This window comes from Mobula birostris, chromosome 23 (genome assembly GCF_030028105.1).
Source record: "Mobula birostris isolate sMobBir1 chromosome 23, sMobBir1.hap1, whole genome shotgun sequence".
NCBI classification, from domain to species: Eukaryota; Metazoa; Chordata; class Chondrichthyes; order Myliobatiformes; family Myliobatidae; genus Mobula; species Mobula birostris.
The window spans coordinates 17,037,663-17,181,841 of record NC_092392.1 but is presented as its reverse complement, the minus strand read 5'-3'; the positions used below and the strand labels follow the sequence as shown (position 1 = coordinate 17,181,841).

Below are 144,179 nucleotides of genomic sequence, written 5' to 3'. Positions count from 1 at the left end.
CCTGTTTCACCACCCTGTCTCCCTGTCAGGTCACTTTCAACAAACTACGTACTTGTACTCCGAAATCCCTCTGTTCCATTATGCTCCTGGTCTCTTTCATAGTATGACTTTCCAAAATGTATCACCTCACACTTACCTATACTGAAATCCATTTACTACTTCTCTGTCCATTTCCCTAGCTAATCATGAATGCCTTGGTACTCTATCATAACTTTCTTTACTATCAACAACCTCCATGTTATCCGCAAACTTACTGATCAACTCTTGTGATTTCACATCCAAATAATTTAGATAAATAATGAGTAACCAGAATCCCAACACTGATCCCTTTGGCACACTCCTAGTCACCAGCCTCCATTCCAAGAAGCAACCTTTAACCACTACCCTCTGCTTCCTGACATCTGAGCCAGTTTTGAGACCTCTTAACTAGCTCTTCCTGGATCCCATGGGACCTAACCACCCAGATCAGTCTAGCATGTGGTACTTTGTCGAAAGCCTTGCTAAAGTCCAAATTGACAACATCCACTGCACTACCTTCAAATATTTTTCTGGTTACCACTTCAAAAAACTTTAAAATTTTCATCAAGCATACAGTAACTTTCCATGCACATAGCCATGCTGACTCCTCCTAGTCAGACTCTATCCAAACGCTTGTAGATTTTGTCCCTCGGAATTCCCTCCTGTAACTTTTCCAAGACTGATGTCAGGCTGACTGGTCTATAGTTCCTTGGCTATTCCTTGCTACCCACTGTAAACAATGGAACAACATTATCTACCTTTGAGTTCTCAGGAACTTCACCAATGGCTAAGAATGAAGCAAATATACTGTAGGTCCATAAGACCATAAGACATAGGAGCAGAATTAGGCCACTCGGCCCATTGAGGCTGGTCCACCATTCCATCATGGCTGATTTAATCCCATTCTTCTGCCTTCACCTGGTAACTTTCGAAACCCTGCCTAACCAAGAACTTATTGACCTTTGCTTTAAATATAGTCAATGACTTGGCCTCCACAGGCACCTGTGGCAATAAATTCTATAGATCCGCCACCTCCTGGCTACAGAAATTCCTTCTCATCTCTGCTTTTTAAATGGACATCCCTCTTTTCTGAGCTGTAACCTCTGGTTCCAGTTTCATATACTATAGGAAACATCTTCTCCACATCCACTCTGTCTAGGCCTTTCAGTATTCAATAGGATTCAATGAGATTGCCCCACATTCCTCTAAACTCCAGCAAGTACATGTCCAGAGTCATCAAACACTGCTCATACAGTTGTGATAGAATTCACCCTGCAGTTTGAGAGGGAAGAAGCTAAAGTCAGATGTATCAGTATTACAGTGGAGTAAAGGGAATTACAGAGGGATGAGAGAGGAGCTGGCCAAAGTTGACTGGAATAGGAAACTGTTCCTTTAACTTAAGCTCCCTAATCAAATCTGGTTCATAACACAACAGCCAATCCAGAATTGTCTTCCCCTTTGTGGGATCAGCCACAAGTTGCTCTAAAAAGCCATCTCATAGGCATTCTACAATTTCCTACTCTTGGGATCCAGCACCAACATAATTTTCCCAATCTATATGCATGTTGAAATCCCCCATGACTATCTTAACATTGCCTATTATATGCCTTTTCTATTTTTCATTGAAACTTATATCCCACATCCTGGCTGCAGTTTTCCATATATATCTCCCCAAGCTTCCCACAAATTCCAAAGTCCTCCAGACTGTCATACCCTGAGATTTATCTACATTAATGCATTCTATGGCTGCAAGTGCCTCCTCCCTAGAAATATGAATGTCCTCCAAAACAACTCCAATTGATTTCCTCATCTCCTAAGCAACCACAATATTCTGCTCAGTACAGACTGAGGAGAAATATTTGTTCAAAATCCCACCTGGCTCAATACATAGGCAGACTTGCTGATCTCTAAGGGGACCTACCTTCTCTATAGCCATCCTCTTATCCTATTCTATTGAACCTCCTGGGATTTTCTTTAACCTTATCAGGTATGGAAACACCAATGCCCTTAAATAGAAACGCCTACAAAAAGTAATGGATACAGCCCAGTCCATCACGGGTAAATTCCTCACCAGCATTGAGCACATCTACAAGAAGAACAGCATCCATCATCAAGGACCTTCCCCGCCCCCCACCCAACCCCCCAATTATTACTATTATTATGTTCATTTGGTATTTGCACAGTTTGTTGTCTTTTGCACTTGGGATGTTTGTCATGTGTGCAGGGTTGTCACCGATTCTATGATGTTTCTTTGTATCTATTGTGAACGCTTGCAAGAAAATGAATCTCAGGATGGTTTATGGTGGCATATATGTACTTTGATATTAAAATTTACTTTGAACTTAGAACATTACCTGCCAAGTTCACCTCATACCTCTCTTTGTCCTTCTGATTTCCCTCTTGAAACTATTTTTAATCTTTTTGTCCTCATCAAGGGATTCACTCGATCCCAACCTCCATAACCCAATGTAAGTTTCCTCCTTTTTCTTGTCCAGAAAACTTCCTCTAGTAAAGAGAGTAAGTTCTGCAGTTGACAAGGAATGCAAAAGATACAACTCATCCAGTCATTAAAGCATATATTAAAGCATGAATTAATGTGGCAGAAACAACAGATACAGAATGGTTTTAGAGTATTTACTCTAAATGCAACATGTAAAATTATTTTACCGTAGTTCTAAAGATGAGCAGTTTCTTGCCAGAAGCCACTTGCACCATTTCATGTAGCACGATACTGGAAATCTGCAGATAAAAGCTCACCATTGCAACACTGTCATTGTATTATTGCAGTATGGTTGAGTAGTGAAAACACACATCATGTCACTAGTGATGCAACCATTAGAACAATCCAGTGAGAGATTCTGAACTCTGATGGCATCAGCATGGAATTTTCATTTTCTCCCTGTGATGTCCAGGTGCACCATCTTCCTCCATTGTCCCCAAATAGTTCAGTCAGATAGTCCACTATTCTCTGATAAATGCCCCTGGTGTGACACTGAGTAGCAGAATTGGGGGAATTGAAGGCAGTGTGGTCCACTTTCCTGCTCTTTCCCCATAAACCTTGATTCCAACCGTAATTTGAAAAACTATTTCAGCTTTAAACATGCACAAGGACTCTTCTCTGAGGCAAGAAATTCCAAAGACTCACAACTAATAGAATAAAACAATCTTAAGCAATAAAAAATCTGCAGATGCTGCAAAGCCAGGCAACACACACAAAATGCCGGAGGGACTCCACAGGCCAGGCAGCATCTATGGGAGAGTACAGTCGACATTTCGGGCCGAGACCCTTCATCAGGACTGGAGAAAAAAAGATGAGAATTCAAAGTTAGAAGGTGGAGGGAGGGGAGGAAGAAACACAAGGTGATAGGTGAAACAATCTTCCGTCATTTATTTCTCAAATAGAAGCATAAGCAATAGGATCCTCTCAGCAATTCTTCCTCTAGCCGCTAAGCATCGTTTCTGTTTCAACAGCATTGCCTCTCTTTCTTCTAAATTCCAACGAATAATGTCCCTTGCAAGACTATCTCTCCATTTATTTGTTCTCCATACCCTTGATCATCCAAATTAACTTTTTACGAATTGGTTCCTTTTTATCATTCCTTATGTAGAGGAACCAAAACTGTTAACAGTATTCTAGGTGTTGGTTCTCTAGTACAGTTGCTTAAGATTACTGATTTTTTTACTCCATCTTTCTTGAAATAAAGATCAACTGTCGACTTGCCTCCCTTATTACCTCTTCTACCTGTGTGATATCTTTCCATATTTCATGCACACGGAGGCCTCAGATCCCTATGTTTTGAAGATTTCTGCAGATTTCTCCTTTTAAATAATACTTTGTTTTTCCTTCCTCTCGCCATTTAACCTACCAATATATTTGTAAATTCTTATATCTTTCTCTCATTTTGCCTTCCCAATATTTTTGTGCCGTCCCAAACTTTGGCTTCCTTTCTCCTGGTTATTAATGCAATGGATTCCAGTTACTTGAGCCACTGGTTAACCTGGGCAGCTGTTTATTTGGGACAACTCTTAAAGAACAAAAAATGAATCAAGAACATAACAGTCTGTCAGGGACACTGTGCCACTTAATTAGGATAGGAGACTGTTGCTAAACAATTTCTAACTAGCATCAGTAATGTGCGATTTTGTGGCCGTTGGACACTACACAGTGCTTAGTGCGAACAGGTTTTAAATAGCTTCAGTTGCATGCGTTTGTGATCAAAAAGCAGTGATTTTTGTCACTGATCTTTGGCAGGAAATAAGCAGTAAAACAATTCAGAACTGTTTTGCTCACTGTGGTTCAAGCATTCAGGCTTGGAGACGAAAGAAACGGCCGGGAGTGAAAATGAAACTATTTCACTACTTCAGCAAGTTAGGAACCACAAAGAATTTGAAGGTATCGACAATCATCTTGAAAGTTATAATGAAAATTAAGATGTGGAGAATGCAGTCATCAGAAACGTTGTATGAAGGCAGTCCACATCTGCACCAGATGCCTGTGCTGTTTTTGTTCATTTACAGTCAATCAAAAGAACATGGCAGTGTACGCTGGATGAATTCCTTCGTCAATATCTATTATCAATCAATACACAGTTTTATTCTATCACGGTAGTATTGGTAGTGTTCTAATTTGTTCTATATTTTATTTAAATACGTAACTTGTTACTCAGTTAAATGGTAAATCTGTCCTTTTTGTACTCTTCGAACTATTTCTTTGAAATTTCAGCTAATTGGGGCAGCCGCTTAATTGAGCCAAACTGTACAGCTCCTGATGAGTCCCAGTTAACCAGAATCCACGGTGTATATTGCAAACCATTGCATCCAATATTGATCCTTGTGGTACTCTTCCACTTACAAATTGCACTGATCCCTACTCTCTGCTTCCTGTCTGTCAGCCAACCCTCTATCCACGCTGAAGTTTTGCCTTCAACATCATGGGCTGTCCCCTTGTGACTTAACCTGTTGTGATGCACCTTCTGAAAGTCCGAAGACTAAACACCAGCTGGTTCCCCTCCATCCACCCTGGTGAAGAATTCTTCAGTCAGCTGCAGTGTATTCTTCTGCATGAAGTCACGTAAGCTCTGCTTGATGGTGCTATTACTTCCTTAATAATTGATTATAACATCTCTCCAACAATAAATGTTAGGGTATTGACCTCCAGTTACCTGCCTTTTCCCTCGGTTGTTTTTTGAATAGGAGTGCCACTTAGTCACTTTCCCACCTCTCTCATTCTTCATCAGTGCCCGAGGATTTTTGGAAGATTCCTTTCCTTTCTCCTGGTTATTAATTTAACGGATTCCAGTTGCTTCAGCCATTGGTTAACCTGGGCAGCCATTTATTTGGGACAAATAAGTAAACCCATTATGATGGCAGGAATTTCTTTTGGGATCCCAGGTCATAAGCCATTTAGGCCTAAGGACTGCTCAGCCTTTGTTTGCCTAATGCTACTTCCCTAGTGATAGTGTTGCTATTTGTTTTCATGCCAGCATTATTCAGTATTAATGGAAACCATCCATCACCATAAATCAGATGCAAAAAGTTTAACTGAGTCCATGCCTTCTCCCCGTAACAGTTTCCTCAGATTCAATCTTTAAAGGACCGGTACTCAGTGAACCCCTCTTCTTTTTTATGGATGAGAAAAAAAATCTTGTTTTACACTTGATATTTGGTTTGTCCTCACGTTCATTTCCATGTTCACATTTTCTGTCCTCCTTTGTTGGATCCTGAATTTCTCTCAATCCTTTAGTCTAGTTTTACTGCCTTAAGTATTTTTTCCTTCAAATTAACACCCTCCTTATTCTCTATAGATAGCCATGTGTTCATCCTCATTTAATATCTTTCCTCAGTGGGGTTATATTTTAGCTGACAGGCTTCTTATTTTCCTTAGTACATGTGGCTGGCTGGGTTTAATAGAATAAGGATATTGAAATTTTGAGGAAAGCACCCCACCTCGATGTCTTAACTGGCAGGGCAGACTAGAGCTAAGAGTTATAAACATCAGAAGTATCACAAATAATTCCATAAGTAGTTGAGGAGAAACCCTTCCACTCAGAGTGGTTACACTATCAAAGCTACCACCACAAGGAAGAGAAAACCTGCAGATGCTGGAAATCCAAGCAACATGCACAAAATGCTGGGGGAGCTCAGCAGGCCAGGTAGCAAACTGCCGAAGGGTCTCGGCCCGAAACGTCAGCTGTACACTCCTCCACAGATGCCTGGAATGCCGAGATCCCCCAGCATTTTGTGTGTGTTACCACCACAAAGAGTAGTTAAAGTCAATGAGGGAGGAAGGAGTAGAGGATTCATAGAAGAGGTTAAATAAAAACAAATGGCAGGAAGTATGTGAAGAACAGAGACAGCATTGGCCTGACCATTTCTGTAAATACTTTGTAAGTTAATTTATAACATAAGGCCATTTTCTTTGCTATGTGTCCATATTGATGCTTGGTTATAGATAATGCAAATAACTATCCTGATGTAATTTACTAATATAAATCTATTTATAGTTACACCGCCAGCTCCAAGTGCAGACTGACGTCAGTCTGATATCAGTCTGATTCTTTGGCCAAAATATGGTGTGGATTTTATGCTTTGTTTAGATATATTTTCCAAGGCAAATATCCTTTGGTCAGGGATCTGACAGAGGGACATGATCGGGTGGTGGCACCAAACTGGAATAGAATGTTGGGTCAGTTATGTGTTCATCTGGAGCCCATTAGATGCGCACACGGAAATGCACGTGATATCCTTCCTGTAGCCATACATAAGTTGTTTCATTTGAATGTTGAACAAAGAGTTGCATTTGACATCCTCGAGAGTTTAATCATGAGAGCTAAATGGTCACTGCTAATATGATCGAGTCCAAGTAGTTCAAAAGTTCAGGTTCCCAGTTGCTCAGCATATACTTTCTGCACTTTTCCAAGCCCAAGGCAATGGGCTCCTATTTTCAAACTAAAAACATTCTAAGCAGGCTTGTACACCATGCAGTCATTAACACTTCCACTTACGTTCTGCCCTGTTTAACCAACTGCTACCATCATAGTCAGCAAATGGGCTGAAATTGAAATTTACTGAGTGGGAATTCAGTTCTGCAACTGAAGTGACTGAAGGTGGTGAAGAGTAGACCTGGAATATGACTTCCTGGTGAAGAGAAGATTTATGTGCTGAATGCACTGTTCAAGGAAAATGAAAATCAACAAACTATAGAAGTCTGAAATCTGAGTAAAAACAGAAAATCCTGGGAGCACTCAGCTGGTCAGGCAGCATCTGTGGAAAGGGAAACAGTTAATGTTTCAGGTAATGACCCTTTGTCAGAACTGAAAAAGTAAGAAAACAATTTACTTTCAAGTTGTAGAGAGTGGGTTGTTACGATGGATAGGACAAAAAATATCTCTAATTAGATGAGGCCAGAGATCTCTGCTTATAAAGCCATCAGACTGATGAATTAAGGAAGGAAATTAAAGAGAGAAAAAGCTTGTTACAAAAATTTGAAACTATAGGAGAATGCTAGAAAATCTCAGCAGACCAGGCAGCATGTGTGGACAGAGAGGTACTGAGTTAATATTGCAAATTGATAAGTTACAGAAATTGACTAGTTCGGACAGAGAGGCGGCAGGTCCCACGAAACTGCTGAAGTTGAAATGGGCCCCAAAGGCTGCACAACATACAGAAGAAAGGTGAGGGGCTACTCTCGGTCTTATAGACATGAGAAGTGACACACTACTCCTCGGTCTTATAGAAACGAAAGGTGACTCACTACTCCTCGGTCTTATAGAAATGAAAAGTGACTCACTACTCCTCACTACTGGAACAAATCTAATGGAGATAGAGAGGCAGAAGAGTAGAGTGAATGTCCTTGCTTCCTTTAACTCCATTACCAACAAAAGAGGTCCCTTAAAAGAAATGAACAATTACTTTAATATGCTAGAATATGTGCTAATGTTATTGAAGATTATGACAAGTAAATCACAAGCCTGAATATGACTTGATGCTCAACTTATATTCGATTTATTGAGTCTAGGTTCGAAGTTTATTTGACTTTAGCATCCATTTAATTTAACCATGAATAACCAAAATCTTCATGAAAGTCTCTAACTTTTTTAATGGATAAACATAAACTACATAATTCAATCCATTCCAAACCAGTTGAAGCTTTTATGAAGAGCATCAGTAGGTCTGGACCTGTGCCGCATTCCTGACCCAGAAAAGTTCAGAGACTCCTGAAACCCAAAGTTTCCAAAGATAACAAATGTTGCAAATCGAATGGAAGTAAGAAATGCTGGCAATGTACATCTGGGATGGAGAGACTAGTGCTTTGCTTGGGCCTTTCATCTGATTTTATTGAACAATTTGGGATTAACCCTAGACATAGGTTAGAACTATAAAGGCTATTGAGTTATACCAAATTATAATAATATCTCTCCCCCGACATGGTATAAGATATAAATCAGAAAAATCACAGTTGTAATCATGTTATACTTATACAATTGTAAATATATGGCTAGAACTACCAACCCATGGTGAAGCCACAGCTGTTGTTAGTGACTTCGAGGAAGTCTGCCCACAACGTTCCAATGAAGACCGTGATGTGGCTGCTACCTTTGCCGACGTCTGTTGCTGTCAACCATCAGATTTAGGAGATCACTGGCATCCAGCAGCAATAATAACCCCAAGTAGCATGAGCAGGTAAACCCACACAGTAAAACCAGGAGGTGAAAGGAACATTTTAGTGAATATTTTGAATATTTTGGAGTGCATGAAATGGAAAGAATGTGAAGTATATTAGAAAGATACAGTAGATGTTGAAATATCATAAACATAATTTTTAAATAAATCTAAAAATCTATAAAACTTATTTTTAAACTGGTTTTGAAATATTTATCTGAAGGAATAATGCTCCTTACATATATAAATAGATTTATAGAACATAGAACATAGAATAGTACAGCACAGTACAGGCCCTTCGGCCCACAATGTTGTGCCAACCCTCAGACCCTGCCTCCCATATAACCCCCCACCTTAAATTCCTCCATATACCTGTCTACTAGTCTCTTAAACCACTAGAGTATCTGCCTCCACCACCAACTCAGGCAGTGCATTCCACGCACCAACCACTCTCTGAGTAAAAAACCTTCCTCTAATATCCCCCTTGAACTTCCCACCCCTTACCTTAAAGCCATGTCCTCTTGTATTGAGCAGTGGTGCCCTGGAGAAGAGGCACTGGCTATTCACTCTATCTATTCCTCTTATTATCTTGTATACCTCTATCATGTCTCCTCTCAACCTCCTTCTCTCCAAAGAGTAAAGCCCTAGCTCCCTTAATCTCTGATCATAATGCATACTCTCTAAACCAGGCAGCATCCTGGTAAATCTCCTCTGTACCCTTTCCAATGCTTCCACGTCCCTCCTATAGTGAGGCAACCAGAACTGGACACAGTACTCCAAGTATGGCCTAACCAGAGTTTTATAGAGCTGCATCATTACATCGCGACTCTTAAACTCTATCCCTTGACTTATGAAAGCTAACACCCCATAAGCTTTCATAACTACCCTATCCACCTGTGAGGCAACTTTCAGGGATCTGTGGACATGTACCTCCAGATCCCTCTGCTCCTCCACACTACCAAGTATCCTGCCATTTACTTTGTACTCTGCCTTGGAGTTTGTCCTTCCAAAGTGTACCACCTCACACTTCTCCGGGTTGAACTCCATCTGCCACTTCTCAGCCCACTTCTGCATCCTATCAATGTCTCTCTGCAACCTTTGACAATCCTCTACACTATCTACAACACCACCAACCTTTGTGTCGTCCGCAAACTTGCCAACCCACCCTTCTACCCCCACATTCACGTCGTTAATAAAAATCACGAAAGTAGAGGTCCCAGAACAGATCCTTGTGGGACACCACTAGTCACAATCCTCCAATCTGAATGTACTCCCTCCACCACGACCCTCTGCCTTCTGGAGAGTTAAGGAGTTAAGGACTTTTAGGAGTTAAGCTGTTGGGACGACCAGAAACGAAGGTCATAAAATAATAATTTGTCTGATCTATCAAATAGTGGCCTCCTGACAGCTTGCTTGTTAATAAAGCTGGTCTCTTCCAGTGCCACTGGGAGCTGGAATCTCACAGCCCTTCTGTCAGTAGACAGCCTCTACTCACATGGACCATGCTCCACCATGATTCTCCAGCAGACCTGGACACTGAGCAGCAGACGTCCTCTTGTGGAGTGAACCCCTGAGAAAGAACAACATGGTGGTGAATATCGGTAGCTTGGGTTGAAGCGTTTGATGTTGTGGTATTCGCCGTTCTTGGCAACTAGCTTCCAGACGTTTCACGAACTGCTGTGCACTGAGGATGTCACCTCAATGGTGAAGAAACATCTACAAGCTAATGGGCAAACACCACAACATCAAAGAACAACATCTCTGGCTCCATCTAAGACTCTGGGTGAGGGAGGAGTGGATATTCATCATTCCCAAATAAAATGTTAAAGATTTTAAAGCATGATCAATCTTTAGATGTTAACACAACTGAAACAGATGTGTTCTTGATTTTGTGTTTGTTCAGATGCCTTACAGTAATTGCATATAATTAAGTTTGTTGATTTGTCTCAATCCAAATGAAAGTGTCCATATTTTTTTAAGTCTCTCTTTTTAACCAATCTCTCTTTCTCCTCCTTTCAGTGCTAGAACCCTCCCATAGTATTCCTGCACACAGAACATCTGCTATAAAGTGGCATAACCCTAAAGTAATTCAGAACTAAGCAACTGCACAGATTATCCGGGACTTCTTTTAATAATGCATGTGTTCATCCTGATATGACTGGAGAAAAAAAAAAGTAACTTTTTGTGGAATATCATTCACCTGGTGTCACAATGGTGGGGCATTGGGGGCAAAGGTGGACCCAAATGCAAGACACATCTTGTGAGGTTAAGTAAATTGAGTTTATTGTTTGATACCAGGAGAGCAAAGCAGAAGCAGGAATAGCGAACTGGACAAGGACTCAGGACTACGACTAGGCTGGGACAAAGGTCTGGGCTAGGACTCGGAAAAGGATCCCAGAACTAGAGGCAACATGAAGAGGCTACGTTATGGACTCTGAGCCAGGGACTGGGCAAGGACCCAGTACCTGGGTCTTGCGTTGGGCTTGGACCCCAGAACCAGGCATGGACATGTCATGGGCTAGGGAGAGGAGGAACATGGAAAAACAGAGCCTCGGTCTCGGGAGAGCAGGTACATGGAACCATAAACACATACACAGAACTGAGAGCTGGGACCCCTCCTTGGGTACAGGACATAGGGCCGGGACTCATGACCCCCTGCGGGGCAACGGCAAGATGGCCTGACTTACCCCACAGAGGCAAGACAAGACAAGACAAAACACAACCCTCCACGGGGCAACGGCAAGATGGCCTGACTTACCCCACAGAGGCAAGACAAGACAAGACAAAACACAACCCTCCACGGGGCAATGGCAAGACGGCCTGACTTACCCCACGGAGGTGAGGACCAGACAACACAAGACATGACCCCCGCGGGGCAACGGCAAGACGGCCTGACTTACCCCACGGAGGCGAGGACAAGACAAGACCAACACGAAAGAACATCAGACAGTTCCAGCAATAGAACTAGACCGAAGTGCAGGCGAGGGCTGCAGACGAGGGCTAGAGGCAAGAGGGGCAGAGAAGGGATTCAGACAGGGGGGTAGGACAGGAATCACAGACCACCAGGGCCAGGACTTGACTCGGAACTTGGATGCCGCCAGGGCCAGGACTTGATTCGGAACTTGGATGCTGCCAGGGTCAGGACTTGACTTGGTACTTGAATGCCCCTGGAGCCAGGACTTGACTTGGAGCCTCCGGGTAGTGGCGAGCTCTCGACTCGGCCCAGGAACAGTAGACAGCGGTTCTTGATTCCCTCCGGCGGGTTAACTGATGGACCCACTTTGGCGAGGTAACTTGACAGGGTTGCTTCGGTGAGGAAAGGCGAATTACCGGCACTCCCTTCGGGCGAAGACTAGGCTTGCTCCGGCCAGATGACATTGGCACGCCGTACCTTTGGTGACTTTGCAGACACTCTCGTGCCGAACAGCTGAAAGCCAGAAACTATAAACTATCGGTTCAGCAGAGAGTAAATTGCCTCTAATCACCAAGACCGAGGGACATGGGAAAACAGGGAACCAAAGGGAAACAGGGAGTCAACGGTCCGGATTGTAACATAAACAAAGTAAATATAAAGAGACCCCGATCTGGACCATGATACCTGGAGTCCATCAGTAGTTAGTAATATCTCACTGTGTCAAACGATCTAAAGTCATAATATATAGTGTGATTTTCACTGAGATATAGATAATTACAATTAATAGACATTTAAGGACTTTTGATTCAATGTAACTGATCATTTTGTCAACCAGTTGCAAGATCACCTTCTATCAGATGAAAAATAAATATATTTGCATTTCCATTGTTCATTATGTAGAAAGGAGTCCATTTTAGACCATTCAGTGATGGTAGATCACAATACAATCCCATTCTCCCACACATCTTCTCTGTAAGCAATTCCCCATTTTCACATCAACTACTTACAGATTTTACACTAGGAGCAATTTACAATGTCCAATTAGCAACCAGCCTACACATCTTTTGGGTGTAATTGTACCCTGGGAGAAACCCACTGAGGGAGACATGACAGATTTCAGATAATGGAATATGGAGTAAGAACGGATGGCTGGAGGAATTCAAACATTTGGACAGCATCTATGGAGGAAAACGGGTAGTCAATATTTCGAGTTGGGACCCTACAACAGGATTACTGAGGAAGAACGTGCAAACTCTAAGGAAAGAACACTGGACACCAAGACTGAACCTGGGTTGCTGAACCTGAGGCATCTGCTCCAATAGCTGCACCATTGTGTCACTCAACAGAGCATTAGGATATTACGTAATGCATTTTGCGTCATAACAACTGATATGTATTTGCCATGCTGAGTGCTGAACTACAGTATATGGCTTTCAGAAGATGTGAAGAAAACTAGGGTGAGTGGGTGGCCTCCTCCAATCAGAAGATTCTTCAAACTGACTACAAAGTTGTTCTAGAAGAATCCAGGAGCTTGAATGGGTCACAACTCCAAGAATCTGCAAAGGGAAGAAAAGCAACACATTAAATAAATCAACTTTAACATGAAAGAAATTATGAGGTGATTCAAATATGGTTTATGAGAAAAAAAAGGGGTAGGTGATTGCAGGATCTACCAGACCTTCTGAGAGCATTAGTTTGTAGTAAATCAGACAGTGTCTTTTCTATTTCACTTCAGGTCAATAAACAGAGTACAATATTGGTCAGCTTCAACAAAATAATAAAGAGGTGACTCCATGCAAATCTGCAGATCAGTCCCTTCTGCACATGATACTAAAGAGAATCTCTTCCTTCTGTTTGTTTCAGTGATTTCACTCCACCTCGAGAATGTTTGAATTCTCCAAGGCAGAGTGAGGTGTTCTTTGGTGATTTGGAAAAAAGCTTGTACCTTACTTGAGACTTAATTGCTGGTGAAATGATCTTTAAGTAACTCGTTGATAAAAGTTATTTATGATTGCTCTCTTCCCAATGACAGACTATAGTTTTGGGTAATTCACTTCCATCTTGGAGGAACCCTCCTTTCTGCTTTGCAATTCTTCTGCCCCATATCCATTACCACTCAGTGTTTTGCAAGGAGCAGAACCCAGTGTTGTTTCTGATCCGGAAGCAACACACTCGTTCACACTGCTGCCCTTTACCAGCTGTCAGAGGGGTTAAGGATTCACTTATTTGTTAAGTGAATGCCATTCATTAATCATTTGATGGCTCTGGGCCTGTACTCACTGGAGTTTAGAAGAATGAGGGGGGGATCTCATTGAACAGACATCCCACCTGTCCCGGAAGTTCTGGGAGTCTCCCGCATATCAATAGTGGCTCCCTGATGCCCAGAAATTATATACAATATCCCGGAAATCGATTTTTTTTGAGAGGGAGAGGGAGAGGAAGAGCGAGCATCCTGATTGGTCTCTCTTCATGCCAGGAGTGGACCCTAAGCACCGGGCCGCAAGGAAACAATATGATTTGGTGATATGAGTCAGCTGCACCTTTCCTCATTCCCTGTCACACCCACTGTTGAATTTGAACGCACGCGAGGTCATTACGCACGCGTCATCTGTGTCAGCGCGGGAAGAAGATCAACTCCTCGAGCTTGCAAATGACAGTGGGCTGAAGAGTATGTTTGATATAACATCTCTGCTGGCATTCTGGATCAAAGTCAAGGCTGAATATCCTAAGGTAGCCACGAAAGCACTGAAAACGTTGCTTCCATTTCCAATATCATATCGCTGTGAAGCGGAGTTTTCTGCAATGAGTGCAACAAAAACAAAATTGTGGAATAGACTGGACGTAAGGAACCCACTTCGGGTATCGCTGTCTCCCATTACCTCTTGTTGCAGGAAAACAAGCCCAGGGCTCCCACTGATTCAGTGATATTGGTGTGTTGCAATGATTTTATATGTTCATAGGAGGAAAATATGTGCTGTGTGTTTAATATCCAAACGATACTTAAAATGTTATAATGCTATTGACTTATAATTGACTTACCACTATATTCATGCGAGGAAAATATGCGCTTTGTGTTTAATATTGAATTTGTTAGATAAACCCTTTTAGAAATGAAATTGTGTGTATTAGCCACTTTTAAGTGACTTATAGTTGACTTATCACCTATATTCCAGTCATGATTAACACCACCCCCTCCCCGGTCAGCCGGTCCGCAAGAATATTGTCAATATTAAACTGGTCCACGGTGCAAAAAAGGTTGGGGACCCCTGCTAAGTAGACCTATCAGTTTTCTCTGTGGACGGGCTTTACAGTCGACCTCAAAAATAATGACAGTGTTGCTCGCTGTACTGTTTGCAACAGTGACTTTTCTATTGCCCCTGGTGGGTTAAAATGTAAAAGACATGTTCAGGTGAGTTTAACAGATGTCATTCATTTATTACCATAGCTAACGTTATTTAAACTAGCTGGCTGGCTGCTAAGGAGCTATGCTACTGATGTCCTACATGATGAGGCCAAACTCCCTGTAGACTTGCTTAAAGTTATAATAGAATAAACATAATAATATGATATAATATAGGTACGTATTTTAATGTCACATTTTCTGCATATACCCAACTTGGTTTACAGATTAGATAAGATCACTAAACAAAGTATTACATACACCCTTGGAGGTCAACCATTCGGGGGGGGGGGGATATGGGGTTGCAGGGGGGCAGGGGTGCTACCTCCCTGAAATGATGGTGCTACCTCTCTGAAATGAGCTTTTGCAGGGTGGGATGTCTGCATTGAAGCCTATTGAATTTTGAAAGGTCCAGATAGAGTGGATGTGGAGAGGATGTTTTCTATAGTGGAGGAGTCTCAGGCACAGCCTCAGAATAGAAAGACTTCTTTTTAGAACAGAAATGAGGAGGAATTTCTTTAGCCAGATGGTGGTGAATCCATGGAATTCATTACCACAGACAGCTGTGGAGGGTAAGCGATTGGGTATATTTAAAGCAGAAGTTGATAGGTTGTTGATTATTAAGGGTGACAAAGGTTACAGTGAGAAGGTTGGAGAAGGAGAGTGAGAAGGATAATAAATCAGCCATAATGGAATGGTAGAGCAGACTTGATGGGCTGAATGGCCTGGTTCTGTTCCTATCTGTTGGATTTCATTCCAGGAGGCTTTGAGTACAAAGAAAGGATAATCAAAGCAAATGTGAAAACACTCAGCTGGTCAAGCCTCGGCTGTTGAAAGAGACACCGAGTTATTGTTTCAGTTTTGGATTCCTTATTCTGCTTGTGACAGTGAATCTTTGATGTAAAGCACTAAAGCTGCTTCTCTTTCCATGAACACTGCCTGACCTGCCAAGTGTTCCAAGCATTTTGTGTTACTTCTGATTTCTAGATGCTGCATTTTTTTTTAAATATTCACAGGGGCAAAACCGCCCTAATACAATTGTGGAAGGGTTTAATGAGAGAAAGCTGGAGAACTGTTTGCAGTGTTGGTCTCAATAACAAAGAACAGTTATATACAGTATCATTGAAGGAGGTGCAGTAAAATTCACCAGATTGACCCCTAGCATGACAGGACTGTCAGTGAGGAGAGATCAAGTTGTCATAAACTGTACTCAGAAAAATTAAAAACAAGAAAAATCATTGAAACAAAATTCTGATTAGACTTGATAGGTCAAACGTAGGTCAGTACAGCACAGTACAGTCCCTTTGACTCACGATGTTGTGCCAACCTTTTAAACTAATCCAATATCAATCTGACCCTTCCCTCCGACATACCCCTCCACTTTTCCATCATCCATGTGCCTAGCTAAGATTATCTTAAATATCCCTAACGTATTTGCCTCTGCTTCCGCCCCTGGCAGTGTATTCCACACACCCACCACTCTGTGTATGAAAAATCTTACCCTGGCATCTCACCTACACTTTCCTCCAATCACCTAAAAATATTCCCGCTTGTATGAGCCATTTCCACACTGGGAAAAAGTTTCTGGCTGTCCACTCAATCTATGCCTCTGATCATCCTGTAGACAAAGAGGCTAGATGCAGCATTGATGTTTCCTTTGCCTGTGGTGGGTAGTGCGGGTACAAAGTGGGGATCACTGTCACAGAAGGTAAGGCCTTTAGGACTGTGATGTTCTCAAACTTCTTTCCTCAGTGGGTGGGGAATTTGGGGAATTTGTGGAATTCCCTGTTACTGAATGGAGTGAACATGTAAGAAAGTAGATAGATCTGACAATAAACTGGACTGGTCAAAGAACACTGAGGTTGTCTACAAGAAGGGTCAGAGCCGTCTCTATTTCCTGAGGAGACTGAGGTCCTTTAACATCTGCCGGATGATGCTGAGGATGTTCTATGAGTCTGTGGTGGCTAGTACTATCATGTTTGCTGTTGTGTGCTGGGGCAGCAGGCTGAGGGTAGCAGACACCAACAGAATCAACAAACTCATTCGTAAGGCCAGTGATGTTTTGGGGATGGAACTGGACTCTTTGACGGTGGTATCTGAAAAGAGGATGCTGTCCAAGTTGCATGCCATCTTGGACAATGTCTCCCATCCACTACATAATGTACTGGTTGGGCACAGGAGTACATTCAGCCAGAGACTCATTCCACCGAGATGCAACACAGAGCATCATAGGAAGTCATTCCTGCCTGTGGCTATCAAACTTTACAACTCCTCCCTTGGAGGGTCAGACACCCTGAGCCAATAGGCTGGTCCTGGACTTACTTCCTGGCATAATTTACATATTACTATTTAATTATTTATGGTTTTATTACTATTTAATTATTTATAGTGCAACTGTAACAAAAACCAATTTCCCTTGGGATCAATAAAGTATGACTATGACTAATCACAAAAGGCATCAAGGGGTATGTGGAGGGAACAGGAATATGTTATCAAATAGTGGAGCATACATGATGTAAACAGTGAAGATGACTCAGATTAAATGGCCAGCCCTTGCTCCTATATTCTATGTGTCTATGAGTCTGAAGTTGGGGGAGTGGGAGTGAGATCGGGTCAGGAGATGAAAGATTGGAAGGTGGATACATTGAGATGAGTGAAAACTTGAGGCTTGTTTCTATGGGGAGACTAAGGAGCTGGGAAAGTCAGGTAAATGAATAGAAGGGGACCTGTCGAGTTATGTTTTGTAACTTCAAAACATTAAGTTAATTCCAGGGAAAACACTGGAGTCTGGGAATGCAGGCCTAACTTCATCTTTACTTTTAGCAAGGTCTGCACATATCAAGTGGTGGCATGATGACATATGCAATTATTATATTTATACATATAGATAAGCAAGTTTATTTGTACAGCATCTTTCAAACACAAGGCAGTTCTAAGTGCTTCACATAGAACTAGATCTAAAATTTGAACATCAAATTTCAGACAATGTATAAGAGAATAAAATCACACAAAATGGATATGATAAATAGAAGTTACAGTGCAGGAGATTCTAATTAAAAGCTGCAGCAAAAAGAGAAGTTTTTAGCCTCAATTTAAAAGAGCTTAAAGTTGGAGCAGACTTCAGATCCTCTGGAAGGTTATTCCAAATATGTGGGGCATAGTAACTAAAAGCTGCTTCAACATGTTTAGTTTTGACCTTCGGGACGGTAAGCAGACCTACCCCAGACAACCTGAGAGCGCAGAAGATGTATTTTTGTCCTAGACCATTCAGAGCTTTATAAACGGTTGGTAATATTTTAAAGTCAATCCTCTGATGAACAGGTAGCCAGTGTAGCGATCTGAGAACTGGAGATCTGATATCCTGCAATGAGTTATTTAAATGATCAAGAATGCTTAATTAACCAATATATATAAAAGATCACTCAAATATTATTGAAATATTAAATACACAACAAGTCCTAGTACCGCCTGGAGTCTGTTCAATGAGGTCCCTTTCACATAGGCCAGAGTCAGGACTCAGCAGCTGTATACATCTGCTTCTGTACGAGTGATCTGGGGATGACCTGGCCACACTTCCTCATGCAGTAATAATAATGTCAGTAGAAGCACTGTGTTTGAGTCAACACCACTGTACAGATCCCGGCTACTCTGTGTTTCAACACGTCAGGCACGGGAAACATCACAGAGTGCATGCAACTCACTTTTCCACAGAAGTTTGATCACGTAGTGCATGGAAGCGTGGCCTTTGGGGATCCTGTCTTCCAGACAGGGCAGATTTCAGCCTGAATTTACCTGTTACGCACAACCTTCCAAAGAGCAATTATTATCAACACAAGGAAAATCTGCAGATGCTGGAAATCCAAGCCACGCACACAAAATGCTGGAGGAACTCAGCAGGCCACGGCGGCATCTATGGGAAAGAGTAAACAGGCGATGTTTCAGGCCGAGACCCTTCAGCAGGACTAGAGAAGAGATAAGAAGTCAGAGCAAGAAGGTGGTGGGCGGGGAAGATGAAGTACAAGTTGGTAGGTGGTAGGTGATACTGGGAGAAGGGGAGAAGTGAAGTAAAGAATTGGAAAGTTGATTGGTGAAAGGGATAAAGGGCTGGAGGAGGAGGAATCTGATAGGAGAAGGTAGAAGACTATGGAAGAAAGGGAAGGGGAGGAGCATCAGACGGAGGTGATGGGGAGATAGGAGATAAAGGCAAGAGAGGGAAATGGGAATGGGGGAATGGTGAAGAGGGGTTTAATTGTTATTAAAGTGATTTTACCATCATTCCTTCTGCTAAGATCTAGAGATCACTGATCAGTGCAGAGATTGGGGGCCAAAAAGTGTGTGTGTGTGTTTTGGACAACAGCTGAAGGGAAAATATTACATGTTATATGACATCTAGTTACAGATAGCATAGCCAGAGAGCACAATGTATCAAATGTCATTGGAAGAGGTAATTGAATCCAACCAAATATAAGTTGCAGTAATAGGTCTAAAGTGCCAGTTGCATGCAATATCAGGTCAATTATCACACTAACATTACTTTATTATATTTGGGCATATTTGCAATTTACTTTCATGATTCAGATTGTGGAGATAATGGATAAAGAGCCATTGTGCACCGCTCGAGCTGATAAGAGAACCCAATGCACAGTTACCATGGCACCAACTTGGATTGATGGTGTTAATTTACAGTCTTGTCTGAGCTTTAATGGGAATGTATTACAGCTTGGTACATAACTAAAGTCTTGTGTTACTCCAGAACTGATTGAACAGCTTGTGTGGTTACTTGGTGAACTGGCATTAACTCGACAGGAAAGCCCTGGCCTTGCGTTGCTTGCAGCTGTTTTGAAATAAGTATTCAATCTGCATTTGGGCTCTAGGAGACAAAGCTGAGTTTCTTCTGCCCATTCTCTTTGACATAAGTTAACATTTAGGTCTGTAGAACTGCGCGCTGAGTGAACTCTTCTGCTGCTCTCACCACAGTTTGCAAAGTACCATGAGCAGAGAAACAGAGCAGCTTTTAGGAGACCACATCCATTTCTCAGAACTTTCTGTGTTGGAGATTTTGCCCACTCACCTTTCCCAGTATTATTTGTCTCATTTTTCAAGGATTATTTTCATGGCTGATACTAAAAAACAAGAGAAATAATATCGGGAGAATCCTCAAGCCCACTCCACTATTCAGTAAAATCAGGGCTGATCTGATATTGGCTTCAACTGTACTTTCCTGTCGATTTATTTCCTGGCATAATTTACATATTACTATTTAACTATTTATGGTTTTATTACTATTTATTATTTATGGTGCAACTGTAATGAAAACCAATTTCCCCCGGGGTCAATAAAGTATGACTTTGACTATGACTATGACTATATGACTATTACTATGACCATAGTCTGTCCTGTTGTCAGGAGCTACCTGTCTCAACCATGAAAATATTCTATGAATGAAATCTGTGAAAGAAAGTTCCAAACTCTCTGAGAGATGAAATTCCTCTATCCCCATTTCTCCCTCCTCTCTTTTATTTTCTCCATAAAAGTGGAACACTCCTTATTGTGAAGCTATACCACTCAGCTCTAAAATCTCCCCTCCCCACACCAGGGAAACATATTCTTAGCATCAAATGTTCCTCAGAATCTAATATATTTCAATAAACTCAGCTCTGCTTCTAAACTTCAACTTGCTCACACCTTCCTCATAAGTCAGCCTCTCCATCCCAGGAATCGAACATGCGAACATCTTTTAGACTGAGAGTATAACAATAAGGAGACCTAAATTCAACACTATATTCCAAGTGTATCCTTGCCAGCCCCCCGTATAGTTGTGACATGGTTCCTATACTTTTACACTCCATCCCTCTTGCAATAAAGGCCAACAATGCCTTCTAAATTACTTGCTGTACCTTCTGTGTCTTCTACAAGAACACACAGTATTCTCTCTTCTCCTCTCGTATAAACAATATTCTGTGTTGGATTTGTTCTAAATGTGAATAACCTCACAATTCCTCCAGTTTTAGTCTTTCTGCCAAATATTTGCCCACTCACTTAACTATCTATAAACTATCTATATCCCTTTACAGTTACCCTGAGAACTGTTTTGTCATTTTGTATCATAAGGAATTCAACTACTTCATCAAAGTCGTACATCATGGAGAACTGAGGCAGCAGCACAGATCCATGTGGCATTCAACCAGCAGTAGGTTGTCAGCAAGGAAATAATCCATCTATCTTATTATTAACATGAGAAAGTCTGCAATGCTGGAAATCTAAAGCAATGCACACAAAATGCTGGAGGAACTCACCAGGTCAGGCAGCATCTATGGAAAAGAATAGATAGTTGAGGTTTCGGGTCGAGACCCTTCTTCAGGACTGAGAAGGAAGGGGGCAATACCAGAATAAAAGGTGGGGGAAGAGGCTAGCTGGAAGGTGAAAGGTGAAGCCAGGTGGGTGGGAAAGTAGCCAAAGTTCTACACTTGCCTATATATCTCCTCTCCCTCCTCTATACAGGGCCCCAGGCAGTCCTTCCAGGTGAGTCAGCACTTCACCTGTGAATCTGCTGGAGTTGTCTATTGTGTCCAGAGCTGCCTATGACCCAGCGGCAGCAGTATGATGCAATACTTGATAAATATAGAGAAAGAACTGTGAATTACTTTGTGTATATATAGTAAATAGTTAAACAAGTAGTGCAAAAACAGAAATAAGAAAGTAGTGAGGCAGCGTTCATGGGTTCAATGTCCATCAGACATTTACAATCTACATTCTAGATATGGCACATTTGTTATTAATTTCCAATCAGCTGACTGTCCTTGCTGACTTTCTGACGTCTGTATCTTAAATCACAGGCTGAGAAACAAGTATATAATGATGTAAACTTCCAGGGAAATTCAGGCAATTGTTTTTATTAATTCATAGGACATAGGCATCACCCGTGAAGTCAGCAATTCTTGTCCAAGGTTTAAGTTGCAACGCTGCTTGCAGCAGTTTGATACAAATGAGTGGCTGTTGGGTGACTCAAAGATAATGAAAAGTCAAATATTTTGCTGAGGACCTTAAGTCAATTGGACCAGACCTGATGAGGACATATGGGTTCTTTTGTGGAGGGCATTACTGAACCAGCTTTGTTTTAATCATAGACAATAAGTTTCATGATCATCTTCCCAGAGACCAGTATTTTTTTTTTCATTCCCAGTCTCCAGAGAACTGTCTCAAGACCACTTTTAGGTGCCCAAATGCACCAACTCAATATTAAATGCTTTCATGCCCATGGATTCAGGTACATGATTTGGTCCAAAAAAAGGCTCTGTCAGATTTCTAGACTATGAACTTTCTTCGCACAAAAAAACTGTCTGATCTCATTGTTCAGTTATCAACAGTGCACTGTCCAGTGGCACTCACTTATAGCATATATAGAATAAGCTGCACAAATCCTTTAGTAAACTAAAATTTGCATACCATTTGTCAATAACTGTTCAACATTTAAAAGGATAGATACTCCATTACAATAAGTATGCATTACTTTTGACCCTGTCCCAAAGCAAATTATATTTTTACAAAATGCCACTATTATATATCATTGCTTATCTTAGTTTTTAAATATTACAGATGTTCTGAGCCAAAAGTTTGGAAACTTGGACCTTTCTTTAAACTTCTGCAGGTCATTAGGGTAAAATTTCTTCTTGCAATTGGACAGAAAGGCAATTGGAATGTAAACCAAGCTGCTCATTCACCATCACTCAGCTTTGCTGCAAGTGAAGGCATTCTCTTTTATTAGGGTGTCTTAATGTAAAGAAATATCAGGAGAGATAAAGAAATGGCTTAAGGAGAATCCTATCTGTGTATATTTTAGTATATATTTAAAAGCTGCCTGAAAAGCAATCTAGGAAGGGCAACAATTTGTTCAACAAATGGAGAATATTTTTCTGAACACAAGAGAGTCTGCAGATGCTGGAAATCCAGAGCATCACATTACAAATGCTGGAGGAACTCAGTGGGTCAGGCAGCATCTACAGAAGTGAACAAACAATTGATGTTTCTGGCTGAGACCTGAAATTGCTTGTTCATTTCCATAGGAGGTGCCTGACCTGCTGAGTTCCTCCAGCATTTTATGTGTGATATTTTCTGAAACATCCACTTGTAAATTCCTTTTATGCCTCTTCTGCTGGGCACTAGAGAATCTGGGCTAGAGTTGCCAAGAACAATTGTGTGGTTCATGTTACTGGATATTCCAGACACTTCTCCCTTGAACTTGGTCAAAATTAGTCAATGGTAAGTTTAGCTATAACTTAAAGATACAGTAAAAGCACACTATTCAAACTATGTTAATCAAAAAAAATGGGGTATGTTAGAATTTATTGGAAAATCTGTTAAAAAGCACATGGAGTAAAAATTGAAATGCCAAAAGCTATAAATATCAAAAGTCGAGATACAGCAAGTAACTGCTGAAGTAAATAATAATTCTTGATTTTTTTTCATCAACATGCTGAGGTATAAGGGTTGATAGCTTCAAGTTCCTTGGAGTGAACATCTCCTGATCCAACACATAGACTATCACCAATACCTCTACATTCTCAAGTGGATAAAGAAATATAGCATATCCCCATCAACCCTGACAAAATTTTTATCTATGCACCATACAGGATGCATCACGGCTTGGTATGTCTCTGCCCATGATTGAAAGAAACTGCACAAAGTTGCAGACACAGCTCAGCACATCATGGCAACCAACCTCAATCCGTGGACTCTGTCTACACTTCTCAATGATTTGGTAAAGCAGCCAATATAATCAAAGACCCCCCCCCCCCACCCCTGCGACACCCAACCCAGACATTCTATCTTCTTCCTCTTCCATTGGGCAGAAGATATAAAAGCCTGAAAACAGGCTCAAGGACAGTGTCTACCCTGCAATTATGAGACTATTAAACTATTAAAATTAAAATTCCCAAGAATGAGTAGTGACCTTAATTGAAACTTATTGAATGGTGAAAGGCCTTGATAGGGTCAATGTGGAAAGGATGTTTCCTATGGCGGGAGAGTCTAAGACCTGCGAGCACAGCCTCAGAGAGGTGTCCTTGTACAATGGAGATGAGGAAGAATTTCTTTAACTAGAGACTGGTGAATCTGTGGAATTCTTTGCACAGGCAGCTGTGGAGGCCAAGTCTTTATGTATGTTTAAGGCAGAGGTTGGTAGATTGGCCAGGGCATGAAGGGATATGTGGAGAAGGCAGGAGATTGGGGCTGAGAGGAAAAATAGATCAGCCATGAGCAGATTTGATGAGCCAGTTGGGCTAACTATGCTCCTATATTGCTGCCGCTGCTACTGTGCGATTGAGAATCTCCGGAGGGGAAGGCCCCAAATCCTCGGCTTTGCCTATTGCCTGTTGCTGGGGCCGGGGTCGAAGCGCTCGGCAGAGATGGTGCTCGGTGCTCGGTGTCGGAGAGCTGGTCGGAGGCTTGGAGTTTTCGGACAGACTCGGAGTCGGACTGTGATCGGATGCTTCCAGGATGCTGCATCGGCAAGCTTGCGGCGCTGGAGGTTCACCATCTGCATGAGATGATGGGACTTTCGAGAGACCTTGAGACTTTTTACCGTGCCCATGGTCTGTTCTTTATCAAATTACGGCATTGCTTTGCACTGTTGTAACTATATGTTATCATTATGTGGTTTTTGTCTGTTTTTCAGTCGGTCTGTGATGTGTTTCTGTGATATCATTCCGGAGAAACATTGTATCATTTCTTAATACATGCATTACTAAATGACAATAAAAGAGGACTGCATGTCCTCATAATCTAACCTAATATCTTATGGTTTTATGTTCTTAAACAGATCCCTAGTACAATAAGATGGACTCTTGACCTCACAAGCTACCTCGTTATGAACTTGCGTATTTTTGTCTGACTGCAGTGCACGTTCTCTGTAGCTGTTGTACTTTATTCTGTATTCTATTGTTTTCCATCAAATCACTGAATGATTTGATCTGTTATGAGCAGTATGCAAGACAAGGTTTTCACTGTTCCTCGGTACATGATAACAGTAATAAACTAGGTCCAGTTCTTGGAAAGAGCAGCACTCTGTACTGTATGGTATAGATTGTGAGTAGAAGAGTCGGGTTTGATCCAAACACAGTTCCTCCCTTGGATTTCCAGCTCGAATCAGTCACAATGGCATTTGATGCTGCTAATCGTTCTGTTTGTATGTAGGACTATTAAATATCAGGAGAAGAAGAGAAAGGGAGATGATGAGCAGCAAGTCTGTCCTGGGCGGAGGAGATTATGTTATCTGAGATGGATTTGGCACACTGGGTTCACAAGTCTGCCTCCCATTTGTTTCACGATAGTTTACATATTTGTTCAAGTATGTTTTAGGGTGTTAATCATTTCTTTAAAGCTATTCTGGATAGAAGTCATGTTTTTTCAATTACCAAGGCACTCAGTTTCATGCTATTTGCTGGCTCTGAGAGATATATTGCACAGTAACTTTGTGTCATCTAATGGGTGTGTATTTATCTTCGCCTGTCAGTATCCTGGTCTGTAATTGCTGATTTCTCCAGAGGCTGATCAGTTCATGGTGTGTACAATATATAGTTATGAAAAGTGACATCTTCAGATTATCTCGGTTTCAGTTTAGTTCTCTCCTGAAAGTCCTTTGCTTTTGTCTTGTATTCTGCAGATCAAACCAAATCATAAAAGATGTGGTTTATCATGTAGTAAATAAAGGCAGGAATTAAAATGCAGGTGAAGTACTGCAGCTTTTGTTTCACATTGATCATTTCTCCCTCACTGGACATTACTATTGACAGCAGATTATCCTGCCATTATTCCTTTACTGTATATTGCCAACTAACCAAATGTAAATTGCTTGCAATGTTTATTCAATTTTAATCAGTGCTTCACTGGTGGGAAGATTTTTTGGGATGCCTGAGGTCAGGAAGTTGTGAATTGCTTTTGGTTCTATATTTTGAGATTGTTTCACATAACCTCCTTCTACATTTCAATCATTACTATATCTGTCAACCAGATAAAACCATTAAGGAAATATGCAGGCAACAGGAATTTTGAAAACTTCCTTCAGGTTTGAAAGATTTCCAATTATGCTGATGATCTGTGAGGTTTTCTGCTGATTCTGAAATTGAAAAAGTCATTATATAAATGCTTAGCAAAAAAAAATAAACTACTGGAGGAACTCAGCAGGTCAGGCAGCATTTGTTGAAGCAAAGGAACAGTGAAAATGCTTTGGGTCAAGATCCCGCATTAGGTCTGACAGCACAGAAGAAAGATAGCAAGCTCCTTCTGATTCCAGTATCAAGAGACTTTACCATCTCTCTCCCAGCGTGTGCATGTGTCACATTTTTTATGGAAGTCAAGGAGAGATGGTGGTGACATGGCTGGAGCATGACAGTCAAGGTTAAGGTCAGTTATGAACAACTGAAGGTGGAAGGTACAACATCGATTCACGAAAGTGATCAAAGTGAAGGAAAGGGCAGGGAGGAAGTTAAGGTCCTTTATGTCAAAAGATCTGAGAAGGCAGGAGATGACAGACTTCAACTTTCAAGATTAGAAGGTGATCCCCAAATCCTCAAGATCTTCTGCAGGGGCATCATTGAGAGCATCCTGACCGGCTGTATCACCGCCTGGCACGGGAACTGCACCAACCTTGATCGCTGGGCACTGCAGAGAGTGGTACGGACAGCCCAGCACATCTGTGGATGTGAACTTTCCTCCACTGAGGACGTTTACAGCAGCAGGTGCGTAAAGCAGGTCTGGAAGATCATCAGGGACACCAGTCACCACAACCATAAACTGTTTCAGCTGCTTCCATCTGACAAAAGGTACCACAGCATTAAAGCCAGGACCAAAAAGCTATGGGACAGCTTCTGTCTACAAGCCATTAGACTTATAAATTCACATGTCTGTACATTGGGACAGAGTCATCACGCAAAGATTTTTACTCCCTCATGTTGTAGAGACAGATGTAAGATTTAAATAAATTCAAATTCAAATTCAATGGTAATAGAATCGTTTTCTCTTTGATGAGCCAGTGATGGGTTGGGTAGAATTTGAGTGGGAATTGAAAGTGAATTGACCTGTGGTCTAGAAAACTACAGTACTTATCTGAAAGATGCTCAGAGCATCAAATTCTCTGCCACAAGCTATTGAAGTGAAGTTGTTAAGTGTGTAGGGTGACAGATGACACATATTGTTCATCAGAGAAACTGGTCTACATAATTCACAAACACAGAAATGAGTTGCTGGCTTCACTTTAAGAGACGGTGTCTGATGTAATGACATCAGTGTAAGGTGAACAGTTGGTTGGAGGTATGTGGCAGCTGCTCACCTTCTTCGGACAGAAGGTCTTTCCTACCCCCCCAAGAGGAAGTACAGCACGTTTGACCGCGAACTACTCAGGTCCCAGTGGTCCAACCTTACAGGCCAACGGTCACGGGCCTGAGGTTAGCTGATGCCAAGGTTGGAGACGCAAGCGTTTCTCTCCTGTTCAATGTCTCAACCCATCACCTTCACCCCATAGTACCTGCAAACTGGGGGCATGCTGTTTTTATCTCCATTCATGGCCTCTCACATCCAGTGGGAAGGCTTCACAGTAATTGGTTGCTGTAAAGCTTACGTGGAACGGCCTTAGGAAGGACGAGCGAGACTGCATTACAGTCTGTGTTGTGTGTCAGTGGGCAAAAATAAAACATCACCATTGTCACCTTTTGTGATCCCTGAATGATGGTTTGGCCTTGTCAATGTGGACCTGGTTGTCCTCTCTGCCACTCCTGCATTTTCACCCATCTCCTTACCACGGTGGACCAGCTGTGGATGTGGCTCGGGCATTCATCAACACCCGGGTCACTCGGTTCGACACCTCATCTGATCCTTCTTCTGACCATGGTCCTCAATTCATGTCTGGCCTCTGGGCCACAATGGCCCAGAACCTCAGCATTAAATTGCATCGCACCACGGTGTATCACCTGCAGTCCAATGGCCTGTGCAAGCAGTTTCCCGCTCCTTACAGACTGCTTTAGGGACCTCTCCTGCAGTTGAGAGTTGTCTCAATCATCCCCCGTGGATCTTGCTAGGGCTCAGAATAGATCCAAAAGAGGACCTGCAGAAGTTCGCAGCTGAGTTGGTGTAAGGGAACCTCTACAGATGCCAGGCGATTTGATTCCTAATGCCATGTACACCTGGTCACTGTCTCAGCAGTGTTCCTCGTTCCTCAGTAAACTCAATTCTTATACACCAGTTCCTACCTCCCATCATGGCATACAGCACTCTTGCGTTTCTGCTCACCTATGTTCTACATCGTTCATGATGTACATCAGCACCTTCTTAAACCCCCTTACGACAGCCTGTTCCACATTTTGGAACAGGGCGAAAAGACTTTTATTGGAGACAGAAAGAGTAAACCTAAATGTATTTTTGTAGATGGCCTTAAACTGGCTTACCAAGACCTGGGATGATTCCACTACCATACACCCCGAATCACAACATGACCATGTGCGTGTTAGCATACCCGGGATGAGCTAAAGTCACCTGCCGTTTCTCCAAACAAAGCACATAGAACCTGAGCCAGGCAACTCATACGATTTCCAGACAGAGTCACAATGCCAGTTTTGGTAAATTCTGGCTGGGGTGGGGTGGTTGTGTAGGGTAATGTAACGGGTGATAGGTATTGTTCATCATAGAAACTGTTCTACATAATTCACAACACCGTCATTAAGTTGTTGTGTTCATTTTAAGAGAGACGTAATGACATCAGTGTGAGGTGACTGCTTTTGACTTGTTCATATTGAGGAAAGAGTCAAATGTTGCTCCAATCCAAATAATCAAAAGAAGTGAGCAGCAAACAAAAAAATCCAACAAATTCTTGTTTTTTTTTCAATGAAATAATGAAGCATTTTTTTATTTTGACATCTGCTTGAATTCCTGAGTGTGAATTTCAAGTGGACCACCCGACTAGCACATACCGGCACATAGTTGAGACCAAGTTGTCCAAGTAGTGGATAAAAACAAATGGGATGGACTGACAGTAGAGCAAATCGCTGAATGACGCAAAACATCTGGCAAGTGCTTAATCATTCTCACTTGACGACCCTATCATGCAACTTTAGGGAGGATAACATTCAGTAAGCCAACCAAAACCCAACTCCAAATGTGAGGAACATGGTAGCACACAAGGTAGATGAAAGCTTCTGGCAAACTGAATGGTTTCAGAGAAATTACTGGATGAAAGTTGGTTTTTGGTTATAGCGGAAGGAAATATGTAAGGTTATGGGGACACCTGATAGGAGCAAAAGCACCAATGAACAACTGATCTGAGCTTTGACTTTATCAACAAGTAGCTGATGGTCTGTGAAAGACACACACCTCTCCAATATTGGCCTTTCAGTGGGACAGCAAAGAGACGGAGAGGTGAACAGGAGGGAGAAGGTCTATTGTTAGGGGCTTGAATGGAGACGGGCTGTGATCTTCAGAAATGTTGTATACAAGGAGAATTCTCTTTTACTCTTTTGTTGATAGTGGCTTAGAAGGTTGGAACATGATGCTCCTGGGTGCCACAGGGCCAGTCCCAGCTGACAACTTCGAGAAGGGGCCTTAGTCATTTGGGTCTGTTTCAGGCACACACTCTGGGTTCCTATCCTGGAGTATGGTGGGTGGTGAATTTATGGTGCAGAGTGTGCCTTGCCCTCCTCTAGCACCTTGCTGGATGTAAACAAGGCTCAGTTGTGCAGCGAAGTACCAGCAGGACCAATACATGCCTCAACCAATATTCCAAACTCCCTCATCCCCTTAAATATCATATGTTTCTTCATCAAATGTCGCTGTGATGATTGTACGCTCTCGTATCAATTGTTTGGCGACAATAAAGTATAAAGTATATAAAGTATAAATATCTATCCAACTGAGCTGTTTTTTTCCATACAGGAAATGTTGTCCAAGTGAAACAGTAAAAAGGTTAACCAATATTGAAATTGGAGCTCAGTTAAATATCCCAAAGAACTTTACAGCAATGAAATATGAGTGCAGTATATTCACTGTGGCTGTGTAGGTAATGAGGCAGTCATTTTGTGCACAGAAGCCTCCCCTCCTTACTCCATGCTCTGAACCCTCCACCCTAATCCTTCAATATTTCTACTCTGTGTTGCCTTGATCACCACTTGGTGGCCTCTACACCTTCTATGTTCTATTGGTTTCCTCTGAAAAGTCCAACAAGACCATTGTCACTGTGATCAGTTATCACAGTTCCAATCTCTTTCTGGCCTCACTGCCCAGCACATGAACTGACTGTCAAACTTTCCAAATCCAAATCAAGTTCACATCCAGTTCAGATCAGTTGATATGACACCTTGCCCAAACTCCACTCAGCTTGTCCACTGACTTGTGAACAATATTGTCCACAGGTGGGTGGACCTCCATACTGTGAATGATTGCACCAAGTCATAGCCTTGCTACTGGTGACAAATGGACCTTGTATCATCTTCCCTGCCTGCTCTGTAATAATGATTTTGATGTGATCATCCAATCCTACCTTTGTCTACCTCTGACATGTATTGCCTCCCCTTTGATCTTGTTTCATTGATCCATTTAAAATAACGGTTCTCCATTAACTCTCAGACATGACGAACAGCTTCTTAGCAAGGTATTTTGGATACATTTACTGCTTTACCCTTGGCATTGAGCTACCGATATCTTTCAGGGTTACAGCTTCCACTTCAGCTAGGAAGCTGCCAAGTAGGTCCAGTCCTCCAGTTCTCATCTCCACTGCTGAGACCCTAACCCCCAGAGATCCCCCTGTAAAACTTTCCACCACTCTCCCTCTTTGTACAATTTTGGGGCCAATTGCTTAAATGAGGGCTAAGTGTCATCAGAGACCACTCCTGTGAAATGCCATGGAGTGCTTTCTTGCATTAAATAAATACCAGCAGCTGTTATTGCTCAAGGTCATATGTTTGAGCAGATTTTCAGTCCGTAGGAGGTAATCCACAATTGAACCCATAGAGAGCTTGACCCACTAAAGCCAATGGCATGTCAATCGAACACTGCAATGCCTACCTCTTGTCTCATTTTTTCTACACTTACACTGCTCCTCTATCCCATACCCTACCCATTATCCTCCATTCTCCTCTCTCCTCCTACTTCTTTCCACTCCTCCCCTCACATCCTTTACAATCCCTCCCCTCCCTTCATATTCCCCTCCTCTTATCTCTCCTTTCTGTCTGCTCCTCTCACCTCTCTTAATTTTTTCTCTAGTTTTTCTCACATCTTCTCCCCCATCTCATTTCCTCTTCTTTCTTCCTTCATCTTGCTTTTCTTCCTCCTATATACTTCCTCTCTGACTTCGCTTTTCTAGCCTACTTTCTACATTTCTTACTCCCAAATTTTCAAATGACGGGAATATTTACAACTCCTACAAACAACAGGCTGTGACTACTTTTCCACCAAGTTGCAACATTTTCCAGACTGACTCATTGGTCTGGGACTAACATACAGCTGCATTGGCTGAGCTCTGTTTCTTGCCCTTCCAAACATTCCTGCTGACATCCCTCTCGTTGACAAGGCAGCATGCTATGCTCACGAATCAAATGAGAAACACATGTCTTTAAGTTCACAAATTTTCATGCCAGATTTTAATAGGAACAAGCTTTTTACTAAATTCCTGCAAAATAGGGAGATTAAAAACTCCTCAGTTAATCCCTCTGTCAAAACAGCTCAGTTTTAGGTGAACCTCTTGGTTTTTACTGGGATGAATTATACTCTTTAGTATTTAAATGTATATGAAAGAAATAGGAGGGGATTTTCATAAGGCAGCAGGTGCTAAAACAGAATAATGACCCCCATCTCCCGTCAGGATTGTTCAGATTGGAGAATCCAAATGCAGATTGCATTTGCAGAGCACCTCAGCTCAGTCCACAAGGATCTCCTTACATCTCCTTCCCACTATGGCTTTGATCTCTCTGTCTTTGTACTCTTAAACCCTTTGAACACAAGATAACGTGAACTAGGGGTTAACATCTCATCTTCGAGCTGGGCACCTTTCTGATTTCTGGACTCACCAATGAATTAACAATGAAGCGTTCCAGCTTGGTTCAGAACTGACAATATCTGAGGATAGTATATTAACATATAAAATTAACTTAATTTTTGTCTCTTTACAGATGCTACCTGACCTTCGTCATAATTCCATTTAGTTTCAAATTTCAACCACCTGTTTATTATTATCCCAAGCTTCAAGTATTATTCTCTCTATCCTCCTCCAGCTTGCACCTCCTCCAGACAGATTAGCTTCTATTAACTTCCCTTCACCATCCTCCCTCAACCAAAACCATCACCACTTGTGTCGTCTTGTCTCTCTTAATCACCACCTTTTTGTTCATCCTCCTTCTCTGCAATTTAAAACATGCTCAATTTCTAACCTGTCCTGAGTACAAAGAAGGTCATTGGTCTGAAATATTATCTGTTTTGCTCTACAAATGCTATCATTATTTATGTATGCTGATAGCTACAAATATATTGAACTAATTTTGATACTGATGATGTGGTTTAGTACTTGTACATTACCTGTCTTGACTTTGTTCATTTTAATATTCTGACATTACACCAGGAGATTGATGAGTAATTTTAATCTACAAACGTAATTCACCATCCTCAATATGGAATAGGGGGCAATGAAGAAATGATCAGAGGGAACTTAAATTATTAAAAAACAGGGATGCAACCTGCTGAAAGTGCAGCAATCCCTGGGTTTAATTGCAGAATGATTGGATTAAGTCTGGTATCCATCCTGTAGAGATCACCAAGTAGAATAAAATTAAAATGAGGCTACAGGGCTTCTAATTTTGTTGTCAGTTTGAAGTAAACATCTCAAGCAGGGTTTCTCAGAACTCAAAAAAACAACACACCAAAATACCGATGTGGTCATGTGGGCAGGAACCTCCCAATCCAGAAAAGAAACACTTCCCCGACACTGCCTGCTGGCAACCCCAAACCCTCAACTAAATCTGCCCAGCCCAGCCCATCCTTTCCAAATGCTCTGCCAATCCTCAACATCTTTCTCCACTGTCTTCTTCCCCCACTATCTTGCTTCCCACGCAATCCTTCTTCCACCACAATCTCTTCCCCCAAGATCTCTCTTCCCCACTATCTCTTTCTCTCTTGAAATTGCCTCGTTAAACGCTTCACTTACTGTAATTGATACATCCAGCATTGTGTTGGCGCGTGGCCAAGTGGTTAAGGCGTTCATCTAGTAGTTTGAAGGTCGCTAGTTCGAGCCTTGACTGAGGCAGTGTGTGTGTCCTTGAGCAAGGCACTTAACCACACGTTGCTCTGCGATGACACTGGTGCCAAGCTGTATGGGTCCTAATACCCTTCCCTTGGACAACATCGGCGGCGTGGAGAGGGGAGACTTGCAGCATGGGCAACTGCTGGTCTTCCATACAACCTTGCCCAGGCCTGCGCCCTGGAGACCTTCCAAGGCGAAAATCCATGGTCTCATGAGTCTAACAGATGCTTATAAATAATTTCCAGCGTATTCTCCCTGTGACAAATGAATATATTAATGTGAAGTGGTCTTTAAGGGAGGTGAACACAAAATAATCTGCAGATGCTGGGGTCAAAGCAACACTCAGAACACGCTGGAGGAACTCAGCGGGTCGGGCAGCATCCGTGGAAAAGATCGGTCGACGTTTCGGGCTGGAGTCCTTCGTCAGGACTGTAGGGGGAAGGGGCAGAGGCCCTATAAAGAAGGTGGGGGGAGGGTGGGAAGGAGAAGGCTGGTAGGTTCCAGATGAAAAACCAGTAAGGGGAAAGATAAAGAGGTAGGGGAAGGGAGGCAGGGAGGAGATAGGCAGGAAAGGTGAAGAAAGAATAGGGGAAAACACAATGGGTAGTAGAAGGAGGCGGAACCAAGAGGGAGGTGGTAGGCAGCTGGGGGAGGGGGCAGAGTGACATAGGGATAGGGGGAGGGAGGGGGAGGGAATTACCGGAAGTTGGAGAATTCTATGTTCATACCAAGGGGCTGGAGACTACCTAGATGGTATATGAGGTGTTGCTCCTCCAACCTGAATTTAGCCTCATCATGGCAGTAGAGGAGGCCATGTATGGAAATGGGAGTGGGAAGCAGAGTTGAAGTGGGTAGCTACTGGGAGATCCTGTCTGCCTTGGCGGACGGAGTGGAGGTGCTCGACGAAGCGGTCCCCCAATCTGCGTCGGGTTTCACCGATGTAGAGGAGGCCACATCGGGAGCACCGGATACAATAGATAACCCCAACAGACTCCCAAGTGAAGTGTTGCCTCACCTGGAAGTACTGTTTGGGGCCCTGAATGGTGGCAAGAGAGGAGGTGTAGGGACAGGTGTAGAACTTGCACTTACAGGGACAAGTGCCAGGTGGGAGATCCGTGGGGAGGGACGTGTGGACCAGGGAGTCGCAGAGGGACTGATCCCTGTTGAAGGTGGCGGAAGTTGCGGAGGATAATGTGTTGGATCCGGAGGCTAGTGGGGGACAGAGTTCCGCTTGTCCTCACCTACCACCCCACTAGCCTCTGGATCCAACACATTATCCTCCACAACTTCCGCCACCTTCAACAGGACCCCACCACTAAGCACATTTTTCCCTCTCCACCCCTCTCCGCAGGGATCGGTCCCTCCGCGACTCCTTGGTCCACACATCCCTCCCCACGGATCTCCCACCTGGCACTTCTCCCTGTAAGCGCAAGTGCTACACCTGTCCCTACACCTCCTCTCTTGCCACCATTCAGGGTCCCAAACAGTCCTTCCAAGTGAGGCAACATTTCACTTCTGTTTGGGTCATCTATTGCATCCGGTGCTCCTGGTGCGGCCTCCTCTACATCGGTGAAACCCGACACAGATTGGGGGACCGCTTCGTCGAGCACCTCCACTCCATCCACCAAAACAGACAGGATCTCCCAGTAGCCACCCACTTCAACTCTGCTTCCCACTCCCATTCAGATATGTCCATACATGGCCTCCTCTACTGCCATGATGAGGCTAAACTCCAGTTGGAGGAGCAACACCTCATGTACCGTCTAGGTAGTCTCCAGCCCCTTGGTATGAACATAGAATTCTCCAACTTCCGGTAATTCCCTCCCCCTCCCTTCCCCTATCCCTATGTCACTCTGCCCCCTCCCCCAGCTGCCTACCACCTCCCTCTTGGTTCCGCCTCCTTCTACTACCCATTGTGTTTTCCCCTATTCTTTCTTCACCTTTCCTGCCTATCTCCTCCCTGCCTCCCTTCCCTCCACCTCTTTATCTTTCCCCTTACTGGTTCTTCACCTGGAACCTACCAGCCTTCTCGTTCCCACCCTCCCCCACCTTCTTTATAGGGCCTCTGCCCCTCCCCCCTACAGTCCTGACAAAGGGTTCCAGCCCGAAACGTTGACCGATCTTTTCCATGGATGCTGTCCGACCTGCTGAGTTCCTCCAGCGTGTTGTGAGTGTTGCTTTAAGGGAGGTGAAACTGCTTCTATACAAATGGTTAATAATTGCAGAATCAAGTATACAAATTTTCAAGTTCAGGGTCTCTGCATTTCCTGCAATTTCAAGTTCTTCGGCAACTAATATATGCCCCAACTCCTTCCCAACCGCACTGTAAGTCTGGGCCACCATGTCATTGTAATCAAAGGATCCAACTCTTCGTAAACCAATTTAAAATTCTGAAAATGCTGTCAGGAATTAGCCTTTGACTGTTAATCACCATTTTACCTTCCACTTCCGGCAGTGTCCTGTGTTGAGAGGGCAGTGCCTTTTTCTCAGTGTCTGAGCCTGCTGAGCTCATGCCTGAGGCAGAGGAGCATTGGTCTGGAGTCCCAGTTTAGCAGTCATGTCCAGGTTGTGTAGAGCTGGCTGTGGTGGGAGCTTTCAGGGGATGTTGCCAATGTAGGGAAACATTCTCATCTGGTAAAGCAATCAGCAGCAGCTTGTGGTACCGAGTAACAGCCATAAATCCTCATGCACATTGTTTCGACATATGCCTGATGTGGACAGCCTTGTCCAGATACCATGAATTCATCCTCTAAAACAGATCGCCTTATCCAACAAAAACTTCTACAGCAAGAACTTTGCGATTACAGACACTTTCCATTTAATGACAGATTCTATGCCGTTTCACATGAGCAAAATCACTTAAAGTTTGGTTTCAAGACAAAAGCAGAGATATTAAGATAGAACCTCTCTGTCTGCAGCCTTGTGCAGCACTATAGCAAGGTCTAACATAAGCTCGAGGAACAACACCTCCTTTATTATCTGGGCATGTTGCTACCTGCAGGACCCGATGCTGAATTCTCCAACTTTAGACAACTTGCTCCTTCTTCAGGACTGGACATAATTACTTGTTTTTTTATATATTATTCTCTTTTGTTTGAATAGCCTAGTCTGACTGGCATACACCAGGAGGCCAGGCTATACACCATCCAAACTTTACTGCATTAACAACACATTACACAGCCAAAGGAGGTTAACTGTCCTTTTAATAACTATGCTATTTCACCCCATGACATACATACTTTTCATTTCATACATTTCTCGAAATTCCCTGCTGCCTAAACTAACTTGATTTCTCTTTTTCTCAGTTTTGAAGTGCCCTCAACTTAAAATGTTCATTGTTTCTCTATCCACAGATTAGGCCATAAGACATAGGAGCAGAAGCAGGTCATCCAGCTCATCGAGTTTGCTGCAGCATTTCATCATGGCTGATCCCGGATCCCACTCAACCCCATACACCTCCCCTCTCGTCATATCCTTCGATGACCTGACTGATCAGGAAACTATCAACTTCCGCCTTAGGTATACCCCCTGACTTGGCCTCCACTGCAGTCTGTGGCAGAGCATTCCACCAGATTGCTGTTCTCTGGCTAAAAAATTCCTCCTTATCTCTGTTCTAAAAGGTCACCCCTCAATTTTGAGTGTGTGCCCTTTAGTTCTGGATACCCCCACCATAGGAAACATCCTCTTCATGTGCACCCTATCTAGTCCTTTCAACATTTTGGTAGGTTCAATGAGATTCCCCTGCATTCTTCTAAATTCCAGCGAGTACAGGCCCAAAGCTGCCAAATGCTCCTCATATGTTAACCCCTTCATTCCCAGAATCATCCTAGTGAACCTCTTTTGGACTCTCACCAATGACAACACATCTTTTCTAAGATATGGGACCTAAAACTGTTGACAAAACTCCAAGTGCACCCTGACTAGCATCACATAAAGGCTCGGCATTATCTCCTTGCTTTTATATTCTATCCCCCTTGAAATAAATGCCAACATTGCATTTGCTTTCTTTACCACGGACTCAACTGGTAAAATAACCTTCTGGATGTCTTGCACGAGGGCTCCTAAAACCTGATTTACACTTGTGCATATGGGCTACGCCGTAGGCCTGATTTATACTTTTGCATAGCCCTACGCTGTAGTGAGCATGCGTAGTTGTGTCTGCGTCGCTTTGCAATTCACCGCCAAAACGTTAGTTGGCGGTGGGGTTTCTATGTCACTGTGTTGAGTTTCTTCGTGAGAGACATGGATGAGGAAATGCATTACAAATATTTTCGGATGTCGGCAGGTAAATTTGATGATTTGGTTCATCGTCTCCAACCATTTATTTCGCATCAGTGTACAGGTATGGCGGAGAAAAGCAACTGGAAATGCGTAGGAGGAAATGCGATGCTACCAAGCGGACCAATCACAGTTGTTGCGGTCTGTAATAGCCGCGATGCGCAAGTTACATTTTTGGGGAGGTGCACGTCACCCTACGGCACAGGGTACGCGGTACCTATGGCGTACATTTGACGCAGAGGTATAAATTGGGCTTAAGTCCCTCTGCACGTCTGATGTTTGAACCTTCTCCCCATTTAGATAATAGTCCACACTATTGTTCCTTTTACCAAAATGTATTACCATACATTTCCCAACACTGTATTCCATCTGCCACTTTCTTGCCCATTCTTCCAATTTGTCGAGGACCTGCTGCAGTTTGGCTGATCTGCTGTTTCTCTAACATTTTTAGTTCAGCTTTCCAGCATCTTAAAATTTTTGTTTCCATTTTCCAATTTTCAAGACAGGCAATCCATCAATTGGTTAAATAATTCTAAAAACATCTTGAGGTGGAGAGGTTTAGAGAGAAGATTCTTGAGCTATATTAAATTGAATTTATAGCATTGAAATGGGCCTAACTGGCCTGTGTCCACAAAGTCTCCCAAAACCCAAATTCATCAAACCTGATGAGCCTGTTGTTAGATTCCTTTCTCCTTTATATAATCACCAAGTCTCTTACAATTGTGTATCTGCAACTCATCACAACCACTGCCCAGGTAGCTGATACTACCGCTTGGGAGAAAGTGTATCTTTTGCATTTGTTATTGGATTTATTAGTCCTATATTCTTGTTGCTCTTTACCTGCTGACAGTAACTACTGGGGGTTTTGGCATTGAAGGATGTCCATTTTATTTCAACAGCCTTGTAATTTGGTGCATTTAAAAGAATGTTCAGATGTTAATTACAATCAAGATATCAAAATCTACTCCTGAAAAGCCTATTAATATTCAAAAGTGCAATTCTTTTCAAATTTATCGACATAGGACTGGAATTAAAATAAAGTTTGTAGAAATGTTCACAAGGAAATGGAATATCAATTGATGCAATCAATAAAATATCCCTTTTTATACCTGCCTGAAGGATTTTGAAAGCCACACATGTGTCACAGTTTCAAACCTGATGTTATTGATGTCAGTGAGGCAAGATATCTACTAAGATCTAAACTCCCATTCTCATGCTGTGTTAAAGGGCTTTGTCTGACACTGTCTCATCCTTAAATGGCAATTCACTGCTAATGTGAGAAATAACTGTCTATCCTTGTGGTCCTGGCTACGTAAACCGCAATGCAAGTGTTGTCAGTGGCAACACCAAAGCACAAGTTAAATTCTTATTTGTTTTTGTCGTTCTAATCTCTTTCAAACAATCATTAAATAGAATATGATTCTCAATTGGGTCATATAATCAAGGGCAAGATATATGCCGAGTGTTACCGTGTGTGTGTTGCATTAACAGATGGTGCTGTCTGTATATTGAGCACTTCCCTGTAGATAAAGATGCCAAAGGCTCACTGAGTAAACGGAGGGTATGCTTGCTGGTCTGGTCGTTTAATGTGTTAGCATGGCAGTGGGTCAATTCCACCTGCCACTAGCTGCTACAAGCCAAAGCCATTACATAATGAAATAATAAAGCCCAATGATAAAGTATTCTTCAGCTCCAAAATAGTAAGCCTGGACCAAGTGCCTACCAGCATGTTGCCAGCGTACAGATTCTTATAATAAGTGGATGTAAAGCAAGATGCAGTAAACCAATGGTAATCCTTCAGCCAGTGAATCTCAGGAAGCTGGTGCTGTCAGAATTTGACCAGGCCTGGCAGCAATAGGACATTCTGTGCATGACCCAAACTGCTCAGGCAGAAGTGCTAAAGTGAAATGCCAAAGTTAAATCATTTGTCAGCATTGAAACTGGGACCAGTAAATTCAATCATTTTCTGACCATTTCTCTCTCTGCGTTTAATTTGCGCAGTGTTGAGTTAAAATTACATATTTACGTATGTGGAATGTGTCGAGGTGGGTTTCATTTACTGGATGATTATTTTAGTTGATAGTGCCGTAAGTGATAAAATTAAATATTAAAGAGTCCTTCAGAGCTTGAACTTGGTGTTACAATGAGATTGTGAGTGCCGTCTAATCGGTTTGCTATGTGGCTGCTGCCCCCACACAGGAATGCTGGCACTAGCTGGCAGATACAAGCAGACATATTTGCATAGCAACTAGAAGAGAAATAATGCCTGTTTTCTGTTACTGGAATAAATGCGATCATTTAAACTGACAGCTTTATCACGTTAACTTTAATATTCTCTGGTTTTGTTTTCCTCAAGTCATGTATGAGCCAGCTAGTTTGGAAACTAACTTCCTTCAGTACTAAATTAGGTCACCACGAGTGACTATCTAACATTGAAAGCTGCAGATTTTCTATGATAAATCTTGTTCTATTCAGTGCAGGATCCTCGATTTAAGAAGCAACATAAGTCTGAGTAACTTTCTGATGATTAATTTCAATGAATGTTTCTGACCCAAAAAAAAGTAGAGAGTGGGAAGAGAACAGTATGGAAACAGTTGCCCGAGAGCTGCTGGAACTATTGCATGGTTGAGTGTGAGGTAAGGAGTCAAAGAATCTGTTTTGAAATTACAGTGGAGCTAAATATATTGTCCTGGAAAATATGTCACTTGTTTTAAACTTGGCTCTTGATCAGAATTTACACAAATGTTTTCAGTATCTTAGGTGAGAAATCTTTTCTGTTATACCTTTTGGCTGTTTAGTCAACCTAAATCTGGTTTAAGGACACAAAGTGTATTGTTAAAGATTGCACTATTACCTAACAACTAAGAGCTTTAATGGTCCAGTTTGGGAAAATGAAGAACTGCTGCACTTTCAACAAGTGCTACTCAGGAAAAGAAAATTTTGGGCAGATGATATAAATTGTGTAGTTTCATTCTTGGTTTAATTTAAGATTACAGATTCTTGGAAGTGTTTAGATTTTCTTGTACAGTCACTACGTTCATTCCATTGAGCTAGATAAGCTAGTAACCAATTTTCATGAGTAAACACTTCTGTACTCTTGGGAAATATGTTGGAAGATGGTAGAAGAGCATATATGGTGAGATTGCAATGATGTTCTACCCATTCCCTGAAAGATTTATTGATCCAAAGAAAAACTATATACCTCAGTATTGACTAACTACATAGTGAAGGGAGCTACTTCACCAATTGACAATAAAATAAAATATCATGAATGGAAGAAGAAAGGAAACAGGCTGGAAACCCATGTAGCATTATGAAAATCAACACTGGATTTAATGTCTTTCTTCAGAAATCTTTATTCTTAAACTCCTAACTGAAGCTACTATTGAATTAAAGATTGTCAACTACCTTGCACAGAATTGAAGTTTACTTCTTGCTAGAACAAAGTTTAGTTCTTTCTGATGGAGCCATTACATAGTGAGATCTGTCAGCTTACATTATTGATTTCTTGAAAATTCATCTTGAATTAAGCATAAATGAATGAGTTTCTCAGCTTATGGAGGAAAATTTCATTGACCCTTTGCTAATGTTGGGATTATTATAACTGGGATTGAAAATGAAATATCTTTGCTCTGGGCTAAAGACATTCTAATATGCTCTTGAGAGGAGTGAAATCTTGCTTTGGAAATATTAAAATGCATTAATTTATAATGTTGAAGCTAATATTTGTAATTATTAATAGTATTAAGAACCATTTCTCTTGATGAAAAATGCTAACTTCAATAATAAAGAAAGTTATATCCTGCTGTATATGAAATGACTGACTCTTAATATTTGCAACCAATTAACATATTTTTGTACTAAAATTCCAAAATGTGATTGGTTGTAGACCTTCAATTACAATGAGTAGCTTCAAGTGTTGGAGCTAAGTTTTCTTTAAAAGCAATTAATATGGGAAGATTACACTTTATGAGATGAATTGCTCTGTGATGTTTGATTAGATAACTAGAGTTGAACATTTAGTTCAAATTGAAAGACATTCTTTATTTGTACAATGTTTACTTATTCAGTGAGTCATGTCTAGTGGAAACTGAATGCCCAGAAAACATTTTGTCGTATAACGTATGATGACTAATATCAGTCAAATGACACTGACGTAACACTACTGATAGTTACAGGATTACCAAATAAATTGAGCACTTTGCTCAGCTGCCCAATCACAGAGATACTTTAACTAAAATCTTCCATGATAATAGTTCCCTTGATGTGCAGATCAAAGGAAACAATTGTCTCACCAATCAGTGACTCAGTTAAGACAGGTAAATGCTTATTTAGTGATTTTAGATCTGTGGATTCTATAGTTTTCAATATGTAGATCATTCTGCCATGTAATAGTTCATAATACGGTGTTGATGGGTGTTAGAGCGTGTTCTGGATTTAGGGTGTATAGCAAAATATTAACCAACAACCAATCTTTAGACCTGAACATGGACTGTAGATTTAAATTTGAAATGCAACTCTGGACAATAGGCTCCGAGAGCTGTGAACAGCAATTAATTGGAAAACCAGAAAATGCTGACTTAACATTCATTTTCGGTGTCTAGGGTGTAGGTGTGAAGAAGGAGATGTGAAGGTTATATGTAATTGAAAGGAAGCACTGTAGACAGTGAATCCATCCAGTATTTGAAGCCTCTTAAGTACGTATGTTTGTGCATATGAACTGTTGGTCACTTGTGCTTTGGGTAGTACAATGCAATTGCTTTTATCCTCAGTGGCTAAGAGGGAAGGAACGTAGCAATGTGAAGCAGTAAATTGTGGGCTCTTAGCCACTGAGGATTAAAGCAATAGCATTGTATGTGATCAGCAAAATTAACCACAGCTTGTTAAAAGTGAAGTTATTATGTCACCTTGTTGTCTATTTAGTGATCATATTTGCCCAGCAGCCACTGTGCGCTGTCTACTTGGGCCTACTTACTTTGAATGTAAAAGTAGATTACTGTAGAAAGGAGAGGTTGAGTTTCTTTGCCGCTGGAAATGAGTACGTTCCTTTCTCTATACATTTTAAATATAGAACTGGAGGTTGTGTACAGAAATGTATATTCAAAGTTAACAGCTAATATATTTCAGTAGGAATTGAATATTAAGGTCTGTCTAAAATGTTCAAAACTAAAGTTGTCAAATTGAGCTGCTTTAAATTTCCTATGAGATACATTACTATTTCCATGATCACTGAGGGGCACAGAAATGGGCCCCTTAGCCCACCACATCAATTACAGCTATTTTGCCCAAGTACACTAACCCAACTTGCCCACATTTGTCCCATATCCTTTCATTCTCGACCTATTTATTTGTCTGCCTAATGCCCCTTAAGTGTGGTATTTGTATCCAATTTCACTGGCATTGTGTTCTATATATCAACCATTCTCTGTGTAAAAAACACATCCTACCCTTCGGATTCACTGAGCCCGCTAACTCCTGCCCATCATGTCTCTTACAGTATGTTGATGTACTGTAAATAGCTGAGCATCAGAATTCCTGAACAGTGGTAGCAGAGAGAGTTCAGGTCTGTTGCTGTTGGGATCGTCCATTCTCCTATTCCAAGCGATCAGTGGATCCTTGAAGATTCTATTAATTTTCTTCTTTCCTTCTGTCTCTTTCAACTATTTTTCCTCACCTAGGTCAAATGGCTCACTGACTGATGCATTTTCATACTCACTGACTGTATTCTACACTACTTATGATGTCTCATGATGGATTATAATAAAGGCATCTTGTATTTCAGAGCAAGAATGTTAGAATGTGAAACAGCAGAGGCATTGGTGATAAACATGTGCCCTTGCAACAATAATCCTGCATCCACCAAGGACCCAACATAATGCAATTTAACTGTTAAATCCACACAGCAATAGTCCACATTTTAGTTGCTACGAAGGTGACAGAGCTATAGGGGAGCAAAGTTCAAAGTTTGAAGTTCATAGTGTCAGGGAATGTGCTGCACTGTTTTTTTTTATTTCAAAATATACTTTATTCAAAAATAAATATATACAGTAAACCATTCAATAACTTTTCATCCTTTACATACGTTTCCATTATACTCAGTAAAATACCCGTGTTTATAGCCACCCACGTGGCACTCCAGTAATTCAGCTTAGCATCTCATTGTTGAGGGGTATACTCCCCGCCCACCGACCCCTCCTACTCCCACGGGTGGAGAAACCTATACTGTGGTCCTTCCCCACCGGGCCCTTGCGGTGGCTGCACCAAGTTTCAGTGCGTCCCTCAGCACGTACTCCTGCAGCCGAGAGTGTGCCAGTCGGCAGCATTCTCCCACGGACATCTCCATGTGCTGGTAGATCATCAAGTTTCGGGCTGACCAAAGAGCGTCTTTCACCGAGTTGATGATCTGCCAGCAGCACCGGATGTTGGTCTCCGTGTGCGTCCCCGGGAACAGCCCGTAGATCAGAGAGTCCTCTGTCCCGCAGCTGCTGGGGATGAAACGTGACACTAGCCCGTCCATCCTCCTCCACACCCTCTTTGCGAACTGGCAGTGTGCAAAGAGGTGGGTCACAGACTCCTCCTCACTGCAGTCCTCCCGTGGGCAGTGGGGTGCGGAGACGACGTTCCGGGCGTACAGGAGGGCTCTGACTGGGAGGGCCCCTCTCACCACTGTTATGTAAAGTCCAGTCGTGTGTGGTGCAGGTCCCATTTAAGATCTTGTTTTGGAATACAAAGCACACTAATGAAGTTCCACATTAAATTTCAGCTGATTTTTTAATTTACTGATAAAGAATCTAGTGACTTCCTGGTGTATAGATGAATAAACTCTTCTCGGACTTTCAGCCGGATACAGATTTGGATTTTAACCAACATTTCGATGTCGAGGATATTGCCTAGGCATGTCTAGTCCAGTGGGATATATACATCACTGTCGTCCTTTCCTTCTGATTGGTTAGTCCTCAACCAATCAGGTTTCTGCTGTCCCACCTTTTTAACAACTGATTTTCAGTTCTTACTTTTAGCAAGACCTTCATCTTTGTTAAAATTCTTTTTCTCTAGTTTTATTTCAATGGCTTCCTTCACCAGGCAGTCCCAAAGGCCATCTGTGCTGCTCAGTAGTTTTGTGCCGTCAAAGTCAATTCTATGGACATTGCGAATGCAGTGTTCTGCTACCGCTGATTTCTCCAGGTAACCCAAAGGGATGCACCTTCCATGCCCCTTAAAATAGGTTTCCACCGTGCGCCCTATCAGGCTGATATACACTGCTCTGCATTCACAGCGAATCCTGTAAATTCCAGCCGTCCTGAGTCATAGAACATAAAACATAGAATAGCACAGCACAGTACAGGCCCTTCGGCCCACAATGTTGTGCCGACCCTCAAACCTTGCTTGCCTCCCCTATAAGCTCCCACCTTAAATTCCTCCATATACCTGTCTAGTAGTCTCTTAAACTTCACTAGTGTATCTGCCTCCACACTGACTCAGGCAGTGCATTCCACGCACCAACCACTCTCTGAGTAAAAAACCTTCCTCTAATATCCCCCTTGAACTTCCCACCCTTTACCTTAAAGCCATGTCCTCTTGTATTGAGCAGTGGTGCCCTGGGGAAGAGGCACTGGCTATCCACTCTATCTATTCCTCTTATTATCTTGTACACCTCTATCATGTCTCCTCTCATCCTCCTTCTCTCCAAAGAGTAAAGCCCTAGCTCCCTTAATCTCTGATCATAATGCATACTCTCTAAACCAGGCAGCATCCTGGTAAATCTCCTCTGTACTCTTTCCAATGCTTCCACATCCTTCCTATAGTGAGGCCCAGGTCATCTTTGAACTGCATAAGCTGGGATTTGAGCTTCCTTACGGGTTTTTGTAATTCACTGGGGTTTTGAAATTTTGACTGGGTGTTAGCCTTCCATATACTCTTTGTTTAGCATATCAAAAATTGAAAATGAGAGAAGTAATCAGTTTTATGAAGCTTATTGCACACCATTATAAAAATGTTAACAACTCAATTCTGACTATTTTACAAAGAAAGTAACAATCATAATTTTCAAATTATGATGAGAAATTGCTTGGTTTCTGTTCTTATAGTTTCAGAAGCTATCTGAATCCTTTGCTTCTCTAATTCCAGGTATCCATAATTCCCTACTGTATTTGAATTGTTGTTACGTTGGTGCATACTTAGCACTACGTCAAATTATAATGTTTGAAGTGACTAATGGTTCCTTGTCATAATAGGAAAAATATAAGTGATTTAACTTGTTATTTCAACTTCCTTTCCTACTGTAATATTCCATAATGAGTATAAATTCCTCTGACGTACTTATAACAAAAGACTCATTTGAAACTGTATAAGTGTTGTGGGAAGTGAAGACTCTGATAAGAAGTCTTTCTGTTTCTCATTTATCAATGGTCTCACACCAGTGAAGGTGCTACAGCTCCACCAGTGGCAGCAAGGTATATAACAATGTACCACGTTTGTTTCAATCGCTTCCATTACAAATTGGTTGAAAGAATTTAAGATGGGCATTCAGAAATAACAGCTAATGTCTGGAAGTTAGATTGCATCATTTTATGGAGTACTAAAACATGGTTGTGTCTAGCACAAGCACACAACCTGATTCCTAGTAAAAAAAATTATATTGTAAAACCAGCCAAAATCCAGTGTGAAAAAGCATTGGGGAGGCGGGTGGTTTACACACACAAAAAGGAGACGTGCACATTTCCCAATAGGACTTCACCCAGCTTCGCAGCACATGTTTGAAAACTTTGTCACACTGATTGAGAAGATGTCAATCCTTAAAGGCCCACACTGCATTGGGACTGTTTTAGCAGAGGCAGCGGCTCCAAGGGGTAGGCAGATACTTCACCCATCTTGTGTGTTTTCCTGTATCACCTGGCCCCTTTACCTGGTTACCGGTGACCTGTACTGGTGTTATGGATCACAGTGTGGGAGCAGAGACTTGCTTTCCATTTTGGGAAATTCCTCACTCTGTTAGGATTGTTGTTCGGGCAACATGGTAGCACGGTCATACAAAACACTGGAGGAACTCAGCAGGCCAGGCAGCATCTATAGAACAGAGTTACAGTCGATGTTTCTGGCCGAAACCTTTCGGCAGGACTGAAGGGCCTCGGCCCGAAACGTCAACAGGACTCTTTTCCATGGATGCTGCCTGGCCTGCTGGGTTCCTCCAGCATTTTGTGTGTGTTTCTCGGATTTCCAGCATGTTTTCTTGTTTATGGTAGTACAGTGGCTACCATAAAGCTTTACAGTGACCAGGGTTCAATTCCCACCACCATCTGTAAGGAGTTTGTCCGTCCTTCCTGTGATATGTGTCCCCCCTCTAGGTACTCCAATTTCTCTTGAAAATGCCTCTGTTATCAACACTCCTACACTGAATGGACTGCTCGTAGCATCCTCCATTGCTACAGAGAGGTGAAGAACATTTTCTATTCTATTTGGTATGAATGCTGAGTGTTCCAGTTTTAGGTAATCCACATCACTGATCCCACCTATCACCCACCAGCCTGCATCCCACCCTTCCTCGTACCGCTACATACTGTCGACCTTTCCTGCTCACTCTCAGCTTTGACACAAGATCTTGACCCAAAACGTTGACTTCCACCTTCAGCTAACATGCTGAGTTCTCCCAATGTTTTCTTACTCCTAGTAGTCATCTTTTTCTACTCCTTTTGCACTGCTCGCTGCCGTGCCTCAGGATGTAGCTCCACTTGCTGCTGCTGCTCCGGCTGTCTACTCGATTACACAGCACACAATGTTGAAGCCCGCTTGTCTGCTTGCTGGACCTTGAAGGATGCCCCCAGACCAGTGCAGGCAATGAAACCCTGGCTTGGGGAGACCCCTGGCTCAGCCCTCTGGCTATCTTTCTACCTGTGCTCAGCTGCTCAGCCTGGAGTGCACAGTTACAGATGCAGTCAGATTCCCTCCTTTCACCAGAATCCGTCCGTTAGGGCAGCTGGGCAGTTATTTCCACTGGGAATGTCCAATGCCTTCAGGATGAGGAATCTTATGATTCTCAGAAACATGAAATTCACTCTTGATAAGATTATTGCAATGACTGCCGAATGTCTGCACAGTAAGGGTGTGGAAGCTCCTGCTGCTCTTGAGAAAGCCTTGGTTATTAACAACGAGAGTACCACACTGGCAGGGCAGTACTTAGTGTCACCACACAGTGTAGAGCAAGTCATTTATAAGATGGTTGCAGTTTGCAACAGACTTCTTAATCATTCCCCTTCTGGCTCTGGTCTTAAAATTAGTAGCATTACTTAATTCAGTTTCCCAATTTCCTATGGGAGAATGGGCTCTGGACTGCAAAGCCTTGGGGTTATAAGTCACGTACCACAACTTCTTGGTTACTGTGCACTAATTGGTGCTCTCATTGATATGTGGACCATTTCTCCCTTTAATGACATGTCTTGCTGTTGCCTTCAACAAGCTAGTGCTTTACCCAAGGCAGTGCCCTTCACACAGATCATGTCTAAGGCTTTGATTATTTCTCATGTGAAGCACAGTGAGATTGGGATGAGGTAAAAAAAACAAGGACGAAGCCTAAACTATATTCAGAATTGTACACTGCTTGATGTCACAGAACATGCTATTATGCTTTGTATTTTCCAACAGAATATTTCATCAGTGGAGATGTCATCTGATCATTATTTACAAGCAGTGCATCATGTGTTTTGCTAATTATGCAATCCAGTGTGGGGTTTGCGAAGCAGGCAGTGGAGCAGATCTCGCTGCGCTGAATGTAATTGGAGACCTACAGTTGGCTGTGGGTCCCTCCCTCATCATCGTCGGGAGGCTTTGACTGCAGCTCTGCTGTTCGCTCTTGACAGTAAGCAGCACGAGCGTGTGTTTCAGCTGTCACGGGCATCTTAAGGAACTGTTTGAGAAAAGACCTTCATATTGGCGGGGAGGAAGCAGACAATGACTTTTCCAATGAGATGTTAAACAAACTGTGTCATGGTCAATTGTTCAGCGTTAAACTGATTAACTGCAAAACTACCAGCCCTTAGTTATTCAAAGCACTTTGCTACAGGATACTCCTCTGATTACTGGTAGGTACTGATTCCGTATTGTGCTGTGATTTAGAAATGCGCGCGCGTGTGAGTGGGGGGGGGGAGAGAATGCATTATTGATCTTTGAAAAATTAGTTTAAACAAGATTAACTATTCAGTAACATTAAATAGGGACATGCATTAGAATGAAAAATAACAACGGTAAATTTCTAACAATGATTCGCAGTTTCGCTTTCTAATTAAGGTTAGTTAAGGAACAGTAAAGATCAGTGTTCTTTGTGCTTTCATTGTATTTTTGTGATATTGATGAGTTATGAAATTGGAAAGTCTACTTCAATATTGTATACAGAGTAAATTTGAAATATAAATCAAAGTATGCCCAGGGCAGGGTGTTAAAATTCATGAAATTATGTAATTAATCTCTGTCAAATGTGCTTTTTAATCTATTTGATTTATTATTCATATATTACAAAACCCAGGTAGCTTTCTGGGATACTAGAAGTCGCTTTGTAGCAGGCATACTTCACATATTTTTACATGTACGTTTTAGTCCATGTGAGGGTTGTAACGCTGTCACCCTAGAATCTCCAGCAGCTAATATTACTGTCATTCAAAATATACCGTCAGCTTCAGTTGGCTCTGACGGAGACAATCAGGATATACTGAACAAAAAGGTTGTCAGTTTGAATTCACGTTCACATGATCAAATATAGTTCCCATCTCTCATCTGTTAAGTTTTTGTTTTTGTTCTGTCTTTTCTATAATGTTCTATGTTAAATTATAGTTAGATACATTCATTAATGACTTTAGAAAGAACTATCATTGTGATAAAGCTATATATTTTCCCACTTAAATTTGTATGTAATTGTACAAATTGACATCCCCATTAGCTATGATATTTCCTTGACATATAATTGGTTCTTAAAAGTATTGATTATGTGCTTTATTTATAAAGAACATATGCAAGATATAATCATCCTAGTTCTAAATGATGATGCAATAAATAGCTCAAGCAAATCTTGTCATTACAAAATTTCAAGGAGATTGAAATACTTCCTTTGAGTTATCGCCAGATGTCAGTCTCTGTGATAGGAAATCTTCTCTCGTGTTGTTAGACATGAAGCAAATGTTACAGGAGTGGAAAAATTGACAGGATAATGAACCAGTAATGCGTGAGCCAATAATTCATAGCCTTTAATAACTGACATTGGTATATTTTTTGTTGGAATAGTGGAAGACATTGCATGCACCTTTCGTCCCCATCTCTGAGATCAAAGTGTAAAAACACTTTCTCTCCACACAATTGAAGCTATTCTTGACTCCTTGGAGTCATTCACAAGGTATATTAGGCTATAAATTCTTTCATGTATCAAAACAATATTACACTGCAGAATCTGATCACATCCTTAAATCTGAGGATAAATCCACCCACAGGTAAGTCCCTTTTAAGTTCACTACTAAACCCTCAGATCTGACCCGATTGCCCCCATTCACCCCCACCCCCCCAATTTACTGAACCATGACCTAAATGCCACCACCATAAATCCTCCATCGCTTAAAGCAGCCAATCATGGCCCTGAACGCCAACTAACACTGTGTATCATGATATTCTCCATGCTGAAATGACCCTAAGGATTCTGAGCAATTCCCTTCTCCACCCTCCAGGCACCCTGACCCTTCCTGTCTCTGCTGCCTGATCCATTGCCCATGACCTACGTCCAGCAAACTCCGATTCGCTTGACTTCTGATAAAGGAAAGGCCTTTGTGCACACACATTGTGTAAGGTTTGTTCTATTTTACACAATGCCTTAGACCACGTACATAACAGAACTCCAAATGTATTTAATAATTATGGCATCAAAAACTGACTAACAGAGAAGAGTGCCATAATCAGTCTATTTATAAGGAGAAACTTGTCTTTGGTCCCCAGCATGGAAACAAAACCTGCTATTTTCCTCACCTCCCAGAATTTGGCCTATTTGAAGTCAAGGGAATGATGGGAGGGCACAGTGGAATCATGGGATAGCACAATGGTGCTGCAGATAGTGCAGCTGTCTCACAGCTCCAGCAATCCAGGTTCAATTCTGACCGATAACCGTGCCTATTCTAGTCTATATGGGCTTTACTTTGGCTTCTTCCAGGTAGCCCAATTTCTACCTATGTCCCAAATACATGCTGGCGACTAGTTAATTGGCTACTATAAATTACCTGTAGTGTATGGTAGGTGGGTAGTGGGAGAGTCAGAGAGATGTTAAAAAGTATATTTGAGAGAATATGCAGAGGGAGATGAATTACTGTGAGAACCATCATGGGGCTAATGGGCCGAATGGCCTCTTATGTAAATATGAATGGGTGGAAATGATGACAGTCGGTGGCCAATACCCTCACATGTTCAAAGAGCAGTGCCTTCCTCTTATTTATCTGTTAAAATGGTGTCCTCTATGACTTTAGTTTGGACCATCTTGGTGCTTTAAAAGGGATGCTGCTTCAATACTTTGCAGATCCAATCCAGAGTTTGCACTGAGGATTAATTAAAGGAAAGTTCTCCCAATGATACATTGGGCTTTAGATGAATGGGAAGCAACAGAGGTTGTCAATCTAAGTTTTCTCATAGTTATCAGTACTCTAAGGGTTAAAACTGTGTTGTGACTTTTTTTTCAGTTTAGTTATCTTCTTACACTTCTTCAATATAAATCAATATTTTATGTTCATGGATACCTGAGTATAGTTATGAAAATGCCCAGATTGTAAGAAATAGGCAACATCTAAATGAACAATCAAGTCCAAAAAAGTTATATAAACGTTTCAGCTGATATGCTTGATAGGGAACATTTTTAATCAAATGCCACAGCTGTGAAATCTCCCAATTGCCAATGAACATGGTCACATTTCTGAATATTAGATAACATCTAGCATGAGCATTGTGTTTTTAATTCATTCCTGGACATTGTGAGACAGAATTCATCATCAGCCATTAATCAATATCGTTAATAATGTCATCTCCTTCGACCGGCTCCAGCCTGGAACACATCTTGATGTTTTTTTAAAATGTTCTCCTAGTCCTGAATATGTTATAGCTTTACAAAACATTCCATGGGACTCTGCACATTTTAATCATGGAAAGAGTAGTAATTTTCTATTTGCTGCCTCTGTTATTATTTGCTGGTTCTCGTCTGACACACATGTAGCAGCAGCAGAGCTGCTATGTTTGTCTGGATTTATTTTACTAGAGCAATGTCAAGGAAGTATTGTCATAAGATTACAAGATAACCATGGATGACAAAGGCTGGATTAATTTTTCCTCCAGCCTTAACAATCTCTGTATCATGTCACTTCCCAGATGCTACCTTTCTAGGTCAAGGTACCCGAGTGCATCTGTTCTATCCCGAATATACCGAAGTTGGTTTAGAATTGATGAGGAATAGAATTCTATGCACTCCTAATGTGTCAAATTGGATTAAACATTGTCTACTCCTTTGTGTTACATTGTTTTATGGTCTTGTAACTGACATCTGTTCCTGGCCACTTTCTGCTCCCTGTAATTGAGTCTCAGCTTGGCAGAGAAACTCAAGGCTATTTTATTGAAAAATTCCCATGTTTGGTGTTCTGAAATCTAAGGAATCTCCCTTCATCTATTTATCAACAATGCATGTGATGTTAATTTTTCCATATCTAAAATCCATTTGTATTTTAGCCATAACTTTAAACTAAAATAGTTTCTGCTGCAAAATATGAGGTGCCCAATGATATACTTACGACAAAGAAAGGCTTACAATGACTTGCAATGGAATGAACATTCCTGCACAAACAAGAGAAAATCTGCACATGCTGGAAATTCAAGCAATGCACACAAAATGCTGGAGGAACTCAGCAGGCCAGGCAGCATCTATGGGGAAAAAAGTACAGTTGACATTTCGGGCCGAGACCCTTCGGCAGGACTGGAGAAGGGTCCTGCCGCAGGGCCCACAACGTCGACTGCACTTTTTTTCCATACATTCTGCCTTGCCTTCTGAGTTCCTCCAGCATCTTGTGTGTCACTTGAACATTCCGGCACAACGTTTTGGATTGAGAAAGGGAAAATACATTTTCTCTATGTTTGCTGCAGTTCGAACATTATATCACATTTACTTTCAATTCGACATGCAGAAATGGTGAAGAAATTTCCGTTCCAAACTGATCCATAGATAAATTGACAATGGATGCTTTATTGCATACAATGACATCACTTTTTAATCCTTTGATGGTGACTCTTCCTATCACTGTTCGCATGGATTACATGGGTGATGTGCGCTCTGATCATTTAACATATTATAATCATGAAAATTAACTAAAGCTATTTTCAACTCTAGAAAAATCTCCCGCAGTATGGCAATAGTTTCTTACTAATCACTCCAAATCCAATCAGGTCCTACTCATTTGAGAATATGCAAGAATGCAACCAAAGTACTGAAGAATTGCAGCAACATGCAAGTCAAGGGTTAAGCAAACTCCAAAATTGTTCATCAAATTTCTACCAATTTCTGAAGTAATTTATCAACTTTAAATATCCTAGATGGCAATGGCATATTTCTTTCCTTCACAAATCGTTCATATTTTACTTTCATAATTAGTTATCTAGATATTCATCGGCAGAGATCTTTGCAGTGCAATGCAATTAAAAATTGATTTAACTTGACAAAAGTCATGCTGGCAACCATTTTCCAGGTGAAGTCAGGCCACTCAATAAATAAAACTGGGCACCTGAAGTCATAAGTTACTCTGGCAGCTCTGAAATAACTTCTGTATTGCTCCCAATGTGACACACTTTGTGAGGCAATGCAGGGGGATTTGGACCCACTTGTCCTGGGGTGCCTGCAATAGGAAACTCCAGGGACCTCACAGACATATTCCTACAGGCCTACATGGAAGGTCAGCAGGTAAGGGGAGAATTCCTCCCTCCCCAAATCTGCAGCCCACCGAAACCTTGTCCCATGTTATTACGCGAACAACAGGAATTCTGCAGATGCTGGAAATTCAAGCAACACACATCAAAGTTGCTGGTGAACGCAGCAGGCCAAGCAGCATCTGTAGGAAGAGGTGATGCTGCTTGGCCTGCTGCGTTCACCAGCAACTTTGATGTGTGTTGCCCATGTTATTACCTCTGATAGCATTCCCATACTAAAGTCGAATTCAAGAGACGTTTAGATAGATACATGAATATGCAGGGAATAGGATGACATGGATCACATCCCAGCTGTAGGGGTTAGTTTAATTTGGCATAATGATCCTTAGAGATATTGTGGCATGGAGGGCCAGTTCTGGGCTGCACTGTTCTACATACTCCTTTCAATAATAATGCTAGTCTCTCTGATCCCCTCCTTCCACTATCACTGGCTGTAGTCATCTCTCCCCATGTGCTACTGGGCCTACTTTGCCTGGCATAGGCAGGCCTCCCTCCACTGATCTCCGTGGCTGGATCCCAGCCTCAGATTTGGCTCCACTAGCCATCATAACCAAAGTTCCAATACCCAGTCACCCACAGCTGAGTTCTCGGGTCTTGGTTCCATTTTGGTCTGAAGGACGATGACCAAATTGTCACTGTCTGAACATGCTACCACTTCATGGATTGTTCTGGGTCTGCAGAATTCCTCAACAATTGCACCTTAGTAAAGTATTGATTAAAACATTGAAGATCTTACTGAAACTCAGTGATTATCTGCTACAGACTGTAAGTGAATGGATTAGTGTCCATTGTTAGTTACTGAAATAAGATATTGCCACAAATAACAGTTGCCTATCTCCTAATTTCAGAATGATTTTAGAAGTAATTATTTAGAATGGGTACTTCAATTTTTGTGGTGTAGTCTGGGGACAAATCCAGATGTTCTGTAATGGTTAACATTTGTTTCACAACCCTGCATCACAAGTATATGAACATCTACAACAGATGGTTGAAGGCCTGAGGCCTACAATTTGACAGTTTGGTCTATCTGTCAGTATAGAGGAGTGAGTTTTCACAGCTCTCAAGCTGTCAGGGAGTGGGGTTTGGTGTAAGATTTAAGTCTTGTCTGGCCACCTTAGTATCCCACAAGGTCAACAGTTAAACTTCCATGCATACTTCATCTCCCCAGTGAGTCAAATTGCAGCACACACTGTATTAGGCTGTTTCAGCTGAAAATCCTTACCAACTGTAAAGGAGAGACTCTGTTAACAGATAGGAAGCACCAAGTTTGAAATGGATGCAGTTTGATCTCTGTAGTGTTGAGATATGGTGACCGGTGAGAAACAATGAATGCTGTCAGTGAGAAAATGGCAAAAATAGCATTGTTCACTTTGATTTCATTGGTGCTTCTACTGTGAAGCGTGTGTCTCGTGCACACTCAAATTTGTAGCATGCTTGTGGTACAAATTGCATTGACAAGGGTGTTAAGGTGAGCACAGCTAACATCTGCAGGGTATACGTAGAGCATCATCAGTCAGCCTACGATATGGATTGGTTTCCAGTTCAATCATTTTGAAGCTCAGTGGTCTGGCTAATGACCTTCCTTCACACCACTTGCTTAGCAAAGCAATGCTCCTTTACGAATCTGTTTAAAGGAATCATCAACTACTTATGAGTTAGTTGTTGACTGAATTATTCTAATTGTTGCTGCAAATTTTAAAGTGTTTGGTGCTCTTTGGTTGTTTTAAGTTTCAGAATTCTTCATGGTGTGATGAGGCTGGGCTAGAAGCCTAGGGTTTTTACTTCAAGGCTTCTGTACAAACCATTTTCTCTCCCACATGACTCCATTAGTAGGCAGCTCTCTTGGAAGAGAATTTGACTGGAAGAATGAGAAGTTGCAGGAGGGGAGAGGAGAAAGAAGTGGAGAAATTCTTCTCTTCACACTTAGTGTTCATAAAACAATTGACTTATCAAACTATCAGGAAGATATTTTGCCATTTTGGAGTCTGTCATTCATTGTAGTACAGGGAAGAACACTGAGGCTATCTGCCCAAAAGAGCCAATCGCACTTCATTTTGTCTTGCCAGTGATGAACTTTTGAAGAGAGAAAAGAAATTTGTAGATTTGCAGCTTTTTTTCATGGAATAAGGTGCCTTTGACTATATACACATCACTTTGAATGTTGGATGCCAATTCTATCTGACACCAGAACTAATCAAAACTCCAACCCAATTGGTGCAAATACAGGTTAATGCCTGGGATCCTTACAGCAGCCATGATGCCGTCTTTCCGTGTTGGTTTACAATTGTAGCTACATTTGGGACACCATTTGAACCCAAAAGTTACTGGACTTCAAGGGCAATGACAATAGATGACATGCTGACCCACAAAATCTATTCAAGCAGATGGCTGAAATGCTGAAGCAAAGTTTTACAGCCTGAACCACTCCTGCAGTACTGGGCAGGGTGGGTCTTGAGATTAGTTATTGGCAACTGTATGCTGCACAACATTGCATTATGCAGGCAATGCCCTCCTGCCAGCTTCAGTGGAATGAAGAAGACGGGAGATAACACACTGAGCTCACTTCTACATGGACTGTCTGCAAAACCTTCATCCCAGTGTGAAAGCAAAAAGCCATAAATTCAGTTTCCCCACATCCTTCCTTCCCTCTGCTATAGGACACTCCAACGAGTACTTGCCATTCACTAACCAACTAGCCGTAAAAGTGTATCCATCTACCTGAGATGATGTTTCTACTGGAACACCAGTGCTAAGTTGGCCCAATTCTTCAGAGAGATGCCCTGAAAAGGAGAAAAAATGAACAACTAGCTAAACCACATGAGCTGCCCTAGTCTGAATTGTCAAGGGCTGCATACCTCATTCAGAAACAATCAACAGAACTTTTTGTAAAATGTTTTAAAAATTGCAAAAGATACAGGAGGTAAAAATACTTTAAGATGCTTTAAGCATGAACAAAGTGCTTTAAATAAAAACCTAAATGGTTACCTCTGTCCCACATAGCTAATCCTCTCCAATGAAAACAATGGAGAAGCACTCCCAGTTATCATCTCCTCAACAACCACCTGCTGGCAGTAACCAGTAACCATTAGATTTCTTCATTGACATTCACAATTGTTGGTTAAACAAGTTCATCACTTATAGTAGAATCACAAGCGTAAGAAAATCTGCAGATGCTGGTAATCCAAAGCCACACGCACAAAATGCTGGAGGAACTCAGCAGGCCTGGCAGCATCTATGGAAAAGAATAAACAGTTGATACTCCTGGCTGAGGCTATCATTACCTGTAGTTTCATTGACCTGACTCCTGCAAAACATGACTCTATGATTCAGTTTAATGATTTACAACAGAATATAAGGTATAAAAGGAATTGAAGGTGCTTGACTCATCCAACAACTATTGATGTTATCGCTTGGTAGGTGGATTCAAGGCTATTAATCTGAAGCCTTGATGTTGTTTCCCTCACCACAGATGTCAGCCAACTTGTTCAGTACTTTCTGTTTTCATTTCAGATTTCCAGCATCTGTAGTGTTCTGATTTTTGTTTATGAGAGAAAATTTATTTATGCTAATTGACAACATGAACATGGAAAAACTTGTTCATGGTGTCAAGGGAAGTAGTTGAGGCAGATACTGTATGTTAATATTTCAAGTATAAATGGACAGGTGTACGTACAGGAAAGGTTGGAGGGATATGCGGCAAAGGTGGGAAAATGGGACTAACTTAAAGGAGAATCTTGGTCTTTGTGGACATTGGACTAAAGAGCCTGTTTCCAATTTTGGAGGGTATTTGTCTACAGAAATACACCTTGAGATGTAGGTGAGATGTTTTCGAAAAAGGCTGGATGAATATGTTCAAGTTATAATGTACTCTTGAGATCAGATGAATTTTCATAAACATTGTAATGCAATCTGTGCTGCAAGATAATAACTAAGCCTTGGAACACACACCCAGCCATCTGTGGTTCTGTTGTGGTGTCAAAAATTACCATGAGATTATTGTGACAAGCTTCCTATACTTTTTATGCCAACCCTCAGTCTACCCTGTTCTTTCAACTTTCAGTTTGCCTTTGTCTTCATCTAGATAGTAAAATTAAAACTCTGCTGTCAGCAAGGTTATATTAAGCCTTTGTGTTGCTGGGAATGAAATACTATGAGAGAACCGTATGATCTTGTAGTCCCTGGGAAGTATCAGTTACAAAATCAGAGTAATACTTTTGACCTATGGTCCCATTTGAAACTCAGGATCCTGCAAACAATCCCATGATGACCAAATTTATTTCACAAATTAGTGCTAATGTATATTTGTATCCATTATCAATATAAATGCAATGTAGATGATGTGATTTCCAACAGGCAAAGGCAATGGCTTAGAAATGGAAAGCTAGGATAAGAGAATTCAGTGATGAACGTTGGATTTAATATTGATTGAATTTCTTACATTCCAATATGAATGTTCATAAGACACTCACCTTACATGTTTTCCATAAATGACAAATGGATGTAGTAGGATATTAAGTTGTAACTTTGAATCACGATAGCAGCTTTTAAATCTGCTTGCCATATGTCGTCTAGGATGAAAGCCCCCAAAGCTCTGCGACTAAACCTCTCAAATATAATTAATGGGGGGGGGGGGGTTCCAATCCTTTTGCGCTTATTTGCTACCTAAAGATGATTCAAATTTATCTTCCCTCTTTACGTCACAGCTTTTCCTTTACCATTGATTTGTTGACAATCATTTTCAATTTGTATTTGTTTTAAGAAATCAGGTGATTACTTCTAAGGTGTCTTCTTACAAAAAGTATTTTGTCAATGATAAATTCATACAAATTTTTAAGAGCTTAGTCCCGCTGAATGATTAAGTCAAGCGTGGAGTTCACCCAAGTGACTAACAAATGTCAGGTTGAATACGGGGTTGACTGTAGTTTGATACAGTTTCCGAGGCAATCAGTTGTTCTCAAAACAAGGAAATAGAAAGTGTTTATTGAGATTGCACCGTGGAATAATAATGAGCACTGCAGTCTCTCACCTGGATGCACTAGGCTTCAATATTGACCTTGGAAGTTATCTGTGCAAAGAAGGATATCTTCTCCTGTGGCTCTAGGTGCTCTAGTTTCCTGCCATATTCCAAAGCTGTGATGTTTGTATGGTAATTTGTGACTGTAAATTATTCCCAGTTGAAGTGTATGGCAAAGGATCAGAGGAGGCTGATGAGCATGTTAGAAAGGTCAAAAGGGAATGAGTTTAATGGGCTCTCTCAATGATAAAGGGGAATATGAGATTTTCACTTGCACTGGCCTACTGCTCATGTGATTGATGGAATCACTGCTTAACCCTCAGAGACAGACCTGTCAAATGTGTAGTGTCAATAACTGGAGAGATCATATCAACAGTGCTGGCAGAACGATAACCTTACCAAGGTTTAAACTCCAGAGGTGGCACGAGATATAGCTATTAAACTAGAGCGACACAATATTATAGAAGTGAAACAGACCTTTTTATTACTTGAGTTCATTTTAGCAGTTGAGTTTAGTGCATCGCCTGATTTCTCATCGTCTATAGTCATGTTTGGAAGCTCAACAAGATTCCAGAGGCAATAAGGTCATTCCTGCAGATTTGTTAAGGGATAATTCATTTTGTGGGAACATTAATACATATTCATAACATTTTAAACCTCCTGTTTTGATTGCACCCTAGATCAAGCAATATTTTACTGAAGACAAAGCATGTTAATAAATAAAAAGTATAACTTTTCAGATGTCTTATCAAGTTGTCAAGTATGTTGTTAAAAATATCTTTGTTAACAGCTGTGCCTTCATTTTCCTGCAGACTATTTTATCTGGACCTAATAATTACAGCTCAAAAATGGCAAAATTATTTCTTCTTATGGTTCTGGGAGTCTTTCTGGAGTACAACAACGTCTTTGGCCTGCAGCAGACTTTGCCACGAGTGTATCTCACAGCTAAAGGTCAGTGCAACATAAAAAATATCCATTTCTATGTTTGAAACTATTAAATATCTTGGTGTGTTCGAGATTCTGTTAAACAAAGATGCTGCTAAAGACCTAGATTAAAAATGTCAATCTAGGATGGAGAATGGGAAAGACCATGAATCCATTTTCGTACAGGTTATCGAGCTGAAAGCATGTAGTGTAGAGCAGCAAGCTTTTCCATAATGCTGTGTCGGGCATAATCTGTGAGCTGATAACTGTTGATCAGGAGTTACCCAAGCAGTAAGTGAAATGTCCATGAGCCAAATCAACATCTGAATTGTATCCACATATTAGCCTTTTATATTAAATCCACTATGTGTCATTTATATTTACTTAGAAAAGGTAATACTCTCTGGAACTTTGGAGATTTTATTGTCATGATATTGGCAAAGTCAGTATGATTGATCCATTCCAATCTTGTGCTGAAGGAGACACAATAAATGCAAGGAGTTGAAAGTGACAGGACTTGGAAGAACAAAAGATTTCTTTGACTTGCAGTTGGGAATGAAATTCTTGAGTGTGATTGAAGGATTCAAAAACTCATGAGCAATTTGGCAAACTGAAAGATTATTGTTCTTTCTGTGACCATAACTATCTCTATACCAATATGTGGGGTGTTTGGTCCTGTACATTGAGAGGTTTTATACTTGTACCGATCTTTAAATTCAAAGTTTGGAAGATGAAAAGGATGGGGCTGCAGGGGGTGGAGGCAGAGTGAAGTAGGGACACTCACTAAAAACCACCATCCCAGAAGTCATCAGCACAGAACCAAGAGCTGAAGTTCTGGTATCCATTCAGTAATGGATTGGATTAGACATAGAGACACAGTGATTACCATGAAGACTCATTCTACTGTGTTGGAAAGTGGCTGTAATGAAAAAAAAAATGTATTTTTACAATCTTTTATTTGCTAGCTGAAATTTACATATGTAGATCAGGGAAGTATTTTACATAATTTAAATAAGACTGAACATATCTCAAAGGATCCCTAAAATGTCCCTCAGAGAAGAAAACTACCTTCCTACTGGAGGTTATGCTGCAACTATACAGGGTACTGGTGAGGCCGCACCTGGAGTACTGTGTGCAGTTCTGATCTCCATACTTGAGGAAGGATATACTGGCTTTGGAGGCAGTGCAGAAGAGGTTCACCAGGATGATTCCAGAGATGAAGGGGTTAACCTATGAGGAGAGATTGAGTCGCCTGGGACTATATTCTCAGGAATTCAGAAGAATGAGAGGGGATCTTATAGAAACATACAAAATTTTGAAAGGGATAGATAAGATAGAAGTAGGAAAGGTGTTTCCAGTGGTAGGTGAGACTAGAACTAGGGGACATTGCCTCAAGATTCAGGGGATAAGATTTAGGACGGAGATGAGGAGAAACTGTTTTTCCCAGACAGTGGTGAATCTGTGGAATTCTCTGCCTAGGGAAGCAGTTAAGGCTTCTTCACTAAAGATATTTAAGATACAGTTAGATGGATTTTTACATAATAGGGGAATTAAGGGTTATGGGGAAAAGGCAGGAAGATGGATCTGAGTTTACAGACAGATCGGCCATGATTTTATTGAATGGTGGAGCAGGCTCAATGGGCCGGATGGCCTACTCCTGCTCCTATTTCTTATGTCCTTATGCTCTACCCAGTCTGGAGTCCGAGTGACTGCAGATCCATCGCTGTGATTGATCCTTAACTGCTTCCTCAGTTCATGCATAGTTAGGTGGGGTCTTTCCTGTGAGTGCGTGAGTTTCCTCCAGGTGCTATGGTTTCCTTCCACAGTCCGAAGAAGTACTTGTTAGTGGATTAATGAGTCAGTGTAAATTCCTGTGATTAGGCTAAGGGTTGATAGCTGGGTTGCTGGGCTGCACAGTGAGACAGGGACTTTCCACACTGTATCTCTAAATAAAAATACAAAAGCCAGCATGCCCAGTGGTGTCAGCATCCCCAGAACAAATAAAGAAAAGAAGATTCAATAGTGCATCTGTTCTCCATGGAGAAATATTATCTTTTGACTCAACATTCCACTCTGGGGGTGTTCTGCTCCTGATGGAACTCCATAAATTACAACCATGTCTTGAATCAAGTGCGAGGAATTTGAGCTGACAAGTTGGAGCCAGTTGGATTGGAGGCAAGTAGCATCCTTTAATGAATCACTGGGCTGAGTTGTCCTTGACCTGTCTGATCTTGCCAGTGTACATTGTCTGCTGATGTAAGGTCTGGCTGATGTATCCATTGTCTCTGGCAGATAACCCTGGAGTTGAGGCATGGACAGGCTGCAAAACCCAGCTTTGCAGTCGGTGCTTTTTGTTTTCTACCATTGATGCCAATATGGTGGTTAACGCACACGTAGGCATCTGTAATGTAAAACCTGCCAACTGACACCGTGTAGGAACATTGGTGTTTACTAAGATGGAAGAATGCAAAACAGTCAAATAATTTGATGTGAGTATTACTAAGTTGCCGCTTCACACGCCAGGTAATACCTGTCCTTAACTTCACACACTGAGCTCATGTTCATGAACAAACAGGACCTTCCACCAGCATCATCAAAAGAGCATTCATGAAAAGCATGTTAATTATTTATTGATTTATGATGGCTTCTAATACAATTCCATAAATTTGCTTGCAATTTATTTTTAAAGTCGCCAAGCTCTGCAAGGAGTAGCAGGAAAGGACACGGACCTCATTTCAATCTTCCAGAGAGTCAGTTGCACTCTCTTTCGAGAGTGGCCTGGGGAATGTGCAGATGGTAGTCCATTGGAAGAGTAGAGGGGAAGAAGGGTTGTAGCCTGGAGATCACCTTCACTCAACATGACATGTCCTTGCTTCAATATGGCAGTGCCCCCCTGCCAGCTGCCACAACTTCAGTCTTAAGGCTATGGAGCAAATTACCAGTGGCTATCAAAGTTATAGTAGGAACTGAGGGTTTGGCAAGAGAGGCAGAGGCTAGTTTGAGGTTTCTCTCTATTTTCTGTTTCTTTCTTTATTAGTGCCTGGCAAGATTATAGTGGGAGCTGAAGCTTGGCTCAAAGATTCAAAATGCATTTATTTTCAAAGTATGTATGCAGTATACAACCCTGAGATTTGTCTTTCCCACAGACAGCCACGAAATAAAGAAAACCATGGACCCATTCAAAGAAAAACATCCACCTCCCCTCCCACACACACACACAAAAGAAACAAAATCTCACAAACAGCAACAAAAAAAAAGCAAAAAAACACAGAATATAAAGCACACAAAAAAAACCGAGGGATTGGCAAGAGAGGCAGAGACTGGTTTGAGTTTTCTGTCCAGTTTCTGTGTCTGCCTTTATTAGTGCCTAGCTAGAATAGCAAAAGTGGATCCCAGGGCAGTAATGTGCTCCAGGCCCTGTTCAGGGTAAAACTGGAGACATTTACCACCACTATTGCACAAGGGATGAAATCTCACTGGTGAAACTCAGCTTAGGAAAGCTGAGTATCTTTCACTTTACCTTGCAAGAGGGCAGTTAGGAAGTGAGTAAACACTTTTGCAAGGAACCAATGGTAAAAGATACAGTCAACACACACAAAATGCTGGTGGAATGCAGCAGGCCAGACAGCATCCATAGGAAGAAGCACAGTCGACGTTTCGGGCCGAGACCCTTCATCAAGACTAACTGAAAGAAGAGCTAGTAAGAGATTTGAAAGTGGGAGGGGAAGGGGGAGATCTGAAATGATAGGAGAAGACAGGAGGGGGAGGGATGGAGCCAAGAGCTGGACAGGTGATTGGCAAAAGGGATACAAGGCTGGAGAAGGGAGAGGATCATGGGACGGGAGGCCTAGGGGGGAAGAAAGGGGGAGGGGAGCACCAGAGGAAGATGGAGAGCAGGCAAGGAGTTATTGTGAGAGGGACAGAGAGAAAAGAGAGAGAGAGGAAAAAAGGAAAAAAAGTAAGTAAATAAATAAATAAGGGATGGGGTAAGAAGGGGAGGAGGGGCATTAAGGGAAGTTAGAGAAGTCAATGTTCATGCCATCAGGTTGGAGGCTACCCAGATGGAATATAAGGTGGTGTTCCTCCAACTTGAGTGTGGTTTTATCTTGACAGTAGAGGAGGCCGTGGATAGACATATCAGAATGAGAATGGGACGTGGAATTAAAACGTATGGCCACTGGGAGATCCTGCTTTCTCTGGCAGACAGAGCGTAGGTGTTCAGTGAAACGGCCACCTCCAACAGGATCCCACCACCAAGCACATCTTTTCCTCCTCCCCACATTTCTGCTTTCCGCAGGGATTGCTCCCTACGTGACTCCCTTGTCCATTCATACCCCCATCCCTTCCCACCGATCTCCCTCCCGGCACTTATCCTTGTAAGCGGAACAAGTGCTACACATGCCCTTATACTTCCTCCCTCACCACCATTCAGGGCCCCAGACAGTCCTTCCAGGTGAGGCGACACTTCACCTGTGAGTCGGCTGGTGTGATATACTGCATCCGGTGCTCCCAGTGCGGCCTTCTATATATTGGTGAGACCCGACACAGACTAGGAGACCATTTCGCTGAACACCTATGCACTGCCCGCCAGAGAAATCAGAATCTCCCAGTGGCCACACATTTAAATTCCACGTCCCATTCCCATTCTGATATGTCTATCCATGTCCTCCTCTACTGTCAAGATGAAGCCACATTCAGGTTGGAGAAACAACACCTTATATTCCATCTGGGTAGCCTCCAACCTGATGGCATGAACATTGACTTCTCTAACTTCCGTTAATGCCCCTTCTCCCCTTCTTGCCCCATCCCTTACTTACTTACTTACTTATTTATTCCTATTTTTCTCTTTCTCTCTCTTTTTTCTCTTTCTCTGTCCCTCTCTCAACAACTCCTTGCCTGCTCTCCATCTTCCTCTGGTGCTCCCCTCCGGCTTTTCTTTCTCCCTAGGCCTCCTGTCCCATGATCCTCTCATATCCCTTTTGCCAATCACCTGTCCAGCTCTTGGCTCCATCCCTCCCCCTCCTGTCTTCTCCTATCATTTCGGATCTCCCCCTCCCCCTCCCACTTTAAAATCTCTTACGAGCTCTTCTTTCAGTTAGTCCTGACAAAGGGTCTCGGCCCGAAACGTCGACTGTACTTCTTCCTATAGATGCTGCCTGGCCTGCTGCGTTCCACCAGCATTTTGTGTGTGCTGCTTGAATCTCCAGCATCTGCAGATTTCCTCGTGTAAAAGATACAGTACACACTCCACTTAGTGTGTTAACATTGCAGACAGATGTAGCTTGACATTGCATTCTGACCATGTGCTTATGGGGGGCGGGGAGGGTGGTATATCCCATTTGGTATCTTCGGTTAACAGTGACTGAAGGTCAATCACAGGGACCAGAAGACCCATTGGAAACATTTTTTTAACACAGTAAATTGCATAGAATTAGTAAACTCAGCCTGAACAAACAGATTACAGATTCATTGGGTTACAGATTCATTGCCTCCTTGCAAAAGGGATTTGCTAAATATCCAAAGGAGACGCATGTTGGGTCACGGGGAAAGCGAAATGCTGTAGCTCTAACCAGAGCCAATGCACTCAAAGGGCTGCAAATCACTTTTTGATTGTAATTTGCTATAACCATTTATTAAAGTTGTATCAGGTGAACCATTTGAGCCATTCTATCGCATAATTATGGGTCTCAAAGCTACGGCACTCATGACAGTGAGAGAGAAGAGGGAAGTGCATAGTCGCTGCGTTGACAACACTCCCCAGTACAATTCAGTGATGTGCACAATAGTACAGCCTTGCACAAGTGTAAGGGAGCAGACTCAATTGCAGTAGCATATACTCGTTAAGTTGTGTACGTTTTCACAACCCCATCAAGCTTCCTGCTGCAGCAGAAGAACTGAAGTAATTTTCTGTTCTAGAGGTATCATATTTTCCTTACAATGAACCAACTATAGAGAGTGGGGGGAGGGCAACAGGGGTGGGTCCTCTGACTTAAGTTTTATTTGTGGTCGTTCTGTAGAATTTTCCTAAAGAATAATTGCTTATGTTACAGAAATAACAAACTCTCGTGGTTTTACAATTCAGAATCAGTTTAAATGGACTTTGCAGCCATTTTTAATAAATGCTGATCCTATATCAACAGACCACAGGATTTCTTTAACCCTCAAACTGCCCACCTCATTAGTTCTTCAGCTCCAATGGAGAACTGTTACTGAACAAATAATGTGCCTATTAACACTTCAGATGCTACTATTAAACAGAATTGCTTTATGTTTATATGTCTCTTTATTTTTCTGATATTTTTTATCAGTATATTGCACATCTGATTTCTGAGCAATCATTAGATTTGAAAAATGAGTAAGGGTCATTAAAACTTCCCACGTTTTTTTTTCCCTCTCTGTTTCTCCATTAATCAATTAAATCACCCATTACCGTTTAAGAGGGCAAAGTTATTAGTAATGGTAGTTAGACAAGAAACATGTGCCTTTAATTGACGGAGCACATACACAAATTCTGTAAGGGTTGGCACTTGTCTGAAGGGAGAGAAATGATTGAGCTTATCAGATATATAAGTGCCTAGTGCGTGCAGCACTGATCCACATTGCCAATTCCTAGATAAGACGCCAAGCTTCAATAGCCTGCAGTTCTCTGCTACTGAAGGATTTGAGCATTTTGTCTCAGGCCCCACTACTCAATCAACTGACCCAATTCGTTGCTTTGCTAGGAATTAAATCATATAATTTCAGCCAATCAAATAGCTTGTTAATACAGAAATAAAAATAAAATACTGAAACAAGGAAGGCTAGACATTATCCACAGTAAGAGAAAGAGATTTAATGTTTCAGGTTGATATCCGTTGATTGGGGTCATGGACCTCAAACATTAACGTTCCTTCTCCTTCCACAGATGTGCCTGACCTGTTGAGTTATGTGCAACACTTTCTGTTTTCATTTCAGATTGCTTGTGCCTGTATTATTTTACTTTGGTGCTGAGCAGATTCACCTTTATACAGTCCCCTTGTGTTCTAACCGTTGTTTGAGATTCTAAACATTGGACCCTTTTTGTAGATATTTCATCACTGGCAGTACATTTGAGGACGTAATATGAAATAAAAGCAAGAGAAAGCTGCTTGGCCCCTCATGCCTTTTCTGACGCTCATTACAATCATGACTCATCTTTCACCTCGGTGCCAGATTCTAGCACTAACCCTAAAATACTTGGATTTCTCCAAGGTGGAGTGCTACTTCTGGGACTTGAGATGCACAACTGGCGAATTATTTGATGTGTTATATCAATATTTTGACATTTATATCGCAGGAAGGAGTCAATTGTATTTAGGCCATCATTGTGCATCAAGGGAACCTGAGATGATATTTATCAAATATATTTTTCCATTTAAATGGCCTTTTCCTGTGTTTCTGACGATCAAGCTGATTGTTACAGGAAGAAAGAGGCAATTTAAAAATAATTCGCATTGAGCAGCACCATGTGGAGACTTCCAAGCTTTTATGGATTTCCAGCGTTCATCCAAAATCAAATATGGTGAACTAACAGCACAGAAATTTCTTGGACATGATTCTTAAAGTCTCAACCTCATCTTTCCTATTGTTTTCTGAACTTAACTCTAGTGGGATACAGTCTCCATGAAACATCTATCTTTTCACAGTTCCTTTATATGAAGTTAAAATACTTCATAGCGGCAATTTGAAACAAGACCAATAACCAAGCCAAGGTGCAATAACATCATTAATTTAATTTAATTTTGAGTTAGCAAGAGAGCAATGTGGTTATGACAGAACCCGCAGGCTACATTATGTACTGCATCAGTAGGAATAAAGAATCAAGAAATGTTACAGAATAGAATTTTCCGGCATGTAAAATGAACTTGCTACCAAGATATATTTTGAGAAATGTATTTCCGCCTTCTATTGAATTCAATAAATTCAAGTTATTTGCTGGTTTTGGTTCAGATGTGGAACCAATAGCATGCCTACGTTTTCCAGTTGCAAAGAAAGGGGGAAAAAAAATAAAGGTCACCAGTAATTTCATCTCAACATTGCAATTTAATGTGGATAAATGTGAGTTTATCCACTTTGGTGGCAAGAACAGGAAAACAGATTATTATCTGAATGGTGGCTGATTAGGAAAAGGGGAGGTGCAATGAGACCTGGGAGTCATTGTACACCAGTCATTGGAAGTGGGCATGCAGGTACAGCAGGTGGTGAAAAAGGTGAATGGTATGCTGGCATTCATAGCAAGAGGATTCAAGTACAGGAGCAGGGAGGTACTACTGCAGTTGTACAAGGCCTTGGTGAGACCACACCTGGAGTATTGTGTGCAGTTTTGGTCCCCTAATCTGAGGAAAGACATTCTTGCCATAGAGGGAGTACAAAGAAGGTTCACCAGATTGATTCCTGGGATGGCAGGACTTTCATATGATGAAAGACTGGATCGACTAATCTTATACTCACTGGAATTTAGAAGACTGAGGGGGGGATCTTATTGAAACGTATAAAATTCTAAAGGGATTGGACAGGCTAGATGCAGGAAAATTGTTCCCAATGTTGGGGAAGTCCAGAACGAGGGGTCACAGCTTAAGGATAAAGGGGAAGCCTTTTAGGACCGAGATGAGGAAAAACTACTTCACACAGAGAGTTCTCTGCCACAGGAAACAGTTGAGGCCAGTTCATTGGCCATATTTAAGAGGGAGTTAGATATGGCCCTTGTGGCTAAAGGGATCAATGGGTATGGAGAGAAGGCACGTACATGGATGATCAGCCATGATCACATTGAATGGCGGTGCAGGCTCAAAGGGCCGAATGGCCTACTCCTGCACCTATTTTCTATGTTTCTATGTAACACTTCAGCTATCTGTAGACCCAACAGAGTATTAGATTACAGGATGTAATGTGGGCAGAAAATGTAGTAAGTCTGAACATTGTGAGGATATTAGAACTCAGCAAAGAATAGTGGGTTAATACAGTGCTCGAAAGCTTGAGCTATGAAAATGTACATGTACATGTATGTGTAAAAAGGGATAGATAAATAATAAACAGGGGCTTTTACAAAAACAAAGTAATATAAAAATAAATGAGAAATAACACATACAAAATGCTAGAGGATATCAATGGGTCTGGCAGCATCTTGGGAAAGGAATAGAGTCAGCATTTTGGGCTGAAGTGTCTCAGTGCATCTCTCAATGGATCAGGGAAACTGAATGCAGAGCTAGCAATTAGGAAATTAACATTATATGCCAATTCTTATACAATAATGGGTAATGTAAAAAGGTGATCTGTTCATCTCTAGTCATTGGCATACATGCTTTTAAGAATATTGATTGCCATGTGTACTGAAGTTACTAAGGATGGAAGCATGATAGATGAATGCAACCAGTGGTTAATATTAGTTCCACCAGATTAGCTCAAGGTGATCTTTCACCTTTTGTACAGGGCCTCAGTGAAACTACAAATGGAGACAGCTTTGATCTCCCCAGATAAGGAATGAAAATTTATCTTGGAGAGGAGGAGAAATTTCTCCACTCAAATGGTCATGAATTTTGGGAATTTCCTCTCCTAGTGAGCTGTTATTGAGTGCTGTGAAAAAGTAATAGATTTTAGAACAGGAGAACATAGGGATAGAGTGGTTAACTGCACAAGGTAGAAGATCAACCTTAATATCAATGTGTAATGGGGCAGGCTCAGAGTCAAATGGCCTATACTTGCTCCTGTTTCTTAAAAAATATTATGTACTTTTGTACTGAAGCTCTCCTGTACAATTTTAAGATTGACATTAACAATTTAATACCTACATAAATGAAATGTAGAGAAACTACAGAAAAAAGACATACCCTGACATACAAGCATTTTATTGTACATTTTACAGATATACAATTGGGTACCAGAATCATGGACATGTCACTGAATTTAATTCAAAAAATCGATCCACCTTATCCCAGTCTAGTATTTCTTCGGTTCAAAGTTGGATTTGTGATATCCAATTTTGGATTATGATGATTTTGCATTTAATCACATTGTGATTAGTTACATTCTGCATCACCATATTGATTTTTCAGCTCTTGATTATGGTCAGCATTCAAACAGATTTTTATTGCTAATGCTTTCACCCATTCAGTCTTGTTTCTAATATGTCAATAGAAAGGAATCTTGGTTGCCAGCACAGAAGCAAAGGTTAACAGAGGTCAAAAGATTAAGAAGTCAGTGTATTGTTGAAGAACTTCCTCCTCCACAATCTGCACAATGTTACATACACCGACGGCCCAGCTTTTACACAAGGGAATCATTCTCTAGGAGAACACAGTAGCAGACTTAACTGAGTGAAGGCTCCGTAAATGGCACATGTGATGCAATGGAAATTACAGGAAATTACAAATACAATGATTTTTAAAAAAGCATCTATTAATTAGTTTCGCAGATTGCATCAAAACAATATGTATCTTTGCATCTTCCTATGATATATTTTTAAATGTGAATTCATTAAACACTGACAAAAATAGTTGGAGAAGTAAAGTTCCGTAGAACAGCTAGTGCATTGCTAGGTTTATTCGGGTTAAAGTACATCATCGGCATTTGTGATAGGAGTCTTCCAGAGGGAAAGAATTCTCAAGAAATTTTATTCTACTCAGACATGTGAGATTATTTGAATAAGCTTAATAATTCAAACAAAGACACAAAAAATATGCACGATTTTCAAAAATCATTCGAGCTTCTGCATCCTGAATGTTAATATACAGAATTGATCAGCAGCCAGGCTTCTCTTTAATAGATTCTAATCTCTGTGCATGGTTCATTCCAGGAACTGCACCCAGTCTATTAATTTGTCTCCTTTTTAATACCTTATTCCTGTACGTCGAGGGGGACTGGCCTTTCCACAGCTGCTTCAAAGTGTTGAGTGGCCCAGGACCAGAATCCAGGATGTTAATGTTTCCGATGTACAATGTGCTTGATATTTTTATTTCCGGCAAGAAGGACAGCTAATTTGTTTGTTGATATGATTAATACTAACTTATATGAAGTAACTTATTGCTTTATGTTAATATGCATTATGCCTGTTGACTGAATCTTATATCTGAGGCTGTGTCCAAACATAATACAGTAATTCTGTACAATATGTGAAGAAATAATGCATATAATGGATTCATTCTCCTTTCACTAAAAAAAATCTCTCCTCCTCCCCTTTTCTATTCCCCATTCTGGCCTCTTACCTCTTCTCACCTGCCTATCACCCCCCCCCCATCCTCTCCTCCTTTTCTTTCTCTTGTGGTCCACTCTCCTCTCCTATCAGATTCCTTACTCTCCAGCCCTTTACCTTTCCTACCCAACTAGCTTCACAAACACCTTGCAGCTATTCTTCCTCCCCTCCCCTCCCCTCTCCTCATCTTTTTATTCTGGCATCTTCCCCCTTCCTCTCCAGTCCAAATGAAGAGTCTCGGCCCGAAACGTTGACTGTTTATTCAATTCCATAGATGCTGCCTGACCTCCTGAGTTCGTCCAGCATTTTGTGTGTGTTGCTTTGGATTTCCAGCAACTGCAGAATTTCTTGTGTGTACGATGGATTGCTGCACTGTCAATATTGCTGGTATTGAGTGAATTGGGTAGCTTTTTAAGATGCTGAAATAGAACTTGAAAGAGAACAAATAATTCTTCTCAACAATGTCTCACCTTCCATTCCACCAAACTACAAAAAATGGGCCATTGTCCCATGGAAGTTAAATAATTAACAAGCCTGCCCATATCTTTGCATACAACCATGAAATGGTTAGGAATTATCCTGTGAATGAAGGTAAAAGAACAAAATATTTTCCTTTAGCTCAGCTAAAATGTAACATAAACATTGTATACTATACATTAAATTTAAACATTTATCACCTTCTTTATTGTTCCACACTCAAAGTCAGCTGGAGGAACTATAACTTAATCAAGTTCTTACTAACTAGAACTCCAAACACAGGGCAGCTGACTAGATGATTACTTGGAATCTCTTTTTTAATGTTTGCCTTCACTTAGAGTTGTTCCTTGATCAGTATAGTATCCTGATTTTTCCCATTAGTTCAATCTTTTTCTTCAAGCTGTATGATTGCCTCTGAGTAATCAAACAAACCAGGCATTACTAGCCCCATTTAGAAGCCATATGTCCTTGTTCTGACAGTGAAACGTCAGCTGTGATTTAACTGGTAATGGACTCACCTCTTCCATCAGAAGATTATGGATATGTCTGAATGTAAAGATGTAGGCATATCAGCATGTGCTTATTCAGTAGTAAAAAGGAACTGATCAATTAGAGATGCTATTTGTCAAATGAGATGTTAAACAAACCCCCATATCCTCTCTCAGGTGGACATAAATTATAGCACTCTTTTAAGGAATTGCTGAGGATTGATTCCTGTCACCTAGGCAAAGTTATTCCTCTGTGCCAGTATCACTAGAACAGTCATTATCACATTAGGGTTGTGTGGCTTTGTTATTATACTCTATACTTATTAAATTGGTTATCATATTTATGACCTGACAGTCCTTAAATCATGCTGTAAAGTGCTTTGAGATATACAGGGGCTTTAAGCAATGTCACATAACTCACATTGCAGGTCGAGGGAACTTGCTGTGTGCAAACTGGCAGCTGAGTCTCCTACATTACCACAGAGACTGAACATCACCAGTTGTCAAACACTGTGGAAAATTCTGACTTTCTGGAAGCCACAATATAATGTGATTCATCCTTTTAATCAGACTCGGCCTTCTTGCTACTCCAATTAACCTAATTAGCCGCAGGTTGTTCACCCGCATCCAGCACAGGCATGAGTACCAGCTCATGCCCCACATTCAGATCCTATGTGAAGTCCAACTACCACAGACATGCACTTGCATGTCCAGTTCTAACAGCAAAGACAAACATTTCTCCTGAATAATTCTCTCCTAAACTTTATTTGAATTCTTCATAGAAGCCATGCCTGCAAATGTTCTATTTCTTTCATAAAGTACATAACTTATTCATCCTTGTGATGGAATCTAATCCAAACGCCATCCACTCAACCTTTCCACGCCTGCTGTGAGCAGGTCTAGTTGACACTCTCCTGTGCAGCTCAAAAGAGAACGCTCTTTTAAAAACAGTCATTAACACAAACATAGATTCTGTTCCTGCTGCACATTTCCTCTGCAGCCCTGCAATGTTTTAGTTGAAACAGACCCACAATAAACCTTTCCGTCTGAGCACATGTTCTACTTGCAGGGTCCTAGAACAGGCTGGCAGCGAGTCTCCTGCCTCAATAACAAAAGAAGACAGTAGCACACCGTACCACGCACCAAAGCTTTGGAGAAAGAATACCTAACAGGCAAAGCTACGAAGAGGTCTGAGCCGTGTTATCAGGTTGGAGCTTCCTTCCCTGCGAGTGGGGCCTGGTTTGTTTTATAGAAAATGATGAAATGCACAGTGATTTCTGTGAACAGGAACTTTTTGAAAAGAACTTATCGTGTGGCAGTTCTCTGACCACTTTTAACATTCTGATCACCAAAACATTTATTACTGTTAGCTACACATTTTAAGTATAATGATAATCCAGCCAGCTTCAAACACTCAATATATAACATTCCCACGCCAAAATATTCAGAACAAGACTCTGTTCCAAAGAACAATTAAACCATGACATTCCATTTTCCAATACAAAAGATATCCATTCCTCTTAATTTCTAGATGATCCACAACATTTTAATTAATGCCTTGTCAACAGCCTATTTCCACTTCCCGAGGAGTTTTACAAAGTCTCGAGGACTTCCTGACAGTTCACCAAGCTCCCACTAGTAACTAGGCTCGGACTAAAGAGCATGCAATAGAGAACTGGAATAACAGGCAGACAGTCAACTTGGCAGGACATGACTGCAGGAATCTATGTTGGGCTGCAATTATTCACCTTATTTAGAAATGTCTCATTCAAATTCTTATGGGTAGGAAACGATGCATCCAAGTATAAGGGTGAAATGCATTTAGTGGGAGAGATATTAATGGGTTAAGTAAATGGACAAAACTCCAATAAAATACCGCCACTGGATAAAGAGCATCAACTAAATGATCCTTTTAGCATAGGTTATAAAAATATTTGTTAGGATTTGCAATTTCTGCCTGTCCAAGATCAATGACGCAGCGTCGTGCACAGGAAAATTCCAACGTAATCCCAGCGTTGGTTTAAAAACTGAATGGCAGTCCTCCCAGCAACGCTCACTGGGCAGAAATGATCCACTTTTGAGAAGGCTCTTGATGATATTGCCATATGTGGTACCCTGTGATTGAGTGTGCACTCTTACTAGTGCACATTCTTGGAATAAATTTCTAAAACCATTACTTGGGGAAAGGCAACAATGGGTCAATACCCAGCATTCAGTACAAGTGCATGTTACAGAGCATTACTATATATATAGTGCAATCCACATGAATTTATATTATATATATGTAATATAGAGCCTGGTTTTACCCTTGACATTACCGTAATTTCCAGGTTTATAATTGCGGTACAAGATCTTGAAATGAACTCACTACCGATTAAGTGGATTTATAGAAAATGTAGCAGGCATTATCAACTAACTCTTCAACTCTTAATTGTTCTGATTCTTGAACGTTGTGCCAGATAATTACGTCTAATTTACCCACTGTATTTTGCTCTGACAGGAAAAACGATACCTTTTTTTAATATGATTTTCGCTATAATCCGTGAATTAAGCAGCTCATGGTGAATTTGACAAATTGGGGTAAACTGCCAAACAAGTGAATTAATAACTCATGGGCTTTGCAGTGAATTCCATATCCTGTTTAGAACCTTGTTGGAAGAGAAATACTTCACATTATTGTAGTAAGGCTCAATGTGAACCTTTTGCGTGATCAATTATATCTGGTTCACTTCTGTGAAGTTAAGCCCAGCTCAGAGCCTGATGAGACTTCAGCTCCTATTAAAATTGAGATTGCACGGCCTGTGGAGTGAAGCTACCTGAAATCTGAGGCTCAAACACTATGGTCACATGCCTTCAGGGTGCAAGGCTGCTTGCCTTTTGTGTTGCCAACATCGCTTTAAATTGAGTCTCCACAGAATTTACTCTGGTGCAAGTCTAATAGAAATAGACACGGGAGTGAGGTGTTCCTGGTGAGACAATTAATTTCTGACATCTGCACCTGTGCATTACAGTGTGGCAGTCAGGAATGCCCTGGGGATCAAATACCAAATGTACCTGATTCCCATACCCTGCTAAACTCAGCACCATGCTGAAAATCAGTTGCTGCTTCTTTTCAGGTGGCCCCTTGGAATCAAGGACAACAGCTCCGTGGGATGCCTGATTAGGACAATGGCTCAACCATTGCCATGGCACAAGCACTTAGCATCTGGCCCCTCAAGCTCGGATGTACACAACTCCAACCAAATTAGAATGAAAGCATTAAATGCTGCTGCCATTACATTTTGTTAAGTTTTCTGTATTCCTTTACTCTTTCAATTTAATATTTCTTACTTGCATTGTTTAAAGCAATCTTGAGTGTCTTTGATCATTAGAAAGACTTAATGGAAGATCCAAGGTCATTGATATCTAATGGCTGTCAGGACAGTCCAGAGCTGGGGCCTCAGAATCTACCCTCCTGAGACCTAGTCTCTGATTGTGGATTGGCATATGTTACAGTCCAGCTGTGGCAGCGAGGCCTGGAACGTGAGTGGAACATGGGGACAATAAGTAAACTGAGCAATGGGAATATAAATTTTGAAAGAACTTTATTGCTAAGAAAATGCAGACTGCTTAGATTAGTGTGTCAGGCAAAGAAACCGTAATAATGACATGAGAGGTGTGCCTGATCAAACTCAATTGAGCTAATATCTATTGCCAATGGAAAACTGGGTGCAGGTGGCAGGAGGTTGAGTAAATGCAGTCCTAAGGAGTTGGCTGAGTAGGTACAACTAAGGGCCAAGCAGCAAGGAGGGGGAAGGTAAGGGAGGAAACGTGGTAACTAAAATTCAAGGCCTGAAGTGGAAAGGAGCAGCTAACTTGGATTTGAAGGCCCAAAGGACAGAATGGCAAATAGCGAAGGCAGCAAGGGTGGAAAGGAGGAGCTGAGATCACCTGCCCAAAGCTTACACTTGTACAAGGAACAGCCAGTGAGGTTCCATTCCTTAGTCTGGAATTTAAAATGTAGGTTTTATTCAAAAGCATAAGATGTGAGAAAGATAATAAAACTAATCAAGGTCACTAATCCAAAGATGTAACAGTCCATAGGGGCTGCATTAATAGAATCAAATTTTTGTAAGAAACTTGTTACGATGAAAACGGAAACTGTTTATATTGGTGTGTCAGGCAGAGGAACTATAATAAAGGCATTAGAGGCACACAGAGAGAAGGTAGATGCTCAACATGAAGAACACTGTACCAGGGAAATGGGTAGGGTTATTTGAGAGTATTCTATTCTGTAGCTGGTAGTCTCATTATCATTTTACTTGCAATTTGACAACTAATTTGCCAATGTAGCAAAACCCACAAAATCTTTGCAGAACTCAGCAGTTAAGACAGCATTTATGGAGGGAAATGAGCAGTCCAACATCTCAGGCCGAGACCCTTCATCAGAATCCTGGTGATGTCCTGATGAATGGTGTCTGCTGAAACCTTGACTGTTTATTTCCCTCCGTAGGTGCTGCCTGAACCGCTGAGTTCTTCCAGCATTTTGTGTCTGTTGCTCCAGGTGTCTGGCATCTACAATTTCTCTTGTGTCTCTAGTTTACCATCGTCACCGGCTAATGCGACAGCATCCTGTGTGAAAATGGAAAAAGACCCTACTGATCCATTGTCTCTCCCAGAAGCAGTCAGCTCTAGGTTCCAGGAAAAACTCTGAATCACGTTTGGGAACAGTAGATGTCACATGAAATCGAGCTGGGAAATGTTACCAGGCTTCCTATCAATGTTTTGAGGCTGTCAGAGGAAAGGCTCATATTCCTGTCTCATGTCCAAGTTCCACGCTTTGTCATACAATCTGTTCAACTCCAGCAGGTAACAACTGGCAGGAAATGGTGTTTACAAACCTGGCAGTATTTCTTTCTGCGCCAGAAGGTTTTATTCACTTTCCTGTCAGGACTCCTCAGGAACATAGAAACTTTTTGCAAGATAGATCTGACTGTGTGTAGCAGGAACCTGTGGCACTCTGACCATGAAAACTGATCAGCCAATTGACACTGAAAACCTGTAACTGAAATAGCAGGGCTGACTGAACGTATGTGTGTGGTTACACAGCCGGGTATCACTCAGACTCTTTACTTCCTGAAGGTGGAAGAAGATCAAAATGTACGTATTCCACAGGAAATTGCCCCAGCACCAGCCACTGTTAGTCAGTGTAAAAATTCCACATTGGCACTCTATTATGCTTGTATAAAAGCAAAGAGGTATGTTGCTTCTAACATAAATTTAGTGCCATATAAAGGAAATTCACACGTCATACTTTCAAGAAGTGCCTGGCTTTCAACAAAAGCAACACTGTACCTATCCTCGCCACATTCTTGTGATGTTCCTTAGCAAGAAATCCTCACATAAGTTAATACCAGAACCACTTTGCACATCCTCTCATAATGCCATCTCTCCAGTCTTGTCCTGAAACATGGGTTGCATTGTGCAATCTGTGAGAGCAGAAATGTTGACTGTTTCACACTCCTGTAACAAAACAAACCTTATCCGAACACCAGGCAGCAGAGCTGTGGCCTGCTTACCAGCTGTGAAGAAAGACCAAACACACTTTCAGAAATCTTTTCCCTTGACGGTTTGGTCATAACATTGACAAGTCATTGGATCACTGAGCTGAACTTTATCAAAGACCAATATTGTCTGGCACATGTGGAGAGGGAGTTGGGTTGTAATTTGTTTTAAAGGCTTAATTATATTGCTTTCAACACATGATTTCATTTGTTGTGGAGTTTTTCACCTTGTAAATGTTAAAGTATATTTCAGAATGGAAATGCACAAGGCTTTTCTCATTAAAAAAAAGATGGAAAGATTATTAGTCTGATTTTAATCCCATTCAATTGGTAGACAGTTTAATTGGCTCAAGTAATATAGACATGTTTATATTAATGCCTTCGTTAGGTTACAACCTTGTATTTTTCTGAGTAACATGCACAAAATGCTGGAGGAACTCAGCAAGTAGGCAGCATCTATAGAGGGAGGTAAACAGTCATTAATTCAGGCCAAAATCATTCATCAAGACTGGAAAGGGGGGTGCACAAGCCAAAATAAGAAGATGGGGGGAAGAGAAGGAGTAAAAGCTGGCAGGTGATAGATGAAACCAGGTGAAGAGATAGGAGCAGTATGAAGTAAGAAGCTGGGAGGTGATGAGTGAAAGAGGCAGGGGTTGAAGAAGATGGAATCTGGTAGGAGATGATAATGGACCATGGAAGAAAGGGAAGGAGGAGGGGCACCAGAGGAACATCAGAATCAGGTTTCCATGAGGTGCAGGTGAGGAGAAGAGAAAAGAGAAGGGGCACCAGTATGGGTAATGGTAAAAGAGAGAAGGGGAGGAGGGAGACATCATTGTTAGTTAGATAAATTGATGATCATGCCATCAGGTTGGAGGCTAGCCAGATAGAATACAAGGTGTTGCCCCTCCAAGCAGGGTATGGCCTCATCATGACAATACAAGAGCGCGTGGGCCGGCATGTCAGAATGGGGATCCGAAGTTGAAATAAAATGGATAATCACCTGAGGATACTGCCTTTTGTGGTGGATGGAGTGAAAATGGTTGATGAAGCAGTCCCTGAATCTGCATCGGGTCTCACTGGTACGGAGGAGGCTGGATCGGGGGCACGGGATACAATAGATGACCCCCGACACACTCAGAAGTGAAGTGCGGCCTCACCTGGAAGGACAGGTTGGGGCCCTGAATTGTGGTGAGGGAGGTGGGTGTAGGGGTAGGTATAGCATCTTGTGCATGTTCCTCAAGATTTCCAGCATCTGCAGAATTTCTTGTGTTTTGCTTTTCTGGGGTACAGTGATAGATAAGCGTCAAAATGCAGCCTAATCAATCTTTAAGTACCTTGATTGTGTTCCAATAAACCCTTTAAAATTGAGCCATTGATTTGTTCAGGGAAGTAGTTGTGACTGTCAGCAAGAAGAAGCACACCCAGAATAGGGCTAAAACGAACACATGCTTTTCAATGTTCCCAGTTTCTCATTTACTAAGAAATTCAGGTGCAGCTTACTTAACAAGAGATAAGTAAAGGGGGTGGTGGTAAAACTCAAAACTGTTCTCCAGTTTCCAGCATCAGTTGCATTGCTGTCTGTACTGAAGAGTGGTCCTACTATAATGAAAGCATCAGAAGCTGTAACAGCTCAAGTTCTGGCCACAAAAATGATGAACTTTCCGTGTCGTTTCTCTGTGATCTGTATGACATAACCTCTGGCTTCTGGTGTGGTGAAATCCTCCCAAATGTTGAGCACCCTCAGTTGATGGTGTTCTGAAGGAATTCTCATCCCGAGGAAAGCAGTGCTTCGGGACCAGCAAATACCGTGCCAATGAGATGATCAACACGGAGAAAAGCAGGAATCTGCTGACAAACGAGTCGGAAGGTCTGCTCTTGTGAACCCGTTTGTTTATGTTCTTGGGCAACATTCGCAAGTCAACACTTAATGCTGACCTGAGAGGGGTCAGGGTTCAAAATAGAAGAACTTTTGACCAGGCCAGACACAGGTGAAAAACTCCATTCCCTGAAGAATATTGATGAAAAAGTTTGGAGTTGTAACCATTCAACAGCTTTCATTTATATGTTCCTGATGCTAACTCACACATTAACGAAGTGTGGACTTGGCTGGAAGCACTTATGTTTAATCTACTCACCTAGCTGCCATGACGGAGCGCTCTGGATTTGATCCAAGTGTCTGGAATCTCAGAGAAATTAAATGTGACTTTGGACCAAACTCTGAGAAACTACATCCTTTTCCGCAAGTATTAAAACCCAGCACATAAGTGTAATTGTGAAGAAAACACAGCAGTACCTCTACTTCTTTAGGAGTCTACAAAGATTTGGCATGACATCTAAAACTTTGACAAACTTCTTTAGATTTGTATTGGAGAGTGTATTGATTGGCTGCAGCATGGCTCGGTCTGGAAACACAAAGCCCCTGAACAAAAAAGCAAACATGAAGTAGAGGATATGGCCCAGTTCATCACGGGTAAAGTCCTCCCACCATTGAGCACATTTACACTGAGCATTGTTGTAGGAAAGCAGCAGCTATCATCAGGGACCGCTACCTCCCAGGTCTCTTAACACTTGTGCCACCAGGTAGAAGGTACAGGAGCCTCAGGACTCACACCACCAAGTTCAGGAAGAGTTATCACCCCTCAACCATCAGACTCTTGTACCAGAGGGGATAACTTCACTTGCCCCATCACTGAACTGTTCCCACAACCTATGGACTCGCTTTCAAGACCTCTTCATCTCATGTTCTCAATATTTACTGCTTATTTATTATTATTATTTTATTATTACTACCATTATTAATAATATTATTATTGTTATTATTTTGTTTTGCATTTACAAAGTATGTTGTATTTGCACACGCTGCCCACCCTGTTGGGTATGATCTTTCACTGATTCTATTATGATTATTAGATTTACTAAGTTTGCTTGCAAGAAAACAGATCTCAGGGTTGTATATGGTGACATATATGTGCTTTGATGCAGTAATTAATTTACTTTGAACTTTGAACCTTGAAGCAAAACTGTTTGATTTCGGGCATTTTTTGCATCTCACAAATCTAACACTTATCAGTGAAGCTGACGGTACTCTCCCAGATTCTCTATACAGTTCTGATAAACATCGATGCCATTTTGCCAACGTTGTCTTTAATCTGGAAATTAAGCAGGCATGGGTGTCAAAGACACAGACATTATTATCACTGACACTGCTTTGGGAGAAAAGCTGTTTTTTTAAAGTAGTGATTTACTTGGGAAAGCTTGGGGTGAGGAAATCCCAGTAAACCTAAAAAGCATGATCCTGCCAAATGTGGCAGAGGTGATAGTGAATGCAGCAATGGCCTTTTATGGACTCTTAACCCAGTTTTACACTGGTGCTAGAAAGTATGTGAACCTTGTAAAATTTTCTCTATTTTTGCATAAGTATAATCTAAAATGTGATCAGATCTTCACGTAAGTCCTAAAACTAGATAAAGAGAACCCAATTAAATAAATAGCACAAAAACATTATACTTGTTCATTTATTTATTGAGAAAAATTATCCAATATTAAGTGTACTTGTTGGAAAAAGTTGTGAATCTTTGCTTTCAGTAACTGGTATGACCCCCCTTGTATAGAAATAACTTCGACCTAATGTTTCTGGTAACTGTTGATCACTCCTACACATCGGCTTGGGGGAGATTAGGCCATTCCTCCTTACAAAACTGCTTCAACTCTGGGATGTTGGTGTGTTTCCTTGCATGAACTGCTTGCTTCAGGTCCTTCTACAACATTTCTGTAGGGTCAAGGTCAGGACTCGGACGTTCCAAAACACAAAATTTCTTCTTTTTAACCCATTCTGTTGTTGATTTACTCTTGTCTTTCGGATCACTGTCTTGTTGCATTATCCAACTTCTATTAAGCTTCAGGTGACGGACTGCTACCCTGACATTCTCCTGTAAAGTGTTTTGATACAATTTTGAATTCATTGTTCCCTCAATGATTGCAAGCTGTCCAGGCCCTAAGGCAGCAAAGCAGCACCAAACCATGATGCTCCTTTCACTATGCTTCACAGTTGGGATGAGGTATTTGTGTTGGTGTGCAGTACCCTTTTTCCTCCAAACATAGCAACGTGCATTTCTGCCAAAAAGTTTAACTTTTGTCTCATCTGTCCACAGAACATTATCCCAGAAGCATTGCAGAACATCCAGGTGGTCTTTTGCAAATTTAAGATGTGCAGCAATGTTTTTTAAATAGCAGTGGTTTCCTCCATGGTGTCCTTCCATAAACACTGTCCTTGTCCAGTGTTTTTCTTATAGTGGATATATGAACAGAGACTTTAGGAAGTTCTAGAGATTTGTGCAGATCTTTTGCTGCCCTTGGGTTCTTTTTCAGCTCCTTCAGCATTGCACGTTGTGCTCTTGGTGTGATCTTTGCAGGATGCCCACTCCTAGGGAGAGTAGCAACAGTACTGAGTTTCCTCCATTTGTAGATTATTTCTTACTGTGGACTGATGACCAATCAAGTCTTTGGAAATGGTTTTGTAGCCTTTTCCAGCTTCATGCATCTCTACAATTCTTCTTCTAAAGTATTCTGGAAGTTGTTTTGATTAAGGCACTGTGCACATAAACAGATCTTTCTTGAGAAGAGCAGGCTCTGTCAGTAACCTGACCTTGTGTGTCTTTTTAATAGGGCAGGGCACCCCTGCAACTCACACTTCCAGTCTCAACTCATTGATTGGAACAGCTGACTCCAAATAGCTTTTGTAGAAGGCATTATCCCAGAGGTTCATATAATTTTTCCAACAAATACTTGTAATGTTGGGTCGTTTTTCTCAATAAATAAATTATTTATTTAATTGGTTCTCGTTATCAAGCTTTAGGACCTACTTGAAGATCCGATCACATTGTAGGTCATATTTACGCGAAAATAGAGAAAAGTCTACAGGGTTCACAAACTTTCTAGTGCAACTTGTATATCACAACCAATGATTATAATATGCATTATCTCCTCACTGACTGGGAACACTTGGAAGAATTGTGAGTTTAAATTTGGTCTGCAGTTATGCTGTGATTTAACTGTTTTTGTATTACATTTGAGAAACAGTTAAGACAGATATTTTGTGGAGTTATCTTCTCCCTGTAGAAGGCTTTGGATCGTGACCATATGACAACATGGGCAATTCAAAGTTTTCTTCAGTGAAATCTCTCGTTAATCGTGCTATGCATTTTCTTACGTTTATAGAGTTGCCATTATGAAGTAAAAGAGCAAACAGAAAGATTTAGTTCATGTGTGATTAATTTAACAGTAAATGTGACATGTTTTTGTTAATTAACATTTACTGTACTTATACTGCCCATTACACCACTAGGGTCTAGGACAGTAATGGAGGTCCTCCATCTCTGGTGGTGTTCAGGGTTTCCTACATCATGTCAGTAGCTTCTATCGGTTTTCACTACTGTCAGTCATGTAAGTCCTGGGTGGAGACTCAAGAATACCACTGCACTCAGATGTAGAAGGAATCTTCATTGCTGTTTCTATAAATATTTTGTTTTACCAGTCAGGGTTGTTAGCCCTGAGCTGAACACCCAATACCTGGAGGACCAGTGGACCACTCTTACCCTGTCCTCTTGACAATTTGGCATGGGTGACCCTACCAAGAAGCAAAACACTCGTCCCTGACTCGAGGCAACATAGCTCTCCAGGTCACTGAGGCATGAAAGCCTCCAAACCCTACGATAAGGTTATGGTCCTTTGGAGGAACATTTACTATAAATATTGCATATCATGAAACGTTAAGGCAGTAAGATTTCACCAATATGTGTTCATTCTTTAGAGATAAATAATTTTAAGCTCTGAGGTAAAAAAAATTACCCTTGTACAAACAATTCACATGAAGTGAAGATTGTTATACTTAATTTCAAAAAATAGACCAACTGAAGTAGCATTGGAAAAGGATATTAGATTGGAGTGAAGTGCACACCTATTTCTACATAACACATTAAATGGATGCTGCTATGGACAATTCACCAAGCACTCCTACATCTTGCTCAGTAATCAGCTCCTTTCAAATCAGTGGATCAACATGACATGGAAAAGTCAGCAAGTGCAAAATTTTTTGTTTTGCAACACCTTTGCCATACCTTCAATTTTAAATTTGTTACATGTACATTGAAACATAAAAACATGCCATTGGCATCAACAACCAACACAGTTCTAGATGTGCTGGGGGCAGCCCGTAATCGTTGCCATGCTTCCAGGGCCAACGTAGCATGCCCACAACTCACTAATCCTAATCCTTTCAGGAGGAAACCGGGGCACTCTGAGGAAATCCATGCAGTCACAGTGAGAATGTACAAAACTCCTTACCAGCAGCTGCAGGAATTGAACCTAGATAGCTGGCGCTATAACACATTATGCTAAATGCTCCGTGACTATAAAAACATACAATTATTCAACACAATGAATGGAACCCAGTGTTACGTCCTATTATCTGCATGACATAAGTGTTCAATAGTCTGTCATAATGACAGGTTGATCAAAGGGAACCTTTACATTGTGCTTATACTGTTAGAAGAATGTGGTGACGGACGCAAAGTCCCTTTTACTGCTTCCAGTGCTCTGTTTGGAAATCCATGTGTCCCTTTATTTTCACTACAAGTGATGGTTCACATAGTTATGGTGCACCCTCTGATAATCCGACCATTGCGGCTGTTTTGCTGCGGCGACCCTCAGGGCATTGATTGTGTATGGAGCTGTCATTCAAGAAATGGATGGAGGAAGAACCATTGCTGCCGAGTGTGGGAATGTAATGTTAGCTTTGTGCGTTATAATTCAACTGCAGTACCACTTAAACGAACAAAGAAGTAAGGGATTTGAGAAAGTCAAAAAAGTATGGGTTAAGTTAAAGCTTGTTGGATTCCAAAATTGGTGCTTTATCCTCTCCTTTTTTTCAAATGAAGTGCCTCCATTTTCGTATGACTGTGAGAGAGGTAGCACCAGGACAACAATTTTGAATTTATTTTCATTGGTTGCTGCTTTTCCTTCACTGGTTGCAATTCTGAGTTGATGATGAAACACGGCTGTTTCAGTCTTAGGGCTACGGCACAGGATCAAAATAAGCTGCAGAGGCTTGTAAACTTAGTCGGCTCCATCATGGTCACTAGCCTCCGCAGTATCCAGGCCCTCTTCAAGGAGTGATTCCTCAAAAAGGCAGTGCCCATCATTAAGGACCCCCGTCACCCAGGACATGCCCTCTTCTCAATGCCACCATCAGGAAGGACGTACAGAAACCTGAAGGCACACAGTCAGTGATTCAGGAATAACTTCTTCCCCTCCGCCATCTGATTTCTGAATGGACATTGAACCCATGATCACTAACTCAATACTTTTTAAATTTTTATTTTGCAATATTTATTTAATTTAACTACTTAACATATATATACTTCCTGTAATTCATGTATTTTCTGTATTATTATGTACTGCTGCCACAAAGCAACAAATTTTACAACATATGCCGATGATATTAAATGTGATTCTGATTAGCAAGGAATTGGATATTATTTGAAATATCATAGCTTTAATGAAAACAATCTAAAAGTGTGATTTTTACTCGTTCATTATATGTCAATTTTTAATTATTAAATTCAAAGGTACCACAATCTCGGCACTGTGAGGCAGCAAGATGGCATGAGGGCGGCACGTGGAGACAGGAGCAGATAGTTATCATTCTGGGTGACACCTGTGACAGATGGAGTATTCATTGTGTCTTCTCCTTTGCAGCTGCTAAGCAACAGCTGAATATTGACTTTAGCCAGTGGCATGACCCTAAAAGGGACCTGCTGTTTACACACTGGCCTAATAGCTTCTGACATCATACTGCTGGACCAGAAAGCAAATGCACAGTTGCGCACTAAAATCTATGTGAGAATCAAACAGTCCGCACAATGCACAGTGTACCTGATAATTCCCAGCCGGATTCTATAATGGATTTAATGTCCAATTGCTGATATGCAAAAATAGTGTGTTGTCGTATGGATTGTCCTATTTCTTCAATGGTCTGGTTCTGGCTTTGCATTTTCTAAATGTCAAAGTAAAGCGAGGATGATCATTTGAGCCTTTTAGAGGATCCAATGACCGTGGTTTATGTCTTTAGATTAGCAGCACTGCCAACATCATCACTCTCCAAAACGATACCATTAGGGGATTTGAAATGGCCTTGAGCCATTCTAGCTTTCCTGTAACCAGCTATTGACCTTGTTGTGGGCACAATATTATCTTCCCCACCTCTGGTTCCTTCATAGAATTGAAACAGATAACTCGCATCACTAACAGTAAGAATCCACCGCTCACTGTGCATGGCTTTTATTTTCATTTCGTTTTCAGGCCTGTGTGGGAATGTATACATTAGGTGTTCTTGTGAAGAATGCAGATGGGCAAATCTAATAGATTTGCTGTTTATATCATCTGAAAGTTGTTTTGGTTCACATTTTGATACAGCTCTGAGGGGGTTGTTAGCTTATAAGTTGTCTTTGAGTGGCTTCAGTTTACAATGTGAAAATATATAACACACTCAGTTGCAAATAAGTTCCCACCATTTCCAGAAACATGGGAATGTTTAACCCTTTTCTAATTTATATTACGTTGATGATATTTCAAAAGAACTCATTGTGAGAAAGCACTTTATTTAGTTTTGTGAGGGAGCAGACAGTCTGCTTCGTTCACTGATATTTTTTCTTTGTCAGAATTTCTAGAGGGAAGCTACTTAATTTTGTTTCAGTGCAGTTGGAAAGTAGTGGCACTAGATTTCAAGATTCATATAGCAGTCCTGTTCTTGTAAGTTGTGCAGTATTGTCCCTGAGGTATAATCATTCTGTTTTGTCACGGTGATGGATTTTGTTTAAGGTAGGTTTTGATCAAGATAAATGGAAAGCAACTGAGGCAAATATAGGAGGTTTAACTGATCTCCAGTCGAAGCTTTAACAATATTGTGAGACTGCTCCCCATGTTGAACCCTTGTGTGTGTTTTCATTACTTATTTGCGGTTTCACGCAGACACAGATCTCTCCTCCAAGACCAGAGGCCAAGTGTGAAAGATGTGAACTGGTAGTGTTGTTCCACCTTTGCAGATTTGGAAAGTTGCTATTGGAACCAATACATCGTGATTATTTTACGGTGAAGTCAGTGAGAGCATATGGCATGATACAGATGCAGAATGGATAGTACAGGTCTCGTGGGCCACATGTCTCTTGACTTGCTATCCACCAAGAAACTGGTGGGGTAAAACAGCTTACAACTTGCGAAAGCAGAGGGATGAAGCAGCACAACAATACTGGTGAGCCCAGAAGATTTGGTTTAGCAGCTGGGGAAAATCACAGACAGACAAGAGTAAGAAGTTTCAATGAAATCTAAAGCAATGAGCTTGCAGACAAAGAGTTGGAGGGAAGGCTAACCCAGATCATTCTACTGCATCTCAAGGTGGCTGAATTCAAAGTGACAAATCACCAGTCTGGACCCTCAGCTGTGAGGGAAGAATTGTGCAGTTAGGCCGGAAAAAGGAAAATAGAGAAGTTGATTGAAAGGAATCGTATTTAATCTTTCAACAAAATAGCCTTTCTGGTGTTATTTTCAGATTACAGGACCAGGGAGCTTCCACCCTGTGTCATTATAAGAGAATTATGCACTGTTATTCAGAGTTTCCTTGTTCCCTTAAACATATGCATTCAACTCTCAAAATTGTCTGGGAACACTTGGCTGAATGTATTGGCTCAATGAACAGCCTGGTGTTTCAATTCATCTTCTGCCAGACATCTGTAGCCACATAGCCAATTGATACTGCTGACAACATCTTCTGAAGCATCAGGCAAATTTCATCAGGTGAGAGGAATATGAGGTGCCCTCAGATGCTGTTACGTCAACTTGATCATAACTCTGAGGTTGAGCATCCTATCTGGTGCCACGAGGCAAAACCAATGCACAGATCAGATCATCTGGTAGGGTGCTTGTAGACATTTTAACCTCTCCTTGCTTTGACCCGTGGTTCGCGCCTGATTTAAGAAGACCACTGTCATCCTGGTACCTCAGAAAAAGAAGGCAATATGCTTTAATATATAGAAAGAGAGAGTGTGTGTGTGTGTGTGTGTGTGTGTGTGTGTGTGTGCGTGTGTCTCTTTATCCCACTCTCAAACCATATCTCAGTCGCACTCCTTTTCCTCCTCCTTGGTTCTTTCATGATCCTGATCAGGGTCTCGCTCACTGTCTCAATCCCATTCACACTCTTGTTCCCATTCTTTTTCTTTCTCCCATTTCTTCTCTCTTTCATGCCTTTCTCTTTCCCATTAACATTCTTTCTCTATTACTCTTCTTTTCTTTTCAGCTTTGTCTTTCTTTTTCTTGCATTCCATTTTCTTCTTCTAGTTTCTTATGAGTATCTCTGAATTTGCTGATTTCTCAAGAAATTATCACAATATCACAAATGACGTGACTTGGTCCAACCAAGCAGAGTCCACTGCCAAGAAGGCCCACCAGCGCCTTTATTTCCTGAGGAAGCTAAGGAAATTTGGCCTGAACCCTAAAACCCTCACTAATTTTTATAGATGCACCATAAAAAGCATTCTTCTTGGGTGCATCACAACCTGGTATGGAAGTTGTCCTGTCCAAGACCGGAAGAAGCTGCAGAAGATTCTGAGCACAGCCCAGCACATCTCACAAACCAATCTTCCATCCTTGGACTCACTTTACACCCCACGTTGTCGGAGCAGTGTTGCCAGGATAATCAAGGACACAACCCACCCAGCCAACACACTTTTCATCCCTCTTCCCTCCGGGAGAAGGCTCAGGAGCTTGAAGACACGTACGGACAGATTTGGGAACAGCTTCTTTCCAACTGTGGTAAGACTGCTGAACGGATCCTGACCCGGATCTGGGCCGTACCCTCCAAACATCCAGTCCTGCCTCTCGGTTTTTTTTGCACTACCTTACTTTCCCTTTTCTATTTTCTATTTATGATTTGTAATTTAAATTTTTAATATTTACTGTCAATTTGTACTCCAGGGAGCATGAAGAGCAGAATCAAATATCACTGTGATGATTGTAAGCTCTAGTATCAATTGTTTGGCGACAGTAAAGTAATTAGACCTCGTTTGTCCTCTTCCATTTTCATAGTATTTATATCATCCTCCTCTCACTTTTTCTTTTCTACTTTTAGTTTGTGCATCTTGATCTTGGGAAGGTGCATTTATTTAACTGAAGTGTTCTCTTATTAATCCTTATATTGCTCTCTTTATGATCTGATCTCTCCTCTTGGTTTCCTCACCTAATGAATCCTCTGCTTGCATACCTCCATTGATGTCTTTCTTTTCGATCAGCTGGGCTTTAGTCTTTGCATCTACCAATGCAAGCAGCTTTTTATCTCCCGTTTGTAGTTCATGCAATAACCTCAACGCACACAGAGTAGATTCTGGTTCTTTATAATCACAAAAGCCGAGTGCTTGCAACTTTTCCGAAGTTCCTTGAAGTCTCTTCCAGCTTAAAACAAAGCCATATTTCACAAGTAGTTCAATCACAAACAAAAGAAAATCTGTAGATGCTGGAAATCCAAGCAAAATGCACAAAATGCTGGAAGAACTCAACAGGCCAGACAGCATCTATGGAAATGATGCTGAAGAAGGGAGTCAGCACAAACCATCGACTGTACCCTTTTCCATAGATGCTGCCTGGCCTACTGAGTTCTTCCATTATTTTGTGTGCGTTGCTTTCACAAGTGACTACCTGGTTAACATATCAAAAGCTGTCTCCGATATATTGCCAACAAAAGCTGTTATAGTCTGCCCACTGCCTTCGTTACTTTTACGATTCCTCTGAACAGCAAGGTCCTTCCTTGGGTCCAATATGCTTTCCAATCAGAGGCACTGAGGGTGGCACCAATACCTGCTTGCCATCTGTTGGTCAACAGTTCATGGTTTACAGCGTAGAGACATTTATGGCATCATCCAGTATCTTAATTCCCTTTCAGTTAACTTTATTGCAGGGATGCAAGTAGTGGATGGATCTCCAATCAAGTTGTAGTTATCTCATATCCCCACAATGATGTCCCTCCTGTTTTTACTCCATACAACCTCAATGTGGCATGTTGGTTGGTGTATTTCACTGTTATGAATGTAATTTCAACAGGAGTTACCTTTTCTCCAGTATAAGTTCTTCATTGGATGTCTATAGGCTTCAGTTCAGTATCTTTGAAATGCCATTCAAACTCATTTTGTGGAATGATTGAATCAGCCAAGCCCGTGTCCAATTCTATTTTAATTAATTTGTTGTTTACTTCTTATTCACTTCTGCTGTAAGCCATATTGCTTGTCCATTGTTAGTTTTAACATTTTATCTCACAAGGCTACTCAGTCCTGTGTCACTCTCATCATCAGATTTATCATCAACAGCATGCAGATTAATTCACTTTTTGAAACTGCAACTTAACTTTTTATCTTTTTAATCTTCCCTGTGCAGACCATTTATTTTAGTCTGCTCGGCATGTTCTTTGTATGTGCCCTACTTTTCTGCATTTTCTGCAAGTTTCACCTTTAGATCTGCATTTGTCTGGTGTATATGAACCTCTGCCACAATGGTAATACAATTTCTTTGGCCAGGCAGGCCTCCAACTAGACACTGCAATTTGTTCACACTCATTTTCTTTCCTGACTGCAACTCAATTGCAGCTCTAGCTGCAGTTTCCATTGATAGAGCTATCTCAACTGGTCTTTTAAATGTAAGTTGTGTTCAGTTAGGAGCCATTTTTGAATGCTTTCTTGTAAGATTCCATAAACTAAACAATCTACCAGTACATTATTAAGCCTATCATTGAACCAACAATGCTCAGACAACTAGTTCAATTCAGCTAAATTCATTGAAATGGATTCTCTTTCTTTTTGATTCTGTTTATGAAACCTAAAGCCTTCTGCAATCTGAAATGGTTTCAGTTGTAAATGTTCCTGCATTACTCTAGACATCAGCAAAGCTCATTTTGGCTGGTTTGGTTGGAGCATTTAGATTTTGAAGCAAACTATCTGCCTTAAATCCAATGCACTCAGCAAATTTGGCACTTGTTTCTTATTGGCTATAACATTTGTTTTAAAATACAGCACAATCCGTTCAGTATACGTACTGTATTTCAGTTTTCTTTTGTGTAATCAAACATGTAAATCTTTCCAATGTAGCCAGCCATTTCTGCTCTTTTTTTAATGATTGTTATCACCTGGTACTCATTGTTTATGAACCCATGAATTCTTCAATTTTCTGACTTTTTTAGTCTATTGCCTTTCTTTTTACAAATAAAATGTACTGCTCCAAAGAAAAAGAACATGTACTGGGCTTTTTTAGAACTTGACCATTTCTCACTGTGTTTTTTAAAAACTGAAATGTCTCACTGCACTTCGGGTAGGTAGTCATCTTGGGTCCAATTTTAAAATACCTCATCACCACTGTTATGCTTTGTAACTCCAAAACATAAAAACTAATCGGAAGGAAATACGGAGAACCCAGAATGCAAGTCCAACTTCATTTTTACATTAAGTGAGGCGCTCACTTACATACGCACGATGACGTGTCCCAGTCGCATACTTTGTACTTATAACCATTATGAATTATATAAACAACAAAGAATGCTTAATCAAACAATGTATTTACAATATTACTCAAATATTACTATATTAAATACACAACAGAAAGCATTACCATTTGTACAGTTGCAATGTCCAGCTCAGGGAGTATCAGAGCTGGACAGCAATTCCATCAGATCTGAAACAGAAAGATAAGTTAACACTTGGAGTCCGGCCCTTTGTGAAGTAGAATTATGCTAAATTTTCATCTTATAATGGAATCATTTCTTTCTTGCAAGGAATATTATTAATGCTCTATGTTCCTGTTGCTTCCAGATTTTATTTGTAATTAACAGCATTTTGTTTGATTTTCCTGTATCTCTGGGGGTCTCTTTTTATTTTAAAAGCTTGCAATTTTCTTGTTTTACATCACGACAACTCTAAACATTATTCCAAAATATTATAGTCTTTTTAAGATCATCATTGCCCCATGTCAGTAATTACAATTAGTGTAAGAGAAGAGGTTCACAGGCCTCCACTAATTCTATGAAAAACTACCTCACCTATAACGGAGTCTAAAATATACTCAGTTGTAACTTGTAAAGGAGCTGTTGCAATCTGGAACCAATTTATACTTTATGCAGTGGATTAGAGTGAGTTTGCAGACTTTTCTTTGTATCAGGAATCAGAATTTAGTTTGGTGTATGTTCATAATTCTGTTTGTAATTCCTCATTGCATAGAAGGAAATAATTCAACCCATTGAGTCTCTGCCAGTTCTCAGAGGAATCCCAATTGTAAATCATTTAAAAATTCATTTAGTGTTTAATAAAAGTCAGAATAACAAGTGAGTGCAGACTTACAAAAAAATGACCAGTTTTAGCTAATCCGATTAATAAAGTGCTTAACTGAGTTTAGCAGATAATCACGTGAAAGCATAGAATTCATAGCAGCTTCACACCTTTGCAAGTGAATTTTGCTAATAAGCCACTTCATTGTTTGACTGAGAATGAAATGATCTGTGTGTAAAAGACATGAAGTGAATTACAATGTTTTTATGTTTTGTAACTATAAAGGGCAGCATTGTGGCACAGTAGTTCTCCCAGTGGCTGCTTGGGTTTCCTCCAGGTGTTCCGGTTTCTCCTGCCTCCCGAAGACGGACCGATAGTTTAATTGACTGCTGTATGTGACCCCGTAAAGTAGGTTAATGACAAAAATAAGCAAAAGGGATTTGATGGACAGGCATGAGAAGGAATATGTTGAAGTACCATAGAGAAGTAAGGAAGGAGGAATGCGACTGCTCGCATGTAAACCTGTGTAAAGCTGACAGAATGGTCTTCTGTGTTGGTATAAGTATGAAATACATTATGAATTATCAACAGAATGAATCAAGTCTACCCCACCTTTTCAAAAACAGCTTTGTGCATGCATACTCTGATGAAGTGGCAGTGATTCATCACAGATGGCAGATTTTCAAAACGTGAAATTAGGTGTTTTCCTTTGAAAAATAATAAATGTTTCAGAGGAATCTCTGACTAAAGGTGTGTTTCTCATTAAAGTATTCCAGTCTGAAAGCTATTTGTGTAATCACTGGCTATTCTCCGTTTGGCCAACACTGAAAAAAATCACAAACTCTTGGCTGATGTGACTATGGCAGCTGTTCGGTGTATAATAGTGCTGGAGTCATCTTTCAACATAATTTCATTTTTAAAAAATGCAGCCTTTCTTCTGAAATCTCCAGTACCTCATAGGGCAAAACTTCAGTAACTTAACTCTACCTAACCTTCAGCCTATTTTCTTCGACATATATTTTCTCTCTTTTCACCACTGTCATTTGCACTATCTCACAACTGCATCAAACCTCATTTATTTGAGAACATATAACGTACCCAATATTTGAGACCTTATCAAATGGAAAGAAAATGGACCTTTCATATGTGAGGTGAACAGATCAAATGCTGCGACTAAAGGATATCCAGCACATCAAATCGAAAGATAAAGGAGTGCATGTATGTAGTGCCATTGACTACCGGACAGCATCCCGGGGCGGTACTCAGGATGTGTGTGGCACAATTGCCAGGTGTGTTAACAGACAGTTTAAATCTCTCCATCTCCCAGTATAGAGTTGTCTCCTGCTTCAAATCATCCACCATTGTCCCTGTACCAAAAAAGACTAAGGTAACATGCCTGAACAACTGGCGTCCTGTCACACTCACCTCAATAATAAGCAAGTGCTTTGAGAGACTGGTCAAGGATTACATCTACAGCATGCTGTCACCCACACTGGACCCCTTACAATTCGCCTACTGACACAACCGATCGACAAATGACGCAACAACTGCAGCTCTACACACAGTCCTTACACATCTGGAGAAGAAGGATGCTTATGTGAGAATGCTGTTCTTGGACTGCAGTTCAGCATTCAACACCATAATTCCCTCCAGGCTCAACACGAAGCTCAGAGACCTCGGCCTTCACCCTGCCTTGTGTAGCTGGGTCCTGGAATTTTCTGTCAGATTACCAGCAGGTGGTAAGAGTGGGCTTCCTCACCTCTGCCCCTCTGACCCTCAACACAGGTGCCCCTCAGAGCTGTGTACTAAGTCCGCTCCTTTACTCTCGGTATACCATTGACTGTATCACCACCCACAGCTCCAATCTGCTAATTGAATTTGCTGACAACACTACACTACACTGATTGGCCTTATCTCAAATAATAATGAGGCAGCCTACAGAGAAGAAGTTATCACCGTGACACAGTGGTGTCAAGAAAGCAACCTCTCCCTCAGTGTTGCAAAAACAAAGGAGCTGGTCGTGGATTACAAGAGCAATGGAGACAGGCTAACCCCTATTGACATCAATGGACTTGGGAGTTGAGAGGATAAACAGCTTTAAGTTCCCCGGTATAAACATCACCGAGGATCTCACGTGGTCTGTACATACTGGCTGTGTGCCAAAAAAGCCGTAACAGCACCTCTTTCACCTCAGACAGTTGAAGAAGTTTGGTATCGGCCCCAAATCCTTTCTCTAGGGGCACAACTGAGAGCATCCTGACTGGCTGCATCACTGCTTGGTATGGGAATTGTACTTCTCTCAATTGCAGGACTCTTCAGAGAGTGCTATGGACAGCCCAGTGCATCTGTAGATGTGATCTTCCTACTATTCAGGACATTTACAAAGACAGGTGTGTAAAAAGGGCCCAAAGGATCTTTGGGGACTTGAGTCATCCCAACCACAAACTGTTCCAGCTGCTACTATGATTGCACATTGGACATTTAGACGGAGATGTAACGTAAAGATTTTTACTCCTCATGTATACGAAGGATGTAAGAAATAAAGTGAATTCAATTCAGTTCAAATCATCCACTACAGTATTGGAATTTTAGAAACAGGGCAGCCAATTCACACAGGAAAAAGTTGCTACAAACTGCAAACGTTAACGGCTGTAACAATGGTGAATGGGGAAGGAATATTGGTCAGGGTAAAAGCACATCCCCATGGGTACTATCTCAGAGCTACCCATCTTCTGATACTTAGCCACGTATATGATTGTGATGACCCAAACAAGGACAGAAGAGGATAAATCAACCCGATGCTATTCTTCAGAGTCTGTAAGTGATTGGTTTACAGAGATATCCTGGCAGAAAAGTACAGGGTTGGATAAGTAAATTTAATTTTACCAGCACTGAGAAAGTATTTAAATATGCCACTCAATTAACTTCTTCAATCATCAATATATCTTACAAATCAGAAAAAAAGGTGTGGAAAAATTCACTGAGTTTGAATGTGTTCCTGTGACTCCACAAATTCTTCCAACTAAGAGCAGCACATTTATATTATGTCAGTAATTATATCTTCTCTGGGTGTTATTTTCATTTAAGCCTGCAGTTTAACATAATCCCAGGGTATTGGTTTTATTTAAAATAGATGATCCACTTCAGCCTGCTGACAGGTCATTCCTAAATCTACAGCCACCTGTCACAGTCACCAAGTCATCAATTCAATGCTTTAACATAAATATAACTAAACCTGAAATGAAAACCAGGTGTAACATCTCCACACAATTATTGGAAGAAGACTGGCTCCTGACTTGCTGCTAAAACCAAATCAGTAGGAAAACCATTGCAAACATATAGAGTAAATAAGCAAAAGGATTGCTTTGTGAAACATAAGCACAAATATCCCACAACTCCATCTCAAATGGTATCTAACATTTCTGGTTGGATGCTCTCCCAGGTTCAGCCTTTATTTGTGCCAAATCAGATGAGACGTGCAATTCATCCAACCATCAGAAGGCTTAACATGCTAACACTTCAAGAAGATAAATTTCCCTTAGACCAGAGCACTGGCTCAATGGTTGGAAATATTGCAGGCTACCAAGAACAATCAACCTTTGTGGACTTGTTTCACATTTTAAAATTTAAAAGTTGGAGCAAAGACATATTAATATTCCTTCACACACTACTTGTCTGCAAACTTTGTACATTGCCTGTCACTCAAAATATACAAACCTTATATGAACTCCTCACTCTACAAGTAGAATACTCGTTTCTTCCCTCATTTTACATTTACCCTATCCAGACCCTACTGACATGGTCTTCCTCCAGCACAGTCAGATGCTAGGTGCTGCTCCTTCACTGCCCAGCGACAGCCTCCTGCACTCAGCCTTGTGTTCGAGCCCACTGTCAACTTGCTGGTCGTCATCCACCACTTTAAAATTTACTTGGAATGAAAGTATGAAGCCCTGAAGCAAAAAACACTTGGCTTTCCTCCTGAAGCTATGTGAACGATCTTTACTGCTCACTTTGGCCTTTATCTGCTTGATTCCCAGCCCAAGCGAAACTGGGGAGTGAAGTGTTTTATCTGAAAAGTTGAGGAGCCTCATTTTTTTTCTGCTGTGACTTCCAATATTGCCAACATTATTTTTTTTTGTCTCTCATTTTTATGCCGTTCCCCCTCTCAAGTGCTTGCCTTCAGCTGGCCATTCCTTGTTTCCTGGCGTAGTATCTGATGCACACAGCAAATGCTGTATTCTCTTCTCCTGAGGATGCTTCTATCGATGTGGTCAGCCACCGAATCCAAAACCTTACTGGGAAGTGAGAGAATGAAACCTGTGTGCCAAATGTGTAGGGATGGGGGTGTTTAGCACTTTGTAAAGAATTTTGAAAGCCAAGGAAACATGATGAAATCCTGAAGCCCAACCCCAACTTTATCGATGCACTATCAAAGTGCAGACTCGTTTTATTTAGATGTTAAACTCGGTGAGCATAAAAAAATCTTTAATTCCACAACTTCAGATTAATTTCATTCCTGAAATGATTGAAACATTTCAGGAAATGGAAGCAAGTCGGATCCATTTCTGACAAGTATCCGCCGCAACTACTCATTTCGACAATACACTGGTGCAGTGTTGGAAACCTCGTCCATAAAGACCGGCACTGTTTGGTGACAGCTGAACAACACATTCATCCTGCTCTTTAGGGGAAGGCAGAACTATCATTCTGAATAGCTTCCACAAGACCGCATTTACATCTTGTTGGAGATTTATGTGGCCTGTCAGGTCTGTGAAAGAGAATTGTAAATGCATCAAAATTACTTGCTGAGAATGTGAACACGCTGCAGCTGGATTTTAAATGGTGTCTGAAAATATTAATTACATAGATATTTCTCCCTGCTCTTTCCCTGCTAGAGCAGGGTTCCCTTGGTTAATGATGGGGGTCCAAGGCATAAAAAAGTTTGGGGACCCCTGCACTGGAGTTTCATTTCAAGACCTAGTACTTCATGTGAAGATTTTAGTTTTAAATACTTCTGTTCATTTCTTTTCGTATTTTTGAGCAAATGAATGCTGATGTGATCGTGAGTCATAAACTCAGAGACATGTTAAGACCCTGTGTAATGAGAGGGACTGGACCATTGAAATAACAGTGTTGCTTAAGTCCTTAAAATTAATAGATGCATAGGTATGAATTAGTCTCCTTGCTCAGTTCGGGCCAGTCACTTTGTTCAGCTGGATCCTTTGAGAAAAATGAGCAAATAGATGGAAGTCTTCTCACAATATAATTAGAGTCTTAGTGAGGAATATTCCATTTTTGCAATAATTTAAATGTAACTACAGTCTGATTTCAGATACTGAACCAAAGTAGGAATTTCCTAAGGAAAAACTTCAAATCAATGTACTTTAATCGGTTCAGCTCTCAACTGGTTTGTTAGTTTACCATTGACAACAGCCAAAAGCCATCAAACTCGTGACTTCTTAAAGACCACTTGCACGGGAGAGTAAAAACATGACTTGAAGTGCACACGGTTTATTGTGGAATCTTAACCAAGTAAAAGCTCGTAAAGTTCATGGAATCTCAAAAATCCTCCAGTGATCTGATGCCAAGCCACCTAAGTTGATATTAGATCAACTTTTTCATAGAGGCGATTTTAAGGATCATCTTGAGAAGAATAATGAAGTGGAGACAGAAACCATTCAATGAATGAAACATTGTAAGGCTGGAAGTGATAAAATCAGCAAATGGAAAGACATTGGGTGGACATGAAAACAGATGAAAGTCTTTAAAATCAAATCCATATAATTACAGGATGGTCTGTCTAAATTTGATAATAGATGAGGGGTAGGAACAATAGGAAGTGAAAAAAATTAACAGGCATGAGTTAATTGAGGAGAGTGAGCAGGGGAGTTGTATAAGTTCAAAGTAGATTTTATTATCAAAGTACATATATGTCACCAAATACAACCCTGAGATTCATTTTCCTGTGGGCATACTCAGCAAATCTATAGGATAGTAACTATAACAGGAACAATGAAAGATCAACCAGAGTGCAGAAGACAGCAAACTGTGCAAATGCATATATAAGGAATTAGCAATAAATAATGAGAGCATGAGATAATGAGATAAAGAGTCATTAAAGTGAGATATCTGAACGTTTCAATGACTGTAGTTATCCCTTTTTATTCAAGCATCTGATGATTAAGGGGTAGTGACTGGTATTGAATCTGGTGGTGCGAGTCCTGAGGCTCCCGTACCTCCCAGCTGACGGCAGAAGCAAGAAGGTAGCATAACCTGTGTGCCAGAGATCTCTGATGGTGGATGCTGCTTTCCTATGACAGCGTTTCTTGTGGATGTGCTCAATGATTGGTAGATCACATTGGCCTAATCAAGCTGAGTTTTTTTTTCTGACAAAGTAGCAGTGAAGCTTGAAGAATGAAATACAGTGGATTTTAGGGAACCACTTAACAAAGTACAACAAAAAGGTGATGAACAAAATGAAGACCCAGAGAATTAGAGTGTTAGTGTCCTTTGTAGAATTGGTTAAAAAGTCAGCTTAAGAATGGAAAGCAATAAATTGTGGTAAATTTATTGGCAGCCCCCAAGATTCTACAGTAGTGTTGTGATTTGGCTTACACATACATAATTGTTTGGATATCGGAATTTGGAATAAAATAAAAAAATCAATGTAGCAAATAATCTCTTTCAGTGCATCAGACTGTACGTAGTCAAAGGTCGCAGAGGAGTCCAGAAGAACAAGCAAAGACTGTTTAACACAGGCTCAATTGCAGGCATCAGTTGTGACTTTAATAAGGGCCATTTTACTAATTGAACAGGAAATGGGTATCAGGTTGGTGTAATTTAAGACTTTGATTCTGAAAAAGCGAACAGTGGATTTGGAAGTGTAGTACATTCATAAATTTTGAAGGAGTAAATGGGTTTGAAGAAGATTATGAAAACTGGAGGGTCATGGCATGGTACGTTGAGGAGAATGATGCTGGAATACTTGCAACACACACAAAATGCTATAGGAACTCAGCAGACCAAGTAGCATCAATGGAAAAGAGTACAGTCGGCGTTTCAGGGCAAGACCCTTCAGCAAGACTGGAGAAAAAAAGATTAGTAGATTTAAAAGGTGGGGGAGGGGAAGGAGGAACACAAGGTGATAGGTGAAACTGGGAGGGGAGAGGTGAAGTAAAGAGCTGGGAAGATTATTAGTGAAAGAGATGCAGGGTTAGAGAAGGGGGAATCTAATAGGAGAGGACAGAAGGCCATGGAAGAAAGAAAAGGGGGGAGGAGCACCAGAGAGGCAATGGGCAGGTAAGGAGATAAAGCAGAGAGGGAAAAGGGGATGGGAAATGGTGAAGAAGAGGGGGAGAGGGAGGCATTACCAGAAGTTCGAGAAATCGATGTTCACGCCATCAGGTTGGAGGCTACCCAAGGCGAATACAAGGTGTTGTTCCTCCAACCTGAGAATGGCCTCATTGTGACAGGATGGGCAGGAGAAACAAAAACAATGAAAAGGACAACTTATCAATTTCAGTCCAAAGGAGAGTCATGAAAGGAAGTAGGGCTGTCAATATCTTAGTGGAGGCAAAATTTGGATCTCATGGACAAAGAGAACTTGGCAAAGGCAGAAGGGGAGAAAGTAGAGAATGTTGATTGTTCAGGTCAAGTTGTACAGGGGCAGGAGTCGTGGATGAGAGAGTACTTTTGAAGAAGCTTGGCTGCAGGAAGGGAGTGAGGTGACAGAGTCAGCTAAATTGATGCAGTTTGAAAGAAAGTACAAGCCTTCAGCACAAGTTAACCACAAAATTATAGATCATGTTATTCTGGGTATTCCTTTAAAGAGGAATATTTCACAAGAAGTGTTTAAATTATAGTGGGGTCCCTGGTAGTTGTTGCTCTTGAAGTTAGTGTTACCATATTGAGAGACCATGTACAGCTTGTAATTTCTCTTATTGCTGCAAGGTCTCAGGAATAAGTTCTCATTATCCTCAAAGACTAGCCTATTTTATTTAACTGAACTAAATTCATATCCGATAAAAATACAGTACATAAAATAACAGTTGCAGTTTCTATAATAAAAGTGACACACATGGTTCAGTAAAACCCGATAATGTAACAGACTGAAGCAGTTAGATTGCAGCATGTCAAATGGACATGTATAACTTGCCAGTTTAGAGCGTGTGAGATAGAAACAGGCCCTTTGGTCCAAATCGTTCATACCAACCAAGATGCCCATTTAACTTATTCCCATTTGCCTATTTTTGGACTACATCCTTCCAAACATTTCCTATCCAAGTACATGTCCAAATGACTTTTATATTTTGTTATTTTATCTGCCCCAACTTCTTCCTCTGGTAGCTCTTTCCAGGTAAGTGGAAAGGGTTGCTTCTCAGGTTCCTATAACATATGACCCCTCTCGCCTTACAGCAATGTCCTCTAGTTCTTGGTTCCCCAAATCTGGAAATAGTCTATGTGCATTCTATTTATGCCCCTCATGATTTTAAACACCTCTATAGCATCTTCTTTCTGTCTCCTACGCTCCAAAGAATAAAGACATAGCCTGCCCAACCTCTCCCAAATAACTCCACCTTTCGAGTCCTAACAACGTCACTGTAAATTATTTCTGCACTCTGTCCAACTTTATAGCATCTTTTCTGTAACGGGGTAACCAGAACTAAGCACAATACTCCAAGTGCAGCCTCACATACAGGATGTTTTCCTTGTCGATTATTACAGGACTATAATTTTCTTCTGTTTATGAACAATAAAGTTAACTGACCAGAATCCTAGAGGTATGGGTGACTTCAGATACATTATGTCTGTTGTCATTTGTTGGTGATCAGCTGCTATGTTGCTTGAAAATTAAAATAAAAGCAATCAGTTATTCCTGAGAGTGATATACCATTGCTGAAATTTTTAGCAAAGCTCAAACCTCTGCATAACATATTTTATCACATGTTAGAGTTGTTGACCAAGTTGGTCAGAATAGAAGGGAGCACTGAAACAGCACGTGAAACATTACAGTGCCCTAACCAAACATCACCACACTTTCTACACGCTGTCCGTAGGGATGGGTATTCCCCCGGACTTGATCAACACAGCCATTCATTAGGCTCCTCCACAATAAGTTCAGAGATGCTCTGTCGTCTTGGTAAAGTTGATTTTGTTGATTGTATTAGTAAAGCATTGTACTCTGATCTTGAAAGTCATAGGACATGAGATTCAACTAAAAGCACTTACTTTGAATATCAAACGATGTGAACTGGGAAGATCTGGAACATGTTCAGTTTAATAAAAATAGGTTAGCCTTTGAGAACCATGGTAATAACTTTTCCAAATGCTTAAAACTGAATTTTGGTTTGTAATTTGTTTTCAAACCAGTACAGACATCCACCAAAGTACAATATTTTGGTTCATAATAGGTTTATTTAGTTGAGTCAGTTTCGTGTTTACGAGATAATAGTTGCTGAACTATCACAATGTATTATTTTTAACATTGAGATGCCAGTATTTAAAACAATACATACTGTCCCTGGGTTATGTAAAAGCTCTGTTCTTGAGAACAGTCAGAAAACCAATTTTTCAAGATGTCAGAAATGAACAATTTCTATAAGGATTGTTTGAAATGAACAAATATTTATTGTTTTCTCCTGCAGATTAGTTACAATGGTATATTGTCTGAATGTCCCACATCTAATAGTTTGTTCTGATGGCTTCAAAGTATCAATGGAAGTTACATTATTTGATAAAGTATTTTACAAGTATTTTAGAACAGATTTGCTGTGTCAGTTTCCAAGGTAAATCTTTTAAGTGGACTCCTTCTGTGAACCAGCAGCTATGTTCTTAAAGACAATGCTTCTATTGGATTACTGTGGGAAGGTTTCACATAAGCAGTTTTGTTTTGAAGATTGTTTGTCTTTGAATTAACAAGTTCCATAACTCCTGAAGCTGTTTACACATCTGTAACTAAATTTCTTGTCTTGAAAAATGTTTTAAGAGTTTAATGGAAGAATCTGTGTAGTTAGATGTTTTTCCAATCAGGCCTTTCATGAGCTGGAAAACCTTATTAGGATGGTGGTGAATATTGGTAGCTCAGGTTGAGGTATTTGATGTTGCGGTGCTCGCTGAGCTTGGCAATTAGCTTGCAGGCGTTTCTTCACCAGTCGAAGTGACATCCTCAGTGTAAAGTTGCTGGTGTTTCCCTCTGGAAATGCTTGCGTTTATATCGCCCCCCATTCACTTGCTTCAGTCCTGATTGGCTACCTTCTCAGTTGACCTTTGAATTCTATTGGCTTGCGTTTCTTTCACACTTAGATGCTTGTAGATGGTGAATATTTTGATGTGTTTGTTTTACAGAGTTATTGGAAGATAACCATGCTTCTAAAAATCCTTGTATCTGCTTCAAAGAAAATCTTGTATTCAAGAAGTGTTAATTAGTCTCTGGTCAATCGTATTTTCAGAAATGTTTTTAAACAAAATGGAATTTTCATATCACAGTCATGATAATAGTGGAAGCGAAGCATGAGTTTGTATAATTGAGTTGCAGAGAGATGTATATTTGTTGTAACTCCATAGAATGAGAAACTAAGAGCTACTCAATAGAGAAGGTACAAGCACCTATCTTTCACTAAAGTAATAGCAAAAAAAACCCAAAGAAACCTTGGGAAAGTGCCTTTGGAAAATTTTTGAGATGGAGGTGACAAAGTGCAATAGTTTAATGGCAGAAATCCTTATGGAAGAATTTACTGATTGAAGATTCAGCTGATAGAATGAAAGATGCAACATTATGCCGGAGTATAGGAGTGATAGGCTGTTGTGCTCCTGTGTCTTATGGTCTTATCGAATCATGGAATCATTTTACCACTAAACAACGAATCAATGAACATCTAGGTGCACAGAGTGGTTACTGTATGCAAGTTACTGTTTGCATTGGATAGATTTGCCAACCAGGGAGGTCTGAAAGTCTGTCACTGAACTGTTAAATTTCTATGATTAGACTGTTGAGCTTGAAGTCAATGAAGATGGATGGCAGGACAGTTCTGAAAGTTTGCCAAGGCTGGGTAGCCAAATTCAGCTACATAGCCTTGGTGATCTTTTCCTAACGTTGGCCTGAATGAAATTTTACCTCATCCAAAGTTTCAGGTTGGGCCAGCGGATGGAAATTGTTGCAACATCCCTGATAATGAAGTGGTGGTATCCAGAGCTGACATGTAACATTTAACTTTTTATTAACATGTCCTAGTTCATATTTTATTTCACTACAAAGAATCCATAAAAGTAATTATATTCAACTAATAACAATATTACCTGTCTTGTTTTTATAGAACTGAAGGCCACCCGTACATCTCAGTTCTACAGTCTGTCCTTGAATCCTTTGGATTATAGAATCCTACTCATGGATGAAGATCAAGACCGCCTGTATGTAGGCTCTAAAGATCACATTCTGTCTCTCAATGTAAACAACATCAGCCAGAACCCTCTTTCTGTAAGTTTAATCTCTCGAGTTTGTTTTGGATGATGGAAGTGACTTTGATTCACACTGTTATTAAAAGGTTTCCATTCGCTGTTTCATCCAAATATTGTATGGACCACCCAGTAATGTGTCAGCCATCCTGGTCTCCAGAACTGCGACAGGAAGCTGTCTCTCATATTTTCCCATTGGTTCAAGAGGTGCAGTCAGATTAAGGAATTCAGAAGCAGCTCTTGAAGAGATTCTATCCATTAATTTTCTCAGTACATCTAAACTATGTGTCAAAAAGGCTTTCAATATAAACTGAAAATAAAAAAACTGATTTACATAAGGTACCAGAAATGATTGATTCTAACAGCTGTACATGCTACCATTTTATTTTCAAATTGTCCTATTCGTCTAACTATTTTTCCATTGCCATAAGACAAAAAACAGTCCACAATAAGCAGACTGTGGTGCTGGGTCCACATTAGTTGCAATGCTTATTTACTGTGTCCTAGATTGTTTTAATGGTGTGTTGAAGTCTTGCAATATCTTTCATCAGGTTCACTGGCCAGCGTCAAGCAATAAAGTAGATGAATGCAAAATGGCTGGCAAAGATCCAAGTGTAAGTAGCAAATGTTTCGATCCTCCCTGTGGTGATGAATTTTTTTTTGACAGACGTGGAATTACTTAGAATTACAACATGGAATTGGTCTATTTAGCCCAACCAGTCCATGTCAATATTTGTCCTCCACATGGGCAGTAATTCTGATCCCATGTATCTATTCCCATATTTTATTATTCCACTTTCCTTCAATGACCTATCAAATGCTTAAATGTCAGCATGGTCTCTACTTCAGTCAGTAAATCTAGTAATGAATTCCACAGTCTGTTAGTCTTCTGTGTAAATATAATTTCCCTGCTCCTTTCCTTAAATCTCTTCCACTTCATATAATATAGCATAACATGTCCCTTGTTCTATGCTCCTCAACCATGAGACGCAATCAGTTTCATTTCATGTGTCCTATCTGTTCTTAGTTTGAAACACATTGGTCACCCATACACTGTTCAAATGAAAATGGGCCCATTTTCTGACCATTTTTTGTATTTTAGTATATTGCTTCTTACCAGCAATACCCTCACAAATATTTTCTGTACCCTCATAATTTGCATTAAAGCTATTTGTCTATTGCAGAATACTGCTTCATAATTGATGTAGATTCACCATTACATATTAACTTTTATTTTCAATGCCCATTGCCATTAAACACTATATTTGCTTGAATGGCTTTTAACAATCCTTTCTCCCTGCAGAATTAGTTTCGGCATCTTACGAAGCTAATTCTGCAAATCCTGCTCTTGCACATCATTGCAACAGATGTTAAACTGACTGGCCTGTAATTATCTGGATTAGCTTGATCTGCAAAATCATTTCAATCTTCAATCACATTTCCATTCTTCATGGAAACATCTGTATTTTCTCCCCCCCCCCCCACCCTTTCCCTGAGGATATCTCCCCTCTTTCAAGTTAACTAATCTCTCTAACATCTCTTTAAATCTACTATAATATTGAGCTTTAGCTGGTTATGGAATTCTGTCCTTCCCAGATTGTTCCCTGAAACAAAACACCTGTTAAATGTAATTGACAAAAGTAACTTGGCAGAGATGAGGTAAGCAGCTCACCTGAAGTGAAACAACTAAACTGTGAAGACTTTGAATGCAATATGCATGAAGTTAATGGAATTAAACAAATTAAGTGAACAATGAGAACAATCAATTTTCAGCTGCCACTAGAAGGAGGATGTTGAAGGTGCAGAAGAGGATTACTAGGATGCTGCCTGGCTCAGAGGGCATATGCTGAATTAATTTGGGCTGTTGTCTCTGGAATGCCAGAGGCTGAGGGGAAGATCTGACAAAGGTTTACAAGATTATTACTCAGAGAGTGGTGGATGCCTGGTATGATGGTTGAGGCAAATGCATTAAAGGCTTTTAAGAGATTTTTAGATAGCCTCGTTGATGTAAGGAAGATGGAGGGATATGGATATTGTGTAGGTAGGAGGGATTATTTTTTGGGTGTGTTGGATTTGCTGTTCAGCTGGTTCAGCACAATATTGTGGACCAAATGGCCTGTTCCTGTGCTGTGCTGTTCTATGTTCAATATGTTTTTTAAAAAAATCTCTTGTCTTTCTCACAGAATCATTTAGTTCAATTGTGATCATCTATTAGTAAAAATAGCTTTTTATTCATATGTAAATTATAGATTGCCTGCTCATGGCTAATTCTTTTATTTGTTTCTATGTTTTTTGACAGACTGGATGTGGTAATTTTGTTCGTGTCATACAAGTTTATAACCGGACTCATCTCTTTGTTTGTGGAAGTGGTGCATTTAGCCCCGTCTGCACGTACATCAACAGAGGTCGCAAATCTGAGGTTTGTGTTAAACCATTAATAAATTGGCAATAGCTGCCAAAGAAATGCTGCATTCAAATCCCTGTAATTACTGCTATGGATTCAATTTCCTGTACATTTCCAGTAGCTCTGAAAGACTTTCTCTTATGCATTGTCTTGTCTTCCAGAAATAACTCAAACATTTCAAGTGGTTGATTAGTGAATTGTACAGTTACTGTTTAATGTAGCAGAAAGCTATTTGCTTACATCTGTGCAATCCATTTTAGAATTTGAGGGATATAGAAGAAATTTATAGTCTGATGAAAACTGCATAAAATGTAGAATTGGATCATCTTGTGTTGATTAATGTAGAGTCATATTTGTGCGGCATAGGCACGTGCCCTTTAGGCCAACTTGTTTATGTTGACATTTGTACTTAACATCCTGTTCCTAATTGCTCTGTAGCCTTTTATGTCAATGATATTTCATTGCCCCTCATTTTCCTTCTAGTTCCTTCCTGAAGTTTCTCCTATACTCTTCAAGGATCTCCTCTATTTTCAGCCACTATACCTGCCTTATGCTTCCTTATTTCTCTGCTTCAGACTCTTGATATCCCCTGTCAGCCAAGATACCCGAATCTTGTCATCCTTAGCTCTCCCACTAAGGGAACAAACCCACTCAGATCTCTCACTGTCTCACTTTAAAAGACTGACTTATTGGATATATTACAGAAATTGTTAAAAGAAACCCTTATTCATGTACCTGTCAATTTAGTACCATTATTCTAGGAAATTCCACCTGTGGCGAAAACAAAATTCAATTTATTTAGTTCATTTAATTTATCCTTTTTTTTCCAAAATTCAATTTATTTCGTTAATTGAAATTAGCCTTTTGGGTTCTAATGTTTCTTCAATCATTCATTCTTTCGAGTTTTTCTTCTGTTTCATGGATGTCTGTGAAAAGTAAGGCAGTGTTAGCTGTGAGGAGGATGCTAAGAGGATGCAGGGTGACTTGGATAGGTTAGGTGAGTAGGCAAATTCATGGCAAATGCAATTTAATGTGGATAAATATGAGGTTATCCACTTTGGTGGCAAAAAGAGGAAAACAGATTATTATCTGAATGGTGGCCGATTAGGAAAAGGGGAGGTGCAATGAGACCTGGGTGTCATTGTACACCAGTCACTGAAAGTGGGCATGCAGGTACAGCAGGCGGTGAAAAAGGCGCACGATATGCTGGCATTCATAGCAAGAGGATTCCAGTACAGGAGCAGGGAGGTTCTACTGCAATTGTACAAGGCCTTGGTGAGACCACACCTGGAGTACTGTGTGCTGTTTTGGTCCCCTAATCTGAGGAAAGGCATTCTTGCCATAGAGAGTACAAAGAAGGTTCACCAGATTGATTCCTGGGATGGCAGGACTTTCATATGATGAAAAACTGGATCGACTAGGCTTATACTCTTTGGAATTTAGAAGATTGAGGGGGGATCTTATTGAAACGTATAAAATCCTAAAGGGATTGGACAGGCTAGATGCAGGAAGATTGTTCCCGATGTTGGGGAAGTCCAGAACGAGGGGTCACAGTTTGAGGATAGAGGGGAAGCCTTTTAGGACCGAGATTAGGAAAAACTTCTTCACACAGAGAGTGGTGAATCTGTGGAATTCTCTGCCACAGGAAACAGTTGAGGCCAGTTCATTGGCTATATTTAAGAGGGAGTTAGATATGGCCCTTGTGGCTACGGGGGTCAGGGGGTATGGAGGGAAGGCTGGGGCGGGGTTCTGAGTTGGATGATCAGCCATGATCATAAATGGTGGTGCAGGCTCGAAGGGCCGAATGGCCTACTCCTGCACCTATTTTCTATGTTTCTATGTTTCTATAGAGGGAGTTAGATATGGCCCATGTAGCTAAAAGGATCAGGGGGTATGGAGGGAAGGCTGGTACAGGGTTCTGAGTTGGATATTAGCCATGATCATACTGAATGGCGGTGCAGGCTCGAAGGGCTGAATAGCCTACTCCTGTACCTATTTTCTATGTAAGAATTTCAATTTGTATACTGTATACATTCTCTGATATTAAGTGGACTGTTATATCACTACTTAAAATCTTGGAATTTTGCTTTTTACCACTGGCAACCAACCTACGATGCTTTCCAATCATGCAGTGATGCTGATTATACAAGATATTCAGTTGTCCATCCAATCATGCCTAGAATTCACTTGAAGTACTGTCCACAGCTTTGTATAATTTATTTCTTCTCCTTTCACACTGTTCCAATTGAGGCAGGAAACAGAAAATTGAGCAATGCCTGACCAATCTTATTATTTAATAGAACACGGAAACATAAAACATTTGGTGCAAAAGATAAAATTGACGTTTTTATTTACTTAAGTGCCTAAGTAGCCAATGTTATCAACTAAAACTGTCAAAGAGATAATGCTAAAGAGATGGAGTGCCAGGCACCCCAGGGTCAAATTTCAACAGAAACTTATTGTGTGCAGTAACAGTGGGATGAAACATTTTAAGTTTACTAAATGCCTTCACGTCTCCAGCCCAGAACCACAATACTTTTGGATAGTTAGATTATGAAGACACACAGTCCTCTTTTATCGTCATTTAGTAACGCATGCATTAAGAAATGATACAATATTTCCTCCGGTGTGATATCACAAAACACAGGACAGACCAAGACTGAAAAAACTAACAAAACCACATAATTATAACATATAGTTACAACAGTGCCACAATACCATAACTTAATGAAGAACAGTCCATGAGCTCAGTAAAAAATTCAAAGTCTCTCAAATGTCCCACGTCTCACGCAGACGGGAGAAGGAAGAAAAACTCTCCCTGCCGTGCCCGACCACAGTCTGACTCTGAGCCGTCCGAAAACTTCGAGCCTCCGATCAGCTCTCTGACATCAAGTACCGAGCACCATCTGTATCCAAGCGATTCGACCTCAATCTCGGTCGCCAACAGCAGGCAAAGTCGGGGATTTTGAGGCCTTCCCTCCAAAAGATTCCTGATCGCGCAGTAATGACAGCAGCGAATGAGCGTTTCAGAAATTTCTCCAGATGTTCCTCTGTGCTTTCACATCTGTCTCCATCAAATCAGTATTGTCCACGGCCCCTAGTTAACGGATACGATATCATTTTTCACTGGAGGGCTGCGCACACCCGGCGCACGGCACTCTCTCCTCCCGCCGAAGTTATTCTTGCTGGCTTGTGAAGACTATGGAAGTTAACTCTACTAAATGATTTGATACAGCTGAAGTTTGCGATAAATTGCTGAGGCACCAGAATTGTTGATTTTTTTTTTCTTATCTCTTATGTTATCTGTCCACTAATACAACATTGAGTTTTCCCACATATAAAATTCTCATCTTCCACTTAGAAAAGTAAAGGTGGCTTTTAGCAGCTTCAGGTGTCTTTACCTAGTCCATATACAGTTGGTCTTCAAAGCAGTGAACCGAACACTGAATACACGTGCCATCACACTCCTACAATGGCATTTAAGTCTAACTTTAGAGGCTAATATTGTGATAGAAATTGATCTACCATGCTGTAGATGTGGACAAATTAAGGGAACTGTTCCCAAAAGTCATCTGGTCAAATATTATGTTAAACTATGTTGACGTGTTCCAAAAACAGACATTAAACCATTTCCAAATCTAAATATAGGGCCACTTCCCGACTTATTGGGGTTCCTGGTAGAAACTAGCTTTGGATGGATAGAGCAAATGCTGGACTGCGTCATCCTGGATCCTTCTGTGATAATTGAAGTCACCAGCCCAAGATGGGGAATTCTTTTTTGCTTTCATTTCTGTGGAACATAAAAGATCAGGAGTGCCGTCCTATGATTCTCATCTACATCTGGTCACCTGAACCAAACTACAGCAGTTCCTGCCAGCTGTATCTGCACCACTCTATACCCAACAGAGACTTAACTGTGTGCTGCCTTCTTGGGGAGAAAACAGTGCAAAGTTCACCTGTACCAAGAGGACCCAATAGGAAGCTCCCTATCTACTGACAATGAGACCTGAGTTTAACAATAGTTAAGATGACATGATGAAGGGTCTCAGCCCAAAATGTTGACTATTTATTCCCCTCCATAAATGCTGCCGACCTCCTGAGATCCCCCAGCATTTTGTATGTGTAACCTTTAGTTTGTATTTTCTTTCTACTTGAACCCAATAATAACTAACTGCAGGTTGTACTTGTCTTAAATTATAATAATACATCTTATTCCCCTTCCACTTTCTTCTTCAGGATCAAATATTCATGATAGAGTCAAAAAATGAATCGGGAAAGGGCCGCTGCTCATTTAACCCTCAGGTTGACACAGTGTCCTTCATGATCAGTGAGTAGAGCAGAGAAATAGAAAAATAGTCCTTTTTGAAAATGGAGTACAATGTAAATATATTTATAATGGTATCATGTTCTCTTCAGATGAGGAGCTATTTTCAGGAGTGTACATTGACTTCATGGGAACTGATGCAGCAATATTTCGCAGTCTAACAAAAAGAAACAGTATAAGGACAGACCAGCACAACTCCAAGTGGTTAAGTGGTAGGTATGCTTAATTAGAGCTCATTATATACAAGTTACACATGGGACATATGGTGGTTGCAAAGGATAGGGTAAGTTGCACCTAATGGCATCAATCTAATAAAAGGTAACTTTAACAGACCTATATGAATGAACTCTTCTTGGACTTCCAGCCGGGTACAGGTATCAATTTTAACCAACGTTTCGATGACCGACTCTGTCATCTTTATCAGGGATCCCAAAAGCTATTGGCACGGCACAGTAGAAATCAGTGGTAGCAGAACGTTACATTCGTAATGGCCAAAAGACCGACTTAGACAGCACAAAACTACTGAGCCGTGCCAGTGGCTTTAGGGACCACCTGGTGAGGGAAGTCTTTGAAATAAAACTAGAACAAAGGAATTTTAACAAAGACAAAGGTCTTGCTCTAAGTAAGCACTAGAATTCGATTGTAAACAAGGTGGGACAGTGGAAACCTGATTAATGAACACTAACCAATTAGGAGAGATGGACTACAGTGGTATAAATACCAGCAGACTAGACATGCCCAGGCATCATTCCTGATGAAAATGGCAGAGTTAGTCATCAAAACATTGGTTAAAATCAATACTTCTACTTGGCTGGAAGCCCAAGAAGCGTTCACTTGTCATGTATGCCAGGAAAGCATGAGATCCTTTATAATAGACCTTTTATAGGTAGGAACTTCGTTACCTTCTATTTGAATTTTCACATTATGCATATGGTTACAGGTCTGCAAACACGATTGTTTCCCCTATTGTTCATAATACAAAATTTTACCTAGAGATCAGGGATATTACGTGGTTAAAGTGTCCAATTTAGTTAAAATTGCATTTTAAAGAAAATAACAGTGGTTGACTGTGAGCTAAGTGTGTTATTATTTTATTCTACTTTGTTTCTGCTTTCTACAAATGAAAAGAAATTATACTCTGATTATTGTCATGCATTTTATGAAATACTTCTGCTTAGCCTCTTCTCTAACACTTCTCACATTTGAGACAAAAGGTTGTCGGTGAAAGTCCTACCACTGTTAAGCTTTCACAATGTCATTTGAACCATTCAGACTATTTTGTGAATTCCTGTACAGAAATTCACAGATATTGCCATTCAGAAATAAGCCAACTAACTTATGATGGGGTTGATGCCAAAGACACCCCTCATCTCATCCTATCAATGTATCCATTTCTGCATTTTTCATCATTTTCTCATTCCATGTTCCCTACAATGGACTCGTGCTCGTCCCACCCTGTTAACCTTACTCAGTGAAAGCCTCTTTTCCTCAGGTTTTTAACAGTCAATCAAATCTCATTTCTGAATTCTGCTTTAAGTTAGCTACAAGCTGCTAATCTTCTATTTTCTGCTGTCTCTGTCTGTTGTTAGAACCTGTATTTGTGGATGCACAGTTCATTCCTGATGGCACAGACCCAAATGATGCTAAACTCTACTTTTTCCTCCGGGAGAAGGTGACAGATGGCAACGGTAATACCAAGCAAATTCACTCCAGGATCGCCAGAATATGTCCAGTAAGTAAATCACCTCGCTGTAGATTTAAATCTCATTAGGTTGCCAGGTGCGATATTTCATGTTTGCATTGAGAATTTGGCTGCTCAATTAGCTAAACGTGTCTTGGAAATTTGAATCATAAACCAAATTAAATATTTCAATTGAAATCAATACAAATTTAACACAGATCCAGGAGAACTAGATATCAAGAATTTTTTTTAAAAAATCTATCATTCATTTGCATAGAAGATTGAGTGATATAAGCTTACGTATAGAGTGTGATGCTTAAATGCTCTGTGGTGCAATTGTAATGAAGGAAGTTGTTGACTGAAAAGAACGTTGGGGGGGAAAGTAATAAATGTGGAAATAGCTATTATCTGAAGTTCCGTTCAATTGTTTTTGAGGATCTGCAGGTATTAATGAAGAAAGTTCCGCTGAGATTAAATGCGTAAGTAGTAAGAACCCATCTGTCCACAATCCTCCCCTCCCAAGCACTGTGCACAATCTTTTGTCATCGCCACTGTGAAAATTCCTCAGACATCTGGACATCTGAGCACCCCCACTCTGGTAACCACACCCAGAGCTCTTCAACCTTGTGCTTCTCGTTTAGATGATTTGTTGTGTGTGTGTGTGTGTGTGTGTGTGTGTGTGTGTGTGTGTGTGTGTGTGTGTCTTGTAAATATCTAAACCAAGCTCCTCCTGCACAGATGGACTCATGTAACGATTGCTGCCTTGAATTACTCGTGCCTGGGAAGCCTGGTAAAGAATTGGAAATGGGAGTTGCTGGCTCTTTACATTCTGACGGAAAACCAGTTGTTAATGGTAGAAGTATTTCACACGACCCTCTTAAATAAACACTTTTCGCTAACCGTGTACTGTTCATCCATTCACCAAAATTTCTAATCCACCTTCCTTCCCGTACCAAACTCTAGCCTGCCATCTGCTGGGGGTCACTGGCCACGTTCTGAAGTGCACTGCTTGCCCAGCCCATGACTGATAGCCTCTCCTCTGTACCCAGGCCAGGTTGGGTTTCAACCTTGCCATCCCTCTTCCCTGTACCCTTCCCTCCTCTTCATAATTATTGGTGCCTGTTTCTACCACAGATGAAGGTGATATCTGCAAAGCAGGTCTGTCTTTGAGAGGAAGTTCTTAATGCTTAAGCAAATCTGAAAGGGTACACATATTCCATGGTGCAGCTTGTATTGAAATAAAAATGTATTATTTAAGATTTTCCACTGCCAGATGTATAAAATATTTCTAAATCACTCAGGATCCTGTTTCTATGTGGTTTGGATGTTGTCTTACAGATATGAGTCATTGGACACAGAGTCAGTGTTGAGTCTATTTCCCTCCACATGTTTAAAGTCTTTCTTCTCTTCATACAAGCTATAAATTTCGTTTATTGTCTAGAATGACATCGGAGGTCAGCGCAGTCTTGTTAACAAATGGACAACATTCTTAAAGGCCCGTTTGGTATGTTCGGTAATAGATGATGATGGCACAGAAACTCACTTTGATGAACTGCGTAAGTAAACAATTTTATAAATTTATTTTATCTTTGACATCTTTTATTACCAAATCTATAAATAGTCCTCCTTTATGAAGTTCCAGTGAGAGAAATAGAGTGGCTGTCTTCTTGTGCCAGAACAGGTTAGTGATGACCTTGGTTAAGAGTTCAAGAAAAGCCATTACAGTCCATCTTGTAGCAATAAACTTTTTTTAAAATGGAAGTTTGCCTCCTGTATTCCTCAGTTACTTGTTTTAACAAAGGGCTAACCAAATCCCTTGTGGTTCCATTGTAATGTTACTCTGACCCTTTCATCCTTTGAGTAGTTACTACCTAATAATGCCTTACCTGACAAACCTTTCTGTGAGGACATATCAGAAAGCAAAAGAAAAATGTACTTGGCTGTACTAAGCTAACTTCTGAAACATTATTGCTTGTGGGTGACCTCATCAGTTTCTGTATTTCAAAACAGGCCATCAGAATTTGACAACAATCCTTCAGGCAGGATGTAACTGCGATATGGGTTCAACACACATTGCTTCAGGTTGCTTTAAGGAATCTTTCCCTAAAACAACCTTGAATGCACCATTTCTACTTGCAATAATCACCCTTTGTCAGATCAATCTTGTCAATTTATGCTTCTCTCTTTCAGGAGTCAATTTAGTTAGATGATGAAAATTATTGAATCAAGGAAACTCTTTTATTCCCATAAAATTACTGTAAGAGGTTTCACCATATAGTATAACTCAGCACGTTTAATAACAAGAACCTTGTATTCTATGGAAAAACAATCCAACTATTCAGACTCTTTGGTTCCACTTCAGCCTGGGATTTATCATTTTGAACACCGGATTATTTTCAGAATCTACAAATGACTAAAAATGTTTTTTTTCCTCCCTCTCAGAGGATGTCTTTTTATTAGAAACAGAATATCCCAAGAGCTTGCTCGTCTATGGACTGTTCACGTCCTCAAGGTAAGGCACAGCTCCAAAGGACTTTTCTTACTTTCTATAAATTGGTTTCAATCTGAAAAGCTTCTTAATAGCTTTATTATTTCAATGAATAAATAAAAAATGTATTTCATTATTTTAAATGGCTCACTCATGATATATTACTTTGTAAGGCAACGTTTGTAAATGAAGCTGAACATAGCAAAGCGTTTTTGGCATAAGTTCTCCAAATTATTCTAGATAAACAATAGAAATGGGAATGACATCAATTCCTATTGGTCGGTACCCTCCAACCTGATGGTACGAATATTGATTTCCCCTTCCTCTGTTCCCCACTCTGGTCTTTCATTTCTTCTCACCTGCCTATTGCTTCCCCCTGGGTCCCCTCCTCCTCTTTCTCCTGTTGTCCACTCTCCTCTCCTATCAGGTTCTTTCTTCTCCAGCCCTTGACCTTTTCCACCTAACTGGCCTTACCTATCACCTTCCTGCTAGCCTCTTTTACCTCCCCCAACTTTTTATTCTGGCATCTTCCCCACATCCTTCTCAGTCCTGATGAAGGATCTCAGCCCAAAGGGTTAACTGTTTACCTTTTTCTATAGATGCTGCCTGACTTGCTGAGTTCCTCCAGCAATTTGTGTGTGTTGCTTTAGATTTACAGCATCTACAGATTTTTTTCATGCTTGGAAACTATATCAAGTTATTGAATATTGATGACAACAAATCTCGTTCACACATTATTATTGATTGAAAGCTTTCATGAGAGAGTTATTTTGCAATTAATCTAAACAAGTCTACTAGTGCTGTGGATTCCTATTACTATATCTGATGCTCATTGTAGTAACTGCTTTTTCAACATGTTATCATACCAATGGCTGGATTTCCTGTCTTCCATTTGCTAATTATTTTCTGTATATCTATGGTTGCAATATACATCATCCCTTTACCTCACTGCCCTTGGAAACTCCCAGTGGAGTTGAGCATTCAGCTGCTGTGACGGGAGGGTGGGTCAGATCAGAAGGCAATCCCTTCAGCTTTGTTCTGTAGAGTTGAGTATAAGGCATATGCTTCAGTGAAAGGGACAACAATAATTCAGAACTTAACATCAGTAATCTTCTTTTAGCTTTTACTGCCTCTAGCTAAACCTACCTCCGTCTTTATTATAAAATGCTTTCAATATTTGGATGAAATCCCCTAAGACTCAGTCTGCGTGCGATGTTGAATATGTGCCGAGCAAGTAAGAATTTTTCTCTTATTGTTCATAAATCTGCTTGTTTTTGCAGCTCAGTTTTTAAAGGGTCAGCTGTGTGTGTCTATAACATGCTTGATATTCACACGGTATTCAATGGACCATTTGCACACAAGGAGGGACCAAACCATCAGTATGTTCCGTACCAAGGCAGGATTCCATATCCCCGGCCAGGCACTGTGAGTGTTCAAAACTCCATGTACTGTTTAATAATTCACTCATTTTTAGAAGTTTTACTGAAGACTCCAGGTTTGATACAGTGACTTCACTCTTCCCTCCAAGACAAGGATTATGGCTCCAAACCTCACCATAGATGTTTGAAATTTATAATTTATGCTGGAACTTCAGTAGAATTCTGGGGGGTTGGCAATATTGTTGAAGATACTACCTTTTAGATGGATATTATATTTTTCAGAGCAGAACATTTGGAATTCTATTTGATGTGAGCAATCCAAGACTTGCAATAGAGTGAACAATGTGATTCACTTATGAAGATTATGTGTTCAGATATTTCTTTTGCAGGAAACTAGCTGTCAAATTCACTTTCATCTCAGCAAATTTAATTTTCTTAGTCTGCCTGGATTTCACATCAATCTCCTCCCATAATGATAGGAACTATTGTTATCCAAACTCCAAACCAAACATCTCAGCCCCTTAGGGTCAGTTTGAACTTCGATTGAGTCCCTGATACATCATTTCATTAATTGACACAGGCAAACTCAAAAGGCTAAATGAAAAGCAAAAATATACTGAGAACTAGAAGAGAAAATATATTCCATTCAAAATTTATAACAGTATTTCCATTCTCTTTAAGGATACATTTGATATTTTTATTCAAAAACAAACTTTGAATCAGAAAAATATGTGTTTTATCTATGACTGAATTTTGACTTCTATAACGATGAGTAGCAAAATGATTTGGATCTGGTAAAATCAGTCCAAGTCAAGTGATCCTAAATTTTCCACGGGGACAGCCTCTATGAACCATCTCCGTCATTTACAAGACAGCCTTGCTTCAGCAAGTCGACATTACTCAGAAAGCAGGGACAAAAGTAAGCTAGTCAATATTCTCACCATTTATTCTGATCATAACTATTCACCCATTTTCAATGTGGATTCAAAGGTGATGGAAATTGCAGTAATAGAAACATAGCCAGCAGTTCCCTCCAAAACAAAATTTAGACCAATAGTTATAAACTGAAATCACTAAATTCAGGTCTAAATACAGTTATTTCTTCATCATTCTGTCTTGTTTTGAATCAATATGTCATAAATTAAATCTTGGAGCATCAGTTTGACAAACTCACAGGTTTAAAAAATAAATTTTAAAATATCAGGATTTCAATTAAATTTTAAACATTCAAGCCTAATGTTTTCCACAGCATTTTATGTACTGAAGTCCATTGCCTATTTAAATGTTTTATGCGCCACTTTGAACTCCCAAATTGTCACTGATGTTTTATCACAGCTCTTCATTGTTAAATGGTGTAAAATATGATGCAGTTTGAACCGAACAATCATTTGTAATTTACTTTCTAAAATTATCTAGTTGAAAGCAGGAGAAGCGGATAGTTACATGGATAATAAATCAATACATACTGCTAAAGGAATGTTAAAGTCCAGAAGAATAATGTAAATTAAACTGACATGATAAAGTACGTGATTAAGTAAAGGCCAAGAGATTTCACTGAGACCTGTTTGTACTTACTTTGCCTTCATTATTCATTATTAGTGTCCTGGAGGAGCATTTACACCAAACATACTGTCAACAAAGGAGTTTCCCGATGAAGTAGTTACATTTATCCGGAACCATCCCATGATGTACAATTCTATTTATCCAATCAATAAGCAGCCACTGATCGTAAGGATTAATACTGATTACAAGTACAGGAAGATAGTGGTGGACCAAGTGAAGGCTACGGATGGAAGGTATCATGTCCTCTTTCTTGGTACAGGTAAGATACTAAAAAAAATCTAAATTCCAGTAGAGTGACAATGAAGGCCTACGATTTTGGATTACAAGAGGAAAACATTTTCTTTGTTGGACTGAGGAGAATGTTCTAGCTGTTCCTTTATTACTAAAGAGTTGTAGTATTAGGGATCCTACCAACCAACATAAACTTATTGAGCATACCAAGGTGATACTAACCAAATATAAAGATTGTAACATAATAATGCCATAAGGATATCATGAGAAAGCTTGAAGCAGGTTGCTAGGACACCTACTCTGTGTCCTTCCTCCAACTTCCCACAGGCATGCTGCAGACATCCCACCTCTCCCTGAAGTTCCAGGAGTCTCAAGCATATTGATAACAACTCCCTGATGCCCGCAAATTATATACAATATCCCAGAAATTGATTTTTTGGGAGAGAGGGGGAGAAGGAGAGAGAGTATGAATGAGAGTGAATCCTGATAGGTCTACTTAGCACAAAGAGAGACCAATCAGTTTTCTCTGTGGGCGGGCTTTATGGTCGACCTCTCTCTCTCTTTCATCGTCCATCAGTTCAGTTTAGTGTCCTGCAGCGCCATGGCAGAGTGCTCCAAAAACAGAAAATATAAAATGTACCTCACCCCAGACTACACTAAAGTGTACCCCTGCCTAATAGGGGTCAAAAATAATGACAGTGTCGCTCACTGCACTGTTTGCAACAGTGACTTTTCTATTGCCCATGGTGGGTTAAGACTGTAAAAGACATATTGAGGTGAGTTTAACAGGTGTCATTCGTTCACTAGCATAGCTAATGTTATTTAAACTAGCTGGCTAGCTGCTACGGTGCTACTCTATTGATGTCCTACGTGATGAAGCCAAACCTCTTGTAGACTTGCTTAAAGTTGTAATAGAATGAAAAAGCAACTCCATTATAATATAAGTACACATTTTAATGTCACATTTTCTGCATAAGACAATATGATAAGGATACACCTTATGCTTTTGTTTATGCTTTTAAATTTTGCCAGTTGATGAGTTCTGGGGGAAGCTGTCCAAAGTAAAATCTGTGAGCACAGGGCAGTTGAGATTCAAAGAGCTCTGAAAGTGAAGACTTTCCAGATGCAGATCCATGGTCTCACCAAATTCTAATTGTGATGTAGAAAGGGCATTCAGCATGGTGCATCACATTAAGACAGAATTCAGAAGTCAGCTGTCTCACAAAACACTTGTGAATCTGATGTCTTGCTAAATTAACAAATTCATTGACGCAGACTGCTATGAGGTTGAGACTTCTGACAAAATGCTCAAATCTGCCAAGCAAGCCACATCACAGTACAAGGAAAGTTTGCAAAAGAAATAGAAAAGCTATTTGTATTAGCATTGAGACCGCCAACAAAATACTCAACAAGGAATATATAAAAATGTGTGTAAATAGTTTCAATATGTGATCAAATAAATCGTTGTGTTCTTTCATAATTAGAAGTCCTGTATACAGTACATACACCCTTGGAGGTTGACGGGGGGGAGGGGGATATGGGGTTGAGGGAGGTGGGGGTGGTGGTCCTGACGAAGGGTCTCGGCCTGAAACGTCGACTGCACCTCTTCCTAGAGATGCTGCTTGGCCTGAGTCCTGACGAAGAGTCTCGGCCTGAAATGTCGACTGCACCTCTTCCTAGAGATGCTGCCTGGCCTGCTGAGTTCACCAGCAGCTTTGATGTGTGTTGCTTGAATTTCCAGCATCTGCAGAATTCCTGTTGTTTGCGTGTTGAAAAGGAAGGTGGATGGGATGAAGAGATGGGGACGAAGGGTAAATTAAGAAGCTAGGTGATAGGTGGAGGGGCTAAAGGGGTGAAGAATAGGGAATCTAATAGGAGAGGACAGTGGACCATGGAATACAGGGAAGAAGGAGGGGAACCAGAGGGAAGTGAAGAGAGTAGAAGGGGTAAGAGGGCAACCAGAATGGGGAATGGAAAAGGGGAGAATGAGTGAGGGGCAGAAGTTACCAGAAGTTGGAGAAATCAATATTCATTCCATCAGGTTGGAGGCTGCCTGGAGAGAATATGGGATGTTGCTCCTAGAACCTGAGTTTGGCCTCATCATGGAGGGCATGAACAGTCATATTAGAATGAAAGTGGGAAGTTGAATTGAAATGTGTAGTCCCTGGGAAATGCTGCCTTTTGCAGCAAACAGAGTGAAGGTGCTTCTCCTGCAGTTATTGTTCTATATCCCACAATGGAAAGGGTGGGATTTTACTGATTTTGCACTATCACCAAAAGTTTAAAAAAAACAAACCACACCCAACACAGAAACTTAATGGGGTTATCCAAACAGAATTGCGTGCTAAACAAAATGATTTAGATAATTTAAGGTTCCATTAAGCCAGCCTCTTTTAGGTGAACTGATTTGTGTCTAATGTCTTTCAGATAAGGGAACTATCCAGAAAATTGTGGTTTTGTCAAAAAATGCATCGAACAAAGAAGAGCTTATCTTGGAAGAAATGGAAGTATTTGAGGTCTGACGCAATTCTTTTTATCAGGTTAAGCAACGTGTGGTCATAATGTTGGAATTTGTAAGGAGCCTTTCCAAATTTCAGGACAGTTTCATAAGTAAAAAGCTGTTAGTTGAAATCATAAACAGCTCAGTTAGATGCTACATCACAGAAAAATGTGGAAACAATCAGCCCTTTTTTTATATTCAGGTTGCTGCTTTGGGTTCAAACCAGAAGACATAGAGAGTGTGCTCCTAACAATACAAGTCCCCAAAGATCTGTAATGTGTTCAAGGCAGCCAAGCCATACACACTTTGCGGTGTTATTCCATGAGTTTACTGGTAGACTTTTGAAGTGGACATGTGTTGAGATAAATGGTGGCTCTTTATTTATTGCAGTCACTTATTTTCATCTTTTCTCAACGCTAATTATAAATTTAAGCTAACTGAAGCTGGTCTGTGCAGTGAATCATATATAAATATATTTTGCTACTATCTATTAATTTCTTGAAATTCTTGTAAACAGTTCAAAGGGTGAACTCCCAGCTTGATTTTTCTTTGAGTAGTTCTGACGTTTGAGTCAACTGTTGGAATTCTTGGAAGAAACCATCTTGGGTAATAATTTGTGCAGTGCAAGTAGTTCAGAGGGAAAGTACTGGATAGAGGAGAGGAATTTTAATGTTTATTAACTCAAACATAAACCAGCTTTCCTTGATTTGGCAGGCTAGGCTGTGAAGTAGCAAGATCTTGTTGAATAATTTTTGATATTGCTTTGGGTTAATTATCGTCACATCTACCAAGATACAATGAATACTGCACACGGTTTATACAGATTAAATAACTACACAGTGCATTGAACTAGACCAAGTTTAAAAAAAGAACAATAAAGGTTCAAAGGTTCATTTTTATTGTCAAAGTATGCATGTACAATACAACTCTGATATTCGTCTTCTCCAGGTAGCCATGAAATGCCGAAAAACTGTGAAAGCCGCTGAAAGAAAATATATCAACTCCCCCCACACACCCCCCCCCCCACCGGCACAAAAAAGAAAAAAGAAACAAAACTTTCAAACCACCACCCCTCCCCCCCACCCCAACCTTGCACAAGAAAACTAACAGATCATCCATATGGAAAGACAGCAGCTGGAACATCATAAAATCTGAAAGGCCCCAACCCACTCCCCCGCAAAAAAAACACCCATGGTAACATCAAACACCCAGCCCCATCCCTCACAAAAAAACTGACAATAACAATGCAAAATAAAGTGTAAAAGCTACCCACTGCTGGTTAACGTTAAAGTGCAGGACTCTAACAAGGTAGATCGTGAGGTTAATCATCCTACTTTTTGGTGTGGGAATGAGTTTTAGTTAGTACTTCTAATTTGTATCACTCATCAGACTGCATGGAACAGACCACAGAAGATCATAACTTGTCTGGAGGGATATCCTGCAAGCTGGGGCTACAATTGGGTTCTTTTGGCAAGAGGTTGCCAAGGAGGCCACTGTATTAATAATACTGGAAGAATACAGAATCGAAATATCTATATTATGGAATTGAGGCAAATCCCTGTGATCATTATGCCTACTCCTGTGGCTAAAGAGGAACTATGTTTGACAATGGTGCTTAGGGAAACCTCTATTATGGAGCAATGAGCAGAGAACTATGGCGAGTGATCTACGAGGGAAGTCTGGAGTGATCCCATGACCAGGAAGCATGAAGCAGGCCGGTTACAAAATGAGCCCCTGTTTGATCTCACAGATCTCACTGAGGACAGAAGACGCACCTTGAGTACTGGCTCTTTCATTAACACGGGCTTCAGCAGAGCAAGGTTTGGAGATCCTGCTTGTTCTGTGCTGTTGCTGTTCAGACCAGGGGGAGGCTCAAATTTTTACTGCAGATGAACTTTGTGTGTTCCACTGTTATTGATGGCATCTGTGGAAGCTTTGCAATAGAAAGTGTTTTCTGGTGTTAATGGAAATCCTGCACAACGTCAGGGTTGAATTACCCACTAGGGGCAAAGAGGCCTGGAAATGGGTGGAGTTTTACTTTGCTCCAGCTGAAGCCCATTTCCAGCTGCTTTCCCACGGTTGTGGGAAGGGATTTATAGCCCATGATTTATAATTGCTCACGCATCTAAAATTTACAACAGAAAATGAGCAGATCACTGTAGAGTTGGAGAATAGTGTGGTGTCCTTTCTCATCCCCACTGTCTTTGTGTTATTGGTTCTCTGTCTCCCTCCTAACTTTCTTTATACCGTTCCTGTGTTCTATCCTACTTAGCTGCTAATTTTTGCTCCGTTGTTTCCTGTTTGGAAGGTGTTGTGGTCTCTCTTTTCACCTCCTTACTACCAGCATGTGCCTTGTACTTTTCCTGTTTACGTTATCCACTATCCCTCCACATCACCCTCCTCATCACCCTCCTCCTGCCACCTTGCTGCCTCGTTCCCTTTAATCTGCCTTCTCAATCTCTCTACTGTTCCTGTCCCCTTCCTCTTCAGTCATTCTCAAAATATTTCTACTCAAATTAGACCAAGAGATAGGGGCAAGAAGGACCTTGTCACATCAACTTGTTATCTCCTCCATTTCTTTCTCCCTTCTTTCTCTTCAGTATCTCTACCTGCCTTCATCCAAGATTTTTGCACTTAATTATTTAAATTCCGTCAAATAATAATTTATGTTTTTAGTTGACAAGAAGCTCCAGAGCAGAAAGTTCTGGAATATCAAGAAAAAACTTGGATGCATTTGGTTAACTGGCATCATTGTTACATGCAGAAGATCCCTAAACAGGACTTAAATATGTGCAGTAAGGTAATTCCAATTTACAACTGGAATTTACGTGTAGCTCTCCCTTTCAATGCATAAGAACAAAAGAAATAGGAGCAGGTGTGAAGGCCATTGGTCTCTTAGTCTGCTCTGCTATTCAAAAAGATTAAAGTTGATCTTCTTCATTTTCATTCTCCTTCCCCACATACTTTGATTCCTTGAATATCCAAACTTTTATTGATCTCAGTTGTGCATGAAATCAGTAACCAAGCCTCCACGGCCCTCCAGCGATTCATCACCTTCCAAGAGAAGCATTTCTCCCAAATAGCATATCCCTTATTTCAAGATTGCATCCACCTCAAGGGGATAAGTGTCCTCCAATGAAATACTGAGAAGGCAGATATCATTGCCATTGGCGTCCACCAAAATCTCTGCTCCCTGTCACCAATCTGACCTGTACACCTGCCTTTAATAGTGGTTCATCAGTTGTTGCCTGTGGTCACATTTGTACCTGACTGCTCCTATTTGGAGCCACGTTACCTGCCCCCCCCCCCCCCCCCCCACCTCATCCACATGGGACGAATGTTAGTTCAGTACCAGCTCAGTCAACACCATTGTTACAGTCCTCTTAACCTGGGCTGTGAACCCAGCCACTGCCCAGACTCATGACATCCGTTGCCTGGCTGCCTGGACTTCCTCTTCCAGATACATGAGCTGAAGGACTTGCCCCTGCTGGTTAACTAGGCTTCTCATGAAGAAGTGCTGTCCCCGAAATGGGTGTGAACATTGTACCACTGGTCACAGCACTCTGAGCGCCTTTGACATCGCATCATTGTTGAAGTGGATCCAAGTAGATTTCAGTAGTTTTTAAAAAGATATTAAATGAGTGCAAATAAAATGCATCCAATTATAGATGCTGCCTGGCCTGCTGACTTAGTAGTCATAGTCATACTTTATTAATCCCGGGGGAAATTGGTTTTCGTTACAGTTGCTCCATAAATAATAAATAGTAATAGAACCATAAATAGTTAAATTGTAATATGTAAATTATGCCAGTAAATTATGAAATAAGTCCAGGACCAGCCTATTGGCTCAGGGTGTCTGACTCTCCAAGGGAGGAGTTGTAAAGTTTGATGGCCACAGGCAGGAATGACTTCCTATGACGCTCAGTGCTGCATCTCGGTGGAATGAGTCTCTGGCTGAATGTACTCCTGTGCCCACCCAGTACATTATGTAGTGGATGGGAAACATTGACCAAGATGGCATGCAACTTGGACAGCATCCTCTTTTCAGACACCACCGTCAGAGAGTCCAGTTCCATCCCTACAACATCACTGGCCTTACGAATGAGTTTGTTGATTCTGTTGGCGTCTGCCACCCTCAGCCTGCTGCCCCAGCACACAACAGCAAACATGATAGCACTGGCCACCACAGACTCGTAGAACATCCTCAGCATCGTCCAGCAGATGTTAAAGGACCTCAGTCTCCTCAGGAAATAGAGATGGCTCTGACCCTTCTTGTAGACAGCCTCAGTGTTCTTTGACCAGTCCAGTTTATTGTCAATTCGTATCCCCAGGTATTTGTAATCCTCCACCATGTCCACACTGACCCCCTGGATGGAAACAGGGGTCACCGGTACCTTAGCTCTCCTCAGGTCTACCACCAGCTCCTTAGTCCTTTTCACATTAAGCTGCAGATAATTCTGCTCACACCATGTGAAAAAGTTTCCTACCGTAGCCCTGTACTCAGTCTCATCTCCCTTGCTGATGCATCCTCCAGCATTTTGTGTGTGTTGCTCGGATTTCCAGCTTCCGCAGATTTTCTCTTGTTTGTGATTCGATTAGAAAGTCATAGACTCATAGAAAAGTACAGCACAGAAGCAGGCCCTTCTGCCCACCTAGTCCATACTGAAACCATTTAAACTGCCTACTCTCATTAACTTGCACTGGGACCATAGCCCTCCATATCCCTACTATCCAGGTACCTATCCAAGCTTCTCTCAAACATTAAAATTGAGCTCACATACACCACTTGTGCTGGCAGTTTGTTCCACACTCTCATGACCTTCTGACTGAAGAAGATTCTCCTCATGTTCCCCTTAAACTTTTCACCTTTCACTCTTAACCCATGACCTCTGGTTGTAGTCCCACCCAACCTCAGTGGAAAAAGCCTGCTTGCATTTACCTTATCTGTACCCTTCATAATTTTGTATACCTCTATCAAAACTCCTCTCAATCATCTATGTCCTAAAGAATAAAGTCCTAACTATTCATCTTTCCTTAAAACTCAGGTCCTCCAGACCCAGCAACACACTTGTAAATATTCTCTGCTCTTTCAACCTTATTTACATCTTTCCTGCAGATAGGTGGGTTGCTGATTGATGATTTTGTAGGGGAATTAAGAGTTATGGGGAAAAGGCAGGTAGGTGGAGATGAGTCCATGGCCAGATCAGCCATGATCTTATTGAAGGGCGGAGCAGGCTCGACGGGCCAGATGGCCTACTCCTGCTCCTATTTCTTATTCCTTATTAAAAGTGTGAAGACACCTAATCCTTTAGGGGAAATGGCCATATTCAAATACAGTCACCATCCATATACCCTGTAGTACTGGTGTAAAACTTTGCATCTGGCCTCTCTGCAGCACATTAGTACTCCATCGCCGAACCCTCTGGGGAACTCAGCTGCAGAGCAGGAGAATGGGCATGACAGAATCTACAAACATTATAGCCAGTGGTCAATCACGTTAATGGACCCGTAATCTTTCTGCTACCACACCAGTGGGCCACAACCTCTGAACCTCATGAATCAGAAGCACTTTTGACGAAACCAGTGTTTATGGTCCATTCTGTATTCTCCTTGAATGTTTAAGATTCCATCATATTTTGAGTCTGGAGTCATATGAAAGCCACAGCAGGGTAAAGGCGGGGAATGTTGCTTCTCTTAAGGCCAGCAGTGAACAAGATGGCATTTAACATAGTTTACTGATACTATCTTGGCATTCTTCATTTAACTATCCTAATTACATTACTTGAATTTAAATTCCACAGCTGTGGTGTAAGCATTTGGGTTTGTGATTAGTTTGCATTTGGGTTTGTGATTCTGGATGAATAGTTGAAGCGTCTGGCTATCAGCCTTAATCACCATACCACTCTGCCTGTGAATCTTTCTATTTTTATGTAAACAAATCTTTGTATAGGACAGTGCCAGGTGCGAGTCCTTTTCTGATAATTAAATCAAAATGGCTCTTTGTATTCCTCTATATGCCTCTAGTATATTTTGACACCTCAACTTCAAACTGTTTTGATACCCTTTTGTTTTTAGGCAGTGTTTTAAGCACATTGTGAACAAGAGTTTAAAAAGGAAAGGAATTTTCCATAACTTGCTCTCGCTAATGAAAATTTTTATCATCTGCTGGGAGACATTTTTCGGTCATGACATTTCCTGTTGTTTCACTGATCCCTTTAATTATATAAATTCAATCAAAAGGAGATAATTTTTAGTCAAGTATGTATTTTTTTTCTCTCTGAGGAAGGTAGCAGCAATGTAGGAACTATTTAAAGGTTGATTAGAGTCGTCAAAGAGGCTTCAGGTGTGATAGTCAAAAGAGAACACAGAATATTTTTTCTCTTTTCCTAGAAGGAGTCTGATTTTTCAGTTGCTTCACCCTTGATCTGACAATGTGTCAGGGGAAAAAACTATAGGCCTCAACCAAATGAGTGCAAACAGGAGGCAGTGGGTGGTGTCTCTGCTTTTATGAGTAGGAGCCAAGAGCTTACCCACTGGGAGCAAGCAGACCACCAGAACATCACTGACAAGTTTACATGCAACTGACGTCCAAATTAAAGGCACAGAAACATTTCAGAATATTGGACGCTATTTCTTAACAAATGCAATTAACAGACGCTTCAACTATTCGTCCAGAATCACAAACCCAAATGCAATCCATGATGTTGACTTTGAATTAAGCTTTTTCCTTAATGGATTAAAATGGCATTTTTTTTAGAAGAAGAAATCTGCTTATTTTGTGTTTGGTTTTCTATCACCAGCAAGTTCAGCATCACTGGTAAAGCATTGAAGTTGATGGAGCATTTATTGACAAGTTCACATGAGCCAATAACTTGGAGGTGGTCAAGACATGTCAATCAAAGCAAGCAGTTGACTGTATAGCAAAGTTAATTACCCAAGAAATGAACTCTAGACAGTAGATTAAGCAAACTACAATAACTTCTCGTGATACAGATAGGGTATAATGAGTAGAAGATAGTTGTGTATTAGTTACATGCATGAAATTACACCAGTACCGTCACCGAGCTGGCCCTTTTTTTTTTCCTCATTCCTCACCTCCCTCTACAACTTAAGACATGCTTGCTTATCCATTATCTGTATTTCTGATTAAAGGTTTGCCAGCTAAAGCGGTAATTCTATTTCTATTTACAGAAGCTTCGTGAGATGCTGAGTATCTCCAGCTTTTTCTGCTTTTGTTTCTGTTTTTAATCATCAAGCCCAATTGACAGTGGAATTACCCAAATCATCTCCACTCTGTTCAGCTACAGTGCAGGCATTAATCAAGTACTGATAAAATAAAGCAAACCTATGGGATTAAGCATTCTCTAATGAGATCCATTGAATTATATTTTTCAGAAGCCTGACAATTGGGTCATCCGGGGGAAATAATTCTCTCAATGAAAAGGGATATATCCCAGTCTCTCAAAATTCTGATATACCACACATAGCCCTACTTGCCAGCAAATGGATTTCAATTAAACTTTTACTGTGTTCTATTACATAGTTGTTTGAACCACAACTCCTGTTGTTGTTAAGTGAACAATAATCTTGTAGCATTGGCGTTGGTGCGTGGCCAAGTGGTTAAGGCGTCAGTCTAGTGATCTGAAGGTCGCTAGTTCGAGCCTCAGCTGAGGCAACGTGTTGTGTCCTTGAGCAAGGCACCTAACCACACGTTGCTCTGCAATGACACGGGTGCCAAGCTGTATTGGCCCTAGTGCCCTTCTCTTGGACAACATCGATGGTGTGGAGAGGGGAGACTTGCAGCATAGGCAACTGCTGGTCTTCCATACCACCTCGCCCAGGCCTGCACCCTGGAAAACTTCCATGGTCTCACGAGACTAACGGATGCCTAATCTTGCAGCATTGTACCAGGCAAATGTGTTTAATGTGTCAAAACTAGAAAAGGTTTTCGATCAAGCAGCATCTGTAGAAATGGGAACAGTCAATATTTCAAACCTGTGACCCATAATCAGAACATTTCCTGGTTCTGTGAGACCTTAAACATTGACTTTCACTTCCCACACATGCTGTTTGATCAGCTGATGTTTTTTCAATATTTTCTGATTTTGTTTCAGATTTCTATTATTTGCAATACTTTGACTTTCAGGTTTGGTTTTAGTAATGCCTGGGTTTTTCCACAAAGTGCAAATCTCATGAATGGGGTTCCACGGTAATGTAGTGGCTAGCATTGAAGTTCAGAGTTCAATCCTGGCATCCTTCCCAGGGAATGCATGTTTTTCGCTGGGTGCTCCGGTTTCGTCCCACAGTCCAAGGACCTACCCAGTGGGTTAATTGGTCATTAAAAAATTGTCCCATGATTAGGTTCGGGTTAAGTTGGGGTTGTCAGGGATTGCTGGAGCGGTGTTGCTTGAAGGGCTGGAGGGGCCAGAAGAGCTTACCTGTGCTTTATCATTAAATAGAACATAGAATAGTACAGCACAGTACAGGCCCTTCAGCCCACAATGTTGTGCCGACCCTTAAACCCTACCTCCCATATACCCCCCCCACCTTAAATAAATAAACGTCAGGTTCACAGCAAAGGGAAAACTGTTGTTTCCACAACCCTCCAGTCTGAATCAATAAGATTTGGAAGTCCTAAGATTTAGCCCCAGTCACAAAATACTGCATACAAGACGTGTCATCCTGCCTGTGAAATCAAACCTAAGGAATCTGAGGTGGTCTGTCTGAAAATATTGAAACAATTAAATAACAATGCTGTGTGCTTACCTTCAACAATATGTTTCAATTTAATTAATTTCTGATTAATTTTTCATTTAATTTTTTTTGAAGTCATCCAGATAATATGAAATGATTGCTTGTTTTCACTTGGGCAATAGGTAATTGCAAATGAATTTAGCCATCTGAATTTGTAATATGACCTTCATGAGCCACTTCAAGGCATTCACAAATCAGTAGATTTGTGCAGGAAAGGAAAATCGGCCTGTTGTGCTCAATACAGGCATTCTTTTGCTGCATTCAAATTTGGGGCTGCCTTCAAAATTCTATTAGTCCATTAGCTGACTATCAGGAACATTATGTTTGAGGCCAAGATAGTGAAAAATCTAAAGTCTAAACAATATATAATTATCCCTGCTATTTTATGGCCAATTGACCTCAGCAATGTATAAACCAAAATTCAGAGTAAATTTATTATCAAAGTTCATATATGTCACCATATACCACCCTGAGATTCATCTTCTTGCAAGCATACTCAATAAATCCATAATAGAATTAATGAAAGACCACATCAAGCTTTAAAGAGTAGTTCACATAAAGAAAAACATAACTTCAATAACAAACAAGAAAATTTGTATCTAGTCTATGTGGTGTTCGCTCTCTGCAGAGTTAATAAAACGTTTGGAGATTTGCCAGAATGCTGACTTGGTGATATGCCAAGAATACATGAATAATTATGATTATTTTCCTTTTTATAGAATCGATCAGCCATCACAACAATGAAGATTTCATCCAAAAAGGTAGATATTTATTTTATCTTCAATCATCTCATTAAATGTATTATATGGATTTTAAGATCAATTGTTCTTAGTAAAACAGTTTAGCTGTGATGTAGCACAAATATAATGTTGTTTCTGAACAGGCACAAAATGCTTATATTACTTAGTATTGACTCTAGAACTGCAAAAAATGGAAAGATGAGATGGCAGCTCATGTTTATACATCAAATTCTACCAAGCAGAGTGAAATCACTTTTTTCAATAATGTAATACAAAGGGGGATTTATGTTATTTCATATTAAAAAATTACAACATAATGATGCAAGTGATTACCATCAATTTTAATGTAGAAAAATTGAGATTGTCAATTTCTGGCAAGCAGTGTAACCTACTCTATAATTTCAGGTCAGAAATGAGATTGCTAAAATAAATATTTTAGTCTTCAGCTTAATTTGGCACACTGATGAAAGAACTATATTTTTCAAGACAACGGAATTGAGTTGCACAGCGCAGAGCCATTAGTTCGATGGAAAAGTTGAAAGAATTTGAGATTAAATTGCTTAACTTTATTAGTAGACAAGATACAGGAATTCTTACTTGAAGTAGTAAGAGATAAAAATCAGAAATTCAAAATATAATATTGTTCAGAGTTATTTGCAATGTGGGATGCTATATTTGACTAATATTGATTTATTTGAAGAAGTAGAGAGGCATTGATTGAGTCATGCATTAGATAAATATATTGCTAAGAGCCTTTAATAAGGTGGACATTACTAAAATAACAACATCTGGAGTTAGGTTAATAACAGAAGACTGGAAAACAAGCTGAATACAAAAGATTGTGGGTAAATCAAAGAATTGTTCAAACGGAATTGGGAGAAGTATTCCATGAGTTTCATTATGCAGCCTGATGTTTCATTTGGATTGAGAATCAGATATGTAATTTCAGCAATATTGTGAAGTTATAAAGGGAGATTAACGACAATATACAGGAAAGCCTGTAGAATCAAAGTTCAAAAGTTCAAAGTAAATTTACTATCAAAGTACATATAAGCCACCATATACAATCCTAAAATTCCTTTTCTTGCGAGCGTTCACGTTAGGTACAAGAAACACACTAAAGACAAAGAAAGACCATGACCAACGGAACAGGCAACGGCCAATGTGTGGAAAAAAAACAACAAACAACAAAAAGAGAAGAGAAAAAAATAATAAATAAATAAACAAACAATAAATATCGAGAACATGAAATGAAGAGTCCTTGAAAGTGAATCCATAGGTTATAGGAACAGTTCAATGATGGGGCAAGTGAAGTTTTGTGAAGATATCCCCACTGATTCAAGAGCCTAATGGCTGAGGGGTAATAATAACTGTCCCTGAACCTGGTGATGTGGGTCCTGTGGCTCCTGCGGCTTCTGTACCTTCTTCCTGATGGCAGCAGCGAAAAGAGAGCATGGCCCAGATGGTGGGCTTGTTGATGATAGATGCTACTTTCCTGAAATTAACTGGAAATTAATTCCATTATGGATAAGAATGATGTAGTAGATTTTGGAAGAACAAATCAGGATGAAACAGATTCATTGGAAAATAACTATCTGAAGGTGGAAAACAGCAACATACGGGTTACGTGCAAATATCACTAAAATTAGTGAGATAGGATAATATCCAAAGGCTTGCATTCTTCCTAAAACAATAAAATTTAATTGCAAAAAGCTTAAATATGACATCTTGCTTAGGCAATATCTGTATTACTGTGAACAATACTAGTCTCCATATTATCAAAGGAGAGACAATGGAGAAGGTACAAAATAATTTACTGAAGTGAAACTAATATTCAGTAACTATATCAATCAAAAGAGATTACAGCTCATTGTTTTTGAAAATAGAGGCCAAAATCGAAACTGTATCGGTTGGATCGGAAAGAATTTTCCAATTGCACATGTGACCAGGACAGATGGTGTCTTTATAGGACGGCATCAATAAATCCAATAAGGAGTTTTGGGGAGCCTTTCACCCTGAAAGTGCTTATAAAATAGAACCCACTATAACAAGATTAGCTGACTTTAATAAACAGTACTATGCAAATGTCCTGGGCATATATTTACAGCTAGGGTTTCTAAGAATTTTGCTCAATACTGTAGTAATTTTATGTACTGTGCTATACTGCTGCCACAAAAAAAAATCATGACTTGTGAGTGATGATAAACCTGATTCTGATATGAGTCTCGACTGTGGACGGAGAGAGGGAAAGGGGCAGGGAGAGGTGAATCATTGTTGGGAAAAGGAAAAGGGAGAAGGAAGGGGATGGGAAGTACTGGAGAGACAGACATTCTGTAATGATCAATTAACCAGTTGTTTGGAATCAAATAACCTTGCCTGATGTCTCAGGGCTGGGTGTGTCTGCACCCACACCAGCTCCTGCCCCTGGCATTTCTTCCCTGATACCCGCCCCACACCGCCCCCCATGGCCATTCACCCTTGCCATTCCCAGTATCCTTTGCTCCCACCAGATTTACAAACTCGCTTTCTGCTACAAGTGGTCAAATACAGTTCCGTGTAAGCGTGTTAGGCACCCTGCCTATATACAGTATATATAAATGTGCCTAAGCCTTTTGCACAGTACTGTAGATGCATTTAAGAAGAGATTGGATGAATGAGAAGGGCAAAACTATGGAAACACGAAGGTCCATCTCGATTCTGCTTGTTGAATTGTGTCAGAAGTGGGTTCTTTTCAGCCAACAAAATAAAAACTTACCGGCTGTATTAACCACCATCATCTCTTTGTTTCAGCAACAACTATATGTTAGCTCTGATGAAGGAATTACTCAGGTGTCCTTTCATCGCTGCCATGTCTACGGTGCAGCTTGTGCTGACTGCTGCTTGGCCAGAGACCCCTACTGTGCTTGGGATGGCAAATCATGCTCCAGGTTTTATCTGTCTGGCAAAAGGTCAGTGAAACAGCAAATGTTGCGTGGTCCTAATAAAAGAGGTATACATTCATTATGCATTCAACAATCAAATGACTTGAAAATTACTCGAGTAGATCCTTCAGTTAAAGCATAGAAACGTAGAAAACCTACAGCACAATACAGGCGCTTTGGCCCACAAAGCTATGCCGAACGTGTCCTTACCTTAGAAATTACCTAGGGTTACCTATAGCCCTCTATTTTTCTAAGCTCCATGTACCTATCCAGAAGTCTCTTAAAAGACCCTATCATATCCTTCTCCACCACTGCTGCCAGCAGCCCTTTCCATGCACTCACCACGCTCCGCATAAAAAAGTTATCCCTGACATCTCCTCTGTACCTACTTCCAAGAACCTTAAAACTGTGCCTTCTCATGTTAGCCATTTCAGCCCCGGGAAAAAGTATCTGACTATCCACACGATCAATGCCTCTCATCACCTTAAACACCTCTATCAGGTCACCTGTCATCCTCTGTCACTCCAAGGGAAAAGGTCAAGTTCACTCAACCTATTCTCATAAGGCATGCTCCCCAATCCAAGCAACATCCTTGTAAATCTCCTCTGAACCCTTTCTATGGTTTCCACATCCGTCCCATAGTGAGGTGACCAGAACTGAGCACATTACTCCAAGTGAGGTCTGAGCAGGGTCCTATATAGCTGCAATATTGCCTCTCTGCTCCTAAACTCAATCTCACGGTTGATGAAGGCCAATGCACCGTATGCTTTCTTAACCACAGAGTCAACCTGCGCAGCAGCTTTGAGTGTCCTATGGACTCAGACCTCAAGATCCCACTGATCTTCCACACTGTCAAGAGTCTTACCATTAATACTATATTTGACCTACCAAAATGAACCACCTCACACTTATCTGGGTTGGACTCCATCTGCCACTTCTCAGCCCAGTTTTGCATCCTATCAATGCCCCACTGTAACCACTAACAGCCCTCCACACTATCCACAACACACCCAACCTTTGTGTCATCAGCAAACTTACTAGCCCATCCCTCCACTTCTTCATCCAGGTCATTTATAAAAATCACGAAGATTAGGGGCCCTAGAACAGATCCCTGAGGCACACCACTGGTGACCGACCTCCATGCAGAATATGACCACTCTTTGCCTTCTGTGGGCAAGCCAGTTCTGGAACCACAAAGCAATGTCCCCTTGGATCTCATGCCTCCTTACTTTCTCAATAAGCCTTGCATGGGGTACCTTATCAAATGCCTTGCTGAAATCCATATGCACTACATCTACTGCTCTACCTTCATCAAATGTTCAGTCACATCCTCAAAAAATTCAATCGGGCTCTTACAGCATGACCTACCTTTGACAAAGCTATGCTGACTATTCCTAATCATGTTATGCCTCTCCAAATGTTCATAAATCCTGCCTCTCAGGATCTTCTCCATCAACTTACCAACCAATGAAGTAAGAATTTTAGTATTTTTATATTCATGTATATATATTTAATATTTATATTTGTGTCCTGTGTGAGGTTTCGAAGATTATGTTAAGCCATTGAGTTAAAGAGGTTTGCAGCTCAGAAAGAAATCTGTAAGACAATTGCCCTGTCCCTTCTCCATAGGCCAAATGATACTGAAACCACCAAACCCTGCTAGGCCGGTTTCTCTGGATACCTTGTCTGTAAAACCAAAGGGCCTTCAGGTCAACCACATGAATCCTCATGATTGAGCATCCATGGTCTCAGTTCAGCCACTCAAGTAAACAAGCAGTGTCCCTGTTGAAAGCAATTCTGTAACGCTGAAATTGCAGAGGGAGGGACAAACTCATAATTAGTATTTTAAGTGTAGAGTATTTGTCACATTCTCTAGGGCCAGCGCCGATCTGAATAGCGCTTTCATCCCCATGAAAGGCGATGTATTCACCAGCCTGAGGAGAATGGCTCTGTTTTTAATGAGAGTTTCTGAATAGGTGTGCAATTTGGAGCTGTAAGGGAAATATCAAACACTGAACCAGCACATTACACCCATGAATGATTCTTTTCAAGTTTTACTTTTGATTAAACTAATCACTGATTCAAACTCGACTCATAATCACCATTGCACACATTTGTGGGGCAGATGAGATTGGAATGTTTTCCAGTGAGGATGGCAGCAGCAGTCGAAGTGGAGAGGTAATAAGATATTTAAATTGAGGATTCAACTCCAGATTCAAATGACACCACCAATCTGCTCAGTTTAACACTGATGAATTCTCAGTTGGGCTGTTAAGTAAGAAGTTCAACATTTAAAGGAAGGAGACAAACAAACTATTCTTTGCAGTCTTCCCTGTAGATGGATTGAAGTTTCCTAATAGCCTACTTATAACAAGACAGCTTGACTTTTCACGTGTCAAATTGCCTGTTGACTGACTTTGTGCTCACGCCAAAATGAAAACTTCCTCATGAGCCAAGAAGTTCTGGATTATTAGGCAACAGTAGTTTCTTTCCTGAAATTCAGCTGTATTGAACAAAGCTAGATAGTTTCAAAGAAAACTTCACCTTTTAATGAACAATTTTCTTGAAGCACAGCAAGGTAAATTTTGACCTTAATGCCGAGGCTGGAATCTGCGGCGGAAACCTGCAAATTTCTGCAGAACCTATCCTGAATAAACCAAATATGCAGATGGAAGATCTCTTCTGTCACCTTTGTGCTCATGAGGTGGTCAGAAGTACCCGCAGAGCAAGCCTTATCATTATTCTCTTTTATGTCCTGATCACAGGAGGAGTCGTAGACAGGATGTGAGACATGGCAACCCCATGACTCAGTGCAGAGGCTTTAATCTGAAAGGTAAGCATTACACTCTGCTATTGGTGATGGGACAGTTATTTACACTGCAAAGTTAGGTATGGAATACCCCAAATTCCTTATCAACACAAAGTAGCAGGAAGGAAGTTAGATGTTCCAAACTAACATTTGTTTTAAATAATATGGAAAATACAGTAGCAGTGGTTGTATCGATGGGGATATTGGCCAGCTGTTGGTTTTCACTTCATGTGAGCTTCTTCACACTTAGCTTCCAGCCCCATCCACATATTCTTCTGCTCTGTTATTTCCCCTTGTATTCATTTGACATTTTCTTATCTGCAGCAGTTACTTTCTGCAGAGGTGACTTCCACACTCTCACTACTCTGCGGATAGAGAAATTTCTCCTAAATTCCCTGTGATATGTGTGAGTCACAATCTCATACCTATGGACCCTCGTTCCTGTCTTGCCTGAAGGAGAAAATATTTTCTTTCTATCAACAAACCCTTAAGCAATCTTGAAGGTATCCATCACATTTACTGGAAAAATGACCCAAACTGTTAAGTTACTTTTTTTAATCATCTTCAGTGTCAGTCCAGTGTTTTTTTTCTTAAAAGACCTCTTAACTTTCTCTTTCTCCTATTTATGGATTAGAGATGGAACTATTCACTGCAGTCCCAAATATAAGTAATGCATAAGTGAACATTAGACAAATTTATTTGTGTAATTTATCCTTAGTTCCTGACTGTCAGTTAAAATTTAGTTCATTAGTATATTGTGGCATCAGAACATTTTGAGTCTGGGTAAATTCTGGGAACATTGCATCTTAAAATACTTTTTGTTTGTTCATTATAACCTGGAGATAACTGTTGGCAATATTAATGGACAAGTATTAGTCACAGACATTCCTTTGTCTGCTATGGTAGTGAAGGGAGTGACCCAGTTCAAATGCTGGATAAACAAACGCCACATGAATAAGGTAGATACTTGTCCAATGGTCACTTAGGATGATTTTGTTCAAGACAGCATAAGTTATTTTTTTTAATTTTTATTTTGGAGTGACTTCTTGTCCTCAAATGTGCTCAGTGTTTGCATTTGTACCTGTTGACTAGACCTAATACAATTCATTGGCTCAGTGTTTGCATAGTAGTGAGTTAATAACATCAGTGCAATATGGTAAATTTTCACAATCGTTCATCACACTTTCTGTCTGAGTACATTTCTGTCATTCTCCCAACCACCCAGATGTGAATATCCTGCAATTGTGCTTGCTTGGGGCTTTTTCACAAGACTGAATAAACTCAGTCTCTTGGTATTATTACTGCATACCTTACAAGCTCACTACATTTTACAAGTTCACCCTCACTGGTCCCCGAGTATTTTTACTATATTTCTGTGGCATGGCTGGAAGTCCTTATGCAAAGTAGATTCCATTTTGACTCATCTTCTAATTTGGGAGCCAAGAAATATAAATGTTATTTTGACAAAGTATCGTCAGAAAAAGGTCAAAGAATTACCCACCTAATAAACAATAAGCAAATATTTTTTACATGCCATACCAAAATTATAGGTATTTATAAAACTATAAATAAGGAAGAATCCCCCTGGATTGAACTTTATGTTATCACGAAGAAGAACTGAAATTTCCATCCTCTTCTGGAATCCCATTCCTTTAAAAACGAGAGCAGCTATTTGGACATTTTATAAAGTACGTTTGGAAGCTGCTGCCTGTCTGTACTTCCACACCGACATTTGTAGACAGTATGGAGCAGTCAGTAGACCCTAGTTACATTGCCGGGCATGCTGTGTTGTGCTGCAGACCAAGAGATGAATGTTAAGAGTTGTCTCCCTGCATGTGCTAGTATGCCTGCTGGGCTCCACCCCAGACTGCATATTTTCAATGTTATCAGAGCTGATGGGAGTGCCTGCTTCTTATCATTACATAAACCTGAAAAACAGAAAAATGCATTCTATGAAACATTTTCTCCTGGGCCTTAACCACACTATTGAACTGTATTTCAGACTTTCAACTCTGGATATTTTTCTTCGCAGCTGGCAAATTCTTTACCTGCCTTCAGAAGCCTTTTTAATAACATTAGTTTATTTTTCGTCTTTCTCACCCTCCCAAAATGACCTTTCTCCTCCATTATAAACTGTCCTGAAAGTATAAATAATTTCCTGATAATGTAACGTCGTGTCAGCTGCTGGAAAATGCTTGGTCAAAAAAGACCCTTTCGAGTCTGCCTATTCCCACTGTTGCTTGCATTGGTGATGTGCACTGGCATACTGAAAAATCATACATAACACATGCCAAATGGTTGACTGTATAAAAATAACTAATATAACCAAGCCATTTTATAGGAAGGTAATTATTGCAGCCGAAAGTTTTCAGAGCGTCTATCTCACTTTCATTCACCATTTGCTATAAAAAATTTATTCATTATCAACTTCCCTTCACAAATCACAAGTTTGAAAGCTCAAGCTGTAAATGAGACACTCTTTGTGATGTTTGCCTGAGTTATCATGTGCGGAATATCAGTTCAATTTGCTCCAAGAAAAATACAAAAACGTTAACTTATTATTGTGTATCAGTGGGAGGAAAAATTGAATTACAATTTTGAATTGGAATGTATTTAAAGCATTTTTAGTTATGCAAGATGCACTTAAATTTGTGCAAAATGTCCCCTCAGTTTGTTTCTTTCTATTTACTAGGCTTATTTGCAAACCTTAATTTCCATAAACCCATCATCTGTTTTGATACAAAATCAAAATCCATCCAAATATTATAGATTATTTGCAAATATGCCTTTTTCTGAAATTGTATGCAACCAAAGAGAAGTTACAGTATTGGGGAAAAAAAATTCTGGGAGACAGGATTAATTGGCACATTGAGATCCAGGGATGGCTTGCATAGGACAAAGTAAAAGACTTGCCTGGCTAATCTAATGGTCACCGCCTTGAAAAATTCTGAATAATTTGATAACTGAGCGTGTTTGTCATGTCATAGTCCACATAGACTTCAGTCGGCTTTTCATGTCCCACTGGTGCAAAAGAACAGAACCCATGGCATCCAGGAATATTTTGCATTGTGGTCGACAATTCCAGCTCCTTGAATCTTAATTTGTAATGTAATACATGTGTCTGAAGTATAATTAAAATGTGTATTAATCTCAGCATACAGAAATGCTGCTGAGTCTGTGCAATACGGAGTCAAAAACAGCACTGCCTTCCTCGAGTGCACACCAAAGTCACCCCAAGCATCCATCAAATGGTTGATGCAGAAAGCAAATGACAGAAGAAAGGAGGTGAGTATTTTTACAGTTTTGTTTTAATCAACATTTCCAATTTCGCATCTCATATTTCAAGTATTCACCTTTGTTTTACTTCATCTTCTAGAATCTTCAGAATCTGTTTGTTATTTCCAAATTAAAATGCTCCAGACGGATCTATTTTCATTCACCCTCCTTTATTAGACTCCATTGATCTTTTTATCTCTCCACCTTTCCTTTAGTTCCCCTATCCCTTCATCCTTTCCCTGCACCTTAAACCTAGTTTTTCATTTAAATCTACGTTCTGTGTTCTGAAGGGTCATCGACCAGATACGTTAACTCTCTCTCTCCTGCTCGCCATCCCAGGTACTACCTGACCATCTGGCTATTTCCGCGATTTTGTCCTCCCAAATGTCCTCCCAAATCTCATCACTTCACCATTTCCCACCTCCTTGGTAAACGTTCAGTCAACCCTTCTCATGTCGCTGTGTTCTAGCAGACTGCCTTTTTGTCAAGCACATTAAGCTGCTTTTCCAACATTAAAGCTAACAACTGGATGAAGGTTGCTGCTGTCTGCTGAGAAAGGTTGCTGAATAATCTGTTCGGGGGTCCATTCATTAACAAGATTGTGTGTGTCTGAACTTTGAATTGTGTCAAGATTTTGATATTTTTTTTATTTCTTTAATCTTATGGATTTACTGATAACTTTAATTTACAGGTTGAGTCTGCAGTAAAGAAGGCAAATGCAATGTTGGCATTTATTTCAAGGGGAATAGAATATAAAAGCAAGCAGATAATGCTGAAGCTTTATAAGACACTTGTCAGGTCACACTTGGAGTATTGTCAACAGTTTTGGGCCCCATATCTCAGAAGGGATGCGTTGTCATTGGAGAGAGTCCAGAGGAGGTTCACGAGGATGATTCTGGGAATGAAAGGGTTAATGTATGAGGAGTGTTTGGCAGCTTTGGGCCTGTACTCACTGGAATTTAGATAGGACTAGATAGGGTGGGTGTGAAGCAGATGTTTCCTATGGTGGGGGTATCCAGAACTAAAGGACACAACCTCAAAATTGAGGGGCAACCTTTTAGAACAGAAGTAAGGAGGATTTCTTTAGCCAGAAAGTAGTGAATCTGTAGAATGCTCTGCCACAGACTGCGGTGGAGGCCAAGTCTGTGGGTATATTTAAGGTGGAAGTTGATCATTTCCTGATCAGTCAGGGCATCAAAGGATATGGCAAGTAGACAGGTGTATGGGGTTGATTGGGATCCGGGATCAACCATGATGGAATGGCGGAGCAGACTTGAGGGGCTGAATAATCTCATTCTGCTCCTCTGTCTTATGGTCTTACGGACTTAATATATTTATTGGCTTTCTTCCTTTGTTGTGTTATTGTCACTTCATATTGGTAGCGTTGTCCGGTTGCTTGGGAGATTGGTTCCCAGGAATGCAAAGAGAACTAGCCAGGGCTTTCTCTTAACTTACTCTCAGTAGCTATCTATCAGTTTAGCCCTTTACAATGCGATTCAAGATTAGCCATGATTTGTTCAGACTTGCCTTTCTCCCCTAAGCTGCACAGCATCTTAAAATGAGTGTCTCTTTGCATACAGGTAAAACAAGATGACAGAATTCTAGTGACTGAATATGGCCTCTTGATTCGTTCAGTACAAAACAATGACAGAGGGATTTATCACTGTGTGGCCACTGAGAACAACTTTAAAAGCACCGTGACCAAGGTCAAGCTGAAGGTTGTTGATACAGATTTGCTTTCCTCCAAAATTAACAAAGGAACACCATGGCCTTGGAGCACTGCCAACGACTTGAGGGGCATGCAGGTCCTTCACAAGGATCTGGTAGGACTATTTAGTTACTCTGAAATGCAGGCAATCAATAAGTACTGTAAAGAGAGCTGGCACAAGCAGAGACAGAGTGGGGAGGGACTATCAATTAGAATAGATCATTCAAAATTAAAGGCCCTCATGGACAGAAGAAAAAGTCGGAATAGAAGAAACCATTTGCCTGTTACTTAAAGGACTGCCTACAAAGAATGTCTTTGTCAGTATGAACCTATTTAATATAAATTGTACAGAACACATCTGTAGTCATTTTCTTCTATTTTTATCTTTTCAAAATACAAATAAATTCTTACTGTCTGCATGCCATAATTAACAGAACAGTTCGGTTTAATACTTTTTTGTATGTAATGTCCAAATGTACATTTAGTTTTAAAGTTTTTGTCTAGTTAGAATAACTTGGAAGGCAGTTTTACTCTGCTGAAGCATTTAAACTTAATTCAGAGCTCTGCCTTCAATCTGTAATCTAATGCTGCTCTATCCCCTTGACTTCCAACCACTTTAGTCTAGGCTAAAGAGCCAAACGTAGGACCAGTTCATCACAATTTAGTGGTCAGGCTGGCTGAAACATTCAATTCATTTTCATGAGAACATCTATGATTAGTTTGGTATGGTACTAGTCATGACTTTGTGCTATAAGGAGTGTCAGGAATGCTGAAGACATAATAGGACTTGTGCTTTAATGTTATAATTATGTGAAATATGAGGGGGTTGGTATCTTAAGAACAAAACCTAGAGGGAAATTATCTTAAGAAATCAATTCACCAAGTATTAAATATACTTCAATTTATTGAAAATAACTATTATACTGTAGAAAATAATGTTACTTTGAAAATGTAAAGCTGCTGTATATCAGAAATATTGACAGGACGTATTGGAAGGACACAACAATTCCAGTCACCTCGTGCAAAGAAATTAAGGTTAGCATTATGCATAAAAATTTTAGGTTCTAAAGACCCGTTAATTGTTTTGCTGTGTGTTTGTAATAGTTGCTGTTCCTATTTCAAACTTTAGCATTTGCTTTGTAATTGCATTTCCCCTTATCCAGTTTGAGATGCAACAAATAAAAAAAATCACTATTGTCCTTTGTGAAACAAATATTCCACAATGAAAATAGAACAATATCCGGTCATTTAATAAAAGTGAATCTTCATTAGGTAAACGACTATAATCTCCTGAGTCTGCACGTTGCCAAACTTAACGACATATAGATTAACGTTGTGGAACATAAACTGTAAACCAGAAAAAAAACCACAAATGATATCAAATGTCTCTAGCATTCCTGCTAGGATAAACCTGTAAAAATAAATGTGTTATGTGTCTTTATTGTGAATGTTTAAGATATTATTTAGTATGTTTAAATGTTTTGGTATATTTAAGTGTTGTTTGGTATGCTGTAATGTGTAGATTGAGGGCAAGAAGTATTTCTGTCTGCCAGTGTAAGCTGCAAGCTCAAATATCTTTGTACAGTTTTTATGAAAATTACATTGCTGTCATAGAAAAGGGTAAATTGAACAGAACTTTTTGTTCATATAAAATAGTGATTAACATGATGAAATTCTCCTGATCTAAATTATGTAAAACATGACACAGTGTACTTTCATGGTGATGATAATAAATCTTCAAAGACACAGTGAATCTTTACTAATATGTATGTTCTCTCCACTTTGCTGCGTGCCGTGTGTTACAAGAATGATTGTTCTTTTCCACATTCCAGGATATAATGAAGCAGATTAATAGACATCGGCTGTCTTTATTTTATTTTAAGTATTCAGACACTGTACAGAACTGGCCCTTCTGACCTAACGAGCCGCACCACCCAGTAAACCACCTATTTAACCTTAGCTTAGTGACAGGACCATTTACAATAACCAATTAGCCTACTAACCGGTATGTTTTTGGAATGTGGGAGGAAACTGGGGGAAGTCCACAGGTTCTTGGGGAGGACGTACAAACTCTTTGTAGAACGCGCGGGAATTGAACTATGACTGTAACGGTGTCACACTAACTGCCTCACTACCGTAGTGCCCCAAAGTATCTGGTCTTAAAGTATCCTTGTCCTTTCCACTTCCACCACCTAATAAATGGAGCACTTCCAATCACAGTCCCAGGAGAGAAGGCAATGAAAGATGTTTCCTTTGACCTTCTTATCCCACAGGTAACAAGACCAGCAATATGGACAGAACTGAATTTGGTTTATTTTTGCCACATGTACTGAGACACATTGAAAATCCAGTATACTTCTCATACGGATCAAGACATTTTACGGTGCATTGAGGTAGAACAAGGTAAAACAATAACAGAAGGCAAGATGGGGCCAGCGACCAACAGCAATGTTTTGCAGAGAGCTCACAAAACTACGCAATACTCTAGGAGGTATAAATCTTCTGAACTATGATCGCTGCAGTCAGTCATTTCCCTTTTAAATATGTACTTCTGAACCGACTAAACAATTTGGTGCCTTTGCGATCTCCTGGGAGGTTTAGCAAACGAGACTTTTAAAAGTGCAGGGACGGCCGTGTCATCCATGGCTGGGATGAATGCTGCGTTGAGGCCTGATAGCGGATGACAAAGTCGTGGTTGGCTCTACTACTTCAGGCCGCTTAAAGGGCTGAGCAAGATCTTGTCGTGGATGAGAATGGAAAACAAGCAGGTATTCAGCACCGTCTGTCCATATTTTGACTGGTCTCCCTTTCTTCTCACCACTACAATCAGGAGAAAGGATGGAGCAAGAGACTTGGGTCCCACACTGCCAAGTTTAGGAGCAGTTGTTACCTTGCAGTCATTGGGCTCCTGGACAGTTTTCACTCACCTCATCACCAAACGTGCTCCACAGTTGTGGACTCACTTCGGGGGCCCTCCAGTTCATGTTCCATGTGTTTTTGTTTACTTTTTTTTACTATTTGAGTGATTTGTCCTCTTTTGCAAATGGGATAAGAGGTGACATTGAGTATGTGTGTTTTAGTGAATTCTATGATTTTTTTTATGGCTGCCTGCAGGAGGATGAATTTCAAGGCTGTATAAGGTATACATATTTTGATAATAAATGTACTTTGAACTTTTGAATGCAGTATAACAGTGCAGAGAAGGTGCAGTGCAAAATCATAACGAGGTAGATTGTGAGGTAAAATGTCCATACAATAATGTTATAACAGCATGGTAGACACTGTCCTTGGGCCTGCTGGTACAGTATGTGCATTCAGGCTTTTCTACCTTTTGCCTGATGGGAGGAGGAAGCAGAGAGAATTTCTGGGATGGGTGGGGTCTTCGATTATGCTGGCTGGATTTTTCCTCTCAGGCTGAAATTAGCTATGAGAGTAGAATTCCTCAATCCTATAAAGTGTTAGCCATGGCGGATTTAAAATATGGAAGAAAACGTTGGACTCGAATGGGTCAAGGACAGTGGAAGCAGACAGATCAATTGTCTTTGTTCCTGCCATGTGCTTGGAGATGGAGGCTGCCATTTTTGTGGAACTGCTTTACAGCCTCCATTTTGTGAGATGAAATTGCTTGGCTTTCTGTGTTTTAAAGTAGACACAGTGATGCTTCAGGTAATCTGCTGGACCAGGGATCATTTCCAAAGAAGCTATTTGTGAGGCATTCTTTCACATAGTATAATATTCAGGTTTGTGACCGTTGGGGTTGGCGCCCGTCTGGAGTGATTCGAGCTGGTTACCAATGAGAACAAAGAGCCATAAATTACCGATTGTCACTTGCTGGGAAGAGGGCAATAAATAGATGCTGGCCTGGAGCAGAGCCAATAAAAATGTGTTAAAGATCAGACGCATGATCTGCAGCCGATGACACTGGAATGCAATATTTGAATGGGTAGGGAGCAAGTATAAAAGTGGACATATTGATGCACTATCAATTATTCCAAAAGACTGGAAGTAGAGTAAATACTGAAAGGCTTTTATTAACAGTAAATGGTCCACATCCCTGCTGAGTATCTGCCCTGGACTGAGGGAGGAGCAGTGGCACAATTGCTTTATTCAGGGGTCCTCAATCCAAGCTGCAACTGATCCCTATTCAGACTACATTCTAGCCCTGGCTCATGCCTATTGCCCTAAGTCATCTCACAATTCAAATGTAAAGAGACAGTACACTGTTGATGAACAGAGGGATTTTGGGGTCCAGGTTTTGTAATTCAGGTTGATAGGGTGGTTAAGAAGATGTGCTTGCCTTTATTGGATGAGGCATTGAGTTTAAAAGTCAGGAAGTTATGCTTCAAGTTTATTAAACTCCTGTTAGGCAGCATTTTGCATAATGCGTTCAGTTCCGGTCGCCCCATGATAGGCAAGATGTCGAGGCT

The 144,179-nt window shown here is 40.6% G+C and overlaps 1 protein-coding gene across 2 annotated transcripts; it reads left to right on the top strand.

The window, feature by feature from the left end:
* The first annotated feature begins 40,069 nt into the window (after window positions 1-40,069).
* Window positions 40,070-141,505, top strand: sema3c (sema domain, immunoglobulin domain (Ig), short basic domain, secreted, (semaphorin) 3C). 2 transcript variants are annotated; one of them, XM_072241610.1, is made up of 18 exons: window positions 40,070-40,178; window positions 59,347-59,485; window positions 102,836-102,996; window positions 103,526-103,588; window positions 105,274-105,393; window positions 109,615-109,705; window positions 109,795-109,914; window positions 111,292-111,434; window positions 112,825-112,939; window positions 113,826-113,895; window positions 115,152-115,296; window positions 116,850-117,072; window positions 119,472-119,560; window positions 129,018-129,059; window positions 131,829-131,986; window positions 134,725-134,792; window positions 137,923-138,053; window positions 139,625-141,505. In XM_072241610.1, the coding sequence occupies exons 1-18, from the start codon at window positions 40,083-40,085 to the stop codon at window positions 140,042-140,044; spliced, it is 2,394 nt and encodes a 797-aa protein (XP_072097711.1). In that variant the 5' UTR covers window positions 40,070-40,082; the 3' UTR covers window positions 140,045-141,505. The 2 variants fall into 2 exon arrangements, with proteins under 2 accessions (XP_072097711.1, XP_072097712.1); XM_072241611.1 differs by lacking the exon at window positions 40,070-40,178 and adding an exon at window positions 48,304-48,617.
* Window positions 141,506-144,179: the final 2,674 nt, after the last annotated feature.

What these genes read in the sequence shown, in the direction of transcription:
- sema3c (XM_072241610.1), top strand. Translation starts at nt 40,083, where the DNA reads ATGTTTCTGACCCAAAAAAAAGTAGAGAGTGGGAAGAGAACAGTATGG. An exon ending in TCAGCCAGAACCCTCTTTCT is followed by an intron (nt 102,997 to 103,525) that starts GTAAGTTTAATC and finishes ATCTTTCATCAG; the next exon opens with GTTCACTGGCCAGCGTCAAG. An exon ending in AAGAAATGGAAGTATTTGAG is followed by an intron (nt 119,561 to 129,017) that starts GTCTGACGCAAT and finishes TCCTTTTTATAG; the next exon opens with AATCGATCAGCCATCACAAC.